The sequence below is a fragment of the Uloborus diversus genome, chromosome 7, assembly GCF_026930045.1.
Source record: "Uloborus diversus isolate 005 chromosome 7, Udiv.v.3.1, whole genome shotgun sequence".
NCBI classification, from domain to species: domain Eukaryota; kingdom Metazoa; phylum Arthropoda; class Arachnida; order Araneae; family Uloboridae; genus Uloborus; species Uloborus diversus.
Genome location: NC_072737.1, coordinates 87,359,969 through 87,504,147, shown reverse-complemented (window position 1 = coordinate 87,504,147; position 144,179 = coordinate 87,359,969). Strand labels below are relative to the sequence as shown.

At 32.5% G+C, this 144,179-nt stretch overlaps 1 protein-coding gene across 1 annotated transcript; it reads right to left on the bottom strand.

Annotated features, from left to right (window-relative positions):
* Window positions 1-64,806: 64,806 nt before the first annotated feature.
* LOC129225895 (uncharacterized) lies at window positions 64,807-129,246 on the bottom strand. The gene is made up of 3 exons (XM_054860426.1): window positions 129,124-129,246; window positions 73,212-73,478; window positions 64,807-66,958 (listed from the first exon to the last, which is right to left on the bottom strand). Exons 2-3 carry the CDS (start codon window positions 73,410-73,412, stop codon window positions 66,695-66,697), a joined length of 465 nt encoding a protein of 154 aa, XP_054716401.1. The 5' UTR covers window positions 73,413-73,478; window positions 129,124-129,246; the 3' UTR covers window positions 64,807-66,694.
* Between the last annotated feature and the right edge of the window lie 14,933 nt (window positions 129,247-144,179).

Genomic DNA, 144,179 nt, shown 5'->3' with positions numbered 1-144,179 from the left:
GTCCTCGTAGTAAAATATATACTTATCTTTAATTTTCAATATCTTTTGAGTAGGCAGGTTTAGGCAAAAACTGAAACCGGATTATGAAAGCTGAAACTCTCTACAATGCTTGGGATATAATAGTTTTGTTAGCGTTTGTTAGCGATTTTCGTAATTTAAAAATACATTCAAAATACTTTGAAAATTATCTCCAAAATTTTCGTATTTTCTAAGAAACGTTTTTGGGTGTTTTTCTTATTTATTAGGAGTGCATAAAGCCCAGCACATCACACTATTAAATTTGAACAGTTCTTAAACAAGTTATCTACTGTTTACTAAATTGTCTTTTAGCGAAGTAGCTAGTTAATTCTTCGAATTCAAGGTATTATCTTCGGGTAATAATGTTAAAAACTAGTAAGATTAGTGGGAATATATTCTTAGTTTATCAATACAACAGTAAAAATGCATAACAAAATGGTTTAATTTTCCGCCCAATGTCCAAAATTAACATTAGGCTGCCCCACTGTGCGAAGGTTGGGAAATACACACAAACGCACATTAAACTAATTGTCCCTCTTTTTGCCCCAGTAGTTTAAAAATTAAAATGTAAGGAAACTGAATCAGTTTTGAGAAGTTCAAAGTTACAAGAGTGTCGAGTAATTGATGTTCTTCTTTAGTTCTCAAAAAGAAGCATCTACTTTTCTAAATGAATATGCATTTCAAGGTAAATAAAATTATGACAAACAATGCATAAAAATGCAAAGATTCTACACTAAGTTGAAAAGCTGTAATTATGACGAGAACGCAACACTGCCAAATCAGGGATGAAAAGTTTAAAATTCAAAAATAAAGCCAGGCTAACCCAAAACTTATTTTATTTTTTTTTTTTGTGAATGGGGAAAATCACATTTTTGCTGATAAATGAAATACGAGTGCATGCACACATTCAGTATAACGATAGAAATAGGTCATTCGATAATTCTAAAATTGCAGCATCGCAATTATGTCCCCAAGTTTGCCAAGTCATCAGACAAAATTTGCCCAATATGGCACTTTTTGGGAGGTCATAGAGACCAATCGTGACCGCCCGTCGAGGACCTCAAAATGTTGCTTCTAAAATTATTTTTATGTTTTCACAAGTTTCAATAGTATGGGTGCATTATTTCTGAAGTTGAACATTGATTTTCTGCTGACGGAAATATAAAACTTTTGAAAGACAAGCAGTTCGTGTTTGTTTCATCATATGCTTATTTTTAATACTTTTATGGAGTGCTTCATTGATGATTTTTTTTAATTTTAAATTTTAATTTGATAGATAAGTATTAAGTCTGGTTACAGAGTCAGATTATTTTAATTCGCTCAGACGTCAAAGTATTATTTCCAGAGTATTCTGCTGAACAAATTATTCAGCAAAACACATGCAAGCATTATCAGTAATCTTGATATTGTTAGCATGTCTCTCGGTCACGTTTTTATTTGTTTTTTATTTATTTTTTATAGATCGAATTATTTACAGTATATAAAATTTACTATCGCTATCTGAAGATTGTTATTGCAAAGTTTATCATTTAAACGGTCAAATACAAAGTACTAAACACTTTAAAATTGAACATTAGAAGAAAAAAAATACAGAAAGAAGTTAAAGTGCGTTAAAAATTTACTCGAAAACACAAGGATTTAATTGTTAAGTACTATGTAACAGAAAATATAATCGTAAACAAAATCTGCTGTTCTGATAGCTTTAAATACGATCAAGAAAGAAGTCGACTGCTTTCTAAATCTGATTAAGAGTTTCAGAAAATGTTTCAAAGCTGTTATACGCACAATAAAGTGTTCAAAAAACTACTCGGATTTGTGCTACAATGCAATCGCTACAACTTAGCAAAGTCAACATCAATGAATATTGGGATACGAATTACGATGTCAAATTAAACTCCGTTATTTTACACACATTACAGATGATTAGAAAAAAACTACATTTTAAGGAAAAGGGAATGAATAAATAAAACTAGAACTAACCTTTAGCTTGAATAGCTTAGCTGTCCTGCTTCGGTAAACAAAAAATCAACAAACATGGCTGTCGATATCTTGAATTCGTTAGTATTTCTTTGAAACTTCCCGTACAAAAAGAAATACTTTTTGCGCATCGTTTTACGCAATCTAAAACAGTTTTACAGTTTTTCTCTGTTAATTAGCAAAGCAGTATTAAACTGTAGGAAAAAGCAGTATGTTAGTACAAAAAAAAAATTATTTTTTGCAGTGTAAATGTTTTTAATGATAAATAGCTATTTAGGTAGAACAATGAAAGTGATAAAATGGCTAATTTTAATTCATAAAATAAAATGTTAGAAATCGATGCATGCAAGAGTCAGAAAAGAAGCATTACTCTCCTGAAATCAGAAAAATAACGATTATTTGACTGTGCAAACATAAGCAACAACTTCATATCCCAGAATTCATCCGGTCAATTGCTGCAAATTCATGGGTACCTAGCATCGTTTCACGATTATAGTTTAAAACTTCAAAAAATAGCTTTGTCTCACTGTATTCAGTGGGGTACCATAGGGTATACTCCATATAGGCCGTATACTCTCAAACATTTTTTAGACGTATAGCCTATAGCGTATACCCCCAAGCTTCGAAAATTTTCATACTAGGACATTATGTATATGATCGCATACAAATATTTTTCATGACTGATTACTGGGAGTATACCCTCAGAAAAATTGATGGGAACATCACTGACTGTATCTCGCCTCTTACTGTGCACGTCCCTCCCCTATGCAATACAAGCAATACTGTCCCTAACTCGCGTTTAAAATGTATATTATTAAGGATACAATGGAGTATGAAAATATTTTTTTCTTAAATTTTGAAGACTCAGTTCTGAAATTTTTATGAGTTATAGACCTTTATGAGGGGAAGTAACACGCAAAGGTTTGTTGGAAAAATTCTAAATAGGTTTTAAAATATAGAGGATAGTGAATTTTTTAATCATAAATATTCGAACAATAAAAATCACTCCATGAGCACCATTTTGTTAACTTCATTTTCTCTATTTTTCTAGATGCATATTTCGTATTTAAAGAAAACTTGAGGAGCAAAAGTTCATTAATCACAATATTTTGTTCAAAATGTGTCAAAACAGATTTTTTTTTAATTTCGAATTTTTCTGGAAAAAGTCAATAACATTAGTATTTAATTCTAATTAAAAAAAAAGAAAAGAAATTTGCTCCCTAATTTTTTTAAATTTTTATCTCATTATCAATCTGAAAAAAAACTCAAAGCAACTAAACAAATCCTGAACTGCAGGGAGCACATGAATCGAAATTTTACGATTATGAGATATTGCATTTAAATGAAACATTTGAACATTCACAGAATGTAAGATATCACACCGACAGATTAACTTATAACTTCTGTAAAAATAGTCCGAATCGAAAAAATGTTTTGCTATGAATGAACCACAGTTCGAAGTAATTTTTTAAAATAATGAAAAATTAAAATTTTGGTTGGTTTTTTGCATTCTAAGACTCGATAGTTATCCAAACATCCTTAAATAGTTATCCAAAAGTGGAGAAACTATGTATTGAACGAAATTTAATTACAATTGTCTTGTTGATGAAAAAATAAAAAAATCAATTTGAATGCCCTGCACAAACAAAATAAGAAGGTTTGAATGGAATTTTGAGTATTATAGCTTAGTAATCAAACATAAATCTTTCCATTTTGTACTTATTCTGTTTAAAATATTTTTTTCCATTTGTTCCATTTCAGCATGCAAAATGTAATAATATTTCATTTCATGCCAAAGCTTAAACATGTCTAGAAAAAAGAAAGTCAGAAAAGCTTACTTTGGAAATTTTCAGGAACAAACAGAAAAGAAGCTATTGTAATAGTGATAGACAAAGCATCACAAGAGGACACTTTCATCAATCTAACAAATACGTGTCAGACGTCACTACTGTGTGACAAGACGACATGAAATTTAATTTGCAAGAGGCAATATCTCATACCAAAACCAAACGGCAACAATCATTCATTTTTCCAGGTAAATTTAGATTATTTCAAAGTTCGCTGTTTTTTTTTTTTGTTTTTTTTTTCAAATACATTTTTATTCTGCCAATTACAGTGGCAAATATTGTACCATTTGAAAGAAATTGAGTTTTGCGTTTTTTAATAATAAAAGAAAGGAGATGAATTTTCATCACTCACTGTACCCACTCTTTTAACTCATGGAACTCCATTCCTCCAAAAGACATAAAAGTTAATCTGAAAAGTACTGCTTTGCCTTTATGCAATTTACTCGATTACGATGGCTATTAAAGTATCACTATTTGACATTTCAAATGCCTATTTTCATCCTTACTATGAAAGTAAGGTTTTAAATTTAACCTTTGAATTTTTATCAATACATTAAAATAAACAAATGAGGCAGCGAGAAGTAAAAGGATGTAACTGCCAAAATTAAAGATTTGAGGTTAACCAGTATAAATGATAGATGCACCTCTCCTCTGACTTGGGGCAAGAGATAGTACAAGTGGCACTGATAGGTGCTTCTATACAGCATAATTTATAAAGAAATTCAATGAAAGCCTACCTTAGACCGGAACTTTAAACGCGATTTACTCAAAACTTGAAAATGTCCACTTACATCCCGTTGCTTCTCACTGCCTCACTGGAATGCTATTTTTATATAGTATAAACACGAAATGAGTAAATACCTTTCTTCAACTAAGTTACAGTATCGAACAATAAATAACAACGTGCATGTCATGCACAAATTGGAATAGTGATCACGGACATTGTTTCGACTTTAGCATCTTTTTCAAATTTTGGGATAAAAAGTCATCCGAAAAAAGCTTTTGTCGGATGCGTCTTCATCCTAAAGTTCAAACGTTGCTGCATTGAAAAGGGGATTCCTTGACTCCCCGCAACACGTTTAATTGGTGTAAATTTGTCACTATTGTTATTTAGCACGCATACATTTATTCTCACTCTCCTTTTTTTGTTTTGTTTTTTACTAACTTTGTGTCTGTTACAGTAATTAGTATATATCCTCGTATTTTAACATACTTTAGCGTAAGTCATTTATAACAGCTTAACTGCTTCTAGCCTTTTAAAATCTATTTTGTAAATTTCGTGCACAGACACAGGTTTCAATTACAAAAAGATTGAACAAGAGCTTAAATAGATCACAATTAAAAGAAATAATCATCTTTATATCTGTAAAACCAATTCATTTTTACGAAAAATTGCAAAAAAAAAAAATCTTAGCATCCAATTCTATATTTTATTAATGCTTCAAATACGTTTCTATCCCTTTTTAGTTTTACATGTACAAAATATGTTGTGTAATTATGAGTAAGCCGTTTCATGCGTTTTGAATGAAATTTTGGACCGAATTAAAGACAAAGAAAGTGGCATTTAATTAATTTAGACTACAGTTATAACAATTATGCTTTTCAATGCATAAAAAAAATATTTTCTTGTAAAAAAAAAAGAGTCGTCTTAAGTCGTCTTAAGGTCTTAAGGACTTTTATCTTGAAAAAGAAAGATTATGTTTATGTTGTTTATGTAATAACATTCCTTTATTATTTAATTAAACTTTTAATCTTGAAATTACGAAACAATAACAATTTTTATGTAACGAATTTTTTTTTTTTTTTTTTTTTGATATTTGATTCAGATTTTTTGTTTCTTTTACTTGTTATTTCTTGCGGAATGATTTTTTTTTTATATTTTCCTCTTGATTGAGGGACACCGAAGCTGCTTGTTGACGGCGGTCAGTTCTCGCAGTCCTCATAATTTTTTTTTGATTATTGTCAGATGACAGTGAAAAATTCAGAGTAGTTTTGGCCTTCGTTTCTCGAGTAGTTTGGTTAACTTTGTTTTTTTTTCTTTTTTTTATTGGTACTGGCGCATAATTTTTTGCTACATTTTCGTTTGATGATTTTCGATTTTCGTCTATTTGACTTGTGAGTCATTCCATGTCAACTGACCTAATTTTTCAAATCGTCCCCGATCGACCATCTCTGATTTGGATGAAATTTTATAGAGGCGTAAAGATGCCTGTGAAACTAACCTTTGCAAATTTTCAGCTTCCTGGATCCAAATCCTGAGGATCTAGGATCTCCGAAAAATGTGATCCAAGATGGCGGATTAGTTTTTTGTGCCAAATTTCCAAGTTTACACCAAGGTTACAGAAATTTTTATTACACTGGAAGCATGAAATTTTAGGCGCTTAAAGTATGTTTGACCGTTAGTATATTCAAGTATTTTTGTGAATTTGAGCTCTTTAGATTTTGTGTAGCATGAGCGTGAACTTCTGAAAAAGCGCGATGGGAAACTTTTTTCCCGGATTTTAAGTTGTCATAAAATCTGAACAAAAATAATTGAAAAGCTCGTACTGCGTGATTCCATTGTAAAAATGCTTGTTTTTAATCGCTAACAGTTACAGACCTGAAATATCTATTTTCTAGAAGATATTGTGATTCAAAGTGGCTATCAAAACCGTTCAAGTGAAAAATAGCCCATTTTCAAAGCGCAATAGCTCAAGTTTGTCACCTCACATCTTCTTTTCGTTGATACCATAAGAATGAACACATTTTTTCCTTTCAAATTAAGTTTTTTCTTTGATTGTGTTCTTTCGAATAAAAAAAAAAAAAAAAAAAAAAAAACGAGCTTGAAATTATATCTGTCATAACTAATCGCCATGTTCAGTCTCAGATTACGGGACATTTTATAACACTGAAAGTCTGAAATTTTAGGAGCTTTAAGAACTTTTGGTTGTCAACACGTTCTAGTATTTTTGTGAATTGGAGTTCATTAACTTTTGTGTAGCACGTATACAATGTCTGGACAAAACGCAAAAGAGAAACGTTTTCCTGGGTTTTAAAATGTCATAAATTCTAAACTAGCGTAATTTTTGGAATTACAATTCGTCAAAATGTGCATTCGATGTTTCTTTTATACGGGCTCGAAGTACTCTTGTATCTGCATAGATAACTCCTACATCACATTAACGTATGTTTTATTTCGTTTTACCCAATTTTTATTTTTTATCAACACAATTTCTAAACACTGATTAAATCAAGTCACATTTCCATGCTCATATAACTGTCCTGATCCTCATTAGGCTATTTTGTAAATCAAAGAAGACTACAGGTTGGAGGTGGTTGGAAGTAGCGCGCTACAAGTAGCGACGCTACTGTAGTAGCTACATTTTTCAGTAGTTTGTAGTGTAGCGCACTACTTTTAAAAAAGAGTAGTGTAGTGAGTAGTTCGATACAAAAAAATAGTAGTTTGTAGCGATTTCTAAAAATTACTTTTTAATAAAGATTTTTTTTTTTTTTTTTTAAGAAACAATTCGGTTCAAACGAATTTGACTCGTGCAAATCTTACGCGGGTACATCAACGGATGCAATGAGAAATAAGACTTATAAAAATACGAGATGACCTTTGGCATATCATTTTGACGCCATACATTATATCTGTTTGATGCCATTAGTTCATTTGCAATTGTAATTTTCATATTTCGCCAAAATTTGTATTGAATAGAGCTTGACTTAAAAAGAAAAGTATATATGAATTAGCGATAACCGCCAATTTAGTAACTCCTTTGTTTTTTCTGACTGTCGGGAATGTCCCGTGGATGAACGTTTTAAACTTCAAAGAGATCCAACACTGTAAAAACATTTATTTTCGCGAAAATGAAGATATCGATGATTTTGCGAATTGGAAATTTCATTAATTTTATATGAACAAACCTAAAGTTGAAAAGAAAAATATATATAATATATATATTTCGTGAAGCTTAAATTTCAAGCTATTGTAAATGTTATTGATGAGGATGATATTGAATTGCCCTTGCCGGCTTACAATGAATACGAGAATTAGTGTTATATAAGTTATATAAGAGAAGAATAACGGAAATTTTGGGGGGAAAAAATAAATAATAGATAATTATTAGTAATATTCCATGTTCAAATGAGCTAATTTGTCAATCTAAACCTTTTTTCGTTCAATCCTCTTACCGTGTGTGTTTGCATTAGGGTGTCCGCCAAAAATCGAAAATTGATTTTTCAAGTCGCACACCCTTTTAAAATTTCCCGCTTACATCAAAACAATTGTAAAAAAGTTTCATACAATTTGAACAACTGCAACCAATGCCAAATTAAAAAAAAAAGAAAAAAAAATAGAAACTCGAAATTTCTGTTGATAAAGCGTTGCCCCCCTATACCCCGCATACACCAAAAAAACATTTATTCAAATTAGAAAACATTAAGGTATACCCTACACCAAAAAAATGTAGTTTTTCCAACCTCTGGACTACACTTTTCCGAATGTCCACGTTCATAGATTTTAAAGAACTGGAGTTTGATCATCTGCTTTTTATAACATTTATTGTTTGCAAATTCAAACTCTCGTTTTAATCTCTACTATAGAATAAAATGAAGTCTCAAAAAGGCGTTTGTTTGTTTGAACGCGTAAAACTCTTGAACTACCAAGCCGATTTTGTTGAAATTTTCACAAAATCTTTCTTTTAGCACCGGAAAGGTTTCCAAAGCAGTTCGAAAAAAAATCGATGAATAGTTCTTTTTTATTCCAATTTAGGATCAACATTCACATAAGTTCCAGAATATGGGTGTGAAAAAATAATTGCACACATTAATACTGCATATCGTTGGAATTTGTAGATTTTTCCGCGTTCTACGCAATATGTTTCAATGCTCTAACTTAATTACTGAGGGAGTTTTTTGAGTTTTTAGCTTGATTTTTTTTAGGCTTAGCTGAAATTTTGGCACTACATTCCCACAGTTTTCCTTTTGACACCATTGGAAAATACGACATTTTTTACTCCATATCTATCTCGATTTGTTGTCGAAAACTTAAGCCTCTACACTGTAAAAAAAATTCGGAAACGTTTCTGAGTATATCGTGCAGCTGCGGTTCATGAAATTTTCAAAAACGTTTCTGAGTATTTCGGAATTCTCTTTCTGTAATATCCGGAAACGTGTCTGAGTATTTCGGAATCCTCTTTCTGTAATGTCCAGAAACGTGTCTGAGTATTTCGGAATCCTCTTTCTATAATTTCCAGAAATGTTTCTGAGTATTTTGGAATCCTCTTTCTGTAATTTTCAGAAACGTTTCTGAGTATTTCGGAATCCTCTTTCCGTAATTTCCAGAAATGTTTCTGAGTATTCTGTGCAGCTGTGGTTCATGAAAAATTCGAAAACGTTTCCGAGTATTTCGGAATTCTCCAAACAATTTTCAAAAACGTTTCTGAGAATTTCGGAATCCTTTTTCCGTGATTTTTTCTAAAAATAATTCTTTACTATAGTATTGCATGCCATATCAGTTTCAATTCTTTCATATCTAAGAGCAATGAAACAAGCAATTTTAGAATCATTCGTGGATTTTTTTTTTTTTTCTGAATTTCTAATGACAAATAGCATGGTTAACAGCATAACATATGCACAGTTATAAATTTTTGAAAATTTATGAAATAATATAGTAGTTTCATTCATAATCACAAAATCGTCGGGGGAGGGAAGGGGAGTACTTTCTCAAAAGTGGGATTGTTTGTTAAACAATATTAAACTTCAGTTTTTCTCTCAATATTTTCAAGACAAAATTATCAACATATTGTATTTTTAATGCAGAACTTAAAAACATATCTTGTATCAAACTTGATAGCTTTTATTTTCGGATAAAATTTGACAGAACTTACCTACACTTGCGTTCCGAAATTCGTTCACGTCAAGTCAATTTCTTTGACGAACAAAGTGTACCGAAAAGTACCAACAGAGAAATTGATGAATTTAAATATGACACCAAAGTCCCCCTGCTGGAACCATTCGGGTTTATTCTTCTGTTCTTGCCCTTTTCCAGTTTATCACAAATATAGATACTTAATCAAAATAGGTTACTGATTTTATTTTTAGAGTGTGCGTAAAATGCATTATATATTTTATTTATTAAAACATTGAACTCTATTACATGATTATTCCATTTCATATACACGAGAGTCCCCCCCCCACACCATAAGAGTGATGGTGCACCCATAAAATGATATAAAGCGCCCCCCCCCCACCTTAAAAAAAGCAACCCCTTGAAAATGTCAATGGCACAGTCTCTCACCATATGTGCATTGCATATTAATAACATAGTATTTAAAAACTGATCACTTTTAAAACGACTTTTCTGTGATTGCTTCTCAAATATAAATCTTACTTCTTTTGCGTAATTAATCAGTTTCAGTTGGTTACAACAAATAGTACACCGCGCACATAGGTATATGTAGGATAACTTTAAATTATTTCGATAAACCCAAAAACAGTTACAATTGGAGCCTCATCAAATGCAAATCAACAAAAATATAAATGTATATAACAACATGTTTTAAAATATTCATTAATACTTACAAGTGAACATGAGCGGAAGAAAATCTAAGTACCTCCATTACAACTGAATAAGTAATCCAAAGGGTTTCGTTTCATTAAGTATAAACACGGGTGTTGAAACTATTCACGCTTGAACACACAATATATATCTAATTATGGTCGCATTGGAAATTGTAAAGAAGCAAATGGTTATTAACTAACTTAATAGCTGCGTACATCGTCTAAAAAATCAAGGGCAGTCCAAAATACAAAGGCGTAAAATTAGTTTCGACACATTTTACTACTCTCTAGACATGAAATAACAAGCAATCCAATGCTAAACAGTTGCTGACTGCAGCAACCATAGATAAGAAAAAAAGAAGTTCTCGTTATTTCCGACTCATTGGCGCCTGGTTGGAAGGATGAAATAGGTTTCGAAGCGTTGCGTCATCACTTCCGCTTCTAGATATCTTGAAATAACAAAAAGCTTTCTGAATATTGAGGAGTTCGCTATTGGATGAAGGATTCCTACTATTTCGGAAACGTTTCCGATATATCCAGAAACGTTTCCGAAATTTGTTACAGTGTATCTCCAAAAGAAAAAAGTTGCAAACCTTTTAAATCAAGTTCGAAAAATTTCATTTCCATTCAATTTGTTAACCGTTTTATTTTTGAGTTTCCAAGGTTATACTTTTTAAATCCATTGTTTCCTTCCATCTTTCTGTTATAACTTTAATTTTTTAACTAATTTTATATTATGTTTAAATGGTTACGCTTTTTAAATCCATCTTTTTCATTTTAATTTCTTAAAACTATTTTCTTTTGTCATTGTTTGATAAGATGTTTTTTTTTCTCTTTTATTTAAACCAGATTGTTGAATATACGTCTTTTGACACAATTTTTATTTTCAAGGTGGACCGGGCAAAGCCGAGCTACGCAGAAAGTTAATTATACATTGTAGTTTACAGTTTTTGTTGTTTGCAGTTTGGGAATAATACAATAATTATTTCGTTTAGGTAAATTTTGTTCCAGTTCAATCTAGCTGTTAAAAAATTATGTGTTTAACTAGGGTTTTTAATTTTTATTTTGCAATCTTATTTCTAGATTTTTTTTCTTTTCTTTTTTTTTTTAATGAGATATACTGTCCAGAAACTGAACTTGGAACGAAATAGTTATTCTGGCTCTGATTAGTAGCACCATTATATGAATGTCTCAATTGCCAAATCGATTAACTCCACTTTTTTTAAAAAAAATACTCATTTCTGCTTTAATAGTGTTTTGTCAATGCTTAGCAAGTGAATTTATATTAAAGTTTATGTTCAGTACATTTCTGACCATGTGATGTCAGAAAATGTAACACGAGGGTCTATTCACTCCTATGGATAACACTATCTTCATAACTTTTCTCGACTTTTTGTTTTATGGAGTTAATCGATTTGACAAGTCCATATAATAATGTTCCCCAGCATGTTGGTAGATATTTTTTTCCAAGGAGTAAAAATGCTCCTTGACATTCCAAAATAAGTGAGATTTATTTTGGACGATTAAAAAATTCAGAAGCAGTGAAGATTTTATCAGTGATTAATTAAATATAAAACTGAATTTGTCAGGATTAAATGGATGTTGGTTAGATTTCTTTTGCGTAGATATTTTCCTTTGGAATATTGGGTTCAATGTATTTTAAAAAAATAACAATTAAAATTGTAAAGAACAAACCGTTTAAGTAAACTTAAGCAATTTTTGAGTAAGTTGTTTTAAGCATTTTCCAAAAAGCAAAATTTTTATAAAAAATAAAAAGTTTAAAAATGCACTTGACTAAACTTTTGTGCCATTGAGTTTTTTCAATGAGTAAAATATGCTTATAAATGTGTTGACCGTATCAACCTCTGAATTTGCCCTCACTCGACATTTCAATGTGTTTCAAAATTTAATAGAAAAGCTCTGCAAATGTTTTCCTGTTTCCCTTCTATTACCAAAAAAAATGTGTTAGTAAAGCTAAAAGTGTTTTAATTAAAGAATTCCGCTTATAACGTGGTAAAACCGTAATCTTAAAGATCTGTTAATCACCTGTAAAAAGCTGTTTATCGTAATGGATTGAAACTTTCGCTCTGGGGATGGATAGAACAAATGATTCGTTTTTTGCAAACTATAGTATAAAATTACATTATGTCTTAATAAAGCACTTGTTTCAAATTGCTAATCCGTTAAATTTTTATATTTCAATGCTTGAAAGTTTAATTTATATCAAGGATAGCAGATCATTGACCTTACATCTCTAATCATTTTTAATAAGAGTGAAACTTTTGACATAAACTTAAAACATTTTCACCTAAACACTATCCAGTAAAATAGAAGAGATTGATGGCTTTTAGTAAAACTGGAGCATCTCTTCACTGGAGAACTGCTGGTACAACAAGATGACTTTAAGTGTCAAAAAGGTATTAAATTTGAGTAAACTTGTGACAAGCTGCATTGCAGGTATTCTTGGTTTGCGGTAAAAGAGGATAATTATTTGTTTCGTTTATCACCACTTTTACATGCTTTGCCTTTTAAACCTAAAACCGGAACTCTTTGTAGTTAATTTGATGGAGACATTATCTTAATAGCCTACCATGAGAAGATATTTATTCAGAAAAGAGTTTTCAGTTTTGAAAAATAACTGAACGCTCTTTTCTGAGCTTTTAAATAAATTGAATTAATTGTGCATTTAAAATAAACAATTGATGGCTCACAAGTAATAAACTTGAAAAAAAAAGCATTAGAAACATAGCTAGGAAAATTTTTGCGTTGCGGTAATGCCTTCATAGATTTTTTTTTTTTTTTTTGTACTTAACTGTTTAAGTGTTTATGCAATTATTTGCTGATTGTGACGTATTTGACTTATTAGTGAAATTATTTTTTTCTGATATCATCAAATTTTTAATCATACATGTAACATTGTACACCAATATCAAATGATTTCAGATATAAAAACAAATTTGAAAAGGAATGAAATCCTAATGCATATTGATTTTTACGAAAATTACATATGTAAGTTTCACAGAGAAATTCAATCAGCCCACTTTGGTGATTCAAAGCCAAAGGTAACTATAGGGGAGACCGGGGCAGATATTCTATAGGGGCACGTATTCCAACGCGCCGTAGTTTAAGAGTTTCTCGCTAGGTAGCGACGTTTACCGGACAGTGTGAAACTACAGCACTACGCACGCCTTCCACGTGATCCTCAGTTCATCAGCTGGCTTTGTCTTGATGAGACGTCAACTTTTGCGGTTTTTCTTCTGGTGAGTAACTTTGCAAGCATTTACTTTTCATTAAAAAAAACATGTATGATACTGTTTTTGTTTCATTGTCGGGACCTAACTTTAAACTATATTTCATTACAATTCAGATGGCGTGATTGCTTTGGAAAATATTTTTCATTTTCATAGTCAAATATTACAAAAAATATCAAATATGGTGTTGGGGCACGTATTCCAATTCAATACGGGGCACATTTTCTAATTGGAAAATGTGCCCCGCCCTCTCCATGAACGTATTTTATGTTGTTTTTTTTTACCGTTTAACTTTATATTTTTAGCCAATACAGTTTATAATTACTGAATAAAACCATAATTATAAATATTTAAAATTAAATTTTGGATAACTACTTAAATGATCTGATTTTTTTTTAATAGTATCAAGTCATATCTGAAACTGAATTTTCATTCTCCAATGTGATATATCAGATGGACTGAAAAGGATGCGCAATTACCGTAAGAAGTCCAAACCGAGGAAACTACACGCAAGCGCAAATAAATGCAGCGCTTGCCGCAATATGGAATGGATGTAGTGTTAGAACAGCTTGTATGGAATTTACTATAAATATGAGGACATAAAATAACAACCGCCACAAGTTCATTAATGTTCAGTTGACTCCAACTGAAGTACCTCAAGTCAAAGCGCCTCAGACCGAAGTTCCACAAGCCAAAGTGCCTCAAACCTAATTACCACAAGCCGAAGTGCCTCAAGCTGATGGCCCTTAAGTCAGAATGCCACTGGCAGGAGTACCTCAAGCCGAAGTTTCTACAACCCAAATTCCACATGTTGATGTACCGTCAGTACGAGTTCCTGCAGTTAAAATGGCCTCAACTGAAGGCTTGTCCCCTAAACCAGAAAGTACGATTCGGATTCGCCAAAATATGGAGTGTAAGTAGACTTCTTACAATAAACCTTCAATAATTTATTAGATATAGTAGACAATCTCCTTTGCGACAATCTCTTTTTACTGTATCTTTATAGCTGTAACTCAAGGCCAAAAGAAAAGTGGATCCAATGTATTCGTTGCAAGCAATGGGCTCACCTAGCGTGCGTCAAAAAAGAAGACTCTTTGTTTTTTGTTTGCATTAACTGGCACAGTAATATGGAAGATGACTCTGACTAACTTTGATTATTGTTACAATACTGTAACGGATTCGGTGCGACTTCCACTTTCTTGAAATGAAGACACAGTTCTTGATAAAAACACAGGAAATTTATTTACACTATGTACAGGAAAGATCGTCAACAACTGCTAAATTATTCATCAGCAATTAAGCAATTATCACACAACACCGTAAACTCAACGTTTACACACGTATTTACTTCCAAATACGAAAACAACACAGCGAAATGCCTCGCTATAAACAGAGCTAATACACACTCACAGTTCGAAATCTGAATCGAAACTAACTGTTTATCCATCGCTAACGGCTTTTATACACCGAAAAGAATTTTCCACAACATTCTTACCTCTTCGCGAAATGCGTAGACCGTTATCAATGAAAAGAAAGAAAATAGGGGTCGTATAATTTAGCCGAATGAAAAAGGGGTTGTATATTCATTACGGGAAACTATTTACAGGTTACGTCCCTACAATAATTACTATTTACAGAATTTGTAACATTGCCCCCTTCCTAAGGACTGCACGTCCCGGGCAGTACAATCCCCAGAAAGGGTGCCAAACTTCTATCACAAGTTTACAAATATACACATTAATTAATAACTAACAGATACAGAAAACACAATAATAACAAGAAATATTACTAAACATTAAAAGCAAAAATTATCTACAACTTTTATGTTATCAACCATGGTTGTTTACGTAATACTCATGAACTATGGCCATAGTATGGGGCTAACCGATCATAATGTACAACCCTAGGTTTTGCATTAGGTGATTTTTGGATCCTCACTACGACGTCATTTAGTCGGTTAAGGACTTTGTAGGGTCCATCCCAATGCGACTGCAATTTGGGTGACAGACCTTTCCGTCGGATGGGATTCCATAACCAAACCTTGTCGCCTTCGTTGAATTTATGTCCAGTAGACCTTGTGTCATATCGGGTCTTCATCTTCTCCGCCGCGATGTTGATTCGCTCTCGTGCGAAGTTATGAACGTCTTCCAACCGGGCCTGGAGATCCTGGATGTACTCCTCAGGCGATGCAGGCGCATCCGGAGGACGACCGAAGACGAGATCACAAGGTAGCCGGAGCTCTCGTCCGAAGAGCATCTGAGATGGCGAATATCCGGTAGTCTCGTGGACAGCACTGCGGTAGGCCAGCAGGAACAAAGGTAGCTTCTTGTCCCAATCCTGTTGATTCCTGGATACTATAAGCGAGAGATTATTTAGTATTGTGCGGTTAAATCTCTCCACCATGCCGTCCGATTGTGGGTGTAGTGGTGTTGTCCTAGTTTTCTCAATTCCGAAAATTTGACATAGGCCCTTAAACACAGCAGAGATGAAATTCCTCCCTTGATCGGAATGAATCTGCAAAGGTGTTCCATATCTCGAGATCAAATGTTGTACTAGAGTCTCTGCTACGGTGGTAGCCTCTTGATCTGGAATGGGATATGCTTCGGGCCACTTCGTGAAATAATCGATGGAAACAAGAACGTATTTGTTCCCATCAGCAGTTCTTGGTAGAGGACCCAGGATGTCGATCCCAATTCGTTCGAAAGGAGCTCCAACGTTGTACAGAAGTAGCTTCCCTCTGCTTCTCTTCTTCGGTCCTTTACGAGCAGCACAGGCGTCACAAGAATGGCACCACTTCTCCACGTCATCCTTCGCCTTGCTCCAGAAGAAGCGCTCCCGAACTTTATTAAGGGTTTTCAAGACACCAAAATGTCCTCCAGTCGCACTACTATGTATTTCTTTCAGAACATCTGAAATCCTTGATCGGGGAAGTAGTAACTGCCACCTAGATGTTTTGCCGTCATCAGATTCCCATTTTCGGTACAGCACGCCGTTCCGTAAATGGAGTGAGTTCCATAAAGCCCAGTATCTTTTTGTTGCAGGACTGAAGATGGAAACGTCCTGCCAGCTAGGGCGTCGACTGTCACTTTCCATGAACTCTAAAATTGGTTTTATGTCGGGGTCTTCAAGTTGATCTTTTCGAACTTGGTCATCACTCCATGGATCAGGTTCTGATGATGTTGGAGTCACTGTCACCTGATAGGCGGTAGGGCTAGTCGTTCCATACTGTTTCTCGATTCGGGAACAATAATTGCAGTTCTCAGGACAGGGTCTCCTTGATAAAGCGTCAGCATTACCGTGAGATAACCCTTTTCGATGCTTGATCTCCATGTCATATTCCTGGAGCCGCTGTATCCATCTGGCTATCTGGCCTTCTGGATTCTTGAAGTTCAAAAGCCAAGTTAACGAGGCATGATCTGTCCGAAGCAGAAATTTTCGGCCGTAGAGGTAATGATGGAAGTGTTCTACAGCTTTCACTATGGCCAGTAACTCATTTCTGGTGACGCAGTAATTTCGCTCCGACTTTGATAAGCATTTGCTCCAGTAAGCGATGACATGTTCATTTCCGTCAATTTCTTGGGATAAAACAGCTCCAATTCCCTCGTTGCTCGCATCAGTGTCCAGGATGAAGGATTTTTCAGGCTGAGGATAGGCGAGGATAGGCGTTGATGTTAAAGCCTCCTTCAGTCGTAGAAATGCATCTTCGCATTCTTTGGACCATTCAAACTTTTGCTTGCTCTCCGTCAGCTTATGCAAAGGTCGTGCAATGTTGGAAAAACCCTTCACAAACTTCCTATAGTACGTGCAGAGCCCCAGGAAACTTCGCAACTGATGGATGTTTTCGGGACGACTCCAACTCTTGACCGCAGATACCTTCTCTGGATCGGTTTGCACACCCTCAGAAGAGATGATGTGACCAAGGTAGTTCACTTCCCGGCGGAACAAATTACATTTGGATGGGCTTAACTTCAGATTGGCTTCCTTAAGCTTTTGCAGCACCTTCCTAAGATTTGCCAGATGTTCTTCGAAGCTGCGTCCCACGATGATGATATCGTCTAAGTAGACCAGACAGGATTCGTAAGAGAGTCCTTTTAACACTGTCTCCATAAGACGCTCGAACGTAGCTGGTGCATTGCAGAGGCCGAAGGGCATCACTTTAAACTGCCATAAGCCTTGTCCAGTTGTAAACGCTGTCTTCTCTCGGTCCTCAGGGTGTATCTCAACCTGCCAGTAGCCGCTCTTCAAGTCCAGGGTCGAAAACCACTTGTGTCCGGACAGGGTGTCCAAGGTGTCGTCTATCCGTGGAAGAGGGTAACTGTCTTTCTTGGTGATTTCATTCAGCCGCCGGTAATCGACACAAAATCTGGTGGAGCCATCTTTCTTTCGGACCAAGACGATGGGAGAAGCCCAAGGACTGGATGAAGGTTCGATGACATCATTCTCCTTCATCTCTTTCAGGAGGGTCTCAACTTCTTCCTTCTTGGCGAATGGTAGTCGTCTTGGATGCTGCTTAATAGGGAGGTGTTCTCCAGTGTAGATCCTATGCTGCGTTAAATTCGTCCTGCCCACATCCTCCGATGTAGATGAAAACAGATGCTTGAAGTCCTCCACCAATTGTTCCGCAGCAGTTCTTTGATCTTTCGATAATGGCGCACTCCCAAGTAACTTCGATGTCAAGGACTCAGAAGACACAGTCTCGGGGGAATTGATTCTTCTAATGATGCAGTTTACTGGAGTACAAGTTGCTAACACTTCACCTTTCCGAATATTCCTTGGCCTTTCACTCACGTTGGCGACTCTTACAGGAATTACATCCTTAGAAAGGTCCACAAGCGTAGATGCCACCAGCACTCCTTTTAGGCTATTGCTTAGGTTAGGGTATTCAATGAGTCCAAATCGAAAACTATTGCTTTCTGCAAGGGAGCCAGGTATTAATGATTCTGACCTTGAGGGAATCGATAAATCTGTTTGGGCTATTATTTGATGAGCGGATTTTACATCACTTTCTGCAGGGAAAACGGCTATGTCTTCTCTCATCGAGTGCAGCTCATTAGTCTTGAAGTCGAGAGTGAAGTCATATTTCTTCAAAAAGTCCAATCCGAGAATGAAGGGGTCCGTGATATTAGCGACGAATGCCGTATGATGGTAGGTGGCATTCCCAAACACTATTTCCAAGTCCACTTTACCGTCAATCTCAATTTTGTCACCTGTCACAGTCTGGAGACTTACGCGTGGCGATGTCCACAGCAGTTTTAATCCAAATTCACGAGCCACATCTGTCCTAATGATTGTCACATTGGCTCCAGTGTCAACAATCAGTCTGCAGGGGTTCCTATTTACATGTGCGTAAATGAAAAGTCCATCACTGCCACTACTAGAAGAGGAAATCTGCAGAGCTTTAGTGGTGGTGATTTCCTTCCCTCGCGTAGCTTGGCGAGCCGGACAACTCCTTCGCAGGTGTCCTTCACTACCGCATTTCCAGCACTTCTGCTCTTGTTTCTTTTGGGCTGTTATGCTGCTCAAATGTCTTGTCAAGTCACCGAGTTGTCTCTCAAGTTCAGCGAGGTGGGACGACCTGGAATCAGACTCATCAGCTTGAGTCCGGATTAAATGGCGATCCACACGGGTTGCTTCTTGGGCGGCCTCGTATCTCATCGCATACACAACGGCAGAATTCAGGTCTCTGACATCCGCCATCCGTAGAGCTTTCTGGATTTCCGGATCTCGTACCCCGTCGATGTAGTAGTTGAGTGCCAGGTTGTCTCGAACATCCGAAGGGCAGTCGTAAAAAGCAAGATGAGACAGTCTCTCGATGTCCGCCGCAAGCTCTTGCAGGGTTTCCCCAGTTTTCTGGAAACGGGACTTCAACTGGAGTCGGCTGAAATCTTTCTGGCACTTCTCACCGAAGCGAAGCTCCAACGCAGCTGTGAGGGCGGCGAAATCCAGGCGCTGGCTGTCCGGAAGGGTCTGGAGAATGTCCGCTGCGTCACCTCTCAGGGATGCTGCAAGATGGCAGGCCTTGGTAGCAGAGTCCCATCCGTTCGCTTCCGCCACTATCATGAATTGGGTCTTGTATACCTGCCACGAACTTTTCCCATCAAATGTGGCCAGTTTAATGGACGGTCGAGCAACAGATGTGGGAGCGCCAAACTGTACAGAGCTGCTTTCCGCGGTCGCCAATCTCCGTTCCATGTCTTTAATTATTTCTTCCTTAAATGAAGTAAATTTCTTGTCTTCTTCTTCCAACTTATTTTCCACACTGGCGATACGCTATTCCACAGTATCAAATTTTTCTTCCAGAGCATCAACTTTATCTCCCATGGCGGTTAGTTGATTCTCCATCATGGTTTTCATCGACGTTAGGTCACTTTTTATTTCATTTTGACTTGTAGTAATTTTAGCAGTTAAATCACTATTTAACTGTTCCTGGTTAGTCGCCAATTCATTTTTTAATTGTTCTTGATTAGCCGCCATGTCATTTTTTAATTGTTCTTGATTTGCAGTAAAACTTGCAGTCAAATCACTTTTTAATTGTTCTTGATTAGCCACCATATTTTCAGTCAGGTCGCTTTTCACAGCATTAATTGCTTCCAGAAGTTGTTTCAATTGGTCATCCATTGCGCGAGTAATCACCATAAAAACAAAGTCTATAAATTCAAACAGTCTTTATGAAAAAAATGTCCAAAGTCACACTTACTCCAAGAAAGTCCAGAAGAGGCCCCACGTTGGGCGCCAAATTGTAACGGATTCGGTGCGACTTCCACTTTCTTGAAATGAAGACACAGTTCTTGATAAAAACACAGGAAATTTATTTACACTATGTACAGGAAAGATCGTCAACAACTGCTAAATTATTCATCAGCAATTAAGCAATTATCACACAACACCGTAAACTCAACGTTTACACACGTATTTACTTCCAAATACGAAAACAACACAGCGAAATGCCTCGCTATAAACAGAGCTAATACACACTCACAGTTCGAAATCTGAATCGAAACTAACTGTTTATCCATCGCTAACGGCTTTTATACACCGAAAAGAATTTTCCACAACATTCTTACCTCTTCGCGAAATGCGTAGACCGTTATCAATGAAAAGAAAGAAAATAGGGGTCGTATAATTTAGCCGAATGAAAAAAGGGGTTGTATATTCATTACGGGAAACTATTTACAGGTTACGTCCCTACAATAATTACTATTTACAGAATTTGTAACAATACATTTTACTGTAATAAATTATTAAGAATGTACCCATTGTACTTACTAATGAATTAGAATATAAATTTTATGTTACACTCTATGTTTATTTTACCTTTATTATAGAACATTTAAACTAATTGGAAAACTTGCCCCGACCCAATTTTATATGTTAGAAAACATGCCCCTGCTACGGGGATGGTTTTCCAACGTGACTTGTTAACAAATATATATTTATTTATTGGAAGTTTTTTAAAGTTTTTATATTTTAGTAATCTTAATATTTAGCCTAAAGTACAAGAATCCAAGGCGTAATCAAAACTTAACAAAATGTTTGAATAAAAAATTTAAAAAAAAATAAAACAAAAAAAGTAGGAAAACCTGCCCCGGTCTCCCCTACATACTTGTGTTGTATATTGTCATACAGATATTAAAGAAAGTCCTATTTCATATTTAACAATCAGTGCATGTAATAGGCATGATGCATCAGCTGTTACTGCTCATTTGCTTTCACTCAAAGATAATTTAAAGTCTCTTATACCTGATTTTAAAAAAAAAAATTCATTTTCTCAGTGATGGTCCCAGTGCTCAGTACAAAAACAAAACAATGTTTCAGTTAATAGGTGGATATTTATCCTCTCAGTTTATTATGGAGGAAATTCACTGGCACTATTGTGAAAGCTCTCACGGAAAAGGTGCTCCAGATGGAGTTGGAGCAGCAATAAAAAGAACAGCTGACAATTTAGTTGCCCAGAAAACAGATATACCAGACTGTGAAACTTTAGTTTCGGTACTTCAAAAAAACTGTAAGAATGTAATAATAAAAAATGTTGAAGAAAGTTTTGTAAGTGATTTAGATAAAGAAATTCCAAAGCATATTTCACCATTTCCAGGAACAATGAAAATTCATGAACTTGTATTTAAAAAAGACCAAATAAATATGGAACCAAGATATCTTACCTGTCAAAGTTGTAGCGATCAATGTAAATATTACCATTTGGTATTAATTCATCGAGAAAGGATAAGAAGCAAACCAAAAATTAATAATTATGTTGTTGTACAGCAGGGATGCACAACCTATAACCTGCGGGCCAGAAGCTTGTTAAATCGGCCTTTGGCAAGTTCTTCAAAAAAAAAAAAAATGATTTTTTTTTTTGAATTAAAAAAAAAATCTTTTGATTTATTAGTTTTTTTTTTTTACTCATCAAGGAAACTAAGAACATACTTTCGATATTTTCTTTTCCAACTAAATTAGGTTGCACTTTATTGATTTTGTTACAAATGCTAGAATGTTGATTTTTTTTCAATAAAATAGGATATTCATAAAGAGCGAGGGCCTGAGTCTTTATTTCAAAAGCCTCCATATTTTAATTTGTCAATGTTAAGTAAGAGTCACATAATAGTTCATGTAGCTTTAAAACGCATGTTTACTTTCATAACAACCTTTATTGACACTTTCTTCCATAAAAAATATCCTCCGTTGACTATTGTATCCCCTCCGTGGACGAGGTGGGATTTAAAGTATTTGAAATCTTTTTAAAAATAAAATAGAAAACTTAACCGCTACTATAGGGACATAATTTATAAACAAACAAAAACATTTATGCAATTTTTATTATTTTTTTACTTAGTTTTGTTAAAAGAATTTTTTCGACCTATTTGTACCTTTTCTGTGAGAATGACCCATATATTTAACTTTATTTCGCAAAAGCGGTGGCAGCTAGCTGCCTCCATAGCAATGGAGTAACTTAACTGATCAAACTGGTGTAAGTTTACGCATCAAAACGTTACTCATAACGTTACACCAGTTTTATCAGTAAAGTTACCCTTTTGCTATCGAGGAAGCTAGCCGCTGGATAAGGTTGCACAAAGTGCAGAAAATTGCCACCGTATTTACGGAGTAAGGTTACAGACATTTTTTGCAGTTCTGAGCTAAATCAGTTATGTATCAGAGGTGTCCTCTCACAGATTAAATAAAAACAACGAATAAGTTAAGTACGAGTTGAAGAAACTTTTATGGAAATAGTATGCATAAAACATATTCTGGGATATGAATGTTATTATGGGTCCTTTAATTCTTCTAGAATTACATACAAAATGTTTTCAGAAACTTTACTAAATATTGCTTTTGCAAAGGCTATAAAATCGAGCTTTTACATTTTATTTTTATAGTAAACACGAAGAGCAAATGTTTTCGCAAGAACGAATCGCATTAAAGTTTAATGTTTGTTCTTTCAATCTGTAAACACATTAACGATTAAGTGTGGTTAAAATTTTAATGGGCTGTCTGCAGTAAAATCGAAAAATTTTATGTTTTTGAGGACATAATTGTGTGCTTTTTTTCCCTTTAAACCACGTAATAGCATGATAAACTTTATTTTTCATTAGTGATTTTTTTTTTGGTTGAAAGCTATTATTATCTGTCTAAAATAATAAATTAATAGATTTCGAAGGCTTTTTCCAAAAATGCTAAACTGGCGTAGCTTAAAGCTATATTTTTTCTTACATTTGCTGAATTTACAAAGGATTAATGTTGCTTTCTCCCTGAATATACGAAAAATTTCCGGATATCACGTATTTGGTTGAGAAGATTTGTATCTTCCCGTCTTCTATTAAAAAAAATGTTTCTATTGTTATATCTTTTTATATAAGTAGTGAATCAATGATGTATATATGTGAAATCATTGTATGAAAACCTAAATCTAAAGAACTCTAAAACTTCAACAGTATTATTGTTTTTATAATTGTTATTTTGCAACAATATTTTTCTTAATTATAACAAGCGAAAATATACTTGCGTTTCATGCACTTAAAATTCTCCTTAATTTGGCTTTTTTCCCCGGAAAAACAGCACATTATGTTACATTTAGATAAAATCGTGCCAAAAGGAAATGTGGAGCGAACTGAAATTAGTAAAATATTCTACAGAGTTCAAAGCGACCCCTATGTCGCGATATTTTAAATACCTTATTCAACTCGCAGTTGATTCCAGCCAAAAAATATATACCTCTAAAACTCTACGTAGGGGAGACTGGGGATACTTGATCCCCATTTTAGTTTTCATTTTTTTTCTCTGGTGCAAATCATCATTTTTTTTAAATGCGTGAACAAATGTATTTTTTTCCTCTGACAGTTTTTTTAGTTGAAATTAAACAGATAGTTTTGATAAAATATTTTTTTTCAAAAATTTAATAATGGGATCATGTATCCCCACATCAAGGGAATCATGATCCTTTATGTGGAATAGTTGATCCCACTGAGAAATTACGTAGACTTTTCATTTGATCAGCAATTTATTTATGGATTTTAGTTTTCTACATAATGTTTCTAAAAAATAACTCCATTTCTAATTTTCTTTATTAAATTATAATAATGTGACACAAAATAACATAGTTTTAAATTTCACTATATATTTGTAAAACAAATGTACACAACTTTCACGAACTTATGACGCTTATGATCAGTTACTTATTATCCAATACAGTTGTGAACAAAATGCTATATTTTATATAAAGAACTAACAATTTTTTTAAAGTAGCGTAATGAAGCTAAAATTACAGCAAATAAAAAAAGTATGATGACAAGCACGAAAATCATCTTATTTGTTTCTTTTCTTGCGATAATAAAATTAAAAGTTTCATCGATTGAATTAACTTTTAAAAAGAGGGAAGAAAAATGTAAGTATCAGTGTACTTATAAAGAAGAAAGCTTAACTTATATGTTTTCAAAACCTGAAAAGTCAAATGCAAACAATCCGTTTGTTGTAGTTTTTATAGTTCCGCTCAACCCAACTGGATGTGTGCAGCTTAACACATTTTGTCAATTTTTCAGGAAAAATAGATTGATTAAGCATATTACCTTTTCGCTTCAGAGATAACTTATTTCAAACTCTAGAAATTCATTTTTGCATTCTATCCGCTAATGGGTCTCAATAATGGGTAAGTCACTTTTTTGTGTTAAATCAAAATATAGCAAAATCATTTTTTTTTCTCTCTCAAACAATGGTTTGACACGTATTTCAACTTCTTCAAGCTTATTTGGCTGATCAGAACATAATTTATCAGTAGAGTTAGTTTATGTTTAGATGTTTGAGGTGTTATGTGGGTTACAAGTGTGAACTGATATTTTAATTATTTAGCATATTTAGTGTCGTGATTGTTTAAATCTATCACTCAAACTATGATAAATTTTATCATGTTAACATGGTTTTGAATGTTTAAAGTTAATGACAACTAAGTAAACAGCATTTATATTGTTTTCATTGTGTTTATATTGTCATATGGATACTTGATTCCTCGGATCATGTATCCCTCTAAAAGAAGGGATCAATTATCCCAAATATGCGATTTTTACAAACATACTTGTTCTATTATTAATAATCAGTGGCAATTTACTAAAAATATGTCTCAATTATTTAAGACTGTCTATACTTTAACATTATACTTCGGATTTGTTTTTTAAAGTTGTATTTAACGGATAATGTAAACTTCGGAAAGGTTTCCCCCAAAAAAAAAAAAAAAATTACCCTTGACACATTCAGACGAACTTTTCTTGAGCTAAAACAAAATGGCTGAAAAAAAAAAAAATGCGAGTTTTTATGTACGAGTATAACTTTTATATAATTGTTAAGGTTCAAATCTCTACCTGATAATTTTGGTACATCTTTGGCTATGGGATCACATATCCCTAGAAATCAAGTATCGCCAGTCTCCCTTATATGATAGTGCGAATGATACTCATTTTGTAATATTTTGTGGTACACCAAAAATATTGTTTACTATTGTAAAGTGATAAAGTTGTTGTTATTAACATTTCAAACATTGAGTACTACTGAAGTTTAGAGCGGTATTTACTTATTCAACACAATGCATTTTCAGATTTTAAATATTAAATTCATTCTCTGAAGTTCATCCGAAGCGAAGTGAATGGGGCAAATTGAAAAGTTTACTTTAAACTTATTTATTCTGTTATTGAAAAAAATATTTATTAGTTCATTTTCATGCATTCATTTATTCAATTACTTATTTTCTTATTCATTCACTCCATTATTCCGATTATTTATATAGAGAGGACTGGGGATAGTCGATCCCCCTTTTTGTAGGAACCTATGATTTTTTTTTTTTTTTTTTTTTTTTTTGAGTCAAAGCAACTAAACACGGTTTTTCACTAAAAATATTATGCTGCTTTTTCAAATTTATTTATCATAATGAAATATTTTAAGAAAATACCGAATTTTTCAAAAGTGTCATGTCTTCTTTATTCAAGGATACTTGATCCTGAGAGAAAACATGCCCTTAAGTTTATTAAAATGCTTGTCAACTGTGTATTTTTGTGACTTACTTATTATTTATTCACATATGATCATATTATTCAATTAAATAAGGAAATAAACCAGAAGCAATAGCAATACAAATTAATGCTCAAACTATAACAGCAATAAAAAAAAAAACTCTGTTACATTTCATAAACAACTTATGTTAGAAAATATCATGACCAAATACTTAGAAAAAACTAAGAAATAGATATTTAAAAACTATTTAAACTTTTACGTATATACCATTTTTGAAGGGCAAAATTGGAGTTTTACCGTCATGAATTTTAGAAACATTGCAACATTGCCACCAGCAATTAAATGAAAAGTCGATTGCAAAAAAAAAAGAAGGAAAAAAAAAAAAACATTAGTTTTACTATTTTAACAACGAGTTAAAAAAAAAGTATCAGTTAAACTTAATAGTGGAGTAAAAATGTGGCTTGGGTATTTTTATAATGTGGGAACGTAACATGTCTTTCAAATCAGCTTTTATCCCAAAACTTTTGCTGTTAATAGAGGATTTACTGTAAGCTTTTTTTTGTAACTTAGCAACTGCCTTTGTGTTAAACAACAAGTAGAACAAATAGCTTAAACTTGTGTGTACAGTCATATTAAATGGCATTTGAGCTCGGATCAAGTCACCATGAGTCTAAAGGATAATGTATTCATAAGTACACTTCTCTAATACATTTCAAAATTCGAGCAAAACAAGCTACAAATTGCTACTTTTAATATATTTTCCAATGTTCTACCATATCATAAAAAAGACATGTACTGCATACTGTCTGACCACGGATTGCATGGAAAGACAAACATCCGTTTTACAGCCGGAAGTGGATGAATCTATTATTTTTTACCGATGTCAGCTTTTGCAGAAGCAGTCTCATTCAAATGAACGGAATACGCGCATCAAATTTTTACTTTTTCCCCTTATTCACGTTTGAAAATAAAATGCAGTCCATGTTTGGACAGTAGCTTCTTCAAAAACAGCTAGAGTCACTTCAAAACCAGAACACAAATAAATAAATAAATAAATAAATATCTCTCCGCTGAAAAAGGACAATGTCACATAACCTCAAAAGCATGCACAAAATGGGCGTACGACACTTGGGGATGGAAACGTATCATGGCACTTCAGTCACTTTTCTATTATTTCTATTGTGTATTTTAACAGTGTCGGGATTCGAGAGGGTTAAGTATCTTGGGGAATCAAGTATCCCAGGCTCACTCTTACTCAGTAATTTATTTATTTATTTACGTATTAAATAGTACGTACCAGCTAGTCTTTTATTTAATGATTCATCTATTTATTCATTTATTCAAAAATCTATTAAGAAATCTTTTCAGAAAAAATTATTTTTAATAATCAAATAGAAAACACTTCATTAGAAAAATATTATAATTTCTCCTTTTTTCTCCATTTATAGGCAAAGTGGTAAGTTTGCATTTTTATGTCATAGTACAAAGTTATTGCCAAAACTGGAAATTTCTCTTTATGGACTGAATTTTTCCAAACTTTTTAAAATTTGTTTATTTTGAAACATTTAAGTTATTTACGCTATGTCACTCTGCAAAACATTTCTCTATCACAGTAACATAGATTACCGAAAAAAAAAACTTAATAAGTCAAGACCGGATATAGTTGATACGCACATTACATTTTGATTAGTCTAATTTTTTTGTTACTAATGTTACTTACCAAATCAAAATTTCCTTTAATATTATTACTATTTACCAATAATGATATCAACACCTTTGCTGACAAAATGTATATCATATTGAAAATCTTATAAAAAAAATCTCGAAATTTATAAACTTTACCCAGCGTGGGATAAGTTGATAAGCAAGTGAAAAGTTATTATCTTGATGTAATAAGCGTCGAAACGAAATTTTTAAGAATTATTTTTAAAGAAGACTCCCCAGAATGTTTGAAGTTTTAATCTGAGTTAAATGATAAACGAAAACTGATTCACAGTTAATCACACATATAATCAGGGCTATGTTCGCCATAAGAAAAAAAAAGCGCTTTCGAGTATTACAAATTTAGTTTCCTTAATTTAAGTTTTTTCGGTCATTCCTAACTACTTTTAGAAAAAAAAAACACTTAAAACTCGTGACTTAAAAACTAGATTCTCACATAGTTCTGAAGTAATTCCAATAAGCTATACAATAAAATCCCGTTACAACAACATTCCGAAAACCATAAAATTTGTCCGTTGTAAGGATTCTTTCGTTGTAATAAAGTTCAATCAATAAAATTAATTAAATAAGGACTGAAAATCCATCTCGTTGAAACAGATATTCCGTTGTAACGGGATTTCACTGTATTATTAAAATGTCTTCTCGAAGTCTTGTTCTAGCATCAATTTTATTAAATAATAGAAACTAACGCTGATACGAGGTCCAAATAAGAATTAACTAATCCTAAACATCTAACTTGATGGTAATGAATAATTCATACACGTTACATTAGCTAAGATTACCTAAGGACGTCTAATCCCATTAAAACAGATAGAGTTAAATTGGAAGTAATTCCAACGACTGATTGTGATTCGTATGCAATAATAATGAACAAGATAGTTAACGCTTTTAAAATAATAAACCAACGCTTGTATTATCAGCTGGAGAACATCCTTCAAAATGTATAGACTTACTATGGTAGGGGAATGTGGGGCAAAGCGAAATATTTAAGATGACTTAGATTTTTCAAAATGGAAAACTTGAAATTTTGTTTTGAAAATTACAGTATATAAAAAAATAACAATATACTTTACAATGATTTTTTTCATTGAAACATTACTTTCTAATTTTGGCAGTGAATTTGCACCTTCAAAAAAAAAAAAAAAAAAAGAGGAAAGTTTTCACCTTTTTTTTTTTTTTTTTTTTCACGGGGCAAAGTGAAACATGAAATATTTTTCTAATAAAATATTTTCTATTTGATCGTAAAGAATACTTTTGATTAAATGAATGCGTAAATGAAGGGATGAATGTATACATGAAAAGATAATAAAACAGCGAAATAATAATTAAAAAAAAATTAATTTGAATTTTGACCTCTTTAATTCAAATTATGTTTTTCGCAATCACGATTGTGTGTGTGTGCGCATGTAGGCATGTGTGTGTGAGGGGTATGTGTATGTGTGTGTAGACGTGTGTGTTTGTGTCTGCGCGTAGGCATGAGTGTGTGGGTAGTTGTGTGTAGGTGTGTGTGTATGTGTAGGTGTCTGTATGTATGTGTAGGTGTCTGTATGTATGCGTGTGTGTATGTATGTGTTTGAGTGTGTGTTTGTGTGTGTATGTGTTTGTGTATGTAGGTGTATGTATTTGTGTGTGCGTGTGCGTGTGTTGTAGTTGTGTATGTATGCGCATGTGTGTAGCATGTGGATGCAACCTGGAGACGTCTTTCGCTATAGGAGCAACATTGTGAGGAGCCGGTCGACGGTGATGCTGCAGAGGGTGCTGGCGGGAAAATAAAATCAAAGGACATCAAAACAGTCAAGTGAGAACAATAAACAATCGTGATTGCTCAAAAAATAAATATATGAGGAAAAATAAGTGAGCGAACAAATCGTGAATGAATAAGAAAATAAGTGAGTGAATGAATAAATAAGTAAATTATTGAATGAATTAACGTAAAAAAAATAATTGAATACGTAAGGGCTTTTGTAAATGACTGAATGAGTAAACGAAATGAAATATTTCACTTTGCAATATACACTTCGGCCCGCGTGCACTTGACTAATTGTGCTAAGTATTTAAAATACAAAAAAATAAATAAATATTAATTTAATAAATACTGCACACCCATAATAATAGATCCTAATGTTGAAAAAATAAAAAGCAAGTACTTTATAATTTGGTAATAACAAAAATATTTTTTGACTTATCACAAAAAATTACAATTTGAGTATCCATTTTTGAAAATGTCTTGTATTAACACATGCTTTGATCTTTAGAGGTAATTTCTCCTGACTGGAATAGAGTACATGTGTTAATATACCGTTAAAATATTACCACATAGAAAGCACTGAAAGCAGAGTAAGCATTTCACCATTTCACTTTTCCCCGCTATTTCACTTTGCCCTACACTCCCCTGCTTTATTTCCAGAATATTAAGCTATGGCTTGTAGTTTTCAGATGTTTGAATAGAAAGAACTATTATGTACCGTAATAGTTCTTTCTATTCAAATATCTGATTAGAAAGCCATAGCTTAATATTGCGTTATTTCCGAAATATTAAGCTATGGCTTGTAGTTTTCAGATATTTGAATAGAAAAAACTTTTATGTATCGTACTATAAAGTATCAACTTTGTAAAACATTTTTTGTATTTAAAAATTAAAGCGTGTTGCGGGCGTGACCGCTCAGTCACACCCGTAAATTGCACAAATAATTATTTGTTGCGTTCAAAATATTTTAGAGACATTTGACAAGTTATGCTATGTTACGTAATGGTTCTGTTTAGTCTTTGTAATGATTGTATTTTTTGTAGGCAAGATAAACTAACATCTACTTAAAAATTCTATATTAACTTAACATACATGTACAGCAAATGAAAATCAAATTGCAAAGCAAAAAGTTAAAAAAAATATAGGTTTTTTGAATATTTTGCGATATGCAAAGGAATGGTCTAGCGTCTGAATTCCGTGTATAGGAATGTTGAACTACTGAGTCATAACCACCTGTTCTCGTGGACCTTAACTGTTTTAAACTAAGTTACTTGCGCTGCCCTCTGCAGGCAGCGCATTTGCATATTGGCGTAGATAGGTTCTAGAGGTATACAGGGTGAGTTTGATCGAATCTGCCATTAGAAAGAGGATGATAGAAGAGCCCAAGCGGAACATAGAACCACCCATTATGGTGTCCAATTTTTAACCGTAACCGAGTTATGGTAGACTAGCTGCGTTGCCCGGCTTTGCCCGGTCCACCTTGAAAATAAAAATTGTGTCAAGTGACGTATATTCAACAATCTGGCGTAAAAAATAAATTAAAAAAACATCATGATTTCCTTTCCAAACAATGACGACAATATTAAAATACTTTTAAGAAATTAAATCCAGAAAGATGGATTTAAAATACGTAACCATGGAAACACAAAATGAAATAAGTTTAAGGAATTAAAATGCGAAAGAAAATGGTTCACAACTTGAATGGAATCGAGATTTCCTAAACTTGATTTAAAATGGCTTGTAACTTTTTTCCTTTTGAGATAAAAGCTTATTTTTTCGACCATAGGTCGAGTTAGATCTGGAGTAAAAAAGGTCGCATTTTCCAATGGCGTCAAAAAGAAAGCTGTGGGACAATTCCTTCACTTTTTATTGATTTATTTAATGAAGAAAGAGGTGCCTAAATTTCAGCTAAGCTTTAAAAAATTCGAGCTAAAAACGCAAATAACTCCCGCCATAATAAAGTTAGAGCATTGAAACAAATTGCGTAGAAGGCGGAAAATTCTACCCTTTCTAACGATAATTAATATTACTATTTGCGAGTAATTTTTCACCCCCATATTCGGGAATTTATGTGAAAATTGGAAGTAAATTGGAATAAAAAAGAACTATTCATGGAGTTGTTTTCGAACTGTTCTGCAAACCTTCTCAGGACTCAAAGGAACAAACTGTGAAAATTTCAGCGCAATCGGCCGGGTAGTTCTCGAGTTTTGCGAGTTCAAACACACAGACTCTTTTTGGGGACTTCATTTTATACTATGTAGAGATATAAGGAAAATGAGTAAAAAAACAAAATTCTGCGAAAACAACCGATTTCTGAAATTCCTAATAGACCTGCACACAAAATAAGTACATATTTGGAAAGAGCAGACTAAGCCTTACAAAATGACACTTTTCCCATCAAAACAATCGCATTTTACAGCGAGCTACATGCTTTGAAACATTGGACACACTCAAAATTGAAATGGTGCCAATGTTTTCGATCGACATTTTCAAAAACAACCGTATTGAGCTACAATCGGGCAAATTTACCAAAAACTGACCCATTTCACTAGCTTTCAGATGATACAACAACAAACCATATTGGCTTCAAGTTCAGCAGAAATTCAGGCTTTTGTCTGAAACAGTGTAAAAATCTTCATTCGTCCAGAGCAGATCATCCAGCGAAGAGTCGCACTTTTCTGTTTTAAATTTTCTGTTTCACGTGTGCATGCTGCTTTCTTTGTTTAAGAAAATGATATTTTTATATCAAAATAATAATTTTAACATTTTAATAAGTGAAAAAACACATGAGATAACATTAAGTAGAAATAAAAGCATTACCTTCCCTTGCTATTCACTAAGGCAAACTCAATAATAAAAAAGTTACACTAACGTCAATGAGTACATTTAATCAACCTTCATGACTTGCAATAGTTTCTGAAATTGGCCGCTGTGAAATTGGTAAATACCAGTGCCTTTTTGCAAACGTGAACAACCGTTGCTCTAAATGAAATTTCATTTCTTAGTTCTACTTCTGCTCCATCAAGCCAGTTGCGAAATTCCTGCAAACTGGCTACTTCTACTCTGTATACTTCCTGTTTTAAGAATCCCAAAGAAGTCCACTCGCGTCAGGTCCGGCGAACTAGGTGGCCAAGGAATGGGACCCATACGACCAAGCCATCGGGGATACTTTTCAGTCAGAAAATTCCGAACAGCATTTGAAAATGAGTAGGGTTACCATCGTGCTGAAAAACAATTTCTCCTCTCTCTGAACCTGGAAAGGGGACAAGATCACAGTTCTGCCAATATTGAAGAGTATGTGCTGGGTGGAATAGTAGAAAACCAAGTGTGAGTTCACGCAAGATTGCGAGAGAAGGTGTACTTTCTCAAGTCAAGTGAAGAAAACATTGCACGGAAACAAGTATCCCCCTTACCATTTCACACTGGTACAAGAATTGTGCAATTTAGATTTAGAAATCGGGTTACATTTGGCAGATGGCTACTAACCTGAGTTATTGAAGGACACCATTTTCTAAGAAAGATACCGTGGATAGATGAGTCGTTGTTCACTAGAGGGGGCATCATTAATTTGCAAAACTGGCGTCAGCATGCTGAACATACAGGGTTTGTCCCAAAAATAATGAGCCTCATTTTTTTTTTTTTTTGCCACGCAAATATACGACGCACACCTTCGCGACCGGTTGCAAATGGTGGAGGGGGCTCTAAGCTTTCCGGAGATGCCTACAAAATCTCGAATCAGTGGGAGGTCGTTTTTAGCGAACCTCCGCGCTGACCTCGTCGTGGTGTGTAGGATGGAGAGAACTTTGAAGCAACGCTATGAGATAAAATTTTGCCTCAAACTTTAAAAGACGGGGATGAAAACGTTTGATTTGTTCACCCAGACCTTCAAGGATGATTGCTTGTCGTATTAGCAGATAAAAAAAAGGTACAAGTCGTTCAAGGAAGGCCGGGAGGAAGTGACCGATGACGCTGCTTCTAAGCGTCCATCATCCTCACGAACGGACGATAATTTCACTCGTGTGCAAGATTTGCAGAACAAAAACCACCAAATGAGTGATCGTTTGATGTCAGAACAATTAAGTTTGTCAAAAACAGACTTTCATCGAATTGTTATGGAAGACTTGGTTGGCGTGACATTTGCTCGAAACTTATGCCAAAAGTATTGTACGACCGTCTTCGTTGTCAACTCCTATCTGGCACGGATTGGTGTTTAAACGGTGCCACAGCTTCTCTACAGCCCTGCTAGACTTCTTCTTGCTTCCAAGGGGAAAAGGGATCTGAAATAAAAGCATCTAGAAAACCTGAACATTCATAAGACCGCCACGTGTTCTCTGCGCGGAGGTTCACTAAAAACGACCTCTCACCAATTCGAGAGTTCGTAGGCGACTGAACTAGGCATCTCTGGAAAGCTTAGAGTACCTTAAACCATTTCCAACCGTTCGCAAAGGTGTGCGTGCTATATTCGCGTGGCAAAAAAATGAGGCTCATTACTTTTGAGACAAATCCCTTTTCAACCCGAAGTTCATCGTTCCGAACTTGATTCAGCTTAAATGTTTGGTTTGGCGTAATCGGACCAATCACTTGATTTGTCCGTATGTGCTTCTAGGTAGCCTATTAGGAAACACATAGTTAGAGTTCATTGAACATCATCTGCCTGTATTAATGCTATTCCTGATTAAGAGCGAGCGGAATTAATTTTCCAACACGATGGAGCCCCTACACATTCTTCAAATGCCGTTCGTGATTTTCTGACTGAACAATATCTCCAATGTGTTGATCGTACGAACCTCATTGCTTGGCCACCTCTTGACCACCGGAAGTTACTCCAGTTGATTTCTTTGTTTGGGGATTCTTAAAACAAGAATTTTGAAAAATAGAAGTAGCCAGTTTGCAGGAATTGAGCAACCGGCTTAACGGAACAGTAGTGAAACTAAGAAATGAAATTAAACAAAGAGCAACGGTTGTTTCCGTTCGAAAAAGGGCAAGAGCGTGTATCAGGTGTGGCGGCGACCAATTTCGGCATGCATTGTAAATTTTGGTAAGTGATTAAATGTACTCAATGATTTTAGTGTAACTTTTTTATTATTGGTTTTTCCTCTGTGAAAAGCACGAGAAAGTAATGCTTCTTTTATTTCTATTTATTGTTATCTCTTGTGTTTTTTCACTTAATAAAATGTTAAAACTATTATTTTGATATAAAAATATCATTTTCTTAAACAAAGAAAGCAGCAATCTTACGTGAAACAAAATTTAAAACAGAAAAGTGCGACTCTTCGCTGGTTTTCCTTTTTCAACGAATGCAGATTTTTACACTGTTTCAAACAAAAGCCTGAATTTCTGCTGAACTTGAAGCCCAATGAGATTTGTTGTTGTATCATCTGAAAGCTAATAAAATGGGTCGATTTTTTTTTAAATTTGCCCCAATTGTAGCTCATACGGTTGTTTTCAAAAATGTCGATCGAAACCTTTGGCACCATTTCAATTCTGAGTGTGTCCAATGTTTCAAAGCTTGTAGCTCGCTGTAAAATGCGACTATTTTGATTGGAAAAGTGTCATTTTGTAGAACTTAGTCTGCTCTTTTCAAATACGTACTTATTTTGTGTGTTGGTTCTACAGAAATCTCAGAAATCGGTCGTTTTCGCAGAATTTTGTTTTTTTTTTTTTAAACTTATTTTCCTTATATCTACCATAACTCGGTCACGGTTAAGAATTGGACACGATAATGGTTGGATCCATGCTCTGCTTGGACTCTTCACTCTCCCCTTTTCGTATTGAAGATTCGATCAAACTCACCCCGCATAGTCAAATGTATAAAAATAGAAGCCAAAGTTTAAAATTTATGAACTAAGCGTAATACACAAATTCATGGTCGTATTTAAGGGGTGGGTTTTTATTGGAAAACATGTTTTTCATTGTACTTTTTTTCCGAAAAACTTATTATTGCTTTTTTGTTATTTTATTTATCTGATAACCTTTTAATTTCATTTGGAAAAAGAAATTATTATTGAAGAATTGTTCAAACTGAGTGCTTTATCAGTAGTATTTATTTTTATTGTAGTTATTGTAAATTTTTTTTAATTAAATTTGAAAGTGTCAGGCTCTTAAGTGTATAATTGTACACATTTTTCAAACTTCAAAAGTTTGCACATGTGTTCGTTCATTTATTTTTGTTTTAATTATCAAAAATACATCAAATATTTAACAGGAATGAAATTATGCAATGTACACATCAATCTTTTAATAGACACGTCGCCTTTTATATTTGCTCACATTAATGTCCTTAAAGTAGCATTTCCTCTTTTAAAGAACCTACTTTCACAAAATTCCATTGAATTTATGAATAAAATTGACTTACATTGTTCACGTAGAATTTACGAGAATTGGGTTGGAAAAACCCTCCCCGAAACAAAAGTCTGGTTAGGGCCCTGATTGGTCTGGGAAAAAAAGTCTGGTTAGGGTAAAGACGATTTTCCCGAGCAAATGGATTGAACATAAACTGATTTCAATTGAAACTAGTTGGTAAGCTACAGAGTTGAGCATGTTTTTTTTTTTTTTTTGATAATCCAACCCTGAAATAGAAGTTGAAGTACTTTTTTGGGAACCAATGTTTTTTTTTTTTTCGAAATGAAGAAGTGGTACAAAACTACTTCCTAATTTGTAGATACGTGTTTCGATAATTTCTTTTCATGTAGTGAATATGTTTGCAAATCTACATTTTTGAAGTTTTTTTTAGCCACAAGAGCTCGTTAGTACAGCATACTGTCAAATTCGTATCTTGAACAAAGCTCCAGTATGTATAACAAACAAATCATCTATTAGCATTGCAATGTAACTTTAACTAAGAATGGTTTCATGTAGTAAAATGACAGGCTAAAATGTGAAATAAGCAGTCTATTATGAAATATTTTAATTGGACACAGCCATCATAATTTTATTATCCAACTTGAGTGGACAGATATGTTGAAAAATGCAATACAGTATTCGCCAAGAAGCCTTAGTTAAAACGTGGAGAAAAATGAGACTAAATCACTTACTTTACCTATTTTAGCAATTCATTTACTTTCAAAATATTACTCACAGTTTCTGAAAACAGATACAATTTTTAAAATACATGTTTTATTGACAGAAAAGAAAATAGAACTAAAGTTAAAGCAAAACCGTTTAAAAACTGCTTTTGTTTTATTGAAAGAAATATGTAGTAGCATGCAACGTCGGAATTGAATAATTAATCTTTTCAAAAATCAATTACTGGATACGTAATTGTAAATACATTTCCTCATAAACAAACACTGAACGCATAAAATATACTTTATCGTCATTCTTACAGGATATAACTTATCTTATTTAAACAATTACCTGAATAAATATTTGCGGAAAGTTATCAATTAATTATTTCAAATGACTAAGATTTTAATCATCCTCCCACGTAGTAAGAATTGTTCGAATAATTGACCGAGTGACAACAATTAGATCTAATCTCTGATGGGATATATTTTATTTATTGTAAGAGTCAGAATCAAGAAAACAAAACAAGCAAATTGTTTTGAATCGCATCCTAATTACTGCTTGTTATTTAAAAAACTTGGTATAATCCAAGCATGTGCATCTAGCCGCTGATAAAAAAATATTTATAATGTTATATGAAATTGAATTTTATCTCCGAATTCAATAGATTTACAAAAAAAAAAGAATCTTATATCAAACGTTACCGTTTAAACGTGAATCAATGCTTCTAAATTCCATTTTGAAAAAAAAAATCCGAATTTATTTCATACTAACTCTCTAAAGACCGGCTTGTTCTGAAAAAAACATCAAACTGTCTTAAACGAACTTGTAATGACACTGCGGGTTGTACTCATTTATGCAGTAAAAATTTCATTCTTTTCCTTACAAGTAAAATACCTTTTTTAACAAGAGAAAAAAAGAACTCCAGATTTAAAGGGGGAAAAAATCAAACAGAAAAGAAAAAACTACCGGCATCTTTTCCCCCCAATTTATTGGTGAAATATTCAGCGTTTTATAACGGAATACATCAAATTAAAGTATTTTTATAATTATCCCACAAAATAACACGGAATTACAAAATATCGTATACTGACCTTTTAAAAAATACAATATTTCGTAATATAGGAGTTTTTTTTTATGTGTAAAAAAGAAAGAAAATTTCTTAGTACGTTGTAGACAAAAATGTTATTTGAATCATAAATACTTATCGTCATTTTAAAACCTTAAAGCCACTACGTTACAAAAAGAAAACAGCACAAAGAAAATTAAAAAAGCTTAATGCCAAGTCGAAAACTACAAAAAATATTCATTGATTCTTCTGTAAATATTAACAATATTTCAGGTTTTCTGTAATTATTTCAAAGTTGTTATTAGTCATTTTGAATTAATAAAAAGCTTCATTCAAGCACACAATAGTGTCAAAATAAATTTCACTTTTTAATAGCTTTCAATTATTACTTGCTAAATGATTACACTGTAAAAACATTCCAAAATGTTACTGAGTAATTCCGTGTAACGCTTCAGGATTTCCTTGGTTGGTTTTTATCAACTTCCTGAGAATAGCAAGAATCATTATGTAAACGTTCCCTAATTGGTACAAGTTACATGAATGCAAATTCAGGCCTTTTTTTGAAACAGTGTAAAAATATGCATTCGTTGAAAAAGAAAACCAGTGAAGAGTTGCACTTCTTTTTTTTTTTAATTTTCTGTTTCACCTAAGCATGCTGCTTTCTTTGTTTAAGAAAGTGATATTTTTATATCAAAATAAGAGTTTTAATATTTTATTAAGAGAAAAAACACAACACATGACAATAAATAGAAATCAAACAAGCATTACTTTCCCGTGCTTTTCACAGAGGAAAAATTAATAATAAAAAAGTTACACTAAAATCAATTAGTACATTTAATAACTCTTCAAAATTTACAATGCATGCCGAAATTGATCGCCGCCACACCTTATACACGCTCTTGCCCTTTTGCGAACGGAAGCAACCGTTGGTCTTTGTGAAATTTCATTTCTTAGTTTCACTACTGTTCTGTTAAGCCGGTTGCTCAATTCCTACAAACTGGCTACTTCTCTTTTGTTAAACTTCTTGTTTGTTGTAAAAAAAATATTTTTAGCTCCCAATTGAAAGATTAACTGAGAGCATTGATAAATTGTATCAGCTTCGGTTATATTACTACTCGTATAGACTGATTAAGCTCCCAGTGGAAGCGAAAAAGTCTTTGAAATACGTAGCTTTGCAAGGTTCTCCCAGACAGATTAAGTTCCCAAAGGGAGTGAAAAAGTCTTTGAATTGTAATCAAGTGAGATGCTTGATACTTACTCGCAATTCTGGATTACCTCTGGCCATGTTTGCAATACTGCTTTTGGAACTGTGTTGATAAATCAGGAAGGTGCCAAGCTGTCAATCATTCCTATCTGAGATTGCTCTGAAATTTCAGGGACTCAACTGGCTTTTAACGGGAATATTTCTGGATGTTTCAGGATAATTTCAGGAAGATTACTGAGTTTAGCCAAAAGCGTTCCTGGCTTTTGCGAGAAATATTACTGGCAGAAATTGGGCGTAACAGCTGCCTATTATTTTTCAGGAACGTTTCTGAATCGTTTTTACAGTGCAACGTTGTAACTAGAGCAACATCTCCTGCCTATGCCTCTGGTTATTCACGGCACTAGAAATTAAAAAAATAATAATAATAAAAATGGAGCGATGTGCGGGTATCTTGCAGGAGCCCAGCTCAGACCATCAATCCCTTGCCATTATATATGTGCTTTTCCATGATGTTACTGGGATGGTATCATATCCTACCTTTGCCTCCATGCTAGCATCACTGTAAAAACGATTCAGAAACGTTCCTGGAAAATAAGGGGCAGTTGATGTACCCAATTTCTGCCAGTAACATATCTTGCAGAAATCAGGTTCGTTTTCTGCTAAATATCAGTAACTTTCCTGGAATTATCTTTGAATCTTTCTAAAAAATATGGAGTTCTCACCGGTAAATGCCAGTCTACAGCCTTCAAAGGAAATTTGGTAGGTTTAATGCTATTGGTTAAAACCTTCCTGATTTACTAAGAAAGCTTAATAGGCATCCAAGCAACCACGGCCAAAGCGCTAAAGCAGAATTGCAAGTACGAAATATGCATCTTCCTTGCCTATAATTCTTGTCTAGCAAAGCTGCAGCTACCCAGAGACCTATTCGATTCAGTTGGGAGCTTAGTCACTCTAGACATGCTGTAATCGAATTGAAGACCATACACTTAATAAATACTTTTATTTATTCTTTAAACTGGTAGGTAAAAATATTTTCTGCACCACTGAGTCTGCGTTCGTGCAACTTGAAAGAATACAGGAAACATTTTTGCAAAGTTGCTTCATTTTACTGGTGAAAACTAGTGATATCTCACAACGTTCCATGGAAATAAGCAGTAACGTTTCGAAGTTTGTTTTACAGTGTAGAATTAAGTGTTAGTATAGAGTTAGGAGGTAATCTGTAGATTGAAAGTGGAATCCACATCGTGAAGAGAAAAAATGACCAACAAAGTTGTATCAAATACAGCTGCATGAATCACTGTAAGAGCTTTCTTTTGTAAAAGAAAGTGAATGGGATGGAAATAACCGGCTATCTGTCTACAATCCCGTTTTTGTTTTCAATCCCTCTGGCAACTGTATTATTTGAAACTGACGTTCCTGTGGCCGTATGAGGCCACGAGAGAACCATGAGGCCGTAGGCGTTATCTGGTGCTTGATTATAAGTACACAATTTCGGTAGTCATTGGTCGTTTCGGCTCTCGGACATTTTGTCCTGGTCTTCTCGACCATGTCCCACAGTTTTAAACTGCATACACAATTTTGGGGTGACATTTGGTGTTAAACCCAATTCTTTTGCGTAAGCTTGAGGCTATCTCGCTTCAAATCTATCGAAGATTCTTCATTTCATACCTTCGTCTAAGCCACGTCTTTCCAAGCTCTATAGCCAGCCAGTGGACCCCTTTCAGAGGCAAATGTTCAGCACGAGCCCCTCTTATTTGACTGTACAGGTACTTGTAGTTGGTAGTCAATTAAACTGAGTTGAAATAACCATTACTAATTGCAGGGGAACATCACTATTTAAAACAGAAGAATAGGAAGTTTACAATGCTTAACTTTATTTTAAAAATTCTGAAGTAAAAAATTAAATTGAACTAGCAGAAATAAAGGTAAAAAACGATTAAAATTTTAAATTCAACATCAAATAAATGAAAGAGGGAGATAGTTTTAATTGGTCCAAGTTTAATATATCGGGTTAAATTTTTGGGCAAGAACTGCGGTATTTAGTTTTGGTAGCTGCATAGGTTCAAAATCCGACTTCGCATCGGTATGCTGAGACAAATGGAAGATCATGCTTTGCATTTGCAACGAGCACCTGGTGTTTTTACTTTCTTTTACAAAAAAGGGAGTATTTCCGCGAAAAATTTTCACTCAAAAATCGGCCTTAATTTCCATTTTTCTCGCCCCCGAATGAATATTGAGGTTTTTTTTTTTTCGACCCGACCACACGTGGATATATGCCTAGGAACGTACAGACACCCGAAATATCCATTTTGACGACCCCCGAGTTGATTACAACGAATTTTCTCGTGACGTCCGTATGTACGTATGTATGTGCTTATGTGTGTATGTGTGTATGTATCTCGCATAACTCAAAAACGGTATGTCCTAGAAAGTTGAAATTCGGTACGTAGACTCCTAGTGGGGTCTAGTTGTGCACCTTTCCTTTTGGTGGCATTCGGATGTTCCTAAGGGGGTCTTTTGCCCCTTTTTGGGGGATATCATTAATAATTTCGATGTAAACTCAAGAGGTGTTATAATTTGTCGGCCACTTGGCGATATATCGCCAGTCTTTTGGTAGCCAAGTTTTGTTGCCAACTTGGCGACAAATTTGGCGATTAATTTTTTTTTTTTTTAATTTGGTTTCGATTTGGCCCCTGTAGGTGATATTTAGAGAGTAAACAATTGAATCACATTAAAATTGCCAATAATGGGGAAATGACATTAAATCGGAGTGAAAGGAAGTCATGTGAGGCACACATCAGCTCGTTTTATTTTCCAGACGAAGCCAAAGCTGGGGTTAAGCAAAGATTGATAAAAAAATATGTATAAAATCTTGGGAGTCGGTGGTAAACAATTTTCTCGGAGCTTCTAGGAAAACTCAATGACAAGGTTTCTGAAATAATAAGCACTAGTTGGCAAGGAATTTTTAAGTCACCCACATGACCTGGCGCCCGGGATTAGTTGTACCCTGTCGGTAAGAGTCATGGAAGGTAGATCTTAATGCGCAGTCTGAAATTATGTCCAGCACAATCTTATCTCCATGACGACTCATTGAACGGTTTGACCACTTATGCCTGATTTTTAAGCATTGTAACTAGAAACGTCGGAAAGAAATGCTTAAGGACAACTCCATACTTCGAAGGTTGAAATTTGAGGGTTTTTCTCAATGCGAATGCATTATTTCAGTATCGTTCATGGTTTTTGAAACACTTTTTTCTTTCAAAGTTTGCCGCGGACCCCGCAATGGGACCGCAGATCACAATTTATGAAGCCCTGGTCTAAGTTATGATGAATACCCATTTCGCATAAAATTCCGTGAAAAACAACAAGAATATTCTAAAAAGACATTTGAAATCCTTATTGCACTTCAGAGCGGAATTGGCAGAGGAGATGGACACTGATTCATATGCCTCTTGCTGGCGTAAGGCCACCCACATGAATAAGTATCCTTATCTCAACGACAACACCAGCACTCTGATCAAAATGGACCCCAAATGTTCAGGTTCTAAGTGGTGTTCTATAAGAAATGTAGGATACAACTTTCGATCTTATATTTTGTCCACCATTGTAGAAGAATCATCTCACTTAGAGGTTATAGGATGAAAAAAGAAAAAAAAAAAGTCTGATTCTGAACCCCATATATTGTGTATTTTAATGAATGCAAATAAATGAATGTTGAGTTACTAAAAAGAATTTAACTTTTAGACCATGTTTATTGTTATTTATTGTACATTCCAACTATTTTTGGTTATTTCTACAAAATATTACCTTCTATCGTGCTTTTTTTCTACTCTTACAGCAAAAAAGGGCAAGGGTCATAAAATTTGCATCAGAAACACTTCTAAATTGATACCTTTGTTGCGTGCAACAAAAAAAAAAAGTGTTTTTCTCTAATATATTCTTGTGGCCTCCAATTCCAAAAAAAAAAAAAAAAAAAAAATGAATAAAAGCGATGAACATAAAAGTTCAGTCTGTAAGATAGGTCGAAATTGCAAAAAGAAGCTTCTTATTGGATCTCGTTTAACAACAACTGTAATGAAAAGTTCGTCTCCAGCAGTTATTTTGGAGATAAGCTTGTGAGGTAAAAAAATATATTTTACGATTTTGTAAAAATTTATGACCCGGAAATTATATTTGAAACCTTTTTTTTGCTGCAGGGATAGGTGCTGGTACAGCTCACAAAAATCCAGGTGGGGAGGGGGGGGGGAGTGGGGACAGGATACCTTCAGCGTCTCGAAAGTTCTTGAAATTAACGTATGGTACAACTCAGAAAAGTAAGTTACGGATATAGCTTGGTTTTTCCAAGAAAAAATTTAAAATCCGCTATAGTCCACCAAAGATGGCAACTTGTGAACAATTTCTCACTTTTGGTTTTCGATAAAAAATATAAACGGATTTATCTCCGAAGTGGAGCACGTTAATTTTTGCAGTATTTTTAACTTAAACGATAATATTTTTTTCTTCAAGACTATATTCACCAGGTTGGAGTGAAAAAATAATAATAACTGTTCGAATTTTGAAACGTTTGGGGTCTCAAAAGTTGTTTTTTAGCATCAATAGGGTAATCTTAAAATTTTAACCTCCTAGGATAATCTTAAGGCTCCTAAACCGCCCCAATAAAGTCCAAAAGTGCCAAAAATTGACATTTTATGAACTTTTTTTTATGAAATGTAAAAAGTTTTTAAAATGCTTGGTGGTGGAAATGTTAACTCTAGGTATCAATAATATATCCTAGAAGTTTTAGTTCAATAGAAAAATTTCTTTAAATTTTTCAAAAGACCCAAAATAAACAAAAAAAAAAATCTACTTTTTCTTCTATTTTCACACGATCTCGCAAAACAAAAATAGGTTAAGTGTCATACAATATGAATATTTTAAACACAGAGTCTAAACTTATTCATCAGTTATATGTTTAATTTCTTATTTAGATAATTTACTACACTGCATTTAAGAACTTTTGCTTTGTATCATTAATGTAGTTTTTCATATAATAATGGTACACACCAATTAACAAGCACCCAACAAGAACAAATATATTTTATGACCAGTAAAAATTCCGTAAATCCTTTTTACCGAATTTTCCTACGCAAGTCCGAGTTAAATCTACTCAAGTTGCGAACAGGGTCTCCTTCTTTTTAGGTTGGAGTGAAAAAGATAAAATTTCAAATTTCGATACGTACTAGTGATTTTCCTCGCAAGTTCAAAAGCAAAAAATATTATAACATAGCTCCAGTCAAATATAATTATACCCTCAGAAGAAGTCCAGCTCAAAGTACACAGACCGACAGATATAACAGTTCTGCACGGAGAAGCTGAAATTATATAGTATAACATTAATAATCTCTTAACATGTAATGAGCAGTCACTTGAAAACTTAGTTGTTGTTGATTGCGATGGAACCAACACCAATAGTGGTGTGACAGGACGTGTCATTCGTCGTCTAGAGTTAAAGCAAAAAAAAAAAAAAAACATGCAGTGGTTGATTTTGTTTGCTGTATGCAAATGAACTTCCATTGGTCGAGACATTTAATGCAACATTTGAACGGAACAACGAAAGAATCTCAAGTCTTTTCATTCAGTAATTATTAGAGAAAATTTAAAACTTGCGAAAATGTACCACTGGAGAAGTTTAAATATATATTTTTTAAATTCTTTTTTAAATAATATAATTTTATATCTATATATATATATATATATATATATATATATATATATACATATATATATATATATCTATACATATATATTATATATATATATATATATATATATATATATATATGTATATATATATATATATATATATATATATATATATATATATATATATATTTATATATCTTATATTATTTATCCCTTCAACTTTGACTGGAACAAATCTTAGCTCACGTCAACAAAATATTTGTATGAAATTTACTAAGATCTGGAGATAGCTAATTGAGGAATGTACGCTGTATACACGGTTCACTGTGATTCGCTGAAAAGTATAACTTCAAAAGACGGGCGGCAATCGTTATCTAGTTGAAATGTACTACAGGACGAGGTTTTTTTTTTAGTAGCAAGATTTTTTGAGCATTCTCTTGACGAAATTTTCATTTTTTTTTAAATTTCAAATTTAAATATCATTTTTCTTGCGTGCTGTCAAATATTCTGAAAGTTTAGTAACAATTAACGGAAAACTCTGCATGTTATGAGCCGAAAACCTTTAAATAAAAATTGTACTTTTGAAACAAATGCTTATATCACGGTGGGTATAAGAGATAATGTCACGAAAATATAAAAATAAACTATACATAGTTCGTTAACTTATTTCTGAAATTTATAGCTTGTTTCCATCTATTTACAATGAAGGATGATTAAAAACTTTTTTCTGTTTTCTCAATTTGTTGCTGGTCCCCTAACAGCTAGAGTATACCTTTTATGTAAAAAAAAAACATAGGGTCAACTAGACTCTTATTTCTCTAGAAATCCGTAAAAATATGAATTTTTGAAAGTGAGCCAATACTTTTGGTTATATAGTGTATACTGCATCTAAGTAGTAGATTTCATTGATCTATTGAAAAATTATATTTTAAATTAAATGTAACAGCAATACATTACAAGTTTAAGCACTGTGTTTTTTCTCTTTTAGGTGCGAGTTTTTTTATTAATGCTTACATACTTGCATTTGCCGTTAGATTTGTTTATAAAAGAGCCAAAGTCATCAGCTTTAAAAAAATCATTCTCAAAGCAAAAGTCCCCATATGAGGCAGTGAGAAGTAAAGGAATGTAAGTGGACATTTTCAAGTTTTGAGTAAAACGCGTTTAAAGATAGCAGCATCCTAGGTAGGCTTTCATTGATTTTTTTTTCTATATCATGCTGTATAGCAGCAACTACCTGGTCTACTAGTACCATCTCTTGCTCCAAGACAGAGACGAGGTTCACCTACTGGTTATCTCCAAATTTTTAATTTTGCCATTTACATCCCTTTGCTTCTCACTCCCTCATATATTTTTTGCAGTTTATTCTGTTATGTATGTTTGAGTTGCCCACAGAGTTTCGGAGAGACTTTGTAGCGCGTGGAGTATCGTAGAATTGAAACTCAGAATTAAATAGAGAAACATAATAGTAAAGAAATGATCACTATTATAACAGAAATAAATAAAATACATTAAAATATATATATATTTTTTTTTTGCGTTGCAAAATTTTATAATATCGAAAGCTTGGAGTTTGTCTTGCGTATTTCAGATCTTATTGACCTGGAAATCAAAATGCAACAATTGGCTATGAATTAGCTCTAAATCAACTCTTAGGTCCAGAATACCATCGATTCATTTGCCGAGCGAAAACAGCAGCTCCAGAGCTAAGGCACGGCAATCCGATGCTGTTGTCATAGCAACTCGGATTAATTGCATGTTTGGTAAATGATGGGATGCTATTAGCAAAACCCCAAACGTATATCTAAACCATTACTGTTAAGGCATCTCTTTATCTGTGCTGTCACGTATGTTGTATTGAATTCTAATGAAGGAAGTGTGTGAAAATAGTCAATTTTGGGAGAAAATTAAGAACGATATGCACCCAGAGTTCTTTCAAGTAATGCATGTGTCGACTATAAAGGGTGCCTGAAGAAACCTTGTTTAAAATTCAGAGAAAAGCTAAAAATGGTCTTATCAATATACGGTTGTCGCCATAACACTTCGCAGGTAAAATATTTTTTTATGAGAGCGTAAAAAAAGAAAAAAGTAATTGTAAGTAATTTTTATATTGACAGCTGTATCGTTACAGTAAGAAATGAAATTTCTTACTGTAACGATTTGAGGATTCAGCGATTAGGGTAGATCAGTGAACGTTTACGCGGTTTCTTTTCAATGAATTTTCTAAACTTTATATTTTAACTTAGAAAATTTTCTACATTGCAGTTTGATGAAGCACTTAGTGGAGTCAAAATGGTATAGATTCCGTTGTTGCTCAGTTTGTGTTTATATCCGTTAAAAAAATGTTTTGGAGTTCAAGTTCATTACGTAAACGTGCCCAAGACACGGGGCACGTTTGCGCATACTTATTTTGACTCCTAACGTGGTTCTGTTAGTGTTTTGAACATAATGTCTTACCATCATCGTTAAAATAAAGCAAATTTGCTACAGACTACATAGTGTATGATGTAAAAACTGAACGGACATGAAGACAGCGCCACAATGTTGTAAGCTATAAGGTACGAATTCGTAACTCAATTAAAAGTTAAATGGCGATTTTCAAAACTAAATATCCTCAAACTACTAAAAATTTTTAAGACAGTTTGGAGCAAAAAAAAAAATGCGTCATGGAAAGCTTAGAATTAAGACACAGTAACAACGTGCATAAAGGTGCTCAGACAACAACGCGTAAACTCACCCCGTCGCCAAGTTTGGATTTTTTTTACGTGTAAAAAAATTTAATAATATTTCTGTTCATACAAATACAATTTTCAAAAAAGAATAAAAATATGCTATTTTTTATACATTTTTTCTTTCTTAACTAAGTATTATTTATTCACAATAAGCATCAAAACTTACTCGATTTGGTAAAAAACAGATTATTCTTTCTGCATGCTAGACCGAAGCTCGACTGATGCTTAAAAACGTGTGATACTATTTGCTACGGAGCAGCATCAATCTGTTATGAATGTTGGCTCTCCAGTAATAATTCGTTTTGAAAAAAAAAAAAGGCACTGCGTAAACGTGCCCCATGCATAAATGTGCACAGGCATATCCTATCTATAGGTATTTCTTTTCCTTCTTTTCCTTTTTTTATGATGTCATAAAAAATTCCTAAAAACTCTCCTTGCTTTTCTTATTTATTTACTTATTTATTTATTTTGAAAATGCGTCAAGGATTTTTTGAACACCCAGTACAATAGTAGGCGACTACTGTGATAAACAAGCCATATTTATGTTAATTATAACGTCTCATTTACCGTCTAATAAAACCTCTCTTAAAGAAGGCTGTTTTACACCGGGGGTAATTTTTGTACCTTATGCGTGTCATTTAATAAATCGTAGCTTAGCATAACAAATCGATAACAAAAAGCCGAATCGGCATGGAAAAATCTATTTTCAAATATATATAATAAATTAAATATAAATAATAATATTTTTTTTGTTTTGTTTTGTTTTAAATTGAAATGAGTTTGTTAAAAACAATCAATGTTTTCTTCTTAAATATAAATTAGACTCTCATAAGGCTGCACAATTTTCATTTCCATTTCATTTCTATCTACAAGCACAATTATAAATGGTTTATTATCAAAACCATATTGATGTTGATTGTAAACTCGTTAGAAAACAAAGTCGAAGTTAATGTCCTTGTTTATTGAAAGGAAAAAAAAAATGGAGGACTTTACTGTCTGTGCTACAATGTGAAATATGTCTTTTCTTATAATCCTTCTGTTACAGCTCCTGAATTTATTGTTTCTATCCCTGAAACAAAGGTTTTACTTCAAGATCTTGATTAAAAGAATGAGATCAGTGGAGACCGAAGCTCCACTTTTAACCAAGCTTTATGTGGGTGGCAAAAACTTACTATGTTTCAGTAGGGGAATGTGTAGCAAAGTGAAATAGTTTAAATAACTTACTTTTTTTCAAAATAAACAAATTGGAATTTTTTTTTAATTTACAGTACATGAAAAAAGAATGATATATTTTACAGTACATTTTACATTGAAAGAGTTTTATAAATATGTATATATATATATATATATATATATATATATATATATATATATATATATATATATATATATATATATATATATATATATATATATATATATATATATATATATATATATATATATATATATATATATATATTGGCAGTAAATGTGCACCTTTGAATAAATTTTCACCTCCCTTTTTTATCGTAGGACAAAAGAAAAAAAATATTTTTTAAAAAAATATGTTTGGTTAAACGAATGAGTAAATAAAATAAATAAGAGAAGAATGAAATAATTAGTAAATTAATCTATTAGAAGCCGCTAGCCTTGTCTAGTGGTCGGAGAAGTCTAATTGAGGAAGGTTCGGGTTTGAATCCCGAACCTTCCCGGCTCGGGCATTGACGTACTTTCCCTCTCATGTCCTTGTCCTTTCTTTGCGTGAATGTGTAGTTGTGCTTTGAATGGTTGCCTACCCTATAAACGGGACCACATGGCATGTGTGTACTGTAGAAGTCGGACAATCTATATAAAAAGTAAAATAAAGAATAAAATAGCGAATGAATAAGAATATAAGTAAATAAATGAATAAATACGTAGTTGAGTTATTTATTAATGAAATTTAAATGAATTCATCAATAAGTAAATATGTAATGAATTCATCAAATGATTAAAGAAGTAAACGAAATGAAATATTTCACTTTGTCCAATTAACTTTGCCCCTAGCGCATTTGACTAATGTTACAATATCTTTAAAATTAAAATTAAGCATGATAATAAATTTAAAAAAAAAACACTGCTCTGAATATTAATAAGTATCAATCAATATTTAAAATGTGAAAAACAAAACCTAAAACGCTTTATGATACACCAAAATGTTACAGCATACATTTTTATGAAATTGTTAGTATTATGTCAGAGATAAGCATTTCCTGACTGGAATAGACTACATGTGTTACTACGTAGTTAGAATATTTTAACTATGTTATTTATAATTTATATTTCATTTATATTTAGTTTATATATTATATATAATTTATATTTTATTACTAAAAGAAGAGTAAATATTTTAAGTTTTCAATTTTCTCCTGCTAGTTCACTTTGCCACTCATTTCCCGACTTTCAATATTTTTCAGACTACAAGTAGTTTATTATGATTCCAGTGAAAATGTTAAGACCTCTGTAATCGATAACTTTCTCATAAGGATCCAATTATGTGTAAATAATGGAGTAAGCACGTTTTATAAGTATGAAACTAGAGGAGGGAAATCTGTTTTCCTCCTATGGTTCAGAAACATAATTACAAAGAATGTTAGTGATATTTTTGTTAGTGTTCTTTTCCGAAGTCTTTCTGAATATTTATAATACGAGAGCTATTTCGTTTCAAGGTCCAAAAGGTCCCGAAATAAAATCTGAGGTGAGTTTGGATAAGTGCGTACCCGAATCGTAAGGATCAGTTTCTTAAGGATGGTGATCTTTTGGAAAATCTTGTCCATTTACCAAATTTAATGTTTCATTTTCAGGTTTTTCTTAAGGTTTTCACACATATAGTACGTCAAATAAACCACAAGCGGAAGTTTAAAGATATCATTTAAGGCACTTTTTCTAAGGGTCCTACTTGCCTCACTTCGTGGGGTAGGATGACCTTTGGCGATGTTCATCGCGCATTTATATTTACATTGAATTAGGAATGAATGTCACGCTGTATTTATGGATTTCAAATTGTATTTTCCGGTAGAAATCAATAATTGTATGTTTTTTGGCAACGATAACGATTTTAATCCAATTTAAACTAGAAAAACAAATGAAATAAGGAAGTGATCTGAAATACTAATGTAAGGAGCAGACACTTTATTAATTAAAAATGAAAAAAAGAAGAAGAAGTTACATGAAAAAAGATGACAAAATATGCAATGGAAAGCTATGACACAATGCCTTACAACTTGTAAATCAACTACTTCAGTGTAATTATCTCATTCATTTTACTTTTGTATATGCCTATAGATAAAAGTAACCCAAGAAATATTATTTTTAACTTTTCGAATATTTTTATAGTACTGTTTAATACAGATTGATTTCATCTCTCTTGTACATATTTGGTTTTGCCCATCTTACAGAACACAATATTCAACAATATTTGGATCTTATGTCCAAGTGTAAATAAATATTTTTTCATCTTTTCTTATTTCTTTAGCCAGTAAAGCTGTATTATTGGTTGCTCTTAAACTCATTTCTGTCAAATTCACGTTCATCTAAACTTTATATGTTCTTTCTACCAAACGAAGATATCCAACCTTGCCTAGCGTTTAACTGGACACCAAAATTCATTTCAAAATTCCAAATTACCTGGCTGCTACTTTGACACCTTTTTCTGTTTTTACAAAGACCATTGTTTTTTGCAGGTAATTACGATCTCCTTTGATCCATTCTTTCGAACATAGGCTCTCCCTATTTTCCAAATTAAATGCACAACTGGAATCAAGTAGAAGCTTATGAAAAGCGTGAATAAAAAGTGAACGAAAACTAGGAGCTACAAGCAAAATTAAAGGCAAATTAAATGAACCGCACTTGTCCCACAAAAAGGAACGCACTAGTCCCATATTAAGTTCATTAAGGGGGGGGGGGTGACCCCTCGTATAAACAAAGTCTGGTTACAGTGTTTTACGAAAACATGCCATGTATGCAAGCAGTGACTTTTACTAAAACATGCAACTTACACTTGCTGACTTCAGCTGTTTGATATGACATCGAAATAAACATAACTTTAACTGCCTCAATCTTCACGTTAGAGCTCTTTACAAGACATGTATGTTATCACTGATTGTATCTCATCTATGCAAACCAATATATACTCATAGAAATTATAACTGGACATCCTTCCAACATATTCCATAGATGGAAGAAGCCTATTGCGGTCAGCATTCTCATAATTCTCGGTGGACACGTTTATCTTAACTCAACCTACTGTAAAAATCCGAAGGCACTAAACCAGATGCGTTGTAATGTGTCTCTACTATAACCATCAATCACGACAAATCACATTTGTCAGTTCTGGGCGTTCAGTCATCACGTAAGCATACCTCGAACAATAGAATCTTCCGCCAAGAATGAAACTCCTGCTATATGCTGTCATTCAATTTATGTTTGATGAGGACAGCAATGCAGCAGAAATTCCTCGAAAAGTGAGTAACGGGCGCGAAGAAACGTTAACGGGAAGCGTCAACGTTTGTAAATGGTGTTAAGACTTTGAAGATTGGACGAACAGCTGTTCTTGTTGTAGGGGAGAATATTGTACCTAGGGGCATTGCTAAATTCTAAGAATCCATTTTTAGCAGCTATGTTTTTGTAATCTCTAATTGAAACCTTCACCACTAAATACTGCCATCGTAAAAATCAGCATCAAGTAAGTAAAATTGACGATTTTGTGAGAGAAAGAAAATTTCATGACTCCAATGTAAATATTTTCTTCATCTCTATTTCATTTTCTGTCTTTGTATTTGTAAAATTAACATAGAGGCTATCCTACGAACATAGAGCCTTTTCAACATCCACCCCTTTTATGGCATGAAAAAGACTTATATTTGTCAAGGACAAATGACCTCAACATATAATTCAACAAATAACTGGTAGACGTTCTAACAAATAACTAATGGACAACCTTTATTACCTCTAGTACAGAACATAGATATCTGGATTAAGCATCGATAGATGGTGCTATCAGTCATCTTCACAATTCTTACATGAGCTCTTAATGTACACTTAGGTTACTTTCGGAATCAGGTGCCACCGCAAGCGTTCGGAAACGATCGAGTCGCAATACGTTTTCAATTAGGGATTTAACCATTTTGACTGCTTGTGGTGGCACCGGTGCGGCTGGTGCCTGTTTCCGAAAGTAGTCTTAGTGTCTACAATGAGTCTTACATGAGCATGAAGGTAAGCGCCTTTTTTTTTTCAGTCTTCTGCATGCATGGTAACACCTCAGCAACCAAACATATGTACTTTTGGGCCAGAAGATTTATTTGCTTAAATTAGCGAAATTTTCTCAGCGCTATGCAGTACCCTTTAGCTATACAGAGGTTCTGTGGAGTAGCTAATTATTAACGCATGTTATTTATTTAATTGTCACTTATTTATAACTGACACCGTTCAAGAACCATTGGCTACTTCCGAAAGCATTCTGTTTATTCACCTGATCCACAGTCAGACAGCCAAACTATCGGTCACAACCACTCAATCAATGATATGGTTTCAATCAATGGGGCTTTGTTGCCTGGGTAAGAGTGGAATAGTTTGATGAATAAAGCCATTTACTAATACTAATAATAACTGCATGGATAGACAAATCCAGTGTTTATAAAATTGGTATCTGTTATTTTTTACTATATGTGGTGGCACAAAATGCCAAGCAAATGAGCAAACCTGTGGATTGCGAAATCGAGTGAAGCGATTAGGTTCCCACCGGAAGTCAAGGCGAAAGAAACAAAGTAGGAGATCCTCACTTATAACTTTGGCGATGGATGGTGTGAGCGACTTGTATCGGGTTTTTACTTTTTTATGTTCATTTCAAAGTTTTTACCTTTTTAGGGTTCCTACAAATAAATGTTTGAATGTGTATTGTTTTACTGTAATGCAATGCAGAACTAGTATCGGCACTATCGCTACAGCGCGGCAAAAGAATTCCCAACACAAAACATATATTTTTAGTTTTTCTATATCACTCCAAGAAAGGAAACTACTAATAAAAAAAACAATTTGAAAGCCCGCAAAGCGTAACCCAAATCCACTTTTAAATTATTCTGAGAAAAATACATTAAACAGCCTTTTCAAACTGCACTGCACAAAAAGAATTTCAAAATTTTATAGTGTTTATTTTTGCGTGTTAAAACTTTATTTTACATTCTTAGCAAACGTCTGTATTTCTGTTTTCCAGGATTTTTCAATGTAAGGACAAACATAGTTATCTTTATTTAGCTAAACTAAATAATCTGCGAGGTCTTCTGAAATGATTGGATGCTTCTAACTAGTTACTCAGCTCAATATTTGCAAATGTTTCTCAAACAAGTACAAAGGCAAATGTCAAATACATACATGAACTCAGGAATTGGTTTGGCATACATAAACTGAAGCAATAAGTTGAAATCATATGTTTCTTTTTTTTCTGAATGAGAAACCTTTTCTACAATGCTTGAATGAGACTTAAATTTCTGGTGAAGTTTAAATTAGTATGTTAATTACGAGGAAGTTTGATTAAAATAAAACTTAGAAGGGGTTAGGCATACTTTTTGCTTTAGGACTAAACACCAGAGATTATAAAAACACTACTTTAGGGGGTTGACAAAATATCAGTTGCTCGAGATCAATTATCTTAAAAGAAATGCGGAAGTATTTTTTTTTTCGGGATCTTAGGAAAAGAATTTAATGATTTTAAATGAGTTGCCCGGGGATTTAAGTTTTGTAAAATATGTTTTTTTTCCTTTATTAGATACAATAAAAAGCAAAACTTGCCTTTTGGTTTGAATGTAAGAATTTTCGCAGTTTCATTTGTTTTTCCATTCAGTGTTTTTTCTCAGTTTAAAATGTAAAACTATTTCTTGTGTTCATTAGTTCGTGGCATACAGCACATTTTTTTTTCAAATCACATTAAGTATAAACTTTTATGATCCGATCTTTTTCCCTGATTGGGATTTTTGCAATACTTGCAATAACCAGACTAGATGGTCATAGATGCGGGCACATGGTGTCGTTCTTAAATTTTATAAAATATTGTCTTTTACATCGGAAGATATTTCGCTATTTCTTTTATTAAATTTCGTAGCTGCCTACGTTGGTCATCTTCTAAGCCTGCGAGGCCTCAATTAGTGATGATATCATGTATGCTTGGTGTCTATGAGCTTAGCGAGAAATTCAAGTGGTATCGAAAAACAGATATTATTTTGGCGACCTTTTTTTGACGCCAATGTGCAAGAAATCCCAAAATGCCTCCAAGTTTGAAGATATTAGGTGACTTTTCAAACCATCGGTCTCGTCACATCTGAAATGACGTCATCCACCCAACAGTCAATCAGAAGCGACCTTTAGGTGGACGTAGTGTATACGTATATACTTTACGGTCGGATTTTGATAGTATAGATATTGCATAATAATCGCTTTAGTTGATAAAAATATCTGCTGCGCTGAAAAAAATATCGAGGGAATACATTATTGTTTCTTTAACTACTCTGGTAACTATTACGTTAAAATGTGTGGCAATTACTAAAAAAATCATAATCAACTTGACAACTAGTATATATTTTTTAACTTTTTACATTTCACTTTGGTTTTTAAATAATATAAGGAAAAAAATAACAATTTAACAACTGAATATATTATACCAGAATGTGTGAAAATATGCGAAATAAAACAAGTTATTTACGAGTTATTGAAAGTTACTTGCATCGGTTGTTTCTATTTCAACCAGTGCTTTTGTTTACTCTATAATAGTTAAATATTAAGATTAATTTATTCTCCTAGCTGCATAACTATTATGAAAGTCTAACACGTTTTGTGAGTCAACAAACGTATCATGATTTGAAACGTCACGTCGATAAATAAACCAAACTTTAGAGTTTTATACATAATAAAACTTTAAATAATTTCCAAAATAATGATAAAATCTAGGTAATAGTTAATATTTGGTAAACGATTTTAAATAGAGATTATGTTTAAGAGAAAATAAATTAATAATTGGTCTACAGTGCTGGTTTCTAAAAGTTAATTGTATATATACTGTCAAATAAATTAACTAAGCCTGCATGGAATATTAAGAGCAAAGTTCCCATTAAATTTCTAGAAGTCGCGACGGCTGGCTGGCTATCAACTTAATTACGTATCAATGGAAAGTGACCAAAATGAACACTCTATGTACATTAAAATCATCAAAAAAGAACTCTTAAAATACAGCTAGCGGTATCATATACTTAGAGTGGAAGTTCTAATTTTCAAATGCATCCTGTGGGTGTTGAAGCTCTTTTTGCAGCATATTACTGTCATTTTTATCCCCTTTGATATATATTTTAAATTTTATGTTTAGACTTTTCTTTGCCATTTTCTATTCTACTTGCTAACAATGATTTTGTGGCAGCTTTAAAAAAATATTACAAAAAACGTACCCCTTTTTTAAACGATAAAAAGTATTTTAGAAACGAGCTCAAATTCATTCCCTCCTCCCCCCTTGTGCTTGGCTTAAAGAATTATTCTCTGATTTTTTTTTTTTTTTTTGCAGGAAAATTCCTTATGTAAGCGCGAAACGTAGGAAAAAATATAAAGCAAAATGGCCGCCAAGACAACATATGAGGCAGTGAGAAGCAAAGGGATGTAAGTGGCAAAATTAAAAATTTAGAGATAACCAGTACACATGGTAGGTGAACCTCTCCTCTGTCTTGGGGCAAGAGATGGTACTGGTAGCCCTGGTACTTGCTGCTATACAGCATTATTTATAAAAAAAATCCAATGAAAGCCTACCCAGGATGTTATCTTTAAACGCGTTTTACTCAAAACTTGAAAATGTCCACTTGCATCCCTTTGCTTCTCACTGCTTCATATGTTGTCAACTTCATATTGTATAAATAAAAAATTGTATTTACTACATAGCCTTTCATAAATAAAATATCGATAGTCTATTTTTTTTTCATCTGCTATATTGAATGAACTTTTTTATTTAAAATTTTAATGTTTGGCCAACAAGAGAAAGAAATAACTTTCTTTAAAGTTTAAAAGCGAGATAAGTATTTTAATATCCATAGTCATTTGTATTCAGAAAAAAAATGATTTTTTTATTTTATTGTATATTATTTTATTTTACTTTAGTAATGTGCTTAAAATCAAATACAAGTGCTAGATACTATCTTCTGCATGAAAGAAAAATAGTTGTAAATATTTACTATGTAGCTCCAAAAACCTAAAATTTTGAATCAAAAGTGAAGTTCTCATTTGTTGAAAAAGAAGTCCTGCGAACAACTGCTACTGCAAATAAAAAAAATTATCACATGCATTAGAATTACTGTCAGGGATATTTTTTTAGAAAAATTGTCAATATATCAATCCTCTGAAATGTATAAAACCTCATCCATCTCCCGTGCGGCAGATAAACAGACCAATCGACATAGATTTATCCAATTACATAATTTTATTTTTTAATTTATAATTCTACATGTATTTACTAATTAATATGTTTTTGACTCTTGTTTTGAAGAATGCTTTTTCTGAAGGTTAAACTTTCTTTGATTTTTCTAATTATTTATTTATTACGAAGGAATGAGCAAAAAAATCATTAAATATTGCGCCATGTTGCGCAATACAGTTATGATGTGAGTTAATCTAGCAGTTTTTTAGAAAAACAGTAGAAACCAACCGGAATTTAATTATTGGAACTTCAAACTTAAGTACGAGCAGATATCAGGTATTGTGACGAATTACACAGGGAAGCAGTCATTTTGGTGCCTGTGTATTTTAACTGATTTCGTAGAAATTTGTTACCCTGAGTTCAAATATGACATCAGTTTTTGCACAGGAGCTAAAATTTTTAAGATATAACATTAAAATATACGTGACATGAATTTAAGGTACGTCAATAGATTAAATGACAAACGAAACATGGAATTTTTATTTCAATTGTATTATACAAATATTTAGAGCCCAATTACTAAACAGACCAATTAGGCTGTTGGCCATGGGTCCCCGATTTTTAAGGGCCTCAAAAAGACTAAAATTGTAGTATTCTATTATTTAAGAAAATGCAAAAAAATTAAGGGACTCTCCTTTATTTTTTTATCACTTTTTAGGTGTACAATGTGTAAGATGCTCTGCCTCCCAACAACAAATGTTTTGAATAAGTGGTTCAACACCTCAACACTCCTGAAACCAGCACCCCTGGTTCTCCATTAATGCTTATGTTTGTAAGGTTTGGCTGCAGAGGACCCCCAAAAATTTTTGTTTGGGGTTACCCACTATATTAATCGGGCCTGAAAATGTTACATACAAAGATCCAACTCGTCACACATCACGCGAAGTGAATATATGAAAAGTTAAAATAAGTTGACCTTGATTCGTAGCCGTTTTTTTACTAAACTTGCCAGATATTTACACCATGTCGTGAATTTTCCTGAACGTAACTGGACTGCAGATTGACAATAGAGCAAATACGCTGGAAGCAACTCTTGATTTAGAAGTCTATAATTGCTTCAAAAATATGCAAAATGGAGTTAAAACTGCACATTTTGGGTAAAACAACAGCATTTATCAGAAAAAGTAGAGCTGCTAGAGAAAAAATGATTTCGTAGTATTTCGATTCGTATCTCCAAATATATCTAAAATCCGTTCTGAAACTCTGGGCACCAGAGAAAAAGCATTTTTTTGCTCTCCTGTGTTATATATATATATATATATATATATATAAACATATGTATTATAGAATTTTAAGATGTAATGATCACGGGAAGCACAATAAAATAAATTAAGGTGAAAATTCAAAAAGTAAACACCAAAAAGATTGTACATTTAATGAGATTAGTTTGATGTTTCTGCAACGAGTTCATTATCAAGACATTGTATAATTTAAGTTCGTTTAAGTATTACAATGCAAAAGAGTAAACTACATGAGTGTTTCATTTGGTACAAGTAATTTTACATTTTGTTTCTTTTATCATTTTCCTTATATTTTCACCCTATTCACATGTTTTCACTTTATTTTTCCCAAAAATCTTTCTTCTCGCTGTTTTTTTTTTAATAAAAGCCTCAAAACAACTTCTTGATTAAAATAAGTTTAGAAAAAAAACCCTATTTTTACAAGGAGCATATAAAACTTTAATTAAAACTTAAAAAGCTTAAACTTCGTAAATAACTTTACTTGACTAGATAATTCAATCCCAGAAAAAGCTTTTGGTTGAAATAAATTGAAAGAATTTCAATCCTACTGTCAGCTCTACTTCTGATACATTATACATTCAGTACTCTTGAATAAGTTAACTATTCAAACAATTAATGACCTTTAATGAAACTTGTTAACACAGCGACACATTAATGAAGAAAGATGCGTGACGTAAAAATATCTCTCTCGTAAATATCTTTAAGTACTTTTTTACACTTGAATAATTAATATTTACATTTTTGGTTTGTCCAATTACTTGAAAATTTCTAAAGAATGAAAATCAATACTTTATAAAGTACACTTCGCAAGTTAAATAAGTAATTTTAAGATTTAAATATAATTCACTCAATTTAGGAGATTTCACGTGATTATAATTTAATGTTGGTTTTGTATGATTGATAAAGGACCGTTTCTGTGTTGCAAGCTTTTGCGTAATTTGGTTTAATTCAAACAGTTTTCTCAAAATTAAATTAGTTTTCATAAAAATATGCAATATCTTTATTAAATTTGTCGCTTCTTCTTGTAGATACACTTTTTTTACCACTTTTTCAATTTTCCCCAAGTAAATATGGTTTCGTATGACCGTGATTATATATGGTCACATGATCCATTAGCAACTGTTTGCTGAAAAACGAACTTCACCCCTTTCACTCCGTTGAAATTTCAAGAAATCAAATTCTGCATTAAATGAGTTGCTTTTTAATAAGTAAACTTTTTTCTGTATGAATTTTTTTCTCCAACAATTATTGCTTTTGTTATGCCACTTGAGACACCCAAGTTCCCTCTGTTTAGCGAAATAGGAACTTAAAAAAAATGGAACAACTCCTCAGAATGTAGGGCACAGTCATTGGGGATGTGTCCGTCTTTAACTTGATAGATGGCAGCCCTTCCTCCATTTTTTATATATAGTTTTGAAAAGAAGAGGAAAGTCTCTAAAAACTCTGCACCCGTGGTAACTGCTAAGGCGGACCACAGGACTTTCAACTCCACGAATTTAACGAATACTTTACATGTACTCAATAGGTATTTGGCGGACTGGGACTCCTAACTCTGAACCGTTTACTTCAGAGCCCTGGGTCCTATCCACCACTAACATTTACAGATTTGTGGCATAATTTATTGTATTTTTATGAAATTACAGTGAACCCTCGATTATCCACAGAATAGGTTGGCACGGTAATCGCAGATAGTCCGAACAATAGGTAAAAAACGATACTAGTGTATACAAAAGCTAAAAAATATGAATAATGCTCACACATTGTTTTAAACTACGGCTAAAAGCATTGCTACATTGCATCTACAGGGTGTCCAGAAAAAGACTGACTGTTTTGAAAAATTTATAACAGGAGAACGGTTAATGATAAAAAACTAATTCTTGCAGAAAATTCATGTGGTGATCGCTAAATTTCTTCCCTCAGAGTTCGAAATTTTAGTTCAAAAATGCTCAATAGATGGCGCTGCACATAGTAAGCCGGTAAGTCGAAAAAGAAGAACTGAAATTCACTGATTTTTCCTCCGATTGCGACATAGGATCATAGCCGACGATTGTTTGAAAATATTGTGTTGTTCTTTTGTTCATTAAATTCGAAAAACTATGGTGCAATTTTATATATATATATATATATTTCATTTATGGGGCTTACTATCTGCAGCGCCATCTATTGCAAAAATTTTCAACTAAAATTTGGACCTCGGGGGGGGGGGAGGATTTACGTCCCACTATATGAATTTTCTGCAAAAATTATATTTTTAACATTTACCGTTTTCTTGTTATAAATTTTTAAAAACAGTCAGTCCTTTTCAGTACACCTTGTACTAACATTGAATGTAAAAAAATATGTATAAAAGCTTAAAGCGAAGAATAACACAATCAATAACTCAAAAAAAAAAGAAAAAAAAATGGTAAGCATTAAGAAAAAAAAAATGCGAAAAGACCCGCGGACAATCCGAACCAGGGATAATTCGGCCGCCGATAATCGGGAGTTTACTTTAGCGCTATGTGTCAAGCATCAATGAAGCTTGTGAAGTACACATGCAAGTAGCTTGTGAAAAATAAAACAGATCAGAAGTTTACTTTAGCGCTATGTGTCAAGCATCAATATTAGGTGTAGCTTGTGAAAAAAAAAAAAAAAAAAAACAGGTCAAAAGTCAGGCAATAGTTATACATATTACATATTTATTAGATTAAAAAGGTGGTATTTTTCTGCTACATAAGAAGCTCATGTTTTATTTCATAAAAAATATATTGTGAACATATTTACATTTAATGAATAGTTTATGAGAATGAACTAAAAACATGAAAATCTTTACAATAACTGCCACATGTAGGGTGATTCGGAACAACGTGTCGGAAATGTGCATGGAGATCAGGAACATAGTAATAAACATGAATCACACAGGAACACAGAGTCGCATGGGAAATCCAGACGCGCAGCATGGGCTCAAACACTGACAAAGGAAAACGCAAAAACTCATTAGAGAGAATGAAATTTTATTACAGAACTAGTGACTCCCGCACGGCGTTGCCCGTAGTTAAAAATTAAAAGGTCATTCGGTTCGCCTGTATATTTACAAATAATGGATGACGAATTTCTCGCCAATTGGCTATGTTCATTCGCTCTCCCATTCCACGTCATGATAATTTCGTAATTTACTCGTCCATCTTATGATAATTTTGTTCCGGAAAATGTTCTTAAAATTGAAATAGAAAAAGAACAAAATCGAATTTTTAAAAAATAGCTTCAATGTGCACGCCCTCATGCTACAAACTAACTTTGTGCAAAATTTCATGTAAATCCTTCGAACGGTCTAGGCGGTATGCGCGTCACAGAGATCCAGACATCCAACAGACATCCTACCGACATCCTCCAGACAGAGAAATTTTGAGCTTTATTATTAGTAAAGAAGTGAAGTTTACATAACATTATACGTGTACAAGAACATTAAAAGTACTTGCACTCAACTGGCGCTTTCCGTCGCTTTATCCTGGCCAGCTATCTTCCCAATATTCAGCGCCCTCTTGCGCTTCTGGATTGCGCATGCGACCCTATGTTCCTGTGTGATTCTTGTTTATTACGGTACTAGAAAATCGTTCGTCATGGTATGACAAGTGAAAATTGTTTTTACATTTGAACGAAGCAATTGCCTGTTTGGTGATACTTTGCTAGTTGAAATTTTAACTCTAACACAAGTGTATTAACCCTAAACTCTAGTGCAGAACGGTTAAATGTTTTGGTTTCTACGTTTTCCTAAAATGAAAGCCTTACCAGTAAAACAGTTAAGTTACCGGATAGAGTTCAGCCTTGTCACAATAAAGCCTTTGCCTGAATGTTACACATTACCAAAACTTATTATCAAACTACCATGCCGTAGTACGCGTTTCATTGGTAAACACGCGGGTTACTCGATCATCGGCTATTATTTATGTGACGATGTCTGACCTCCATGCACATTTCTGACAATTTTCTTCCGAATCACCTCATATACTAACCTATTTTTAAAATAAGTAACAGTAAAAGAGTGTGATGGAAATGGTTTTCAGAGAGCAGTCACAAATAATAGTGAGAAAAATACATTATAGTGAACAATACAATATTTCTACAAAAATGGATTGAACTCAAACATTGTACATAGCTGTCTTTTTGTTGATATATTGCTTGAAAAATATTGCAGCTAATAAGACTTTTTCGGAAGCGTACAAAATTATAGGTCAATAGGATTCCAATTGCTTTGTATAAGTTGATAATTTATTAAAAATCATTTAATCTCATGAAAATAAATTAGTTTGGATAAATATGACATCGTTTTATCGTCGCTATTTTTCTGCAATTAAGCCAGAAGAAAAATAGCGACGATAAAACGATGTCATATTTATCCAAATTAATTTATTTTCATGAGATTAAATGATTTTTTTAATTTAAAATTTTGTGTCTATGTATTACTTACTTCATTTTCAAACAGTTAATTACTCTTGTTCAAATTTTCAAATTCAGGTTCTTTTAAAAAATTTCGGTTTATGCTTCTTTTGAATGTTTTAAGGACTAGGTTAAAAAGGCAGTTTTTGAACAAAAGTTTTTTTTTTTTTTTTTTGAGATGTTCTAATTTATGATGATAATTTATAAACAGGTTATTTAAGTGAGATAAGCGAAATAATGATGATATTTATGAATATAATTTACTCAGTCAGCTCAAAAACAATATCCCACTTGATGTTTTCTGTTCACTAAAAGTTCATAATCGTTTCCTACAAAAAAAAAAGCAAATAATAATGTTATTGCGAGTGCAATGTGTTCGTTTTAATTGATTTTCTCTTTAATACTCTTTATTATACATGAAAATTACATAAATACGACTACTCTATAAAAATCAAATTTACGAATAGTAAAAACATTAAGGAACATTTCAGCGTGTAAAAGGTGAAAACTTATAAGCAGAAATATATTACATTTTGTATTTTTCTTCTGTGGCAATATAACATTTATAGAAAACATTATACTCTTTTTCCTCTCGATATTTATTAAAAATAGCAATAGAAACCATAACTTTGGAAACTTTCGTTCTGCTTAGCTTTTGTCAACAGGAATATAGTTTCAAGGACAGCGTGAGAAACAGCAGCTTTTGGCCTCGGAAGTTTTAAAGGCAGATCAATGGATTTACTGCTATTTCTGTTAAAGTTTTGATGACATGTCGACGGAACTGGTTCAGAAGAATTAATTATCATTTTGAGGTGTACCTACGTTATTATTTACATTTTTCAAATGCCCCTTTTCTTATGTAAGATTCCTTTTCGTTTCTCAAAATAATAAAATAACGAATCTTGCATCTCTGGAATTGTTACCTATTATTAAATTCAACTTTATTGTGTAAAGAAATATTTATTAAAATTTAGAATGTAAACAAAATGTTTTTTCGACTTTTTTTTGTATATGATACGATATTAATTAAAAATAAAATATATCGTACATAGTGCACATTTTTTTAATTATACACTATTTACACTATTCATTCTTTGTAAAGCAAACAAAAAACAGCTCCTCCTAATGCATTTTTTACCTTCCAGACGCAAATGAAACATGATCCTTGCCAAACCACTAGACCACGAGATTTCTAATATATAATTAAAGACTTAGAAAATATTACGTAAGAATAAGTTTGACCCCCCTCCCCCCCCCCCCCAAAGTATGGGTATATGCAGAGATTTTTGCGAACCCCCCCACCCTCTCGGGACCCTTTCGTATTTAATGAATGGCCCTACATTGTGTATTTTTGATTTCGTATACATTTTTGCAACGGATTTAGTTTTTGACACGTTTTTAAGAAGCCAATGTAGTTTGCAAAGAACGGAAAATTGCGTATGCAAACTCTTAGAGGGATGTGGTAAAAATAAAACAATTTTTTGAAAGAAAGAAATTGAATCAGTTTTACAGCAATTTTTAATGAATATTTCTTTATTTATATTGTGAAACAAAACTGAGAAACATATGAGAGTATGTGTATTTTTAAAATTTTTATAATTACCACCTGATTTCCCACGGCGAAGACTGATGCCTCATTCGCAAAGAATCGTATACATTGCAAAAAAATAAATAAATAAATATGTAAACTGTTGAGCGGCGCCTTTTATTTTAATCGTCTGAAATACGTATAGCTCAGTACTAAAACAAAGCTACTGAGTATAAAACAGAGGCATGAAAACATTACTGGCATAATAAAAAATATGTACATATAGAAAAGACATCTTGAATGATGCAATAAATTATGGCAAGCGTCATTGAATACGAAGAGATTCCCTTTAAAGTTAGTATTAAAATTAAAAAAAAAAAATCGCAGCTTTTCTCAACTGTCTTGTTTTTTTTTATAAGTTTGTATATGCTGCTGTAAATTTTGTTAATTATAAGATGTTGAATATAAAAATTTTCACTAATAAATATCCTTGAATGTGTACTAAACCAATTACTTTGTACAAGTATGTTTTCACAATGCACTCATTGTGAACATTAGGCACAAAAATAGCGAAAGAAAAAAGTAGAGAGCAAAATATTTCACTTATGCTAGGGAATGAAAAGTTCATTTGTTATGTTGTCATTTACAAGTTTTTTTTTTTTTTTTTACACACATTTACTGGCTCTAATACCAAGTACAGACACTTTTAAACCTCTAAAAGTGCAAAACAACAATAGAACATTGAAACATAATAATATTTTAATTGCTGGACGGGATAAAGTGCTATTGATAATACAGTTGAGGCAGTGAGAAGCAAAAGGATGTGATTTTTTCTTTTTTTATTTTTATAATTTATTTATTTATTAATTTTTATTTATTTTTATTTTTTTATTTTTTTTAAGGAAAACGCGTCTAAAAAAGGCTTTTATTGCAACATTTTCCCAAACTATGCTGCATAGCAGCACCTACTCGGGCTACTAGAATAATTTATTTCCATGAAAATCCAAATACGTATCTCCAAATTTTTAGCGCTGGCAATTACACCCTTTTGCTTCAAGATGCTTCATTTGCAGTGCATCATTATTTTGATTTATTTGTCTCGAGCTTTGGCCACATTGTTTTCCTTGGTAATACATCTTTGAGTGATACATCTTTGAATGATACATCTTTGAATTTATAACATTACTTGACTGTTTGGTAGTAGTAATTCTATTAGTAACATAAACAATAGTAATTATTCTTTTGAAGCAAGACAAATTTATTTAAAAAAATATTGATGTTCACTTTTACGTGACTTCCTTTAATTTTCACTTTATATCATATTGATCCTTAACTTGATTTTCTTTATAATTGAACAATTCTTAATGGATTGAATAAATATTGATATGAAATTTGGCACTTCACAAGAATTAACAAATAGGTAGAAATTAGATTTTATTGAAAATGCATTTATAAAACATTTTTAAAAAATTAATGTTTAGAGTATGAAGGCAAAAGTCGAGCGTAAAGCGGAAAAATGAGATTTGAGGTAGTGAGAAGCAAAGAATGTAATTTCAAGTTTTGAGTAAAACGCGTTTAAAGATAATATCCTATGTTGGCTTTAATTGGATTTTTTTCTAAATCATGCTATACGGAAGCACCTACTTATGCTGCTTGTACTACCTCTTCAGAGACAAAGGAGAAGTCCTCCGACTATTTGTTCTGGGAAATCTCCAAATTTTTAACTTTGCAACTTACATCCCTTTTCTTCTCACTGCCTCTGTGTAGTTTTACAGTTCATGTAAAGTTGAATTTTTTTTCAATAAGAAACAAAAAAAATCTAATACTTGCAAAGCAATGATTTATATTGAAGCAGAATTTGACTCACTGAATTTTTCTTCTCTTAATTTTCGATTTGGTGGTGGCCCACAAATAATGTCACACTTATTTCCAACATAGTTTACCCCTCCCCCTCCCTTCTGCCATCCCTTGCCCTATATCATGCCATATCACACACAAAATTTGCAACAAATACGCTTTTTTTTTTCAATCAAAATGTGTGAAGTCTGATGTGTTGTTTCCTCCTTCGTCCCCCTTTGTCAAACTGCCACAATTGGATAGTTTACCATTTTTCAAAGTTATTTGTTTCTGAAATAGCATGGTCGATGACATTGGATGAGTTTTTTTTTTTTTCTTCTTTTGATCTATTTTCTCTCTTTAAAAAAATCTTAAAAGACTATCAGTCGCTGTTTTTATTTTCGCTACTGACGGCACAAGTGAACAAGTCGCTAGGGTTACCAGAATAAAGTTTCAGAAATTGCTTTAACTTCGACAAATAAATATGTTATTTAATTAACAATCTTCGCAACGCTAATAATTACTCGCAGTGAAAATGACCAAAAGACGATATCTTGGCAGAAAAGACAGCCACGCGCTTCGACTCGAGATGGCTTTCTTCACTCGTGACGTCAGAACATTAAAATTCTTGTTTTAGAAATCTGGCATTTATATAAAAGAATTAAAATTTAAATTGGGGGAAAATAAAAGTATTTTAAGGCTCCACGTTATTTTTTTTTTTTGCTGATTCCATCAATTTCAGTGTTTAAAAGTTGTTCTTTTTACTGTTATTCTTCACCTTATACAGTCCCCTACCGTCTTACAGCTTGACGTCATTTGTGGACGACCCCTTGAAATAGCTACCATTGATATGCATAGTTAGAAAGACAACAGCACTGGTGCTACACGAATAAATTCATTTGGTTTCCATAGCTGTTTCAGAGGCTATTAGAGTTTGCTCTCAATCTCTATCGGTCCATTTGCCTCCGGCGTTACTATGGTGGGTGATAAAGGGAGATCGTCTTCGTTGACAGCTGAAGGAGGTTCTGGAACACATTTAGGAAGAGAGGATCGTCTTCTCGAGAGTCTGAAGAAACGGTCCCTTTGCACTAAGTCGTGGAACAAGCGCGTCAGTCGAGCTTCGTATCGTTCTGTGCGAATATATTTGATGACGACAACAGTCATGCCCAATATATACAAGCTCAAGACAATCTGCAAGATATTTTTTATTAGATAAATATGTAATAAGTGTTTAAAACATTAATGTTTCTTAAAATACATATATACAAACCAGATCATTCACTTAAAAAAATTAAACTTAAACAAAAAGAAAAATTAGAATTTTTGACACCTTGAATTCAAATTAGATCTTTAGCAATCACGAGTGTGCGTGTTCAGGCGGATATGTTTGTGTAGGCATGTGTGTGTAGACATATGTGTACGTGTGGAGGTGTCTGTGCAGGCGTGTGCGAGTGATTGTGCGCGTGTGTATGTATGTGTGTAGCCATGTGTGTGTGTGCAGACGTGTGTGTGTGTGTGTATTAGGATAGTTCGAAAAAAACCGATTTTTTTGTTTCGGAATCGCGTTACCTCTCAAAAGTTGTAGTTTGGTATTCTCAATTAAGGAAAATAATAAAAAAGATCCATGTTGACATCTTCAGTTCGCGCATGAGGCTGAAAGATTGAAAAAAAAATGCTATAAATTGAATTTTTCAGAAAATAATAAAGTTAGTTTTTTGTATTTTTTCATAATGCAACAGCCATAAATTGTCAGTTTATAGTGTAGTTTGAACCTAAAAACATTTTATAGTTTTTACGTAAGATCTTTAGTTTGCGCATACGTCTTAGATTCGGCAGGAGATTTAGCCCAATTAAAGGCGTAAGCACACACGAAAGATCTTATGCAAAAGCTATAAAATATTTTTCTTTAGGTTCAAACTACGCTATTTTCTGACAGTTAATGGCTGTTTCGTTACAAAAATATTTAAAAAAAACTTTTTTTATTATTTTTCCTCAATTGTGGATACCAAACTTCAACTTTTGAGTGGTAACGCGATTTCCGAAATAAAGAAATCGATTTTCTGGAACCACCCCAGTGCGTATGTTTGTTTGTGTGTGTGTGTGTGTGTGTGTGGTGTGTGTGTGTGTGTGTGTGTGTGTGTGTGTAGGGACACAGACCCCACCGCCCAGGAGTTGTCCTGCTTTCGGGGCCGGTGGGCAGTGGAGTTTGCAGAGACATGTTTTATGCTTCAGTTAAGCGTTGAACTGACGCAAACGCAAAAAATTCTTCTTAATAAATATTGAAACAACGAGATAAACTTATTTCCGTTGTCAGAGTAACATAAAAAATCACAGCAACTTGAACTTTGGGAAGTGAGGATTATAGGGAAGTCGTAATTGCTCAAGAAATACCACATCATTATAGGCAGCAAACACAAGCTACTATATCAACAAACAAGTCAAAACGATACAAGACTTTTAGAGCTTTGAAGTGATCAGTGAATGTTCAATTTTGTTCAAACGTTATATTTCGTTACAAAAAGTGACTGTTACTGAACTCAGCCCCCTGAAATTATTTAAATTAAATTAAAACAAAGGCATTCTCATAAAATAAAATATCTTATTAGAAATCTTTTTATAGCTGGTAATTTAGATCAACCATATCAGCAATACAACATTAAAACCTTAAAAGATTTAAAAAAAAAAAAAAAAAAACATTGAAACTCTGAGGAATAGAGCTTTCTATTGATATATTACATGACTTTTTTGTGAACTAATTTTCTTTACAAAGTCATTTACTGACTTTTGACCTTGAATATTTCAATGCATGGCGAGTCAAAACAGAAAAAAAACGAGTAAAAATATTTAAAAAAATATCCTAACACTGTTTTTCATCATACCAATACTCAGCCTGGCACCTCAATGTCGAGGTAAATTTTACATTTACGAAGGAAACATGTTTATTTTTAAGACTTTGTGGCATATTTTTTTCTGCCAGTTAAATTTCTTATTTCAAGACACACATCAAGCACGATTATGGCATCCGTCAAGGAAGTCCCAGTGTCAGTGGTTCTTGCACTTCTTTTGTATGCGATAAATAAATATAAATAAAATCCCAATGGAATGGCTCACTTACGAAGACATAGTTTGGTTTTCATATGAGCACTGCAGGTTTTTGTGAGCATCTGAGAGTTTAATGGCGCCCGTCATACCATTTCATGGACCCTGAACCCTATTTGTGTGAAGTGGCATGGAAAAGCAATTTGGCTAAGATGAAAAATTTGCTTCATGATAAAGAAAATTAACAAAGTTCGTTCCATTGCTATATGGTGCAGCACTTCATCTGAGAAGTAAAAGATTTTGTTTTTGCATGTCAGTACTTTGATAATAGTACATCATCTTACATAATTGAAAACTGAGCGTATGTATCTATGTATGTCCAAGTAACCTCTCCCGAACGCCAATGAACTGACCATCGAGCCAGGTATCAATGGATTCGCAATCTTCCCGTCTTCATGTTTGGCTATTTAACATAATCACTCCGATAATAATTAGCGGAGATATCAATTAAAAAACTATTATTTATGAGTCTTAGATTTCGAAATAAAATCCCTATTTTTTGAAGGCTTTCCTCCATTCAAATTATTATCCAGTGCTTCATCTCATTTTTCCGTAACAATACTTTTATTAAAATTTTTAGTTGTGGCGTGAAGAAAATCGTAAAATGAAAGAATTGTTGCCATTTTTTTCTCGAATATAAAAAATAAAAAAATTTTGTTCTTTGTTTTGAGGCTTTTTCTGCAATCGCTAGTTTTAAAATGTTTACTTTTTGGTTATTTTCCCGCAATCTGCCGCATTTTTTTTTTCGAGCCTGATTGTTGAACACGCGTCACTAGACATAACTATTATTTTCGAGGTGCACTGTGCAAAGCCGGGCGACGCAGCTAGTAGATCTAGTATAACTAGATACTCAACTCTGCAACAGAGCTAATGGTCACCATTGAGAGCACGAATCTTAAATTAGACTGGCAAAAGCGTAACTGAACCCACTAATCTCCAGTATCCGGCAAAAGTTGTTTGCTAAGCAACTTTTGCTTAGCAAACAACTTTTGCTCTCCATGGAATTGGTTTCTTGTTACCTATCTTATTAATAGTACTATATCTATGACATACATTAATCACATGTTTCATAATCAAGATATTATTTAGGCATTAAGTTTAGTTTATTCCTTTGAGATCCATTTAATCTGTGTAGCTATTTTTCTAATGAGAGCAAATACTTTTGTTTGTAGAATATATGTTAGCGCGATATTAAGCCTCAAAAGTACACAATTATCCTCTTAAATTAACTGAAAAACTAAAAGAATAACATGATTTTACAGATGTTTGAGTGAGAACATTCTAAGACTAATAAGCAAAAGAGGGTTTTAATACAGAAAGAAATCAAAAACATTAAGCTTCAAATTTTCTCTAATTAATTCCCTGGGGTTTCTATATAAAAAAAGCAGAAATGATAAATGTATTTTTTCTACATTTCTTAATTTACCATTAGAAATCGTGAAAACATGTTCCATTTCATCGGTATTTAGTTGAATAGGGTAATATTTAAATAATTTTTATGAAATGAAATAATTTCCTTTCTTATGCATTATTATTTAAACTCAATTGTTACATTCTCGATTATATTTTTTAAATGTTCAATGGCGCATTTTCCTATAATTTTAATCAGATGAGTGCGTAAAGTAAGGTCATGTTGATCAAAAAGGCCAACCGTTCACTTTTCTACGTAGACTAGCAAAAATGTGCTAGATATAGTGATTTTTTCCTCCTTAAAAAGCCTAACCAGTAATAAAGCGTTATCAACAAGCAGTTTCTTATCAACAGCCAAAAAATGTAGCAGCAGTGTTTGTTTCTTCGTGGTTCACGGTATTTTGCTAAAAAAAAAGTTATGAATTATTCTATAATAGGGGCAAACTTTAAATGACAGCGTCGTCAGCGTTCTTCTGCCCTTATATAGAAGTTTGGTAAGACCTCATTTGAAGTATGCTGTTCAGTTTTGGTCTCCTTATCTAAGAAAGATATTAATGTATTGGAAATGATTCAAAGGCGAGCTAGAAGGCTAATAAATGGACTTGTCAGTCCATTATGTACAGTCTTGAGCAAAGAAGAGACCGAGGGGACATGATTCAGTTGGTTACATTTATTAAAATGAAAAATGTTAGGGGGCTAAAGTTTAGCATTGGAAACAGGACAAATGGTTACTGTTTTAAGCTATTTTAATCTCAAGCTAACATGGATATTAGGAAAAATTATTATTTTAGCAGGGTAATGGAAACTTGGAACAGATTACCGGAAGAGGTGGTAATGAGCAAGGGAGTAGATAGTTTTAAGAGGGCCATTGATCTTCCCTGGGGATTATAAATTGACTAGGACTAGCCTAACTGGGCCCAGAGCCTGTTGCTGGTCGTCACTTTTGTATTTGTATTTGTAATCTTCTGCGTGGCATTCACAATGCCGTCAGGTTAGGTTTGCCCTAACTGTAGATAGTTTAATTTATGTTGTTGACGAATTCAAAATGAAAAATGTTGCTGTACACTGTCTTTTTTTCCTGCGATTTGATATCCCTAGAAAAGTAGACTGTAGCCTAATAAGGTCATGTTTGGCATAATTCGGATTCCGGGGTCCTTATTAAGACACTGAAGGGTCGAGTAGAGGATGTGATAGTACGCTGCAAATGCTGCACATATGTCCCCGATTTGCATGCAGAAGTGACCAAAAAACAGAAACTAATGACTTATTAGTGTCTCAAATGTGACGATTGATCTTTCTCCTTTGCATTTTTTGCTTTATAGTACTTTTTGACGCCTTTTCAGAGCTAGCCTTGTTGAAACCCTGAGTTCCTAATAAGTTCAATCATCATTTTCGTTAAACTACTGAAAGAACATAATTAACACTTAAATTTTCACGTGGGATGATTTTTTTTTTCATGAATAATAATTTATTTTATGCATGAAACCAAATTCCATTAAATAAATCTGCAAAAATTTAAAACCAACTGAATCATAAATGAACGAGAAATTAGACCTTTAATTTTAAGTTGCCCTTTTTTGGCGCATTAACTTTATAAAAAGAAAATATTTAATTTTATAATATCTGTATACTTTTGTAATAATCTTCTTTCCCACTAAAAAGCAGTAGAAAAGTATCTATAATAAAATAATTTTGAAAAAAAAAGAACATACTTCAAAATTTCTCTAAAAAGTGAAAAACTATTTTATTCTTCGAACATCATCAATAATACTTTAATTGTACTTTTTGAAGTTGGCGCAAAACCAAGAAGTAAAATCATGTGTAACCATGCTTCGTTTTAAGGAAAATCATCCTAACGTAGGAACTAAGCATTTATACCTTAATTCAAATATGTTGTCATCAATGCATAATGTATGCGAGTGGTATTGAAGAAACTGGACCCGATTAAATTTATAGTTGTAGTTGAATTACGGCTACATATGATTTTATCTATAGTTTTTGCGCCAATTTCAAAAATTACGTTTAAAAGTTTTATTGATGGTGTTCGAAGAAAAAAATTATTTTTCACTTTTTTGAGCAACTTTGAAGTATGTTTTTTTTTTTTCAAAACTGATTTATTTCATTCTATTTAATGTAAATACATTTCAGAAATAGTACGAGTCATCATTACGAACCTTCACCTTTTTTTTCATAAAAATGATCCGCACTAAAAAAATAAAAACTATAAATTCGCTTTGAATTTTAACGATTGGCACTAAAAGTTTGTTCTTGTTCCTCTCTGGGATTCATTTAATAGCTAATTTAGTTATAACCATTTAAATATTGAATTCCAAAACTAATTTATGTTTCACAACATACAAGTTACTCGTGATAAAGATCCTAAAGTGCGAATCTTTACTTAGCCCTGTTATCGATTATTATCGGCATAGATGAGGATAAAAATCCAACGACAGCACGGATAGTAAATACATTTCATGCTTGCTTCAGAGAAGCCTTTATTCCATATTTTTATCATGATTACTATTAATAATACTGTTGTAAGGCAACGTATTTTTGTAACAATGGGTTTTATATAAAATCATTTAATGTCGAAATTATATAAAATTCACTCTTTTTTACCCATAACTTTTTTTATGAAGAAATATCGTCAAACAAAGTAATGGGATCTAAGTTGAACCATCCCCTATCCATTAAAAAAAGAATCATCAAAATCGGTTCACTAAGTGAGACGTTGTGAGTGGACAAAAAAAAAAAAAAAACATACATACGGTATGAACTGATAACTGCCTCCTTTTTGAAATCGAATAAAACTGTTCCGTTGCACGTTTGCAGTATATACCTTTTGCAACAGTTTTAAAAATACATTTTATTCAGTCTATAACATTCATTTTGACGAGAATTGAATAAATAAGCAACTTCATTCATTTCAACTTACCACTACGTACATAATTGCATTCGACTGGCTGTTGGCATGCATTTCCAAAATGGCCGCATGCCCCGGAGACAAGGTGGTTGTGGGTAATCTGAAGAAGGGTGGCATAGGTGCCGAGTTGACCACTGTAGTCTTGACAGCATCCGGAATTTCAGTTGTGGTTTCTGTAACGAGCAGTTCACTGAAATTTGTATATGTTGCCATGACAACATGGTTGGAATGCAAATTAGATTTTCTTCAACCTGAGAATCTTGAATTCAGCATTATTACCTGAATCACAAAAGATGAATAAATATTATTTTTAAATGCAAAGCTCAATAAAAGTATTTCAGGTTCAGGTCGTTTAAATGGTTTAGTTTTTGCGCATTTAGATAGCAAACAGTAAAAGCTTTAATTAGATAGCGTAAGCAAAACAGCGCAAGTCACTAGAGATTAAAAAAAAAAAAAAACTATATAACAAGCTTCTCAGTTCATAATGTTTATTGCTGATGCTGTGATATTTTTTATGAAACGTTTAATTCTGGTAAAGATTCACAGATAGTGGGAAAATTTTCTCTTTTATTCTTTGTGATGTAGTCGCAATTTGCAATTGATTATTTTTTTCCTTTCAGGTAAATTTCACAGTACTAGTAACATTGATTATGAGAAAAACGTCACCTTATAAACTGGAATGAAATACATTCAGAAGTACTAGAAAGTTTTACTAGAAAATCAATAAAGAATGATATTAGGATCGAATAGATCGATTGGCGCAAAACGCAAATCATTGTTGACCGTACAGTAAAACAAAGTGTTTAAAACAAAGGTTAGAAATTACGAATGAAAATAAGAACTTGCGTAACGTTGGGAAAAAATTTACAAAATTTTGAGTATTTAAATTCAAATTTCTTAAACAGAAATAAAACAAATACGATAAGGTAGACTTTTGAGGGGATACAGACTATGAACAAAACGGAAAACAAAAGGTGGAAAGACTGTACATAAGCGAAATAAATAAATATTATTTAAGTGAAATAACTGATCATCTGAAGAAAGAAAAATAAGTTTTTAAATATATGTGTGTGTAACGCACGATTGTAGCAAAAGTCATAGTAAACAACGACTTTTTTAGCTTTTTACTTACCACAAAAAGCGTCTTGTACTTGAATAACTGTTATTAGTATTAATCATCCGAAAACTAAGCATTGTCCGTAAGACAATCCTCTAATATTTGTGCATGCCTTTTTTATATGCCAGGGTAGAACGGGGTTAGGTAGCATAAGGTGTTAGTTGGCATTGTGATTTTTAAAAACTCCACTGTTGATTCAGGGCGCTACTGAGCCCATCACGTGATCATCATGGACATGTCTATCTTGCATGAGAACACCAGCTAGATCCAGTCATTGTTTTGAGTGGAAGGATTGAAAACGTGGTTTTCGTACCAGTAAGTAAAATTTTGATTATTCAGTATTTGTCGTTTTGTACAGTAACATTCACATGTTTTTAGTATCTTTGGACATTTAGCTAAGAGCTCATAAGTTCATTTCTGCTGTAGTTGATTAACATTTGTTTTGGTCGCCATGTTTATTTTAGATGCCGTGTTGACGTCAGTTGGCATACGTACTCGTGGGCTAGTTGACATAAGCTGAGTGGGTATGCCAACTAACCCCGCAACAAAGGATAAGTCAAGGTATGCCATCACTTAAAAGCAAAGAAAATTAAATGTGTACTCAGCTCCACTGATGAAGAGGAGGATTTAGATATTAAATATGTAGAGAGTAAGAACAGTTTATGTGGATTGGATTGAGTTTGGGCAGTGATAATGATGAAGAAGATGGAATTTGCAAAGAAGTGAGGTTGGTGTGAAAAATTCAAACGAGAAAAAGTTCGTAGGGACTCAGAGTCATAAGATTGATGTTGAGGGTATCATTGTGGGGACTATGTAGCTGTGAAATACTTTTACATGGGACCCTGGAAAAATTACGGAAATCGGGAATGTCAAATTTAAAGGATCTACCATGAAGAAATATAAGGGAAACTTGTGTTGGCCTGAAAACATGGACATAATCTATTACAAATCTAATAAAATCATCAAAAAAATTGAATTTTATTCAGTTGACTCGTGACTTAACTATATGATTTAACTTTGACTTCTTATGATTTGTACATTTTTGTCAATATACTTTTTGTGTACTTAAAAATGTGTTTTTTTTTTCTTTTTTGACACATACAATGTTCAATTTCAAGCACATTAACATTATTTCTAACTGTACCTTACATAAAGACGCGTAGAAACGCTAGCCTCACTTCATATGCCAACTTACCCCATTAGCTATGCCAAATAACCCCGACTCAGGGGCTAGTTGGCACTGTTGAGGCGTTTTCCGAAAATATTTTTCACGAGTTTCCCAGTGAATTTTAGATGATGATCCCAGTGTTTTTTTTTTTTTTTTTTGTAGCCAAGGTGTTATCTTATCAGAGGCATAAATCACTTTTACCGTAAATACTACAGAAGAAAATAGAAAAATCAAAAAGTGAAAACTGTGCCAATTAACCCCGGTCTCCCCTACAGTAAGTTTGAATTTAACCATACTCTAATCAAATAACTATACAGCTAATGCGTATTTCAATATATATTTTTCTTCCTTTATGAACCAAACAACGGTATCAGAAGAAAACGTGCATGTGGAAGAGATACGCATAAGAAAGACAAATCTATTCGACGTCTGAAATTCAATAGACATTAATGAATAAGAACGTTTCTAAGGAAACTTAGTCGATTTAAATAATGGTGTGGTAATTACTGCAAATCATTTTGGCAAGTAGAATTATTTTTAAAAAATATCATACTTAATAGAAGCTTATATCTTTTCAAAAAAGTCCATAATAGATGTATGTTTTTGTTTTTGCTGATGGATTTCGAAAAACAGTTTTCAAGTTGATACAAGTAAAAAAGGAGAGTCCCAAAAGTTGAATTCAATTGCAAACATCCTCGAATAGTATTTTAAGTTTCTAAAACTGTAATAGGATTTGGGCGCACTTTTTTTAGTCGTAAGAGGGTTTCTTTACAACACTAAAGCAGACTTTTGTTCATTTTGCCATTTAGTTGAGAGACAAACCTGAAATGACGCCTAACTAAAAGTTTGCCGAATAAACAACTATATTGTAAAAAACACAGATTTCTTTTTTGCGGATCCTTGCTACAAAGCTAATGTAAGCTAATGTTCGCAGGGGTGCCCATCCCCTCAAGTTCATTGGCGCAAATTCTCCCCCTCCCCCCAAAAAAATTTTAAACTTTGTTAATTTTTTAATTTCTAGCTCTTTTTTTATTTATTTATTTTTAAATGCATTTCATTTATTTTTTAATTACTTTTTATTTACTAGTTTATTTATTCGTAAATATTGTTACCATTATTATTATTTTATTATAAGCCAGTGACACACACACGCGCACGCGCACAAACCAAATAAATAAATGAAATAAAATAAATTAATTAAATAAAAATCAAATTTAAATAAATAAATTTATTAATTAAAAAATCCCCCCAAAAATTTTGATGGCGCAGTTTGTGCCATAATCTTCTCCAGTGGGCACCCCTGAATTTTCGCTTATAAATTCTAAAAATTGATAACTAACAGCAGCAAAACTTAATTAAACGCACGCAAAAATGTAAATGTCTGAAATGTTTCAACATTTTTTACTGAATGATTAAAAGCATAAACGCAACAAATTTTACAAAAGTTTGACAGTTTCACAATGTTTCTTGACTCCAATTCACTCCCTGACAGTTTTTCTGTGCTGACTGGCATATATGTGGATACTTTATTTATCGTAAATGCAATAAATCTAAATAAAATACCAAAAGAATTCTCTTAGACAATTTCGAAAGGGCAATATGTTTTTTAAGGTAATTTTTTGAAATGATTAAGCAACATGCAAAATAACCGCACAAGACGTTTGAAATAAAAAGCGACGTTGTTGATAGTAGATTAGAACGTCTTTTGACATATTTCATTAATATTCAGATAATGTTAGCTGAATATTTTGCTCCCATTCGATGCATTTTTTTAAACCTTGCCAAACAGAATTATCTTGTGCCTTGTTTTTATAACACTCTGAACAACATTTTCCACATACACATTAAAATAAACGAATTTGCGCATTTAATTAAATATTTCCAAGTACATTTTCTTACTTTGAAAAATAGAAGCAATTGCTCTTGATGAAAACCAAAGGAAAAAGAAATTAATTACGTTATTTGAGTAAATACTTGGTGAAGACACTCTTAAGAACAGGATATTAGGTTATTTTTATGAGCACTTTCTTTTTAATTTAATTAAATTACTAGTCTTAGGATTAGAAAAAACTCAACAGCTAATTTTAATAAAAGGGAAGAAATGTTTTTTTATACGTCATTCGTGTTTACTCTTTTAAGTGAAATTTTAACATTAATTTTAAAGAATTTCTTCTTTTGAATAACATTGAGGACAACGCGTTGCATAATGTGTGTTATTCTTGGGTTTTAAAGTGAAGTAAAGGCAATTGGAGAAGTTGAAAATATATGGAATACATCAGAACAACCACAATAACACCACTAAAGCAAACTGGTACAAATGAAGCAAACTCACCATAAGTGTGGGTTAGAAGTGTTTTTAAATAATAACTATCGGTGTTTGGAAAATTTTGCCTTCACTTTTGCCTCAAACTTCAAGTGTGTTTCTACGTTTAATACCATTAAAAGGTGCTTTATTATATAAGTATAAACATAAATCCTTTTTTTTTAAAGTGAAAACTTCTTTAGGCGCGTTGAGCACTTTTGAGGTGGGGAAAAACCATGCATTTCACGACACCGAAAAGCCGTCACCTTAGCAACACCGGAATACAGCGCATGGGCGGCTTCTCTTTGCTCCTTTACGTGCGATTTTTTTCGTTAAGATTAAGAGGCTCAGTGGCACGATCAGCAGCGCATCAGTCTCACGAATCGAATAAGCAGCTCATCGTGAGTTCGGTCTTCATCCTCATGTAATTTTTCTGAAGTGAAAACTTTTTCAGGCACTGGTTGTTTTTGGAGAAGAGAAAAAATAATGTTCTGATATCGGAAAAACATTGTGTTGCCGCTGCCTTTCTGAAAATGGACAGCTAATTGTTATGGTTGCGGTTTATATTTTACCGGATAAGTCTTCAAGCGCAATGCGAGTATCTCTGAATGAATTTTTTTTTCATTTACTCTAAAGCCGCTTTTGCATTACTTCAAGATAAAATTGGGAAGAGCTTTGATGATTTGCCCCTGATTTTGAGTGGGGATTTCAACATCAACTTTGCAGACGATAAGAATTTATTATTAATGGAATTTTTGAACGGAGAATTTACTTCAACGATATTCGATGATTGCAATCTTAGCATAACGAGTTATAAAAGTGTAGCTGATGCAAGTTTTAAACGATATTTGAACAGATTCGAATCAAAGTTTTTTTATTTCCTATTTTGATTACCGTAAACCTATTATATCAGTTTTGGAATATAATAATTATAATGATGATAATCATGGCGTAAAAAAATATGATTTTGAATATGAATGATGTATATAAATTCGAAAAAATAAAAAAAATTGATTTTTTATTTGAATAATATATTTTTTTAATTTAAATCTGTTTTTTTTTTCTTAAAATAAACCCCGAATTATCTGGCATGCATCAAAATTTGAATTTTTCGGTACGCTGGTCAATCTCACAGCATATCGGCTTTTCTGCTAAAGAGGGCTTTCCTGCATCGGCTTTTCTGCAAGTCAGCTAAAGAGGGTTAATGCAGTAAATCGATTGCGTGGAAAGTTCAGTATGTGTTTTGTTTGTTATTTTTATGCAGGGAAAACCGAATAATACAAACTAAGAATCTATTTTCTAATATTTCCTACATTTGCATCAATATTTACTTTGTAAACGAACAGAAATAGAATAACCAAAATGTATATAATTGATGCTCGCATTGCTGATAAACGTTAAAACTAGACTTTAGCTGATATTTTGAACATACAAATTATAAAACTTTAATTTTTGAAACTACAATTAGATTTAAATAAAAGTTAAACACACACACGCGCGCGTATAAACATACCAAATTTATTTTGTATTATTAAATTTTCACTTCTGTCGGCAGTCCCATGTTTGCGTTTTTTTATTTTAATATTCCTCTGAAAACAAAATGTTCATAGCATTAAACGTAATAACGTAAAATAATACATGTCTTCAGTTAGTAAGATAATATTAGATATGTTTAGTAAAAGAGACTTCAGGACAATTTGATGAAACTAGGGACATCACAATAAAGAAAAAAAAACTTCCTTGTATCAGTAATTTTTTTTCTTTCATATGAGGTAAAAAAGGATTGTATTTTCATAAAACTATGCGAAAAAGTTATCAGCACATTTTTTGTAAGTTTTATAGGCAAATTTTGACAACACTACTCAGTGCCCATGTGTCGTTGCATTGGCGATTCTAAAAGTTACTTTTTTTTCACTTTGAAATTAATTGCTATGTCTACAATCTTATTTTTTATTGAAATGTGGTTTATCTAGGAAGAGATTAGACTAACAAATAAACTTTAAACTCTAATAATTGTCTTCTAGCAAGTTTTTTTTAACTTAGAGTTCATACTAATGTAACATCAGTCACAAAATTGTATAAAAGTTTGCATTGCTTAAACAAAAGCAAACCCAAGCTAATAAAATGTCATATTCTCTACATTTATGGTGATATTTTTAATATTAATCCCTTTAATAATTAGAAATAGTTGAATATAATTATTTAAAACTTATTTAAAGTATGTAACATCAGTCACATTTCTCTTTTCGTTAATAAACTTCAAACAAATTACACGAATAGCTTTGACTGCTGCAGAAGGGCAAAAGAGGAGGCGATATAAATTAAGAAATAAAGGAAAACATGAAAATCACAAAAAGTAAAACAAAGTAGAAACTAAAAAGAGCGGATGATAAAAAATAAATAAAATAATTTTAAAAATTCTAGCATAATTACTTAAGTTGGTTTAGAATAAAATTAAAAAGAGAAATTAGGTGAAGAAATATAATAAGTATAGAACAAATTTAAAGTATTAAAGTCCCAGGTTTAAATTAGCAGCTGCATTGCCCCACTTTAAAATAATGAAACCTTCGTAAAATCTGTTAGTCATTCAAAGCGTTCTTCGTTATATATTCACAAAAGAAAACAGCTGCTGTAAAAAAAAAAAATTCTGGCATGAAATTTGATAAACAGATACTCCTAGTTATTCATGTATTACGTTTGAATAAAAGTGTTATATAATCAATATAGAAATATTTTTAAAGGTCACAGCTTCATGCAAATTTCAGAGCTATCACCATCCGACTTGCAGTCATGTTATAAAAAGTTATATTTAAGTAACACTTTTTTTTTAATTCAGAAGCTGTATTAGGTGTTTAGAACCAACCCCTTTTTTACAGTAAAGGAGGGAATCACTTCCAGCAAAACATGTTCCAAAATTATTTATTGCTACTGGAGAACGGTTTCTTGAAGAATATGACAAACGATTGTATCACGAGAAGTTAGATGCATTGAAATTGAAAATTAGGAGTATTTAGTAACTGTCAAAGCTCAAGCAGTAAAACATAGGAAATAGCCTGTCAATGTGGATGAAATTTATCATTCACATGAGAAAAAAATAAAATATTTAGTGCACTAGATGTAGTAAAGGCAAGTAGACTTTTTATTTTATGAAATAAAATATAACTTTTAAAACTTTATAAATGAACTCTTCTAGTATTTTGAATACAATTTTACAATTTTCAATGCTAATTTCATTTTTAAGGAGAAATAATTTATAATTGCAGCAATTTATTGTACATGTAACATCAGTCACAAAATCTTTGTATCATCAGTCACGGGTGTTAAATAATGTTTATGCTTTTAGTTTTTAAGTTATTTCAATATAACAAATTGTTTTCATCAAATCTAAAATCTCTATTTTAAGGGGAAGAAATCTGTTTAAGTTTTACGTTATTTGTTTGAAGAAAATTTCGAATTATACGTAAGTCACTTTTCTCAATATCTCTTCTTCGTTACATCAGTAACATTTTTTTTTTATTTCCCTTAATTTCGTACAAAAATTTTTTCCTCAAGTCTGAAAACAAATGTGGGGGCAGTGATGTACCATATCATGATATTTTAGATCAATTTCAGAAGAAACAAGTTTAATTTCAAGACATTGCTGAATTCATAAGTTAAAAATAGAATCAGATTGTAACGTCAGTCACCGTGAACATACCCTTCACAGTTTTACTGGATAAATTAGCAGAAAATAATACAAACATATCAAAATGTGCATCCTTGTATCTAACGGTGTAGTTATCACTAAACTTGTAAGATTGTACGGAGAAAAAAATCTTAACTATCAAAGTTAAGTAATCACATCTTTTTAATTCTCACGTTTAACGTTACTTAACACACTTAGTTTTTACTTTAGCCTTCTGTTCGAAAATTTGTTGCTCAAGGTATGAGTTTAAAATTACCATACGATGCGAGAAAATACCTAACAGATCAGTTACATTCTCCAGAGACTGCAGTTTTACTCTTGTTTTGGCTGATCAGTCTAAAAAAGCCATAACTTTTTTTCAAGGAAATAAGCTCATACAGAAACGGATTATACGAGTATCTTCATAGTGGTAGCTAAAAATATTTTTGCACATCAGCGAGAATTTGAAAGCATGGCATGACTTCCACTCTAAAATGAATATAAAAGCTATTTAACGAATAAATACCATTGTGCTGAAAATTAAAACAATCAATTAACCAACGTTTTGAAGCACAAAAATTGTAAATTACTGCAGACACGTGTTTTAGTGTTGCAAGGAACACCGTTTTCAATGCAAAGAAGTGTGAGCTTCTGGATGAAAAGTCATTCGAGAAAAGCAACACGGTGGAATAGGGGGCAGTATAAATACTAAAAAAATAGAAATTTAGCAAAACAAAAAAGACAAAATGACACCTGGAGCCGAAATGTATTACATAATTCCACCAGGATAAAACCATTAAATAATACATTTCCAAGAAAACCCATAAACGATGCAAATTGCTAAATCGATTGGCATAAATCGCTAACCAGTTGGCAACAAAAGTTTCAAAAACTTAATCGCAACAAAGAATCAAAAGTAGTTAAACTATTAAATGGTTCTCAGTGGCGAAATCACTTCTGAGATACATATTTTAGACTTTTCTTGTCCCGTTTATTGCATTTCATGCGCGTAAACCCAATTCAAATGACTTTAACTTTATCTTAAATATATCCGACCATCAATTGCAAACGTACTTAAAGTGGTATAGTACTTAGTTTACTGCCTATTGGGAATGGGCTTCAATGCCCTTTAGAAAGACTAAGTATTAGCTTTCTCAAACTACATAAAAGATGTATACAAAAATACAGAATAGAACATTAATATAATTATGAAACTTGAAATGAAATATGTGATTATTTTTGTGTTTCCTGTGAGAGACGTTAGTTTATAATTTATTTAAAAGTCGACATCAAGTTAAAAGGTCATAGATTAGATTTTTTTGTTGGGGAGAAATTACGCTTTTTTAATTTTCACCACAAATAGCTATTTAATTTTATGTTGCTTTTCGTAGGTGAACCAAAACTTTTCCTAATTTCAAGCGTGTTTTTACTTTTAATAAAAATAAAATGTACTTTACCTTACACGTAGAAAGAAAAACTGCTCTCTCTATATATTTTCAAAAAAAAAAAATCTCTTAAAAAGAAAATGTGCTCAAGATTTAGAGTACTAATGCCAAATAATGACATTTTCAGTTAGTAAAATCATATTTGATGGGTTTTAGTAAAAGAGAGTTCACAGTTTCACCGAATGAAGTTGCAGAAAATGCTAGAAACATATCGAAACGTGCATACTTGTATCCCTAATTTAATGACGCACAGTTTCATCAAAAATCCTCTAATATCTTTGGTTTTACGATCCATTGCTAACTTTTGTTATTTTGGATTCATAATTTTTGGTATTTTTGTCCTCCCCCTCCCTCATTATTCTTTTTACAAAGCTCACCGTATTTTAGATGGTAGAAATCTTTTGCTAAGTATCATGTTTTCCATTTTATAAGAACTTCTATCTTTGAAAATCAAAAATCACCTGTTCTGCAATCTGAATTTTCCGAACATAATTTATGACTCCTATTAATTCAAATTAAAGCTTATAAGTTTTGAACCAAATTCGTTTCGTATACGTTTATCAGCCTTAAAAATGATGCTTTGATGAAAATGTGAAACATTTATAGCTTTTATTTTTGATAACTTCGATGAAAATTAAATTACAAGTTAAAGTTAAATCAAACAAAATATACTATATCTTTCAACATCTCTTCGTCAGTTATGAGAACATTCTCAATTTAAGTGTTTAATTCAATGAGAGTAAATGAAATATTGATGTTAATGCAACATGAAGACAATCTAAGGTATCAAACGTCTGTAAAAAATATTTTTTTAATATCTTCTTAATGAGAGAAGTTAAGGTAATTATCTTCTAGTTACCTTAATAGCTGATTTCCGAAAGAGGTTCTAGCACCTGCAAGAAGCATTTTCATGACAAATTATACTAAGTTAATTTTATAGGAGAATTATGCATGCGAATATAATAATAAATAAATAAGTAATACAAAAAAATCTGTATCTTACATGGTCTAAAACAGCAGATATGCAGCAATGGTGTATGACCGAATGACCTTTTAAACAGATCGTAAACATTCATATACTAGTTTAAACACGTAGCTTGAAAATCGTAAGTTTTAAAACATTAACAAATCCCTGACGTAATGGTTTGTTTCCGATATGTATATGTAGTCGCAGTAGCATAGTAAAACATATGACATGAGCTTACTCATTTCGTAGTAACTATGGCATCATTAAATACAATTAAGGCAGTTTATTGTATTAAAGAAGTGTACATACGTACAAAAGTAAACTGCGTTTAAGTATATGATTTTCTAACAGGAAATCATGCACAAATCGCTATACATGAAAGGACTGTTTCAAAAGCATTGCATTAACTAAACCATTCACTGATAATTGAGGTCTTTTTGGTGGATTTAAAACATGGGAGAACGATTAAAAGTTCCGATAAAAATTATTAAAAAAAGACTATCGCTGACGTCACTAAGACTGTATGCACATCCTCCAGATGGTGTCTGGAGTAATCGCATTGCGTGATGACTGTAAGTTCAGAGCGTTATGACAAACAATAAAAGATTGGCAAACATTGACTGATTTAGAGTGGAGAGAGATAAGCATTGATTGATTTGGAGTGGAGATAGATAAGCATTGATTGATTTAGAAAGGAGATAGACAAGCAATGATTGATTTAGAGTGAAGATAGACAAGCATTAATTGATTTAGAGTGAATACAGACAAGCAGTGATTGATTTAGAGTGAAAATGGACAAGAATTGTTTGATTTAGAATGGAGTTCCTTTAAAATATGAACCTTAAGACTGACATAGATTACAAGGGAAAGACTGTGATGTGAGCTGAACATAGAACCGAAATATGAACCTTAAACTGGCATGTTTACACTAGAGTTCGCATTGAGGTAAAATATGCACCTTAAGAACTGACACTAGCATATATTACAAGGGAAAGGCTGTCATGTGGGCTGAACATGGAGCTAGTATATGAGCTGAACATGTGTGACCAAAGTGTGCACAAGCAATATTTTGTTTGAAATTACCACTTTACGCCATCAACCTTTTAGTACGCAAATAAAGAGCGCCGGTGTTAATCGAACCCACGAATTCCGGCATATGAGGCGAAACTTCATCTCAAATCCACAGTTACACATTTAAAAAAAACAGCAATTTTTTTTAATGTAGGTTTTTTTTTCAGGTATGTTTCATGAGTATGTTTATTTCCTCATATAATGATAATGATAAAAGTTTTCAATGTTTTTTACTATGTCAAAGGTAAAGCTAAAGAAATGTCAAGCAGATAACCTTTGAAACAATGGTAGTGAAAAAAAAACGAAAAGAAATCCTAGTATATTCAGAACATATTTTAAAGCATCGAATAATGGTACGTTCGGCTGAAAAATTTCCCATGCATTATTCCTAAATCTCATATGTTCGACAATCGCATTCGAATGAAAGAGATAGCCCTTTCTATGATTCTTCAAAAAGATTCTGAAGAGATCGATCTCTTGAAAATATCCAATACTTTACAATTGCACTCGAACGTATCCAGTTACCATGGCAACAAAATCAAGTGAGCAAATTATTCACTAAACTTATTTTCGATCCAACGTTCGCCATACAGCAGATGGCCTTTCTCTAAAAGAGGCTTACAAAACTCTTCAAGCAGATCTCTTGAGTTCTGCTTCGAAAAAAGGAACATGCGAAAAGGCAGGAAAATTTTTCCGTGAAGAGTTTCATCTCATTATAACTTTTTAATATGTGACCCTGCTACGTAATTTTAACCAATTTTTTTCAGTTTGTTTATGCTTACACGCATTGAAAGATGTCACTGAAAGATTAAGTTTGTCAACGTAAATAAAAATACAGATTAAGTGGTAACATAATGTAATGAAAAGAAGTTGTCACTTTAATTTTTATATTTACGTAGATATTGTGTGTGTGTGCGTAGATTACGTGTATTTTTACTTCTGACATTTTGGTACGAAGTTTTAGATCGCGTTTACAAATGAATGAGTTTTTATTAAGCAATCAAGATTGCTTTTTGTTTTTACTTTAACGTTGATTTATCTCAGTTCCTTTTATTCGTTTTGGGATTTTTGGATACAGAGCCACATGATCCATTACAACGATTTAAAGAATTCATTAAAACAAAGTTTATGAGGATAAAATGGTGTCTTTGGTATTAAGCGTCATTATTTCCACTTATATTTACTTATTGAGCTACCACATTGCTTATTGTTTTCATTTGACCGCTTTGATGTTCTATGATTTTATTTTCCACCCGCCTTCCTCTGCAGCACCACCGTTGACCGGCCCCTCACAATGCTGCTCCTCTAGCGAAAACTGTATCCAGGTTGCGTCCATATCCTATACAAACGCACGCATACATACACAAGCACACATACACACACATACACTCATGCCTGCACACAGACACAAACACACACGCATACACATGTACACACACTCACTCAAGCATGCACACCAACACAAACACGCATACATACACACACCTACACACACATACCCACACACTCATGCCTGCACACAGACACAAACACACATGCATACATAAACACACACTCATGCCCGGACACAAACATACATTTCTACATACACAAACACACACTCGTGATTGCGTAAAACATAGCTTGAATAGAAGATGTAAAAATTCAAATTAAGTTTTTCTATTTTTTTATTTTTCTTCTAACAATATAGGTTTATCAATTACAGCGATGCATAAAGCACAGTAATACTTAACTCTTAAATGCATCTTGATGCTATTTGAAACTTTACCCAATTTAGTCTTCTGAAGTACTCTGAGAATTAGTTGAAGTTCTGTAGTTGTCAATAACCACGAAAATATTCACTAGTTAGGGGCATAATCGAGTTCGCATAATCGAATCTCTCAATTATTCAAAATCATCCGAGAACTTGATTGTCACGAGTTCTCGATTTCATCAGATCTCGAATTCTCAATCATCAGGTCAAGAGTTCTCGATCATCACAACTCGAACTCTCGTTTATCACGTCTCGAGTTCTTGAGTATCATCACAACTCGAGTTCTCGATTATAACATCCTCAGGTCATGAATCAAAATAATCGATAAGTCAATTGCTCGAGATCTCGATTCAAAAGATCTCGATTGTCAATCACTCGAGATTTCGATTCGAAAGATCTCGATTGTCAGTCACTCGAGATCTCGATTCGAAAGATCTCGATTGTCAGTCACTCAAAATCTCGATTCGAAAGATCTCGATTGTCAATCACTCGAGTTCTCGTTCCCAAAAGATCGAGCTCTTGATTTCAAAAGATTTCTATTATAAATCTCTTGAGTTCTCGGTTTTGAAAGATCTCAATTATGAATCACTCAAATATGAGAAGTACCCGATTCCCGAGATCTCAATTATGAAAAGTTATCGATTATGCCCATCACTAATACTCACTGGAAGATCAAACTTCTAAACGCTCAAAATCATATTTCTAAATACAGTGCTGGTTAAAAAAAAAATGCATTCCCCTCGCATTTTCACAACAACGGGATTATGTGAGAAGTTTTGGTCTACCGATTAACGATGAATATATGTGAAATTCTGCAAAACTTACGAAATAAACATTTAACAGCAGGAATCCGATAATTGTTTAAGCAGGTCGGGGCTGTTTCCGGGCCAAGGCACAAACTACTGACCCCATACTCATTTTTTCATTTCTGAACCTGCGTTTTTTGAGTTTTAAGAAAAAAAAATTACTTACCCCCATGTCAATTTAAGTCTAATGGCAGGATAAAGGTTTTTAAATTGTTACTCACCAGTTTTGCCCTATGGCACGGAGCAGAATCATCCTGGAAAATGGCGTTTGGAACTGAAGTAAAGTGATCCCAGATAGTAGTAAACAATTTCTACTCCAAAATGCGAATATACACCTGAGCGTTTACTGTGCCTTGCACAAAGTGAAGCCCACCATCTCCTTGATCAGAAATACATCCCCAAATAATCTGGGATACGGGATGCTTGACTGTGTGTTGAATGCAGTCTGGATGATATTCCTCTCCTTTGCGGCGCGGATGATGCAATTTTTTTTACCACCACTGTACAGCGCTAATCTGATGGAAACTAAAATAGATTTGTGTTTTCGGCATTTGCAAGTGTTGGACGTTTTCTTTAGTTTAGTGAGCTTTAAAAAGTTAACTCCTTGTTATTCTATGACGATTAACGTATTACTTCTATATGAAAAGTACGGCAATTTCACTATTTCTGTCAATGTTTTAAGACGTTTAACTGTTAATAATCTGTTGTTTTTTTTTGGTTTTTTTTTCAGTGAAAGCCTAATGTTGCCAAATGGTTGCTTCACTATTAATCATGCCAAAAATACTTTCAAATTTTGTAAACTATTTTCCTTGTGATTTGAACAACAGTTAAAAGGCAAGGAAGATGTTTTAAATTTTTTTGGAAACATCATGCATTTAAGGGTTAACTGGTGAGATCAAAGTGCAATTACTTGAAGTCAAATCAATTGTGACATATGCTTTAACTTTTAACAACGTGCTTAGTTTGAGTCAACGAGTTGAAAAAAAAAGCAATACAGCTCTTAATGGCTCAACAAAGCTATTGCTTTAGTATTCTTTCACAACCACTTTTTTAATTGTTGGTTAAAGAGTAATATTTCTCACTGAATTAAAGACAGCGCATATCAAGAGTTTTATATATATATATATATATATATATATATATATATATATATATATATATATATATATATATATATATATATATATATATATATATATATATATATATATATATATATATATATATATATATATATATATATATATATATATATATATATATATATATATATATATATAACTTTAACTATTTTTGCACCTTTTTTGTGAAAAAAAAAAAACAACGCAGAGATTTGTTGCCGAACTAACTGTTCAGTGAGAAAAAAAAATTCTGGTTTTGAATTTTTGAAGTTCATCTTCGAAATATGCTTTAACTTTTAACGATATGCTGAATATGAACTCCATACTAGAAAGAAATAAACGCAGATAGTCAATTTTTTTTTACACTAAGTTTTAACCAGGGAGAACTCCCCGTCCGTATTCCTGACTCACCCCATCCACTTAAAACTTTCTATTTTCGGGTGTGCAATTAAAGGGATATAAACCCGAGCTTTAGTAGTTTCACTTATAAATGTTTGCAATCAATAACACGGGCCTGTAGCTGGTATTTTACATTTCGCTCACTCCTTTTAACAACTCATACTCAAAAAACGTGATTTTTGAGAAGAGCTATTTTAAAGTTTAAAAGTAAGATATCATGTAATAAAACTATTTTTGAAGCCACTGATTAAACTTATTCTTACGCATAAGGTCTTTTTATAGAAAGTTTGGTGTTTCTTTTCTGTTTAATAAAGAAGTGTAAAAAAAAGTAAGGTTTAAAAAGTCGCGTTTTTATTTAGGACCTTCTCGCACTAAATTTCAAAGATACTATTTGAAGTATCTCAAAATATATCATCATCATTACTAATATTTTCCTTACAATACCGACATAATAGGGTCGTTTCCAAAATTTTAAAAGTATTTTTTTTCTGAAAGAGCATGCTTAAAAACATAGGATCTGATCATTTTTTAAATAATTTTTTAAAGTTTAATATTTTAAAAAAATTACTTGACTCGGAGCGCTTTTATTGTTTACGGCTTCTGCTGATGACATCACAAATGATGAAATGCCATTCAGTGTTGCCATTCACAGTGAAAAATACTTAACTCGCATCTTTGCTCACGTGTATTGGCAACGATATGATTGATAGCAAGCGTAGTGCGCAATTTTAATTCGCTTCTTGATTATCATAACATGAAAAGGTGGTTGAAAGATGCGCCAAAAAGCATCATTTTAGACGTCATCAAGACCACGCTTTGTTAGAAAACTCGGACATTTAAAAAAATTAACTAAAAACTAACTGTTGGGAAAATAAAAGTAGTTTCTGGGTTTATGTTTTTTTTTTTTTCGCTCATTCTATCCATTTCAATGACTAAAAGTAGTACTTTTGACTGAAGGAAAACACCCCATAGCAAATAGTGCGTTCTTGATTAAAAAAGAGAATGAAAAATACTTTTTTTGTATGCAATACTGTTTTCCGAATAAATAATACCACCTCTCACTAAACGACACAGATGTTTCAATCCTAATGGATTAACCCAGAGACAATCAAAGAAATGACATTCTTGAAAACAACATTCCAAAAATACTTGAAAATGCAAATGCGACACATTTGCTCTCTAGTGGTCAAATATTAAGTTATCGAAATACAGGTCTTGCAGATTCGTGGCAGTTGAAAAAAACAGCATAACTCTAAATCGTTAATTTTTGAGAAATGATGTTTGTGAAAGGAGTGAGAGATTTTTTGAGAAATCACATTCGTTTTTATGGAAAGACCACAACTGGAGTACGATTACAAATGGGTGCAAAATTTAAAATAAAAAAAAACTTTTGTGTTAAATGCGAACAATTTACATGCAAGGTTCACTCCAATTATGTCCGTGATAATTGCATTTGAAGTTTAAATATAGATTGTATTAGGAGCGTTTCAGCATTTTTTTTTCTCGCGTTCCTGTATTTTAAATATACTAAGTTTCTCTCAGAAACTTGTAGTAGTAACCAATGTAAAGTCATTGATATCGTTATTTATACTTAAACATATATTTTTTTCAAATTGTAAGTAAATAAACTTTGTTAAAATTTACAAATGTAAATTACGTAATGCAAAAGTTAGTAAATAGGGCCGTGCAAATACCCCACGCTACCTTCTGTTTGGTCTTTAGCACGAGAGTTCTACCGGGTTAAAGAATGATATTTCTCACTGAATTGAAGTTATAGCATACTATTAATAAATATAACTTAAAGAATGTTTTCACCTTTTTTTTTGGGGATTTGAACTACATTAATCATCGTCGCAAAACTAAAAGTTCCGACGGAAAAAAAACCCTCTAGTTTAATATTCTTTAATTTAAGATATTTTTGTTAATAAAACCACATCACGACTTTTCCCTTTTAAAATGATACTCCACGCACTCTCACGTAACCATAAGTGTGTGGGCGAAGGTAGATATAATTAATTCCTCATTTGTGCCTAGGTACTTGGTCACGTTCTCACGCTACTGAGCCAAGCATATTCAATCGATACAGTCATTAACTTGTCCGTATGGATTACGATAATGAAGTAAAATAACTTAGCTCAGTGACAAATAATGCCTACCAAGCTCTAATCCTATCATTATGGCTTTATGGCATACTGTATATTGACGGCTATTACTGTGTTATATTTCTTTTATCTGAGTTAGGGTTCATATAATAATTCGTACCGGATCATGTTAAAATGATGCACAAATGATGATTAGCATTTTAATTAGTTTTACTATTCTTGTTTCACATAGAAAGACTTTTTTATATTTTCGTATCAAATTCAGTAATTACCACCAATTAATGTTTTTTGATTGCATCTCCACTTAATGGTTTAAAATCAACTAAAAATATAATTGGTAGTTAATAACGTTTAGACGCACAAAATTAGCAGATTACTGTCGAGTCTGTTTATTAGAATATCGGTTAAAAGAATATCCCGCTTAATATAATGCATTTTCAATGTACCACACCGATATAATGTGTGATTTTGATCCCGGTTAATGGACTATCCCGCTTATAAGAATATTTTTTCGGGGCAAAATGACTATGCCATTAAGCGGGTTCGACTGTACTGCATACAAGAGGTTCCCTGAAACTTCGAAACACGTGTATGCAATAATCTGCTAATTTTGTGAGTCAAAACGCTATTGATTACCAGTTACTATTTCGTACAAAGGTATTTATTTATTTCTTAAATAACAATGGTTTGTTAGTAAAAATTTGTGGAGGGCTTAAAAGATTTTGTTTTGAAACAACGAGAGGGGGGGGGGAATATTGTGTCTTGTAGTTTTAAGTCAGTATGAGTTAAATGTGATTTAAGATTGAGTTATTAGTTATATTATGAATAAAGTTGACACAAATTAAAAACAACTGAAAAAAAAACCCGTAAAAATTGTTATTGCTAGTATCCCAACATTCTCTATGTTTCGCTTTACCCACACTGATACAGCCATTTTAAACGTTGACTATGATGACATTTTTTAAGACTAAGAAGTGTAGTTCTCCTGCTTAGTTTGCTAATTTGAATTTGACAGTCTGCAAGCAAGGTGATATTAGTTGTTTTTTTCCGGTTAGTCAATTTTAACTGTTGAATGTCCACTCTGTTACATTTGAGGCAGTAAGAAGCAAAGGGATGTAAGTGAGCCTTTAAAAGTTTTGAATAAAACGCCTTTAAAGTTCAGATCCTGGGAAAGCTTTCGTTGATTTTTTTTTTTTTTTTGAATATAAATTATGCTGCATAGCAACATCTGACTATGGACACTAGTACCATCATTTCCCGCAGTGCTGATGACTGGTTCTCCTACTATTTGTGCTGGTCTCAAATATTTCAGTGATGGCATTTTCATCCCTTTGCTTCTCACTGCTTCGTCTGCTTTAATTATTTTATGATTTTATTTTTTAAACTCAGACAGAATAAAAAATTATAATTAATATTTCATTTTATGCTTATTCTGTTATTGTTACATTTTTCTCATCAGAATGGTTATTTTAAGGCATGTACAGAACTTTTATTTCAAAGGAAAATTAAATTTTTTCAGTACCATTAAATTACTACATTTAATGGTGGATGTTTGACATCCTCTTCTACAGGCTTGAACAGGCTTGAACAGGTTGAACAGGCTTGCGTGACGTTGCATGAATCATAATGACTGCAGTTCAAGTGTTCTCTTGCGAGAATAAATGTAATTACACTTTTAAATATTGCATCTTGAAAATCAATAAATGTAAAACCCTGGCGCAAATTGAACGCATGTTCCTTGAGATTCACCGATTCTTATAGCAGTTTGTTTCATACTTTGCTAACACATGCGCTCAATGCTTCGTAATCAGGGCTGTAAAGTCGGAAGGAAAATGGCCAACTCCGACTCCGGGAGTTTTAAAGCATTCGACTTCAAAATTTTCACTCTAAATTCAGTCCGACTCAGACTTTGACTCCGCAACGATGGCAGACTGCAGACTAAGAGGTAGAATGACCGAATCCGAATCTATAAATTTGAAATTCTTCGACTGCTGACTGCGATTCTCTCACCCCCAAAACAGTCCCTCTCCGACTCCGCATGCCTGGATGCAATACAGCAGCACGTTCAGCATTTATGTTCTCTTATCTGGTACCTTTTTACTTGCTTTTACATATTAAAGGAAGTATTGTAATCTCGAGTATTTTTTTACTCAAATTTGTGACTACATTTCCATTTTGCTGACACTCGAATAATGAATATTGAATGCTTTTCCGGCTTGTCCGCAACTGCATTTACACCTAAGAACATTTTATATAGACGGCCGAAATATCCAATTTGACGATTCTCGAGTTAATTATCAGGAGTTTTCTCGTGACGTCCGTATGTGTGTATGTACGTATGTATGTATGTATGTATGTTTGCATGTATGTATGTATGTTTGCATGTATGTATGTATGTTTGCACGTATGTATGTATGTTTGCATGTATGTCTGCATATATGCATGTATGTATGTATGTTTGCATGTATGTCTGCATATATGCATGCATCTCGTATAACTCAAAGACGGTATGACATTGAAGGTTGAATGAAGGTTGTAAGTAGACTAAAAGTGGGGTCTAGTATGTCCGGTTACATTCGAATGTTCAAAGAGATACGAAAACGTGCTTCTTAGGACAAATCGGTGTTATTAACAACACAAACGTAAACTACGTTATTATTTGATGACCAAATGGCGATGTATCGGCATGCTTTCGGTGCCAAGTTTGTTTTGTCAGATTTAAAATGTTTTCCCATGTTGGCGACATATTTAGAATCTGGTTTTGATTGTGTGCTATTGGCGACATTAAAGAAGGAATCTGTTAAATCATGCTCAAATTTCCGATGTTTTTAAAATAAAACTATGTAAAACCATTTTTTGGCATCGGTTCGGGGTAAATTAGGGATTTAATTAGTTGGAGTGCTTACTCTTGCTTACTGTCACGCACATTTATATTATGATAGTGTTCTTCATATATGTTCTATACAGTTTGAACGCAATTTAGATCACATACGATACTAAAAACATTACAGTATTTCTTTATATTTTAACGTCCAATTATCAAAACCATTCCTTTACAGGCCCGTCTCTTGAATTTGCAACTTTTTTCACTTTCTCTATCTAAGCGAAAATAGAAAAAAAAAAACATTTACATCGTCACCATGTTGTCTCTTTTTTGCATACTTTCCCGCAAAAGTCAAAGAAAGAGAAGAAACTAAAAATATTTCTCAAAACGAAAATAAAAGTCAAAAAGAAATGAAATAATCAAAGCAATAATATTGAAAAATGGGAAAGTAGATTTTTGAAATGCGGAAAACGTGTGTGTCGGTCAGTCGTTATTGTTTATCTGTTTACCCCCTCCCCCACCTAACAACTTTTGGCTGAATAGTCCAATTCGGACAAACATTTTTTTTATTTTCAAAAGACCAAGTTCATCATTTGTGCTCCTCCTGTATAATCGGGGTGTAATATATTATGTAAATATCACATTAGGACAGCAAACTACTGTGTCAACAAAGTGCCCATTGAAGCAGATTAAACTACAGGAGCTTTACACCTTCCTATATCTAGCGGGAACAAACATAACCTGACAGTTTCGTAATGCTCTGATAATGATCTGTTTAGCATTCCCAATGCTACCAGGTTTTGTTTGCTCTAACTATAAGTAGATGTTTTAAGAGAGAAATTATACAACGAAATATTCACACTCATTGAAAAAGACTGAGTTAATTTAAATTCAAAATTACACTTTGTTAATAATATTTTGCTAAACATTTGGTCTGGTATTAAAACGTTGTTTAAAATATATCAGCAGCGTTTTCATATTACATCGTTAATAAATATAATGATAATATGTCTAACTATACACATGTTTTCAACGTGATAAAAAGGTATCTGCTCAAAGTTTTAATTAAATATGACACATAAATTAACAAAGAGAGAAGTTCGTTTGGCGAACTCTTTTGCTAACAATTTCATTCACTTAGATTAATTTCCTTTTCATTGCAAGATAATACTTTCAGACAGCTGTGACGGACGGTTAAATGTTCAATTTCAATCAATAATTTATTATGAAATTGAATTTCTTAAATTTGATAAAGACCTCGTCTCCTCTTTCAAACGGGAAAGCTAATCTTATACTTGAAGATTGGGAGTAGACAAATTACGCGTAATTATATGAAAATGTGGTTAAGGTAATAGTTTAAAAGTTTCGTAACAGGAAGGTTAGGAATATTAAATGCTTATTTTATGAAACCTTGTAAGCGGTGTAATCTGTGATAGTTTTCAAATACAGCTTATCTAATTAAATGTCATGTTACAAGAGAGGAAAAGAAATCCATAAAAGGGACTATTAATTAAAACATGTGTTGGTACAGATGTGATATACCCCCCCCCCCCATTTGGCGATATTCGATTTTTTTGCACAAAATTAAAATATTTTTCTCGCCAATGAGGCGATAATTTTTTATGCATGGCATCCCTGGCCAAACTAACCTGTGTTTAGCAACCCGAAGGCAATCTTACAGATCTGTTCAAACTTGTTTACTTGGGTTGTTTGGGTTTCACGCAGGAGAGATACGTGGTGTTGTTTCGTGCAATATACCTTACAGGAATGCTTATTTTGTGTTAGTTTAAATTCAGTAGTTGTGTTTTGAAGTAAAAACATTAGAAAATGCCAGTTTCTTCAAACTTGAAGGTTAATTAAAAGTTAACTCCAACGTGGTGTGTATCTGTAACGTGCCATTGTCATATGATGTATTGTTTTAGACTGAGTGTGAATATTTATACCATATAAAAAGGTAAGTTCTTTATTTTAGAATTCAAAAAAAACTCTCACTTCCAAAATTCTTTGTTTTTACAAATCCTTGAGAGGTTCTTGTAGTTTTTAACTTTATTTTTACTGTATGTAAATTAATTTTACAGAAATAGTACGGTTATTTTGTTCTAAAAGTTAATTCTTATTTATGCCACGAATTATTTAGACATTCTATTAACGTGCCTCCTTTAGGTACTGAATTTTATGTTAACAATTGAAAGTTCTTTCGGTTGTACTCTTAAAAATGCTGAATTTTATTAATAAATCTGCACAATAATGGTGCATATTTCACACTTAAAACTGTGTCATTATTGCACACTGAACGGAAGGAGCCACCCTTGGGTGTCTCCATGAAAATATACATAACTGTGACCATACTCCGACTGCAATGTATATTAACAGTCGGAGGGATAACGGACCGAGCGGAGCGAGGTCCTGGCGAGCCAGAGGTCTCGTATCCCGGAGAAATGATGAAAAAAAAAATAATGCATTAATTTCGACTTGTAATTAATACAATAATTTATTTCATTGTATTTTAATATGTTTACAAAAAACCCCGGCCCTGTACATTTTTGAAGCATATATTCGTGATGTTTTTTGTTGTGCTTTTATGTTGTTTTCATATATATTGTGTTCTGAAGTGCTTTGATCATGTTTTTTTATCTGATTTTTTCCTGTTGGCGCTAAAAAAGCGTCGTTAAGAACGATGTATGACATATGTCGTCATACATCGTTTTCTTGGCGACGCTTTCTTGGCGCCAACAGGAAAAAGTCGCCAAGGGTGGGGTATATCACATCAGTTCCCATGTGTTTTTCGGTATCAATTAAAAATTTTAAAAACTGTTAAAATGTGCTTTGGTCATTGTAATTATTTGAGTGAAAGTATGCTTTAAATATATTAATTTTACTAACGAAATGTTTTATTATTACAAAAGTAATTGTAACTTAATTAATACAGATACCAACTATTAAAGATGCCGTTTTGTTAAAGAAACTTTTATCTGCATTTGATTTCAAATAATTCTATGAAGAGTAATTCATAATATGCAATAAATTTGAATGATTTTCTCCCCTTTCAATAAGACTTCAGCATTCTGTATGAAACAGTATACGAGCTCGATTGCATGCATCAAAATGAAAATATCACACAGCGTACCGTTTGTGTAGGAGACTCACTTCACATACGAGAAGTGAAAGCTAATTTTAATAATAGATACACTTCTTTTTCTGTTTTTGACAATTTATTCTGATCATGTAAATTTTTAATTTGTGGACCAATTAACACTCCTTTCTTTCATTTTTGCCTGACTTATTTTTTTAAAATCTATACTAATAATATAAAGCTGTAGAGTTTATTTGAACGCGCTAATCTCAGGAACTACTGGGTTCGAATTGAAATATTTTTTTGTGTTGAATGGTCCATTCATTGAGAAAGGCAATAGGCTATATAACATCACGCTATGACTAATAAGAGTGGAGTAGCAATAAAAAATGTTATGAAAACGGGAAAATATATATCATAATAAAAAATGCTTGGAACGCTGTATATGCGTAGCCACGGTGGCTCGACCTGAAAGCGCGGGCTTTGCGATCCAGTGGGCGTAGGTTCGAGTCAGCCATGAGGTAAAAATCGACGGCTATTTTCAGAGAAAATCTTAAAAGATGCTAAAAATAATTTGTAAGATACATATATTGTATACGTTGGGGTGGGCCGAAAAAACTTTTTTGGATAGTGTGCAAAAGTTATATGGGGCTGTCATCACTCTCAAAAAATTTCACTAATTTTTGTTATGATTTAGCAGGCCCTATTTGACCTTGAAAATTTGAAAAAAAAGAAGGCAAAAATGTACTTTAAAAAATGGGGGGGGGAGGGTTCCAAAAATAAATAAATTTGAAACTAGTTCCAGCAAACAGTAGAAGTATCAGCCAGTGAATCAGTTGTAACCTTCAAAGACTTTTATACATTTCGTAGAATGTTTAGCTGCGCCTCTTTCAGAATAAAACATGGAGAAAGTGAAAAAAAAAAAAAAAATAGTTTAACCCATTTTACGCCGAGCATGGAAGTTTTATAAAATGTGGTAATATTTTCTTAAAATTGGGTTTAAAATGCATTCATTAAGACGCAAAAAAAGTTTCTTGCATAAAAAATAATATTTAATTAAAAAAATAAAATGGTGCGTAAACGCACCATTGGCCAAATCAATGAACAAATATTTCAGTGGAACAATATTATTCTTTCGAACTTTTACATTTTTAAATGAAAATTTTCAAAGCATTTTGGATGTAAATGGACTTTGCATTTGAGGCACAAATAAATTTTGTGGTTTTTGCGCACTTTACATCGTGTGAAGGTTTTTTTTTTTTCGTGTTCTTGTATGGTATATGCGATTCTATCAGTCCGTATTTCTTTCGGTAGAGCTGTGGATGATGGACGACCCTTGTTTGGATGTGTTATTTGTATCATATTTTCACCAAATGATCCGTCTGATGAGCACAAACACCAAAGTTTGAATCCAAACCTTACTGTCTTTCCCTTTATGAACATTTTTGATGAACACCTTCCAAAATAAGGCAACATCTCTTCGTCAATTGACAAATTTTAAGAAAAGACTCCAGATTGTAGATACTTTTTTTTATATGCAGGAAAAATGGGCGTAATTTAGTAAACTTGTTTGTTTTATCAAGGCAAGAGTTGTCGGATAAATGGTATTTTGTTTTATGTTTTTAAATCTGATTCGACTCGTGCTTTTCCGAATTATTGCAGTCCTTTATCCTCATCTGAAGACCAGTACGTATCTACTTGGGGAAGAGAATGGTATCCAGAAAGAATTAGTATGCATAAAAATATTTTCAAGTCGGTTGCGGAAAATTGGAAATCGTGACTATTACTGTCAATAGCATATTTTTTTGAAAAAAAAAAATAGAGAAATCTATTAGGACACATCTATTAGACAAATTTAAATAAAATAACAAGAATTTGCAAAAAAAAAGAAAGAAAAAAAAAACGTACGATTCCTTGCATAAAAACTAGGTTTTCAATTTTAGCTTATTGTTCATGTATTCGGCCAATGGTGCGTTTATGCACCATTAAATTTGAATAACGATTCAAAAGATTTTTTATGACATTATCTTTATTTTTATTTTATCTATAGAATTTACAACTTTAACCCATTATAAGAACGTGTGATTAATCTCAAGTGGATTAATTATACAATTTCAAAAAGTCGAATTTGACAGTCGACGTTTCAAGGCAAAAAACAAGCATATTTTGAAATTTTCTCTAAAGAAAGTGCTTGCTCCAAATAAATTACTATTATTTTATAGATGCCTTCAAAACCTTTTAAAATAGCATAAAAATTAAATTTGTAAAAAATATACGAAACAGCGTTAACTAAAATTTTTTTTCTGGAATGGTACGTATACGCACCTTTGGACGAAAATGGGTTAAAAAATAGCTTCGAAATAAATACTAATACTGAACTGAAATGTTACGTAATGCGTTGCTTAGAATATACATTGAAAATTCAGATAATTTTATGCGACATTTTTTAACAATGCACGTTCTCAAATAAAAATAGTGATACAAGATGCTAATTTTTCAATCTACGTTTCCAATTGTTTCGCCCGTAAACGGCGATCAACTGCTTTTATTATTTATATGGTATTTTACTACTATTTAAAATATGTTTGACAAATATACCCCTTAAGTAGTAAAAAAATGTAAATGCTCTAAAGTCCTTTAATCTGAAGAAATTGAACGCAAATATTCTTCTTTTTCTCAAGCTATCTCTTTCTCTCGTCTCGACTTTACTACCCACTTTCGCCACCTCCTTGATAGAGACGAAACCCCTGACAGGAAATGCTGCAATTCTATACCTCCACAGCTGGGAGTAAGCAATTAAAGGGGTCCTCTCTTGTGTCCAGCTCCAGTGTCCTTCTTGGGGAAAAGAAAAGTTTCCCGGCAGCAAGTACATCGGTCACATATCGCTAACAGCTGGTGAAAGTGCAAAAGAAATTTTGCAAGGTATTATATGCTTTGCAAAAAAAGTATAATATGAGCTTGCTCAGCTTATCTGTTATTGGGTACGACGGAACAAATGTAAATAAGGGATTGAAAGGTTTAGTAATTCGTTTACTTGAGATACATGTCAAAAGACCTTTACAGTGGAACATAATATGTCTGCTGCATGCTAATGAGTTGTCATTGAAGCATCTTATTCAGGAAATGGACGGTTGCACAAAAAGACCACATTCATATTCTAGAGCTATCAGACAGCTTCTTAGAGATTGTAAAAAAAATCCTGTGGTCAAATTTGATAAAACTGATTGCAATCTTCTGGCTTTGGATATGGAAGATATAAAAAAATACAGTACTGAACAACAGTATTTGTATCGAACCTGTCTTGCCGTAAAATATGGTAGTTGCCCTTCTAGTGTGACTGACAGTAGCCCTGGCCAACTCAATCGTGCATGATGAGTGACAACTGCAAACCGTTTGTTACGATTGTATACAGGCACTCCAAATCCATCAGAAAAGCTTATAATGTTTGTAAAGTATGTAACGATAGTTTATGTTTCAAAGTTTTCTGAAATAATGTATATTTCGCTCATTCCCTGCAGCTACAGTTGTTACCGTACAGCTGCAGTACAAAGTTGTTTGACTCTAGAAAATACATTTGGGAAATAGCAGTTAGGCGCATTCTCAACTCTAGAAATAAGAAGATGAAGAGTTCGGACGGTGTAGAAATTTTTAAGCGTCTTAAACTCATATTGAAGCCTTTGATTATGTTGATTTAGTTGATTGGGGAAAATTGTGTTGTAACCGAACCACGTCATACAAGAAATTTCTCTGTCACACGCAGGCTGAGAAACGTTGTGTGAAACTAATAACCGAAGCTGCAATAAAGGTTTGTGGTGAAACTGCACGAGAGGGATATATTCGTGCCAAACTTCAAGCTAGGAAAGAATTTCCATCATTTGAACAAAAGGGACAATATTATTCGAAAAAATATTATTCATTATGCATGAAGTACTATAAAGCAAATTTGTTGATTTTTTTTTTTTCAAAATTTTATTCTCTCTTATATGTAATTCTAGAAAATGTATGATATTGTTGCATGATAATAATTTCTATGAATAATAGCTCTATTTAATTAATCAGTCTATGAACTAATTTTGAAAAATAATTTTCACATTGCTTTTTAAAGAAATCCAATATTTTTAAATTTTTCTCCTATTTTTGATAATAGAAAGGTGCGGCTAAATGGTCATTAAAAGCAATAAAACATTTTATAGGCTCGAACTGGATCATTATATAATATTTTTGTTGCATTCCAGCAAAATATTTGGAATTTATTTTAAGAAAAATTTTTGACAAAAATTCATTTTCCCCTTTTTTTTCGTTTTTCAGTGTCCAATAGCGCCGGCTAGATATTTTGTAACATCCAAGAAATTTTTTGTGAGTGCTAACTAGCTTACTACGCAACATTTATGCGCTATTCAAAAATGAATTTCGAAAAAAAAATGGATTATTTCGGCCCACCCTAAACGTATTATTGTCTTATTTTTTATATTATTATTATATTCTAAATTCATGTGACTGGTTTGACCAAACACAAAGGCAATAAAAATGCTTACACCAGTATGTTGTCGAAGTGAGACCAATAAGAGAGCTTTTTGATTACTCAATAAATGATGAAATACGTTCAAATACTAAAAGTTCATCCAAAACTAAATGATCACCCTGTCTTGTAAACCAAATTCAATTTTAATTATTAAATTAAACTTTCTTTGCAACTTATTTCACGCACTACCTTAATTAATCAAAATACTCTTTTATAGCGAAATATCTATCTTTTATAGGAAGGAAAAAATAGTTAAAGGGAAAACGATATTTAATTATCTGACTTAAAGTTTTATGCGCTTTGTTTCATTAAACTCTGAAATTCAATGACTTTTTGTGACGAACATTTTAAATGAAAACACCTTTCATTATTTAAGCTAGTTATAATAGAAAAACCACATTACAGAGATGCGTTATAAGAGAAATTTCTCCCCATGAATAATTTTTACTGTGAATAGAAAATAAAAAAACAAATGCTTGAATACAGTAGAGCGAATTATACAATATCTTGCAAAAGCATCGAATTTTACGCTATTTCAGAAAAGTTTTTTTTCTCCATTTAATCCTTTTCCAGAGCACACTGTTAAAAATTTTAAATGAAAGAAAAACACACTTCTGTAACTCATTTGAACTAAACAAAAATCGACTGCAACACATTATTTGGTGAAAAATGATAAGCGTTTTGACTGCATAGAATTAATCAATACTTCCCTCATCAGCATCAATTTCAAATTTTTGAAGTGATACAAAAAACCATTCTGTATCTATTTTACTTCTTTTCGTTTACCTTAAATAAAAATCTACAACTGAATTTAGAAAGTTACTGGAATTTTGGAGCCAAAAAAGGTTTTATAGTTTGTGTGATTTAAATTTAAAAAAAAAAATCAATTTCCTTCGCAGGAGCTGTGTCAACAGCTTTTAAGTGTTCAAAAATTACACTTAAAATGCTCAATTAAGAAAAACCTTTTATCCAAGTTATCCGTGAATGGCTTTTCCCGATTAATTTTGTCTGAAATAAATTACGCAAACCTAATTTGTTAGAACGAGATATAATACAATACAAATTTCCTCGTGGCGACAAGTTAAATGGTTTTGAAAGCGTCAAAATAATACCGTGGCAATAATGTTCAAAATTTATTTTTTTTTAAAAAAGTAATATTAATGATAACAATAATAACCATAACAGTAATAAATAATAAATAAATAAATAAATAAATAAATAATCAATCAAAACAAACATTTTTTCAACTTGGACTCTTTCTAAACCCAATGGTCTGCTCCAACTATAGAGGCATCAGCCTGCTAACCACATGCTATAAAATCCTATCCAATATTCTGTTTGTGAGACTAAAACCATTTGTGGATTCAGAAATTGGTAGTTATCAATGTGGGTTTAGAAGTGGAAAATCTACAGTAGACCAAATTTTCTGTCTACGTCAAATTATTGAAAAATCAATTGAGTTTAATATTGACACTCATCACTTGTTTATAGACTTTAAGTCTGCATTTGACAGTGTGGATAGAAAACATTTAATGGATGCAATGTATGAATTCAAGATCCCATGCAAATTAATTAGACTTGTAATGTGCACTATGAACAACACTAAATGCAAGGTAAAATTCAAGGGTGTTCTCTCTGAGGATTTAAATGTTAATAATGGTGTTCGACAGGGCGACTCATTGTCTTGCCTTCTTTTTAATATTGCTTTGGAAAAAGCTATTCGTGACTCAAATATCAACACTAGGGGCACCATCTTTTACAAATCAGTTCAGATCTTAGCCTATGCTGATGATATTGATATAGTTGCTAGGACTGTACCAGCCTTGAAAGAGGCTTTTTCATCTTTGGAGATAGCTGCTGGTCGAATAGGACTAAAAATAAACGACTCCAAGACCAAGTATATGCCTGTACAAAAAATTCCGCCAAATGACAGGAACACATGTTTAGAAATTGGTACTCATTTGAAATAGTTAGCAGTTTTACGTACCTTGGGTCCTGTGTTAACAACAAAAATGACACAATCTCAGAAATACAGAACCGAATAACGTTGGCAAACAAGGCCTTTTTTGGACTACGCCCCATCTTCAGATCGTCTTTGATTTCAAGAAAAACAAAGATCTTGGTTTATAAGACTCTTATTAGGCCAGTTCTAAGTTATGCTTCTGAAACATGGCCTTTGACTAAAACCGGAGAGCACAAGATATTAATTTTTGAGAGAAAGGTTTTAAGAAGCATTTTTGGAGGCATCAATGAGAACGGTGTCTGGAGACGACGATTCAATCTTGAAATTTACAGATTGTTTAGAGAACCTGACATAATAAAAAGCATAAAAATTAGGAGAATGAACTGGGCGGCCCATGTCTCTCGAATGAACGAAGAAAACCCAGTAAAAAATGTTTTTGCTGCAAAACCTGTGACAATTCGAGGAAGGGGACGACCAAAGTTGAGATGGTTGGATTCTGTTGAATCTGACTTCGATATTCTCAAAGTTAAAAATTGGAAAACCCAGGCAAAAAGTAGGACGGCTTGGAAGATTCTCAAAAGGAAGGCCATGGCCCACCCTGGGCTGTCGAGCCAACTATGATGATGATGATGGACTCTTTCTAAAAATAATGGGGACACAGACGAGATGACTTTCCGACAGACACACTTTCAGTATTTTTCAACTTTACTTTATAATTTTGTATTTTCTATACTCATTTTACTTTATTTTTGACATTTTCCATTTTAATATATTTTCCGAATCCATTACCTGCTTTTATGCTTTTAGTTTACTTTTACGAGAAATTGCAGTGCAAATGAAGGTGTACAATTTTGATGTGGAATGCAAATGAGTCAAAGAAACCGATTAAATTTACTTAAGAGCAAAAAATATTGGCTACTATGCTTCAACTCTTCTTGTTTTGATTAAACTTTGTAGGAATAAGTTAAAAAGCAAAACATGTTATGTTTTAAAAATTCCAGACTTTTTCCCCGAGTTGATTGAGTAAAATAGTCACTTAGTTTTAGTCAGAGTAAATAACAGAAACCCATTGTTCTATAAATAGAAGTAATGTTTGTTTCCTTTTTTTTTTGAAAGTATTGTGGAAATGTACAGCACTTATCTAGTAAGTTGCAAAGAAACGAGCTGATGTGTGCATCACGTGACTTCCTTTTACTCCAATTTAATGTCATTTTCTCATTTTTTGGCAGTTTTTATGTGATTCAATAATTTATTCTCTAAATATCATCAACAGTGGCAAAATTGAAACCAGATAATAAAATAATAATAATAATAATAATGATAATAATAATAATAATAAGTCTCCAAATCTTTCGCCAAGTTGACGACAAAACTTGGCGACCAAAAGACTGGCTATATATCGCCAAAAGTGTCTGCCAAATTATAACACCACTTGAGTTTACATCGAAGTTAACAATGATTTCCCCCCAAAAAGGAACAAAAGACCCCCTTTGGAGCATTCGAATGCAACCAAAAAAAAAAAAAGGTGCACAACTAGACTCTACTAGGAGTCTAAGTACCAAATTTCAACTTTCTAGGACATTCCGTTCTTGAGTTATGCGACATACATACACACATACGCACATACATACGTACATACAGACGTTACGAGAAAACTCGTTGTAATTAACTCGGGGATCGTCAAAATGGATATTTCGGGTGTCTGTACGTTCCTAGGCATACATCCACGTGTGGTGGGTCGGTGAAAAATCTCAACATTCATTCGGGGGTGAGCAAAATGGAAATTAAGGCCGATTTTTGAGTGAAAATTTTTTCGCGAATACAATACTTTTTTTTTTTTTTTTTTTGTAAAAGGAAGTAAAAAAGAGGAGCTTTTAAAATGATATAAGAATAAGTTGAAAAAATACAAACCTTGATTGAGATAGCCTTAATGCTTTTCAATAACTAACTTTCAAGGAGTGAAATTTCAAACATTTAAATGAATGGATTGTCCTTCAAATAAAACGTATCCTACTTTCTGCTATTCGAGTTGAAAGAAAAGGCTCTTATCTTCAATTCCGATACTGAGTTCGTGCCAATAAAAAGAAACGCTCACACTGGATCCATTTTTGAAAAATTCCATTGCAGGAGATTCACGTCTTCTTATTGTTTGTCATTGTCACTATTTCCAGGCAAACGTTAGTTCCCATGTTCTTCGTGGATTTCTTTCTATAACTCATTTATCTTTTTCTTTCCTTTATTGACTGCTTTACAATTCTCAGCTTTTTCTTTGAACTGTTTTTTTTTTCTTCTTTCCTCTTTAAATCCATTTTTCTAAAGATTTTCTCTCTGCCGCATCCAGAAAAAAATGCACCATTAAGCAACAGTTGTTTATTCTTATCAAGTGAGCAGAACTATTCCATCACGAAAGTGGTACTACTTTATGATGATGATGAAGCAATTTCGTGTCAGTTCCTGTGATACATACTGAATAATTTAAACGCAAGCTGTCAATTACATAATGAAGACAAAAAGCGACACACCAACTGAATCGGATTTCTAAAAAAAAAAACTGATAGCATTGAGTGAGTTAGTTCAATAGTTTCACGGATAAAAGGTTTTCATTGTCTAAGTAGCCTAAGTAGCCTAACCTTTCCTGTCATAGATACCTTGCCCTACTCTACTCCATCAGTCTCTTCACCTTCCGCATTTATTTTAAATCCAATAATTTCAAACAAAATTTAATGTTTTTATACAATTTATCATATGAAACGGATTTCATTCTAATAAAAATTTTCCGACAGACATTTAAAAAAAAATGTGGATAAGAGTTTTAGTAAGATAAATAAATACCTTTGTGCTGAACAGTAAAGTAAGACAAAACAACGTTAGAAGAAGCACAAATTTGTAAATTACAGATTTGTGCTTCATCTAATGTTGTTTTGACTTACTTTAAGAGTTTTAGTGTTTGTTATAAAAGATTGCACGGAATTATATTGTTATAAGTTTAATAAGGATGTTTTCCTATTTGCTCAATCAAACGTAAAATGTATTGACAAGAAAGATACGTTTTCAAGTAGACTACTATTGATTTTGCGAAATTATTTATACTCGTATACAATGAACTAGAAAAGTTACTAATGGCGGAAGTAAATTTAAAGGGTCACTGTCATTTTTGGAGAACCTATCTTAAAAAAATCATTTTAGAATAAGGCAAAGTAAATAGTTTTAGAACATCAAAATTTAAAATCAAATAATAAATAGATATTGATTTTTATCAGATGTGTTTGAATGGTTCTTTTAATGACATGGACGTAAATCCAATAAAGTTTGCATTTACTATCCCGTTTATCTGCTGATGCTATGTATATTATTACTAACTAGCAGTACCCGCACGGCGATGTCCATGCTAAGAATCTAAAGGAAGTCCGTTGAATGAAAAAAAATACCCCCCCCCCTTCCCTCCTTCTGATGTGAAATGATCATTTTTCTTCAACTAAAATGCGTACACATATTTTCAAAAGACCTGTTAAAGTCTCTTTGAAATGTAAAACTATTCGACAAAACACATAAAAAGGTTGACAGTAGCTTTAAAACTCAAAATAATCCTTCACTGTATAGTTCATCGCTTAACGCGCCAAGCAGCGATGCAACCGTAACCCTGCCTTTAGCGAGTAAACAGTTTTTTTTTCTGCACTTTAAAATGCTTCGCCAAATAAACAATACTATAGTAAAAACTCGATAAAGAACAAACACAATTAAATAATACGACAAATCAAATAATTTACTTAGAATAAGTAACTATCTTTAACTACCAGTACCAAAGAAGATATAAGGGGGGGGGGAAAAAACAGTAGAAAAATCCTACAAATCAAATTATGTACCTCAATATCGAAAAAAAAAACAAAAAAAAAACCGCATTCAATAATCAGTTCGCTAGCCGCGCGGCATGGTTCCTCGCAGCTACCGAGATCGAGACTGTCGGCTAACGCCCTGTAGATGAGTTAACTTACCCCGCCATCTATTAGAAATTCATAGAACTAAACTTACCCCGCCATCTATTAGGAATTCATAGTACACAACAATTAATTAAACATTTGATTTGCAATTATTTCGGTCAATAATGTTTTCAAGAAAATAGCATTTAGCTTTCCTTAACAAATGTACCATTTAACACAAAGAATTTTTCAATTGGAACCAGTAATTCCTAAAATTAGCGCGTTCAAACAAACAAACTCTTTAGCTTTAGATTATTAGTATATATGAAGATTTTTTATGATATGTAATCTGATTATACTGTTTTGAGTTTCTGTGTTTTTAAACATGTAGTAACACTCTGAAATTAACACACTCTATAGCTTCAAGTAGTTCAAAAACAAAAACTTATGAACTTTTCAATTATTAGCATTGCTATATTCGCTGAATTAGTAATCATATGAAGATAATTGTAGGAAATATCTTTAATAGTTTTGCTTCAGTATGATTTTAAAAACTAAAAAGTGAAAAGAAAATAGAAAATGAAGGTCTGCTGCCATTTCTAGAAAGCTGAATACTTTATAGAAATAACAAACTACCCCTTTTTTCACATCATTAAAAGGGAGGGAAAAGAACACATTGACCTGTCATTTATATTTTACAGTTCATGACTTCAAAATCCAATATCGGAGGAAGAATTTTCTAATAGGTTTAGAAGTGTTTATTGATGGCTGAGATCTTTTGCCTCGTATGCGCTTTTGTAGTTCAGCTCCTTTTATATTTTGACTGTCGTCCACAACCGTGACCAATCACACGTTCTCAATTACATTAGTTTTTTGAACACTTTCCATAATTTCAAGGTTAAATCATTTTTTTTTCAAATTATATTTTACATTCTGTCATTCCCATGTTCTTATCACTAAAAGTAATATTTAAAGTTACTTTATTATTTTCAATGCATCAAGCGTTTTTTTTTTAGAAATAATTTTTAAAGTCTCACATGCGCATATACTTATAGCAACTGTTTTTAAGTCTTGCTTGAAAACTGCTTCCATATGGGCTAGTGAGAAGCAAAGGGATTTAAGTGGACGTTTTAACGTTTTAAGTAAAATGCGTTTAAAATTACAATCCTAGGTAATCTTTCATTAAATTTTTTTTTTTTTTTTTTTTTTTTTTTTTTTTTTTTTTTTTTTTTTTTTGTAGATCAACTAAATGCCTTTGCTTCTGTTTCATATGTTACCTCATATGTGGTGTGTAGTACGTAATTAATAATTTTTTTTTTCTTTTTGAATAATAATATTTAAGAGTATTTAAGAGAGCGGGGGTGCTTGCACGGCGGGGTCGAAGGTCGCACGGGGTGTTTCTAGCGCTGCAAAAACCGGGTAGTCTCAACGATAATTTAAGGTGTCCTTCTGTTTAGGCCCCTGGCGCTAGGGCAAAATAACCAGTATCCTCTTGGAGCTTGCAAAATAAGCTTTCCATTGACAGGTCGTCCGTGGTAGTGCGATGACAGGAAGTGGATCAAGGTGGCCCGCGATGTTTTCCAATTCTTTATTCAGTCAGTCAATGTGCTAAAACAGGGCGGGGACATGTTCAAAGATGAAATTAACGGATTGCAAATGAATGGATGGTCCAAAATCCGTGTGCAGCTACTCTACGGGAAGGGTTCAACAAGATCTTTGAATTGGTATAAAATATGACTCTCTAGCTGCTATATTTCTGTAGCTATGGCAAATGGAATGCGGAGCGTGTGGAAGCACGTCTGATTCGGAGGAAGCCCGAAGCTGACTCCAAAATGTTGTCATAATATAGCTTGACATTTGACGCCCTCAGAGACCACCCGCACATACCAATTGCTCGGTTTATTGGTTTTAAATTCTCAGATAAATCTGAGCAAGTGGGTCTCTGAGGAACTTTATTTAAATACATAACATAATTATCTGTTACAATTTTTATTTGCTCTTGACAAAACTTTTGGTAATTTAACATCAATATATGTAATAAAGTAGACAAAACCAATGCATAAAAGCTTTACAATGATACAATAAAACATAAACGACACCAGAGAGTTGTTGCTTTACAAAAGATAACGTGTTAAAGTGTAGAAAAAAAACTAAATTTAAACGATATTAACTATTGAAAATAGAAAAAATATGTTTATTAGTCAACGCCTTAAAACGTGAAGCCTTCATTAGCCAAAAGAGACTGATGCGAGTATAATGTTGCGAAAAGGCGATTAATATGTTTTTATTGAGGGAAAGACTATGATTACGTCTGATATGCAAATGCGATGTTAGTGGACATAAGAAAATGTAATGTTCCGGAGAACCTAATTTCCTGCAAGAGCAATAAGCAGAGTCAGAAAGGTTAAATCTGTGAAGATATTGTGGGAATGGACCATGGCAAGAAAAGAAAATTGTCTCAAACCTACTTTTAATGCGGGAAGGAAAACGAACGGTGGGGAAGAATTCGAAGACTCTGCGTCCAGTATCCTCTTCATTCCACCTAAATTGCCAGTCATCTAATGTTTGTTTTTTAATGTATGAAATTAGTGAAGATTTTGGAAGAGGAATAGATGAAGAAGGAAATTGCGAATCGTCAGCTGCAGTTCTTGCTAAGCGATCAGCTCATAATATAACTGCTTTAATGTGCCTTTATCAATGTCCGATGTAACCTCATGTCTTGTCCCACTACATTTGCACGTGGGACACAGTGGGGAGATTTGACAGCCGTTCGAAATTTATTTTTCTGAAGTAATATGTGGGAAAAACATGAAAAAAATTAATGATAGCTAAAGAGTTCTATAACCACGTTTGGTTCACGCTATTTAAAACTTAAAATCAAGAAGTTATAACAAAAGGAATAAAAACCATCCCACTATTCCCCTCTCCCCTCTATGCAAAAGTTTTTGATTTATATAAAAAAAAAAACTACTTTTTAATTACAGGTGTTAATCTTGAAAAGATGTTTAAGCAGTAAGTTTTTTCAAACTTACGGCTATGAACTAAATTACAGATATGCGAAGCAACTCGAATGTATTTCAATTAAATAAGTTTTCCTAAAGGCATATCTTCCTGTTAAATATTATTATACCACTATTTTATTTCATATCTTGTGCATGACATTAATTTGAGTAATTTTAATTAATCATTTTGAAATATTGTAATGGGGTCGTTTCCAAAATTTCAAAAGTATTTTTTTCTGAAAGACCATGTTTAAAAACATAGGATCTGACCATTTTTTCAAATAATTTATTTAAGTTTAATATTTTTAAAAATATATTTCAATCGGTGCGCTTTTATTGTCTACAAATCTTGCTGACGACATCACAAATGATGAAATGCCATTTAGTGTTACCATTCTCAGAGCAAAATATGTATTTAGCATCTTTACTCACGTGTATAGGCAACGATATGGTTGATAGCAAGCGTAAAGCGCAATATTTGATTCGCTTGTTGATTATCATAATGTGGAACGTGGTAGAAAGATGCGCCAAAATGCATCATTTGTGACGTCATCAAGACCATGCCTTGTTTGAAAAATCGGACAGTTAAAAAAAATAATTAAAAAATTAGAATCTTTGATTGGGAATCTGTTGGGAAAATTAAAATCTTTCCTGGGTCTATGTTTTTTTTTTTTTTGCTCATTTTATCAGTTTCAGTGACTAAAAGTAGTACTTTTGACTGAAGGAAACAACTCCATTTCTAACAAATATGACCCTAAAGATTTTTCGCTTATCTTTGTGCTTCAATTAAAGAACAATGTATTAACGAGACCCAAACATAAGTACAACAACGAAAACATTCACTTTCAACCTTTTTGTTTAACCGTTGTACTAGTGTGCACATAATTGCCTGTCTAGACAGAGCCAAGAACACCAGACTAAAATAATATCACTGTCAGAAAACGTTCTAATGTTTTTCGCGTATATTCATTGCTAGATATGATTATTTGTTAAACATGGAAACAGTAGATTTTGCTGTAAACAGTAACATTGAAGATACATTACTGGAGGCGTCCCAAAAGATAACTTAGGAAAGAAGTTCTATTAGTGAAGGAAAAAGGCTGGTACTTTAAGCGTAAAAAAGTCACAATAGGGAATACAATGAAATTTTAGTGACCTGGTGAATAAAATTAAAGATAGCTAGACTATTTTGAGTAAAATCAGTAAAAAGATTTATGCGTATGAAGTTCTTTGAAAAAAAAAACCCCGCAAAAACAAGGTTTAGTAGATGCTTTTTTTTAGCAAAGTATGTTTAAAAACAACCAAATTAGCTAAAATTACTAATCATTTCATTGGCACAGTATTTTCAAATTTATGAAGGATATTAGGATTTTTACTTTTTATTCCACAAATAAATATATTACATAATGCAAAGGTAGGTTGGTTCAATATGTTTAAAACCAACATAGATGAAGTTCTGACACAATTTGAAGCAGATTTCAGAAGTTTAAAGCTCATGGTCCTATGTTAAGTTTTATAATAGAGTCGGACAAAATGGACGATAATATTGTATTATTTCATTTCAATTGATGTTGAAAAGCCAGATATAGAGTTAATCTACTTTAAAAAATATGAAATAAAAGCATGCATATTCAAAACACTGATGCAAATCACTTGAGCATAAAAGATAGCTGATGGGCATTTTAGAACATAATTCACAATATATAAGTACTTTTTGACTGAACATTTATAGTCTTAATTTAGTAGAAAAAGGTAAAAACTTGGCAAATAACCAAATGCTCCAAGGGCAACCTGTCATTTTAATTACCTCTTCAAATTACACTTAAATATCTTAAGATTAGAAAAACTCACATTAAATGCTGCATTTAAGTACTCTTTTAGCCTTTTCATTGCTGTGATTATGTTATCGAATATACAATTATAGTAATTGCTCGTAACTACATGACTTCACATAAGCATCTCAACCTTAGAGATGTTTTTTTTTAACATTAATATTTCTGTCTCCTTTTTTTACGGTCAATTCTCTTTTGAGACACTAAAATCTTATAATTGAAGTAGAATACATGTACCGTAAACGCGGGCTACTTTGGCCCAGATTTTTATATTTTCTCATTATTTTCTAACAATAATTTTGTAACTATTCATATTTACAACCTGTGGAAACTTGTTTTACACATATAGAGGTCTCTTTTAATTTAATTTTTGAATAGTGATCAATTTATTTCCAAGTATTTTTACCCTCTATTAGTGTTTTTAATTTGGGTCAATGTTACCCTTGCATTTGTGTTACTTTGGCCCAAAATGGTTTTATCTATTTAAAACCGCTGTAGAACTAACTAGAGTCACAGAAATACGTGTGTTCATACGAAAAACTATTAGTTAGAATGAAAAATACATTTAAAAGAAGTTTGAGTCACACATAGTTGTTTTAAGAAAAAATAATACTGTTATTATCATTTTTTAATATGTGTGTGCATACCTAATTATTGTCTCAGAAATTACCGACGGAGAAGAGTCATCTTTTCGTCAGTTCTGGAGGTTGAATAATTTTAAAAAGACAACACCATTCGTAAAACAAAGGATCCTAAATTTTCGGTCACTTCCAAAACTTGGTGCATTCCATTGCTCTCAACACTCACTCTCTCTTCTGTCGTGTCAACAGCTATTTTTGGAAACCTGAACTCACTCCATTCCACAATAATAAAATTCCATAAACTTTCGAACAAATTTAACAATATTTGTAATATGTAGATGCAACTGGGAAAACCTTTTTCTAAACCTCCTGCAACTTTTAATTCCTCTTTATCTACCATAACGAAAGCCATGTAACTGATGAATTGAGTCTGCAATCTCTCTATTTCTCCCTTGCAGATAATTCCAGGTTTTTTCTTGTGTTTTTCTTATTAAAAGCTATTCTTTACTTTTCCAAATCTCTCTGGTGGATTTTTTCAGGTTTTTATGCTGGACTAAAGTAGGTCGTAATTTTTAAGTAAAGAGATAAGTTTTCATTGTCAATTAAAGAATTAAAAAAAACTAAACAGAAATGAGAAGTACAACTATACTAAGGCATAGTGTATTAAATAGTGCTCGTAAATGGTTACTTAAAGAACTCTTAGCTGATGTAAAACTGCTTCTACATGGAGAAGTTTGAGAGGTTATGAAAGCACATGCTAGCACAATTAATGCAGAACCACAATTGTTGCTTCTTGAGCAGAGCTATAGAACTGCTTGGTATATATAATTGAGTGCTTGGGGATGCTCTTTAGTGGAATCTGTCAAAATATGTTGCAAAAATAGCGCACTGAAGGTTGATAGACGACGCTGTATCTTTTTATCCATTTAGGCCAAAGAAGGACGATAAGGCCAAAGCAGCCCGCGTTTACGGTACTTAGATGACTTAGACCTTTTTACTTTCTTTTACAAAAAAGGAAGTATTGTATTCGCGAAAAAAATTTCACTCAAAAATCGACCTTAATTTCCATTTTACTCACCCCCAACTGAATATTGAGTTTTTTTTTTTTTTTTTTTTCCGACTCGACCAGACGCGGAAAAGGGCCTAAGAACGTAAAAACACGTAAAATATCCGTAATGACGATCCCCGAGTTAATTACAACGAGTTTTCTCGTGACGTCTGTATGTATGTGCGTATGTGTGTATGTCGCATAACTCAAGAACGGCATGTACTAGAAAGTTGAAATTTGGTACGTAGACTTCTAGTGGGGTCTAGTTGTGCACCTCTCTTTTTGGTTGCATTCGGGTGTTTCTAAAGGGGTCTTTTGCCACTTTTTTAGGGGAAATCATTGTTAATTTCGATGTAAACTGAAGTGGTGTTATAATTTGTCGGACACTTGGCGTTATATCGCTAGTCTTTTGGTCGCCAAGTTTTGTCGTCAACTTGACAACAAATTTGGCGATTGTTTTTTTAAATCTGGTTTCAATTTGGCCACTGTTGGTGATATTTAGAGAGTAAAATATTGAATCACATTAAAATTACCAGTAATGGGGAAATGACATTAAATTGGAGTAAGAGGAAGTCATGTGATACACACATTAGCTCGTTTTTTTAAATTTAAAAGGACTTGCAAGTATTTTTTTAAGTTAGTGATTAGTAAAAGTCCGATATTAAAAGAAAAGTGTTATAACATATCGTTTTTTACATTCCACGCAAAATATTTAAAAACAGTTCAATAAGCTCAATACAAGGGCATTAAATGTCAAATAAACAAGCCTCCCACCTTGGTTATCACCTATTTCAAAAGCAATTGTAAGCATAAACGTAAATTGACAAAAAAACAAAATGATTTTCTTTTATTTCCGAAATACTTTTCCAGAGCCGCTTAAAATATAGTAATAAGTGAAGTTTATGTCCTTTGCAAAATGTTATTTTTCTGACTACATATAAGAACAAGAGTGTTATTTTTTGCCATATTAAATTTCTTAGAAAAGAATTTTAGAGGATATATCACTTACTCGGTATAGAGATAACAATTCGAGGTTATTAAACTAAGGTTTTATGAACTGAATATATTTAAAGATTTTTTTTTTTTTTAAAGTTTACCCGGTAAAAAACATTATGAAGATAAAACAATCCGTAATGGTTACGATGGATGAAAAAATTGACTGATGAACCATTTCGCTTCTTCGCAACGGTTAGCTGTTGTTTCTGAAAGAAGCAAGAAGTGAATTATCAGAAAAAAGATTTACAAAATTACACATCGTTAAAAGCTTACTATAAGTTATTTTTTGCATAGTAGGCGAGAAGTTGTACAGATTTTCCAGGGTATAAATGAGACTCATTTTAGCCATTTATGAGGAATACCCTAACCTCTTTCAATGTGGGATTTGGTAGTTTTTTTAAACTATTTTTATTATTATAGCAATGACAAAATGCTATGTATTTTCACTTGACCGTTTTAGATTATCCTTTGATTTTTCACATAACCAAGTGACGGAAATAAGTCTAGCTTGTTGTTTTTAATATTTATTTAGAGATTTTCTTTGTACTGTTTACAAATCACCTGCTTAGTTCATGCAGATTTTATATTAAAAAAACGTTTTTTTTTTTTTTTTGTGTAAAATTACTTTTTTTTAAAGGAAAAACACTGATATAGCTGAATTTAACTTCTTTTAAATGCAAAATTTCCAGATTACTAATTTTGATCATTCAAGGTTCATAAGAGATAAAAATTCCAAAAGGGTATACGCTGTAATTTTAATATTTATAGTAAGCGTAAGGGTGCGAATTCTCCCTAATATCTTTAAGTTCGTAATGACCATTTCTTTTTTTTTTTTTGTGGATATGGCTCGTAATGCCTAATATAGAAAATCGCCAGTCATAATATAAAAGCTGCGATTTTTATCTCCGTTTCCATTCCATTTGTAGAAACAAAAAACCCAACGAGTAGGGTCCTATTTCAATTCGTGATCGCAAAAACATAATTTGAATTTCTATTGTCAAAAGTCAAATGTATTCCAGGGATTGGGAAGTTTTTTTTATTATTGCAGTCAAATCCCGATAACTCAAAGTTCGTAAATCGAATATTCTTTTATCTCGAAGTTTTCATCGGGTCCCAAATTTTTCAGACTGTTGTAGGAGCTTCCCATAACTCGAACGTTTTAGCCGGCCCCTTGGGACTTCGAGTTATCGAGAGTTTACTCTGTACAAGCTAAAACTTGAATTTGGAAGATAAAAAATGTTACTTATGAGTAGTCAAACCTACAATTACTATTAAAATAATCTTTTTTCTAAATGACATAGAAAAAAAATATTGGCAATAAAAAAATGTCACATCAGTATTTCGATCTTCCTTACAGCACATCAAAAAGTGGAAAATAGTTTTTTTGGCTTTTTCAAAAATACACTTCAAAATAGTCAAGATCAAAAAATGAGTTTAGCGACCTTTAAAAATGAAGCATTGCCGAGAGACATGTCATATAAAAGCCGAATGTCAGAACTCTTAAATAACATCAAATGTAACTCTAGGAGTTGGGAAAAGTGATTTTTCGTAGCTATCGGTATTTTATTTTTAATATTATTTTTCATTTTTATGTATGTTATTTCTTTTTTTCACTAAGACTTTTTTAGGGGATGATGAAATATTTCAAAGTTGGAAAAACGATGGGGTCAAAATAGAAATATTGAAAAAAATTTTGCATTCATTTCATGGGTGCACTCAATCCTAAAAATTTCATTCGAATGGTTTACCGCAAACTTTAAAAAAGAAAAAATAGTAAGATTGATATTTAAAACTTCACTTAACTCAGGTATGTTTAAATACAGTAACTGAATGATGCCATTGATTTTATAAATATTTTCCTACTCTGTGTTACCTATGCTGTTAAATCTTCAGCACATCCGTTTGAAATCGGTACTGTTCGAGAACCACTGGGAGCTAGGAATCGAAAAAATACTGAAAAATTAAATAATAACTCAGGAAGTGCTGACTGACCTCATATTTGCATGACTTTAATGTTGTTGTTGTCATGGACCAGCTAGGCTGGCAATTTAGGGTGCGCTGCTTCTCTTTTCCAACTCTACCGTAATTTGGTGTGAAGTCCAACTTCCACACTACACACATGCCATAAGCATCCGTTTACAGGGTAGGCAACCATTCACAACACATTCACACAAAGGAAGGACAAGGGCAAGAAAGAAAAAGTACATCCACGCCCGAGCCGGGATTCAAACCCGGGACCACCTCATCGCAATCAGACTCCTCTGACAACTAGACAAGGCGGCCGACGTGACTTTAACACGTGACTTTAACGACGAATGGTTAACATGTTTTGCGTAAATCTAGATAAATAAACAGATTTCTTCCAATGCTTCGCTTTAAAATATATCACGTGACTTGATGCATTTGTTTCCATGAATGAAACTCTTCACTCCCTCCATTTTATCTCTTCTCGATGCGTACAACCGTTGATATTCAGGGACATACCCAAGGGCGCCCATATAGGGGGCAAGGGGGGCTCAATACCCCCCTAGAAATGAGAGCTTTCTTGCTTTTTTTTCATTGCAAAAACGTCTAAAAAGTTGTTTTCCAGCCGTTAATGAATAAATTATGAAAAATGTCAAATTTTAATGTCTCTAATATGTACTGAAATTGGTTTCCGTGGGAAAAATATTCTGCTAAACCATGGGGAAAATTTTTGAGCCCCATCCCTTAAAATTTTGCATTTGGGCGCCCTTGGACATACTCATTTGATCAGCGTTAAAATGTCGATATATGGAAAATGACTCTCGGTAAAAGATTTTTCTGCATAGGTTCACGATAAGCTAAATATGTAATCTTTCAACCTTTTTTTATACTCTTAGGCACTATTATACTGAACTTTTGTTCTTTATATATGTCCAATTATAGTTTTTCCGCAATTTGAGATCTTAGCAAAAAAAAGAGAGAAGACATTTTTTTTTGCATTTAAGTTCTCTATATCTGTCGTACTTTATATGCGTTGGAAAATTTAAAAAGTAATGCAGTTAAGATTTATGACTTCAAACGTGAATACATGAATACGTTCTTCTATTTATTTGAATTATATGAAAAACCGATTATTTCATAGCTGTACAAAAATGTATCGTGGTTTGTTTTCATAGTACCTGTGTTACATAGAACTAAACACTTTTTTTTCGTAAGTAAAAAAAAAATACATCACTAGTAGAAAAGAAAATTACGTTCTCAATGATGCAGAAAAAAAAAAGATTTGTCTATTTTAATACGTTTAAACTCCAATTTATTTTTCTGCTCAAGAGTAAAAATAGGACTCTATGACAAGATTTTATAGAATCCATGTTGTTAAATGCATCTCCAATAAACTTGATACATTCTAAAGGAATTGTTTTGAAAGTTGCAGAAAGTCTATTTCATAAGGAGAAACACTATAATCCAAGAAGTATAGATATGATTTGAAAGAAAAAAAATTCTTTTTGAATTCTATAGGTATGGAAGGTACATGTACTGTGTAAAGTAAACATGAAACATTTTTTCAATATGAGCAGTAGATACGTTTTCCGTCAGTTAAACTTCTCTGTCTCACTACTTCTCTGTCTGAATCAAATCAGAGATATATAGTAACATGATTAAAAAACATTTTTAGATATTGTTATATTTTGAAGAGAAAAATAAACTAAAACACATTGTTATAAACAAGGTTGAAGTTGAATGTAGTTTCACAACAATAGTACAACATTGTGCTCTTTTAAGCTCCCAAAAACACCTTTTTATTGTGTTGGTGTCAGGAAATTCTATTATAGAGCATTATTAATTTTTAAACTTCTTCAATTTTATCATTTAATTTTTATCTTTTTGAGAATTTCAATGTGAAAATATATGAAAACAAAATGTTTCTAAGATTAATTTGACTCATTTAAATCGTGATTTATTGAAATTAAAGCATTAAAAACTATTTGCATAAAGTGAAAAGTGTTTCCTTCAGTCAAAAAGACTACTTTTAGTCACTGTACACACAATCAGTCAACAATTAGTCAAGTGCACACAATATAAATATTTTTAACACAGACTCTAAACTTGTTTATAAGTTAAAAAAATAATTTTATTGTTTAGATAATTTATTACATTACATTTAAGAGCTTTTGCTACGCATCATTTTGTAGTTTTTGTATACCATAACGGTACAATCCCACTAACAAGCACTCAACAAGAGCAAATAATTTTATTTACCTGTTAGTTTTTTGATTTTAAAAACCTTTGTTACTGAATTTTCCATTATGCGAGTTCGAATTAACTCGACTCAACTTGCGAACAGAGCCGCCTTTTTTTAGGATAGATTGAAAAACTGAATTTCCGAATTTCGAAACGTACAAGTGATTATCTTCGCAAATGAAAAAGGGCAAAAAACAAAGCATCACAACTCCTATCAAATATCTTTAATACAAGAACCCGGTTCAAATAACACAATATATATAAAAGTTCTGCTCGGAGAAACTGAAATTATACAGTATCATATTATTAATTTCCTAACAGCTGATGAAAAGCCTTTTGACAACTTGGTTGTTATTGGTTAATTGGTTGCGACGGTATCAACACCAATACTGGTATGACAGGAGGAGTCATTCGTCGTCAATAGTCTAAACTAACCAAATACAGTGGTCGATTTCGTCTGCGGTATGCAAATGAACGTTCATTGATTGAGACATTTAATTCAAAATAAGAAAGGAACAACGAAGGGATCCCTCAAATATTTTTAGTGACTAACAGAAAAGATATCAAAAATTGCGAAAATAAGTCACTGGAGAAGTTTAAAAATATATTCTGGTGAGAATGTTTCTTCTGCTTAGACTGGAACAGATCTTAGCTCCGATCAACTGTACATTCGTATGAAATTTTCCAAGATGTTTCATCTGGATATTGCTCAAGCAATCTTGCTACAAAAAAAAAATCGTCCTGTTGTACATTCCAGGTAGATAATGCTTGCCACCGTCTATTAAAGTTATACATTTCAGAGAATCAGTGAAAATGTGATCTCTAGATGAAACATCTTGGCAAATTTCATACGAATATATTGCTCATGTGGGCTAAGATCTTTTCCAGTCAAAGTTCAACGGGACGCTCTCTAAGAATATATTTTTTAACTTCACTAGTGGTAAATTTTCGCTGGTATTGATATCTTTTCTGATAATTACTAAAATGACTTGGGGGTCTTTTCGGTTTTCCGTTCAAATGTTACATCAAATGTCTCAAAGTTCATTTGCATACAGCAGACAAAATCAATCACTGAATGGGTTAGTTTAGTTTTAACTTAAAACGTCGAATCACACCTCCTGCCACACATGTAATGCTGTTGGTACCGTCACAACCGATAACAACGAAGTTAGCAAGTGGCTGTTAAATGATCATTACTTGTTTAGAAATTAATAACGTTATACTCCATAGTTTCAGCTTCTCTGCACGGAATTGTTATTTATCCTATGTTTTTTGAGCCGGTTTCATGTATCAGAGTATTATGATATTCAACATTAGTTGTAAAATGGTTTTTGCTCTTTTTCATTTGCGAAGAGAATCACTTGTACGTTTCGAAATTCGGAAATTCATATTTTTCAGTCTACCGTAAAAATAAGGCGGCTCTGTTCGCAAGTTGAGACGAGTTAATTCGGACTCGCACAATGGAAAATTCAGTAACAAAGGTTTTTATAGTCAAAAAACTAACTGGTAAACAAAACTATTTGTTCTTGTTAGTGGAATTGTACTATTATAGTGTACAATAACTACAAAAATGATGCGTAGCAAAAGCTCTTAAATGTAATGTAATAAATAATCTGAATAATAAAATTAATTTTTTAACTCATAAACAGGTTTAGATTATGTGTTAAAAATACTTATATTGTGTGCACTTGATTTATTTTTGTTTTACAAGGTCGTGTGAAAATGGAAGAAGATAGTCGATTTTTGGTTTATTTTGTGGTTTTTAGAAAATAAGAAGAAATTATTCTATCGACCTAAAACTTTTAGGGGATATTAACCTTACATAGAGTTAAAATTCGCACCTCTAAGCATTTTCAAAATTATGTATTTTAAATTTCGTAAAAAAAAAAGTTCAAAAAAGGTCGATTTTTTTGCAATTTTGGACTTCTTTGGGGCGGTTTTGGAACCTAAAGATATTATCGTAGGATGCTAATACTTTAAGGGTACCCTATAGATTAGATTCTAAAAGGCAACTTTTGAGACCGCAGGCTTTGAAATTCGAAAATTTAATTTTTTCAATCCACCCTATTAACCATGGTTCTCTATCAGTTTTCTACGTCATGAAAAGGCCGGAAAATGCTTCATGAATTTCTAAGTCATCATCCAAATAACGAAAAACCCTTTTTCTTGTCCGGGAATGTTTCGAGTTTTATCAAATAGTTACTGAAAACCAGCGAGATATTTTTTAATGAACATTGATTTCCGACCCACATAAATTGAGTTCACACATTTTCTATCATTCTGCTCAAAAAATTTGGGGGTGCGACCGCCCCCTCTTGACCCCTCTATTTGCCGTCTCTGCCTTAACAATTAAAGTATTTTTCTTTACACATCTGATGAAACAAACACATAACAAATAAACAAACAAACAAAGTAATGGCTAATTTTAAACAATGCAGCTAATATATTTTGTCCATAAAAAAATTTCTTTAATCCTTTTCAAAACAAAAAAAAAAAAAGAAATTTGAAAAGAAACTCAGATCAAAATAAATACATTATCAAAAATAAAAAGGAAAGAAAAGAAAACTCGGCAAAGATACCATGCCCACTTAGGAATAGTTTTCAGAAGCATATTTTTACTTTTTATTCTGTTATAATGCAGCTGCATTTTTCAATAACTTCGTGACTGTACCAAATTTCTAAACTTCAAAATATTCTTCATTTGTATAGTGCAGCGATTCTCAAACGGTGGTCCGACCGGCCAAAACTGGTTCGCAGAAAAAATTTATCGGTTCAGAGAGATTTTTGATCGTAAAAAAAATTTCTTAACTCAAAAACAGAAAACTCCATAATAATACAAATAATATCCTGCACGACATCTTTTACATGAGGTTTTATTTCTTTCCGTAATTTTCAAACATTTTTTGGCAGTGTGTATTTCTCCTGCGTAATTGTTACAATTATTACTTATTTTCTTCTTAACATTAAAATATTTTTTGTTACAAATCTTCAACACCAAGTAAAGTTTTTTATATTTTTTAAATTCCCTTATTATGAATATTTTATTTTGTAAAACAGAAGAAATAACCTGAGTCGTTCGCAAATTCGTTTTACAAATATTTAATGGTGCTCGAGTCCATTCCAAATAGCCCCCCTACCCTTCCACCACCCCCAACATAAAAAAAGAAAGGAAAAAAAAACTCACTGGCCAGTAAAAAGTAATTTACGTGATTTAAATGGTCCGCAAATACGAGGTTTTTTCTTTTTTTTTTTTCGCAAAAAGAAAGATAGAAAGATAGAGAAGAAAATAAAACATCACTAGACCATAGTTTATTATTATTACTACTATTATTATTATTTATTTATTTATTTTTTAAGCTTTCGTCGGTCTGACCGTCAAGAAAAAAAAAAAGTTGAGAAACGCTGGTATAGTGATCGTTTTTGCTTCAAAAATCCATTTTGGGTATTTAAGTTAAAAGGCAAAACCTAAGTTATCTAATAAGTTGTCTTACGTAAAATATTGTTTAATTTTTGTTTTTCAAAATTCAAGCAGTACAAGTTCTTATTTGAAACTAAAGCTGTTTCATTCACTGTACATTTAAATTCGGTAAGATATTTAATCATCACCATTAGTGCTACTTCAAAAAAAATCTTGATTGTTACAGTACCATGATCAAAATCAGCTGAAGACCTATTTTTTAAATTTTTTTAGCATCAGTGGCATTATGAAGAACTGCTCAAATGTATTATAAGATTATGCCTGGTCAAGAAAATATATTTCTGCCGCATTAAAAGTTATGTCGGCGTTCGAAAAAAATGGTGTACTTGAAACATTATAGGCGAATAACGCACGATATCAAACACATTAAGGTTATGGGATGATAATACCAAAGAAGAAAAGCAAACAAAAACTGCTAATTTTCAGTGCCGAAAACCAAATACGTGATAATTTGATATGAATAACACCCCCCAATACGAGGCTGATAGTGCCTGCGAGCTAACATGTTCAATAGTGAAATATGTCAAAAGTACAACATTCCCTCTTTTTCTTTTCACTTTAAGAATACAATGTAAAAACAATAACTAAACGACAATGTAATTCTAATAAATCGGTAATTAGACTATAATACAATGCATAGTATAAAAATTCGCACATATAATTAATTTTCATATGTGCATTAGTACCTGTGTTCAAAAATCTCCAAAAATGTTTACTTCTTATTTGTTACCTTAAAAAGTGAAACAAAAAGCGCATCTATTCAAAGTTTTTTTCTTTTCATAAAAAAGTGCACAGGACTTGCAAGAAACTACTATACAGAAAAATGGCAAGTCTTTTCTAAACTGTAAAAATATTTCCTGATACTTTTCCGAGAAGTAAAATAAATGTTACAACAAAGAAAACCATATAATGTGTTATAAATTCCAGAAACTTTCCAAGGATAGAATGGTTAGATCTGCAGGGAAAAAAAGATGGTTACTGTTTCAATTTTTAAATTTTAGACTGTTTTGCAATTTGCATTTAAATAGAGTAAGCATTCAAGTTCCAGGTTTCATGATGTATTTATACTCATCAAACAGTAAAATTAAATTGGACTGACGTTCGGAGGCGTATTTACATGTTTGAATGCATAAAATACGCTTGCAGCAATAATCAAAATATCAAAGCGTAAAAACGGTATTATTTTAAAATGTGTGTTACTTAAAACTTCAATGAAAACATTTTTTATACGTAAGTATCCAAGTAAAAAACTAAATGCATTTAATATAACTTAAAGTAGACGGATTTGATCCTTTAAAAGAGCAAATGAAATATAGTTTTACGTTTCTTTTTGTTTTCACAGTATCTTGAAAATCTCTTAAAATGCGTCAGTTCCAAATTTATTAATACTCGCAATAGATTTTATCATCATATAAACTACAAAGCTAATTCTATATTGGCTACCAGTTTGTTTCGCACTCTTGGCTTCCTTAAGAGGTTTTCCATCTCCAGCTCAGTCACTTTCTTATGCCGGGTTGATGAGTGCTAATAAGCACGAAACTGCAGTCCTCGGCTGGAAATGACTGAGCTGGCGGTGTATTTCATGTATTTCTGCTTTAGCCCTGGCTAATGGGCGGTAATTTACTGAATATACCTTGCCTCGCGTTCAATCTTCGAGTTGAACCGAACCATTGCTTCGGTCACTCGTCTAGTCTGCTAATTCTATATTAGCTACCAGTTTGTTTCGCACTCTTCGCTTCCTTAAGAGGTTTTCCATCTCCAGCTCAGTCACTTTCTTATGCCGGGTTGATGAGTGCTAATAAGGACGAAACTGCAGTCCTCGGCTGGAAATGACTGAGCTGGCGGTGTATTTCATGTATTTCTGCTTTAGCCCTGGCTAATGGGCGCTAATTTACTGAATATACGAAGCTCTGTTTTGACAGTGTACCAATGTTTAATTCTATTTGAAAAAAAAAATATTTTTTGCTGTTTTAACATCCAGATGATCGTGTTTTGGGATTTTGAGGCATTTATGCAGTAAAAGATAATTATTGATCCCTTTTTTCCACTTCATCCCGAGCACACATACCCGTACTTCGATTGCTAAGTTCACTTTTCCTGGTGCATTACTATTATTCCGAAACAAGTATATACAATTTAAAAGACATTGCTATTATTGTTCTGCAAGAAAATTGGTAGGAGAGACCAACCAATAAATGAAAAGCTCTTAATTTGTTTTTAAAAGTAATGCTTTCGATGGTTTGGTTTAGATGAATTGACTACAGTAACTTCCCTCTATACAGTTCCAAACACGAAACAGTCAGAAAACGTTGTGCACCTCCATTAGTGAATGGTGTTCATTTACTGTGTTGGTGTACTTTTTTTTCATTTAAATGAAGCGCACCAACACGTAGATGCAACAATCCTTTAAACTCACACCAATCAGTCAAATTAGTAACTATCCTCAGTTTAAATAAAGTTGCATAATTTATTGGGCTAGAAAATGTGTAGAGTAGACTGATCAGTGAAATGAGTACGCATTTATTTTTATGTAGTGTTTCAAGAGCATTTTTGAAGGTGCATCTGCAACACTAAATCCCTTCTAAACAATTCCAAAAAAGGAAAAAACCGGAAAATGTTTCGTCCGTTGGTTGATGGGGTTCATTTACTGGGTTATTGCATTTCCTTTTATTTAAATGAAGTGCACAAAACAGTCAATGCATTAATCTTTTAAACTTACATCAATCACGTTAATTAGTAAATGTCCACAGTTTAAATGCAGTTGCCTATTACATTTCGCTGGAAAATTGGTAATTTAGACCGACCAGTCAATGAACAGTATTTTTTTAATAACGCTTCAAAAGCTTTTTCTTAGATGAATCGTCAACAATAAATCCCTAACTAAACAATTCCAAAAAGAAACAACCAGAAATTGTTATGTTGGTCCAATAGTTTATGGGATTCATTTACTGGGCTGGTGCACTTCTTTTCATTTAAATGAAGTGCACCAATCAGTTAATGCGCCGATTGTTTAAACTAGCGCAAATCTTTTAAATTTACATTTATCCAAAGTTTAAAAGAAGGTGTTGATTCTATGCCTGACGGAAATTGGAAGTGTAGACCGACCACTGAATGAACAGTTCGTAGTTTTTTTTTTTTTTTTTTGAAAAATAATGTATCAAAAGTCTTGTTTTAGAAGAATCGGCAACAGTAACTTCAATCTGCATTAGTGATTGCAGTACCGGCATACAGGTATACCGAATACCGGTATTTCGAGCAATTTTGCAATTTCGTAATACCGGTATTTGCTGAGTTGAAATACCGGTATTTTCGGTATTAGCTGAAAATAAAAAATATTTTCAAATAAGGGATTTTCAATTTAACTTATTAATTATCTACTTATATTTTAAATGAACATTTCTTTTTCCTTGATACCGAACTAAAATAAATCTATTCATGCAAAAATTTGACTTCAAAAGCCCGAACTAATAAAATATCATTAAATAAATGTCGCGGAAAGATTGCAAAATCATATTGTCATTTCTAGAAAGTGAGATGAATCGCATTTTCGTGCGCCTTTGTGCACCATGCATATATTTTTTCAATTTTTCTGATCACTCATTTTCCCTTTTCTCAAAGCTAATTTCGAGTGTAATTTTGAATTCATTTCTCGTATGAGCAATTTATCAAAACCATAAATTGCAGACTAAATTTAAACAAAAACTTTTCCTTGTTAGCATAATAAATGGTAATTTGGTGTCACCAGCATAAGTTCGTTGTCCGATCTCGCTATTTGGTTTTATACTTGGCAAGATGATATTTCGAAATTATATAATGCCTTGAAAATTAACAAAGAGATAAAGCATAATAAATTGAAATATATTTTCAGATATTTACCTAATAAAATTCTAAAAAATTTTGAAAAGAAAGCGAAAACGATTAAGAGAAACTAACAAGGTCAAATTTAGTCAATTTTATCGCCAAATTTCAATCCTAAGGGCAAATAAAAAGCAAAAACAAACTTCTCCTGCTCAAGAGAGAATGATGTTAATATTGGAAAATTATCATCTCTTGAAAAAAAATTACAACTAGCTATAATTAAAAAATAAAATAATAATAATACACACAATACAGAAGAAACACATACACACACAAAAGGATTTATCCAAAAATAACAAGCAAGAGATCGAATTATTTGAAGGTGAAGGCTTTCGAAACAATTAGAGGAGGTGTACTGTGCAGTTAACAGTACCACCGACCTGCGTGAATTCAGAAATATTATTTTCAACTGCAGGAAATTAAAATGTGTTCCAGGGCTAAAGACGATTCAATATATGCATCATGTTTTTTACTATTATTGAGTTTTTATTATGGCATTAGTTCCTTCGTTTTATATTTGTTTGCAATACGCTTTCATAAATAACTCAATTTTGGTACAAAATTATGAAATGTGGCATCGAAACAATATGTTTTCAAGCATTTTTTGAGAAATTTCAAATACCAGTATCAATACCAGTATTCCGGTATCAGGCTTTAAAAATACCGAATACCAGTATTGCATTTTTGGTCCGGTATTGCAATTCCTAATCTATACATACAGTTCTGGAAAGGAAAAAACCCCAGAAAACCCTCAGTTTTTTATTAATAGTGCAAATATCAATTATTTTTTTGTGAATATGAAATTCGCCTTAAGTGTTCATTAACTGTGCTACCTATATCCAAATAGGATATTTTTTGATGGTGTTAGTTTTGCTACAATTAAACGATTTTGAAAAACATTATTTAATGCTTCACTTTTGTTGACGCTTGAAATTTGACAAACTCATAACTATTGCTTAGTCAATACTACTAATTATGTCACATAACAACCACTACACAATAATTCATGTAATTAAGCATAGAAATAAATCATATATAAAGACGATTTATGCGAACTGCCATTGTTACAGCTTGAAAAATGTTAATTCAAACAAACAGCATTCAAAGAACCGGTGTTCAGTGTTTTGAACAATTTATATTCTTATATCTTTCAAACAATTTTTGCTATCTTCATTGTCAAGCTCATAAAATGAATAACTTTAGTGAACTTCAAAAGCAATGTTCCAATGTATCTACACTTATAGCATTCGAATTATCTGATACTCCTTTTGACATTTCAGATAGTAAATAAGAAAGTCTGTCGGTAAACTCTTTCCAGTAAACTAACATTGAGACATATGTTAATACAAAGCTGCAAAAAAGAGGTTTAACGTAACCGCAATACTAAAAGGTTTATTTGATAATTCATTGCAATAAAATCGTCTTGCTAAATACTATTTTTCTTGGAGTAAATATGCCACTTGAAATGAAATTAATTAAAGAAAGGGGAGGGAGTCAACAGAACCAAGCTTTGCGTTCGGAGGTCTATTATAAATAACCCCCAAAAAAGTCTCAAACAGAGATCAGCAGCTGAAGCAAACTTCACCAGTTATCTAACAAGAATGTCATGAAAGATGCCAGTTCATATTACGCCACGTACGGTACTGTTTTTTCCCTTAAAACTCTCATATACCACTTACTAGAGCTCTTTTATTTTTTTTTCTTTATATAAAAGATGGCTAAAATATATAAATTTTTATGTATCATAGTACACTTTTTGCGAGAAAACATTGTTCGATATTGAATAAGAACTAGTGTATGAAGAAAAAACATACATTTATATACGGATATAACATATCAACGGAACATACAGTCCTTTTCCAAGTAGGAACAGTTAGTAACATGTAAAAATACATTATTAGAGAAATAATCGTTGCTTAATTTGCTCCATAAGAGACAACTGCTGCATATTTTTAGGATATTTAATACTAGTGTAAAAAAAAACAGAAGAAATAATAATAAAGTGGCAAACATCATTTAAAATTGATATATTACAGGTGTTACTAAGTAAAAGAGATGCACGTGTTTTTTTTTTTTTTAATTTCAAAGGTTTTTTATTTGTTTATTTTTTTTTCCTAAACGATCATTAAAATTTATTCCTGATTTTAGAAAATATTTTATGCATATAGTTGTCACTTAAACATTTAAGTTCTCTTTTTCCATCAAAGTTTTTCCTACTTGCTGAACTTTTGCTCCCCGATCAATTTAAAACAGTTTAGACTTTACGTAAGTAATGATTAAGAATTCTGCAACTTACCTCAAACTACGATCCAACTTGTATAAATAATGATGTATTTTGAATTTTTAGCAGAGAAAATATACATAATGTTTTTTAGCTATGAATTTCGCTATTGTATGCCATTTATTTCATCAAAAATCTTAAAACTCACAGAGGTTCCCTCGAAGAACTATTGAAATTAAAAAAAAAAAAAAAAACCATATGTACTGTAAAAATCTACCGCACTTGAATAAATTCCTAAATTTGCAAATTTTGTATACATTCTAATAAAAATATGCAGTTACACCGATACTTATCCCCAACACAACCGCATCTAATTCAAAAACATAAAGCGTAACTATCAGCAGTCAGCCAGGAAGATCAGTCTTTCCAAGATGACCTTACGAATTCACAACTCCGTAATAATGATCAACGGATGATACTAAACTTACCTTCTTCGATGGCAACGCAACAGGAGTCGACTTCCGATCGTTAGCCGGACTCCGTACTAGAGTCCGGCCGAGATATTCCGGCAAGCGATGGAAGTAAGTGTGTGTGTGTCTGGTTGAAGTGCCAGGGATGTCTCTACCTCTGCGCCACGTTTTACGCCGCTTTTTCGAAGGACCACAAAATCGATAGCACACTGCCAAGACCTTGATTTCGTTGCACGCGTTGTTTGTAAAGGATCGCTATGCACGGATTTCATGACAGATGAGGGGTCGGATGAGTGTATGTCAGTGGGTTTATTGGGACACAAAATTACATCAGCAGACTCGTTTTCTTGAAAGAGTGCTGCAGTGTCTGTGCTTTTAGAGTGAGTTTGGAGATCATAAGCTATAAATAGCAATTGCGGATTTAAGAAACCCATTTTTTGTTTCTTCTATATTCTATAGAACAAAATATTGGTTTAAGAAAATTTACGAATTGCTGCGTATTTGCGCGTTTTTAAGTGTGCTGAGTTCAGTTTCATCATTTTTTGGAAAATGTCTGTTGGTCTGTGTGTGTGTCTGTTAATATGTGACCGGTTTTTCGTGACCGCTGTATCGCAAAAAATACTCCATGAAATCAAATGAAATTTGGTTCATACATGTGCTCTTATGTGAGTTGGTGCTCATTAGTTTTTGGCGACAATTTTTCCAATTGGGGTGGAACGATCAACCGTTTTCTCCGTTATGCATACCTGCTATATTTCAGAAAGTAACGGGCAGAATCAAACAAAAGTTGATTGACTCTAAACGGTATAAATGCTGATTTAATTTTGGTGCTAAAAGCTATAAGGATGTTTGAGAAATTGAACGTGTTTTCTCATTAATTGTTTACTTTCTTACAAGAAGTAAATGAAATTTTCTATTCACGAAAATTTAACCCTCAAAGTTCAAGTCTATATCTCCATTTTATGTTCCCCTTTATAAATTTTGACTCAATATATTTTCGCACTTTTTTGTGTATTTAAGAGCGTGGGAGGAATAAAAAAAAATCCTTTTGGCCATCCTGAAGTCCGTTTCGACATTTTCTCGTGGCCTCTGCATATATATGCGTGAGTTTATGTGTTCATCTGCATTTATGTATGCATACATCTCAAAAAACTTATAAATAGTTAGTCGCAGAAGGTGGAAATTTCAGATGAAAGTCATGTTTGATGCTTAATTAAGCAGCTTCATTTTTTGGCAGAAAACTAGGGGGTGGAAGTGATCAAAATGTTCTTGTTTAAAACCTAACGTAATTTACATCGTATTTCTGCTGCTTCTTTAAGTTTCCTTTAGTTTTTTTTTTTTTTGACAAATTCAGAGGTCAGACACCAACAAAAACATTTAATTTCTTTAAGTTGTGAAGTGCTATTATCTGTATTCTGAAATGTTTAAAAATTCATCAAAAAATTTTAATTACATTGAAAATTTCAAACGGACACACATTCATTGTATGGTTTTAAAGATAAATAGTATTTATAAGAATACAGGTAAATCACGAAGCTGGTGTACAGCAGGTTTTCAATCCATCATTTTAACGGTAATAAATGAAATTAGTATTGCACATTTATTAGTTAAAGATACAGGTTTATAAAACGGAACAGTCCTGAAACGAAAATTTCTTCTAACAAAATATAAATAACCTAACTTTCTGTTGAATAAGTTTAATCTAGGATTAAAAAAAGTCTGATAAATGCTATAAACTGTACAAAGCCCATTTTGTGCGTTTTCAATCATATTTTTGTTCCATCTAACTTTCTATCTGGAGCACGTTTAGATAAGGGCAAAGTTTTATGAAATCTTCACATTTATTGTAAAATAGATGCTCTGCTGGTTAACTGATTCGTCTACATATAACTAAATAAAATTTTGTAACAATGTCCTTATATCAATTTTGTTGCCACGATTCCGGTGCATCACATAGATACAAACATCTATGTCACCGGTTTTATGTAGTGGACTATAAGTTAAGATTAAAGACTAAATAATCTTCTAACTAATTATTAGCATTTTTAACGAACTTCATGAAAACCCATAACTAATATGCAATGTGTACATTTAAAGGAAATTAACGGAATGTGGGCTCCTTCGAAAGAAACACATTACTATGCCCACGTCTGGTATGCCTTCTCAGTCAGGCATCTCGTTACCAACTAACTCATATAAGGCCGAGAGGCAAGCTCACGCATGCGCAGAAATTATTAAATAAATTACAATCAACATTGTTTTGAAAAATCCTGAAATTTTGCGGCAAAAGTTACTAGCATCTATGTTGCCACTAACTTTTACCGTAAAATCCTATTTTACTGTAAAATTTAACAGTAGAATAAGCAAGAGTTAAAAAACGCAAAATGCGAATAACAGGTTCGAACTCGGATTCTTCTTACTAGCAGGCGGTTTTACTGACCACCATACCAGTCGGGCCACTTAGAAAGAGGGGAAATACGGTAGCATGTGCTTTGCACTGTAAGCCACATGGTGTATCAATTGGTGCTGCAGTCGTTTATTTTTTCTGTACGATTTACTGTATTTATTCTGTTCTGTTATCACTTCATTTTACAGTAATATTTCCTGAATTTTTAAGATTCCTGAATTTTTTATAGTGAACTCTTTCTTAATCGGGCTTACACTAAACATCAGATCTCTTGGAAGAATATTGCTTGCATGAAAAGATAAAAATGGGATCTTATAAAAACGGTGCATACTCCTTTTAAATATGTGTTAGACATCATTTACCTGCTTTAAAACCGGCTTTAAAACATTTCAAGAAACCACCACTCTAATGAAAAATTTGTTGTTCAGAAGTCAACACATATCCTTTTAAAAGGATGATATAATAACGAGAGACTTTTTTTTTTCAGTACAAAAATCGATTCTCATGTGAGCGAAATAACAAGAGGCAAAACGTTGGAGAAATTTAAAAAATCTTTCTCGTCAAAGTGTCACTTAGGGAAGCAAATTAAAAAACAGCTGATTGCTTTTAACCTTTAACTAGCCTACTAAAATTATCGTGTTTATTTTGTTCTTTGCTTTTTTTTTTGCTATTTGTGCTTTTATTTTTATGCGTTAAATGTTCTTGCTTGTAGGATTTTTTTATTTTCCTTGACATTTTGAAATTTCCGTTATATTGCACAGTTTCTCATTCGTCGCAAAGAAGTTTAAGTGCTTCAAGTAATCAGTTTAAAACTTATTTCTGTGGTATTGGTAGACATAAGATTTTCAATAAAAATGTAGACATCGTCCCCATATATGTTTCATGCGTATTTTGGAGGCACACGAAACAGTATACTAAACAATTATTATTCTTAAATTAAATAAATACCTTTGTGCATAAAAATAGAAAAATAAGAATTAACAACGTCAAACAGCACAAATTGAAGTTTACTGGAGACACGTGTTTCGCCGTTACAAGGAACGACTTTTTCAGTGCAAAATAGTGTGCTTTTGAATGCAAAGACTTTTGGTAAAATAAATGAGAATTACCTACAGGCAGCATAAATAGTAAAAATATCAAATTAACAAATCAAACAAGACAAAATGGACCTCAAAGCCAAAATTTACTATCTAATACCCAAAAGCTCACTATTTTGCATTGAAAAAGGCGTTCCTTATACTGCCGAAACACGTGTATGCAGTAAAATGCAATTTGTGATAGTTGTTATTGTTGTTTTTACTTCCTTTTACAAAATTTTTTATTATTTTTAATTTTTTTTTTACTTTAGCATTTTTAGTTAATTTACTTTTATATTAGATGATATATTTGATGAATTATTAATTAATTAATCGATTAATGAATCAAAATTTTAAAAAGCTAAAAAAATTGCATTTATAAAATTAACAACACTAAATATCTCTAAAATAACTGAACGTCTTTTATGAACTTTTGCAGTTGAAGAAGGATCTTCTCTTTCTAAAAAAATGTCAAACTGCAACCTTAGAGAAAAGTTGAAAAATTGAAAGTTGGTTCGCAAAATATCATTTTCCTGGAGAAATGCCTAAGAATTCTTTCGCTGCACCACATTTCCTCTAGCATATGTAGGGCATTTTTGTATCAAAATCAGCCCAATCCAAATTTTAAAATGTATACAAGAGAGACGAAAACATCCACGTACAGCTGTTTTTAGAAGAAAAACGCTTCTGACAGTAGTTTTTGAATTAATTGAATTCGATGTATTCCAAAGTACTCTGTAACCTGATATTATCCACCAGAAGGACAATCAAAGTGTGCAAGAAACGAGCTGATGTGTGCCTCACATGACTTACTTTTACTCAAATTTAATGTCATTTTCCCGTTATTGGTAATTTCAATGTGATTCATTAGTTTACTCTCTAAATATCACCAACAATGGCCAAATTAAAAACATTTTTTTAAAAAAAATCGCCAAATTTGTCCCCAAGTTTGCGACAAAACTTGCCGATCAAAAGACTGGCGATATGTCGCCAAGTGTCCGCCAAATTGTAACACCACTTGAGTTTGCTTCGAAATTAACAAGGATCCCCCCCCAAAAGGGGCAAAAGACCCCCTTAAAAACATCCGAATGCAACCAAAAGAGGAGGTGCACAACTAGACCCCACTAGGAGTCTACGTACCAAATTTTTTAACTTCTAGGACATACCGTTCTTGAGTTATGCGACATACATACGCATATACACACATCCACACATACGCACATCCGCACATACGCACGAACGCACATACGTACATACGTGCATACAGACGTCACGAGAAAACTCGTTGTAACTAACTCGGGAATCGTCAAAATGGATATTTCGCGTGTCTATGCGTTCTTATGCACTTATCCTCGTGTGATCGAGTTGAAAAAAAAAAAAACTCAACATTCATTTGGGGGTGAGCAAAATGGAAATTCAGGTCGATTTTTAATTGAAAATTTTTTCGCGAATACAATACATCCTTTTTTGTAAAAGGAAGTGAAAATGGATATTCATTAAACAAAGTTCTTTGCAGCTAAAGTTACATCTAAAGAAATACCGTTATACGGCTGCATTAAACAGTATAAAATTTAAAAATTGCATCCTATTGTGTCTAATGCTATTACCACTCGTGCTCTGCAAAACGCATTTGGCTAATGAAAATGGAGAAGTTCTATTCGAATGGCTAAAAGGACGCAACAGGGAAACACTGACCTATTTCCCCACTGCTCATAAAGCACTTTCCAGTGTATCAATATCCATAAAATATTTTCCTTTTCTGCATTAAAAGAGCATTATGGCTAGCGTCAGAAATTCTGCCTGGTATTATTCTGAATTTAGGAGTTTTTACATTTATATAATTTGTTTAAATTTTTATCCCAAATTTTTTTTAACAATTGCAATCCTACTTTTAAAGCAAAATTTTGTAAATATAAAGATGTACTTAATTGTTTTTTCTGTTTTATATTTTCTCAGACACGTCTCCACTTTAACGAAAACAGTATTACTCTAACTTCGTTAGTTTCGTTTCTTCATATGGGTAAATGCAGGAGAGTAGTCTATTGGTACATATGCCGCACCTTTAGTATTCTTTTAATTACAGATGGATTGTAATTAAATACTTTATTATTGTAAAAGCACTAAATTTCGTCCTCAGAACAAATTCGTCCCCTTAGTTTATCCGTTCTGAATCTAGGTGTCACTAAAGCCAGGTGTCACCACCCCTGATATTTTCTGTTAGTTGTGGTCAAGAACAATAGTTAGCTGTGGAAATTGCACACAGCGTTGCTGCTTGAGAGCACTTTTTCTGTTTTTCGAAAATGTGAATCATCGCAATACTACTTGTAAATGCTCTTTTTCATTTGTTAAAATGTATTTTTTTAGTTGTATTATTTAACATACAATGAAACCTCCCTTAACGGACACTCCTAGATAGCGGACACTCCCCGTTAGCGGACAGTTTCTGAATCCTCAGACCCTCGAGGTAGGCGTACAATGTATTTCTCTCCTCGTTAGCGGACACTCCCGTTAGCGGACAGTAAATCAGCAGAGTTTCGTTTTATTTTTCTGTGTCTGGTAAGCTTTTGCTCAGCACTGCTCTTGTGGCAAAAATGTTTTCTACTCCTTTACGATGTTCTGGGGTTAACCAGTACCGATAAGAGGGTTAACATCCCTTTTTCTCCGAAAACAAGAGCCATTCAAGTCGAACTTTTTAGTCGAAGCTTATGAAAGTTTTGTTTTCATTTCATGCACGAAATTCCAGCAAAAAAACAGAAGGAAAAAATATTTCTCCTTTTGCACAGTACCTTGCTTTATTAGTTTGCTTGGGAGAGAAAAAATACTCAGGTGCAACTTAACGGCACCCCCACCCCTCTCCGTCCTTACTAAAGCTTGACCGCGAAGAGAAGGCGGCTGACCTTGAAGCAAACACACCATTTGTATCGTTTGTAATAGGTTGATTGTAATTATTTTGTGACAGATACGATCAATGAGAACGACTCTCACTTTTAGGTGCTTTCTGGTTGATTCTACCTATTACAAATGATGCAAAATGAGGTTTCGCTTCAAGGTCATCCGCCTTCTCTTCGTGGTCAAGCTATACTAGATTTGGGAGACGAGAGTCTGCGCCGCGTCCTCTCCCACCAGACGCTGATAAGGAATCTGCACAGTATTGCCAGATTAAGGAAAAAGTAGCAGATTGCGCTACATTTTGCTACAATCTAAAACAAAAAAGGTGCTGAAAATCAGGGACATTGATTCCATTGTGCTTGACTGGTTTTGTTCAGCTAGAGGTAACAATTTACAAATGCCTTCCTACTTTATTTTCCCGAAAGATTCAGCGGATTATTAGTAAGTTATAAACTGAATTATATGAGCATTTTGCCTTATTTGGTTCCCTTAGGTTTGCCTTATTTTGGTTCCATTTACCCTTAGTTTGGTTATTCTCTTCACGTGTGGTATAAAGTCGCCATTTTGTAGAAAGGATGTTCCATTTTTTTTTTTTTTTCGTCATCAACCAAGATTCAAGTGTAAGCAAAGAAAATATAAGGATGCAGAGTGTCCTTTATGCCAAAACGTTTCTCGGAAGACAAACATTGATAAATATGGGCGGTCAATCAACTTCGTGGCAACACAAAATGTGTTCCGATGAAACGAACGATAGAATTCATTAGTAATTCTTACTTGAAAGGTTAAAAAAAATAATAAGCAATAGTTAACCAAATATTTTTTTACTAAAAATGTACAATTTTGGATTTTCTTTTCATTCTGTAATGCAATTCCGATTATGGATTTATAATTTTCTAGTGTTGGCCCAGTGGTCGAAATTCGACAATATTCATAAATGAATATTTGAGAAAACTTGTATGAATTTAACTAATTCTAATATTTTAATTTCTACTGTTACTCATGTTTACTGCATATCTGGAAGCATACAATATTCATGTGTACACAAAATAACAAACAGTAATAATTTATTTCAATTTTGCTTTTTGTCTGTTAATCTCAAAATAAATAGATGAAAGGGAATATTTCGATAATGGGGTCGTTTCCAAAATTTTAAAAAGTATTTTTTTTTTTCTGAAAGAGCATGCTTAAAAACAAAGGTTTTAACCATTTTTTTAATAATTTGAAAACATTTAATATTTTTTAACTATTATTTTAATCGATGCGCAGATTGAAATTCATTTTTTACGTTTCTGCACATGGCATCAAAAGCGATGAAATGCCATTCACTGCTGTCATTAGCCCATAGCGCAAATTATCATAATCTGGAAACATGGTTGACAGTAAAGCGTAAAAATTTTGCTCGGCTATGGAGTAGCGCGCCAAAGTACGTCACTTGTAACTTCATAAAGACCACGTTTTATTTCCAAAATCAAACATTTAAAAAAAATAATAAAAACTAAATGTCGGGAAAATAAAAGTTTTTTCTGGCTCCACGTTATTTCTTTTGCTTATTCTATCAATTTCATTGACTAAAAGTAGCACTTTTAACTGAAGGAAACAACCCCATCAAGAAATCGGTGTGGTCGTCAAATTCCTGGCATGAATAATTTTATTTTGGATACAATGTTGTTTTGCGGTTACCCTATACAAATAAACATTTCCCTACTCTTTGTTTACGTATGCAAAGGAAAAACATTTTTCGCGCTGGCATTCGAAACAAAAAAGTTCATGCCAATGGATAAAAATCGCCAATCATCCAATTTTAGAAAGAAATGAAGCAGCAAAACTCAGTTTATACGTAAAACTTCTGCGTGAACAATATTACTTATAAAACTTCTACTATTATTGAGTTATTTGCTTTGATATCGTCATTAGAAATATAAATTTCCAAGTATGAAATGAACGAACTCTACTCGCGGCAATATATAACTGTCCATTCGAAAACACTGGACGTCGCAAAAAAAGTACAATTTTAAAAAAAGGTCGTCTTTGAGATTTGATTATGGGTAAGGGCGGTGCATAACTGATGTCACACCTTTCAACACTTTCGACTCTCTCCCCCTTTTGTCACAAATTTTGCACTTCACTAGACTCCCTCTTCTCTTAGTCACATGTCACGCTGTTTTCCATAAACGTTCCTATTAAAAAAAGCTTGTTGTCACTTTTCCCCATTGTATGCTCCTCTTGTCATGTCTTTCCTCTCCCTTGTCACACTGTTACTATTTCGTGAACCCCACCTTAAAGCAGGACATTATTCGTGGACAGCCCCTATTTTGTGGCAACCGTATGCAAATATAAATTTCCTTACTCTTTGTTTTCGAATGCAAAGTAAAAACATTTCTCGAGCTGCAATTGGTGCCAAAAATTTGACGCAAATAGATAAAGAGCGACTGCCAATTTAACAATTATCGAAATCTTCCCGAATGAAATGATCCTGCAAAACTCAGATTATACGTAAAACTTCTGCATGAACAATGCTTCTTCTAAGTTTAATATTATTGAGTAAGTTGCCTTGACCTCTGCCGTTAGAATTATTACGTTCCAAACAGTCAAATAAACAAATCCTACTTGCTACATTAAAAATTTTCCATTCAAAAACACTGGACGTCGCAATAAAAGTGCTATTTTTAAAAGAATCGTGTTTGTGATTTGTTTAAAGTTTAGGGGAAAACTGACAAATGCACTTTTCAAAACTTTTGATTTCTCTCCCATTTGTCGCAAAGTTTCACACTTCACCATAACCCCTCTTCCCTTTGCCACATATCACACTGTTTTTCACAGACGTTTTTCAAAAATAGCTTGATGTTTCATTCTCCCCATTGTATGTTCCTCTTGTCATTTATTTCCTCGACTTTGTCACGAACGGTTAAAATTTAACGAACCCCACCTTAAAGAGGAACTTGATTCGTAGTAAGTTCCTTGCAAATAGACATTTCTGTACTCCTTTTTTAAGAATGCAAAAGAAAAATATTTCTCGCCCTGGTATTGGTGCCAAAATGGATAAAGTTCGCCAATTTCACAATGGAGTCGTTTCCAAAATTTTAAGATTTTTTTTTTCTGAAAGAGCATGATTAAAAACATGGAATCTAACCATTTTTTAAAATAATTTGTTTAAATTTAATATTTTTAAAAATTACATAAATTGGTGCGCTTTTATTATTTACGCTTCTGCCGATGACATCACAAATAATGAAATACCATTCAGTGTTGCCATTCACAGAGCAAAATATTTAATTCGCATCTTTACTCACGTGTATTGGCAACGATATGGTTGATAGCAAGCGTAGAGCACAATTTTAATTCGCTTCTTGACTATCATAACGTGTAAACGCGATAGAAAGATGCGAAAAGACCATGTTATTTTTATTATTTTATTTTATTTATTTAATTATTTATTTATTTATTTATTTTTTTGCTTATTATATCCATTTCAGTGACAAAAAGTACTACTTTTGACCGAAGGAAACAACCCCATTACAGAAGTCGTTTTGAATGAAATGATGCGGCAAAACTCCCTTAATACGTAAAACTTCTGTACAAACAATATTCTTTGTAAGTAGGCATGATCTTGCCGTTAAATTAAAATTTCCAACAGTCAAATGAACGAACTCTACTCACGGCAACATGTAATGGGGTCGTTTCTAAAATTTTAAAAGTATTTTTTTTTCTGAAAGAGCATGCTTAAAAACATAGGATATTACCATTTTTAAATAATTTGTTTAAGTTTAATATTTAAAAAAAATACTTAAATGATTGTGCTTTCATTGTTTACGCTTCTGACGATGACATCACAAATGATGAAATGCCATTTAATGTTGCCATTCACTGAGAAAAATATTTTATACGTATCTTTACTCATATGTATTGGCAACGATATGGTTGATAGCAAGCGTAGAGCGCAATTTTAATTCGCTTCTCGATTATCATAACGTGGAAACGTGGTAAAAAGTAGCGCCAAAGAGCATCATTTGTGACGTCATTAAGACCACGCCATGTTTGAAAAATCTGACATTTAAAAAAATAATTAACAAATAACTGTTAGGAAAATGAAAGTATTTTCTGGGTCCCTGTTAGTTTTTTCTTCTTTTTTTTTTTTGTTTATTCTATCAATTTCAGTGACAAAAAGTACTACTTTTGACTGAAGGAAAAAACCCCATTGTCCACGCGAAAGCACTGGATGTCGTAATAATGCGCCAATTTTATCAAAAATTTCACCTTGTGATCTGTTTGTGGTGATAGCAAATGCAGGTATTATTGGGAGCTGGAACTGAAAGCCGTCCCTCACTCCGTAAAATAATTTATTTAAATATTAAAATCGCGAAAACATAATCAAAATTAAAATATTTTAAATGCCCGTAGTTACCCAAAAAGCCTCAATAATAAAAAGAAAAGCAAGAATTTCATTTTTTTATGCTCAAGTGAGAATTGGCAACACCACAATATTATCCAGCAATTTCTTTATGTCGCGTGAAAAAGCAAATAAAAAGGAATTTTCACTAACTTTTAATTGCTTCACCTCATTTTCTAGCCATCGTAGCGAATTGGTATTTTCGAACGGTTTACCGGGTAGAACGTGTTTTATAGTATTTTGCACGAGCTTTCCAACCATACCAAGTTCGAAGCGCTAAAATGCAGTTTTCATGTAGAAAGAGCTGTTTCAAAAATCAATTATAACTTAATGTTTCACGCTTCCAACAATGAATTTCAACAATGGAAAAGAGATAAAATTAAAATTTTTGAGTTTCGCTAACTAAAAAACGCTTATAACTTTTTTTCTAGTGGATTAAGTTTATTGGACCTTGGGCGCCCTGACAATTTTTTCGTTCGGAGTATTTTTTAAAGACCTTTCCAACCATATCAAATTAGAAAAAAATGGACCATCCGTTCGCGTAGAAAGAGCCATTTAGGATGGAAATGCATTTTTAATTAATGTCACCGTTAATTAGCGTTCGATTTCAAAAATTTTTATTGATGACACTAAAACTCGGCAATGGCTACCGAACAAAAAAAGAATGAAGGAAATCGGTTCACAAACAGAGAAGGAATCGGTACCGAAAGAAAACGGCTTGCCTATTAATATATAAAGATTGCCTTGTTTTAAAACCTTATTTCATCTTTTGAAAGATGTTAGGACATAAATAATTAAAATATAATGTAAGTGTTAGGCAAATTTACAAGATTATTCCAGTTTATTATGTTTCGAAAAAATGTAATTTATATTTTTTTTTTCTTTTCTTTTTTTCCTTTGATTGTCCCCCCCCCTCTTTTTTTTTATCTCGCTGACCTTGACAAGCTATTTTAACTTTTGAGCTACACTATATAGCCTCATTCCGCTTCAATAAAGTTATCTGTTAGAAAAATATTTATGTACGCAAAATGTATTTGATGCACGAATTTCTCAATAGTGAAAGAACTTGCCTCCAAAATGCAGAATTCAAATTTCTTATAACAATTTTTTAAAGTACGACCCAACTTAACGAATAACTCAAACTCAAAAAACGTACGACAAAGCACAAATGTTAAAGACAGATATGTTTACATCCACGTATGGTTGAGAAAGTTCGTTGAGGATTATGGAAAAAAGTGAAACAGTGAAATATTTATTCTGATTTTAACACTACTTATCTAATAATATTTTTCCTCTGTAGTAATACTTCAGTAGTAACGTTGATTCCAATTAGGAAAACGTTACTTCTAAAGATCAAAGCATATCATTATACAAATATTTTTTTAAAAAATGATACTGATAATGTAATATGTTTTTTCTTTTTTTTCTTAATATAGAAATATGAAGATTTTGTTATTAACATTTTAAATATTAACTGAGATCTACAATCGGTGCGCTATTAATTTATTTACATTAAGCTTATTTTTTCTTTAAATGTTTTTCGCAATTGGTCAGGTGTATGAGGGGCAAAGTGAAATAGGTAATTTCGTTCACTTCTTGAATCATTTACTAAATTACTTATGTAAATATTTTTCAAATAACTCATTAATTATTAATTCATTTAATAATTCACTTACTTATTCGTTTTTTTTTTTTTTTCACTTTTTTTTTTATCCATTCTCTTTTTTTTATCCGCTTATTAACATTTTCCCAATTATTAATTAATTACGTTTATTCGTTTATTGTTTCACTGTCTTTTCATTTATGTATTTATTCTTTTAATCCAAAATATTTTTACTAATCGAATAGAAAGTATTTCATCAGAAAAATATTTTATTTTTCACTTAAAAGTAAAAATTTTCTACTGTTTTTTGTTTTTTGTTTTTTTTTTTTTTTTTTTTCTTTCAAGGCACACATTTACTGCAAAAAATAAAAATTAATGTTTCGTTTTTTGTTTTATAAAACTAACATTACTTAATGAACTGTAACTTTTAAAGCAAAATTCCAATTTGTTCATTGAAAAAAAGGTAGTTTAAGGTATCTTAACTTTTTCACATTGCTTCACATTGCCTCACAAAGTTAAACTACGTACTATTCTAAAGAAGAATGAAGCTAACATTTGTAAGATTACGCTTTACATAAAAACTTAATTTAATGGGTAACAATGCTATGTAACAAATGCTAAAAAGGAAATTCATTTTTTGTTGGTGGAATAATGAAAAACGTTTACCATAAACACCAATACCATTGCCCGCATTCTTCTACATACTATTACAAAGAAGAATAAAACAAACACTTGTAAAATAACATTTGATTAAAAAAAAACTTTATTTAATAGGTAACAATTCTGTATAACGAATACTGAACAAGAAATTCATTTTATCTAAGCGAAATAATAAAATAAGTTTTTCCTTAACCATCACTACATTGCCCATTTTTCCAAAGACTAAAACAAACACTTGTAATATTAGGCTTCATATAAGAACTTAATTTAATAAGTAACAATGCTATGTAACAAATACTGAAAGAGAAATTCACTTCATGTAGGCGGTAGGCGGAAATATAAATTAAGTTTTCCCTAAATTACTACTACATTGCCCTGCATTCCTCTACATGCTATTCCAAAGCAGACTGAACCAAGCACTTGTAATACTATAATAATTGCTTTAGATAAGAATTAAATTTACTAGGTAACAATGCTATATAACAAATACTGAAAAAGAAACTCATTTTATGTAGTCAGGATGCTGAAATAAGTTTTTCCTTAACCACCACTACATTCCTCCGCATTCATGTACATACTATTCTAAAGAAGACTAAAAAAAACACTTGTAATATTACGTTTTATATAAGAACCTCATTTAATAAGTAACAATGCTGTATAACAAATACTGAAACATAAATTCATTTTATGCAGGCGGAATAACGAAATATTTTTTTCCTTAACCTCCACTAGAAAGTACGAAGTGATACTTTAACAGTAAAACGTAACACAAAGTAAAAATATACACTTCATTATACTAAAAGTGCTGCTTGTGCATTTTAAACTTATGTAGAAACTCTGAAACTTTTGCAACTTAGAATTTACATAAGAATGACAGCGGGGAAGCTGAATATCCAATGCACTCATATTATTTCGAGCACGGTAAAAGGAAATAATTGATTTCCTTATTTTGGATTTCGTCAGTTTTCGAAATATCTCCACTCAGTAAAAGAGGTAAGGGCCTTGCTGTTACACTTCATATGCTCTTCTGCTGTTGCCATGGTGATGTCACTAGCAGTTTGGATAATGACTGCTATTTCTTTCTTCGGTTTCCATCTATTTTTCTCAAGTTCTGTAATTACTTTCGATATTAAATTTGAGAAAATTGTGTTTCTCATGACGCGCAAATACAAATGTAATGTATAAAAAAACATATGAAGCAGTTGTTATAACAAAAAGAAGTCACAAAACGAGATGTACTACATGGTATACAATGTTACGAAATACAGAGTGTTCATAAAGTCTTGAACAGATAAAGAAAATTTATTTCAAAGAAAAAAAACTAGTTAAGATTTATATACATAATACTTTATTTTTATTCTTACCTCACCAAGTTTTTTTTCGCGACCTGGTACAGCGTCAGCCATATGCATGTATAGGTGGCGCTAACATAAAACGGAAAAATGTGTGCATGGAAGGAAAAAAAAACTCGGAGGGGTGGAGCGAAAGGTGAGTTTTGAAAGTCAACAACCTACAATAGGGTATGTCATAATTTTTTTTTTTTTTTTTTGAATATTGACTTGCGTAATTATAATGCGCTGTATTTGCCGCCTAGAAATTCATTTATTATATTATTTTTCAAAAATATTCAGGTTTAGCTACCGGGAAACGAGCTACAAAGTTTGAAAAAAAAAAAGTAAAAAATGGTCAATTTCCAAAATTTTTTACGAAAATAAAATGTTTTAAATTATTGTTCTGATACCATTGAAATGCTTAATTTTGACAGTCTTCACACATATCTTTATGATTAACTACATTCCTTCAAAGTTTTTAGTTCGCGAATAAGCCGAATATTTTTGTAAAATTAACCGAAATTCAATTTTTTTCGGCTTTTCTTGTACATAGTAGTATTTCGTCAGAAAAAGGCCCGCAATATTTATTTCCCAAAAAATGTCCACTATGCACCTGACAATTAAAAATGCTCGATGATGTTCGTGTTAAGTACATGCTCGTGGGTGTTTATTTAATGGCTACACAGACATTTATCATCAATTAACTCATTTATTTAATAAG

Coding starts and splice junctions, on each gene's coding strand:
- LOC129225895 (XM_054860426.1), bottom strand. CDS start 73,412: ATGGCAACATATACAAATTTCAGTGAACTGCTCGTTACAGAAACCACA. Junction 66,959..73,211: donor ATGCAATTATGTACGTAGTG/GTAAGTTGAAAT, acceptor AATATCTTGCAG/ATTGTCTTGAGCTTGTATAT.